Source organism: Clupea harengus, chromosome 8 (genome assembly GCF_900700415.2).
Source record: "Clupea harengus chromosome 8, Ch_v2.0.2, whole genome shotgun sequence".
In the NCBI taxonomy this organism is placed as follows: Eukaryota; Metazoa; Chordata; class Actinopteri; order Clupeiformes; family Clupeidae; genus Clupea; species Clupea harengus.
The window spans coordinates 6,504,257-6,634,985 of record NC_045159.1 but is presented as its reverse complement, the minus strand read 5'-3'; the positions used below and the strand labels follow the sequence as shown (position 1 = coordinate 6,634,985).

At 42.3% G+C, this 130,729-nt stretch overlaps 9 protein-coding genes across 19 annotated transcripts in view; 5 read left to right on the top strand and 4 right to left on the bottom strand.

Annotated features, from left to right (window-relative positions):
• Nucleotides 1-2,577: 2,577 nt before the first annotated feature.
• si:ch211-247j9.1 (rho GTPase-activating protein 24) lies at nucleotides 2,578-8,694 on the top strand. Of its 3 annotated transcripts, XM_012835708.3 has the most exons (7): nucleotides 2,578-3,728; nucleotides 3,964-4,171; nucleotides 4,474-4,606; nucleotides 5,264-5,337; nucleotides 5,751-5,872; nucleotides 6,122-7,160; nucleotides 7,956-8,694. In XM_012835708.3, the coding sequence occupies exons 1-7, from the start codon at nucleotides 3,557-3,559 to the stop codon at nucleotides 8,191-8,193; spliced, it is 1,986 nt and encodes a 661-aa protein (XP_012691162.2). In that variant the 5' UTR covers nucleotides 2,578-3,556; the 3' UTR covers nucleotides 8,194-8,694. The 3 variants fall into 3 exon arrangements, with proteins under 3 accessions (XP_012691162.2, XP_042564368.1, XP_031427505.2); XM_042708434.1 differs by lacking the exon at nucleotides 2,578-3,728 and having other exon boundaries at nucleotides 3,741-4,171; XM_031571645.2 differs by lacking the exon at nucleotides 2,578-3,728 and having other exon boundaries at nucleotides 3,945-4,171; nucleotides 4,477-4,606.
• A 2,698-nt stretch (nucleotides 8,695-11,392) lies between these two features.
• Nucleotides 11,393-22,105, bottom strand: mapk9 (mitogen-activated protein kinase 9). 5 transcript variants are annotated; one of them, XM_031571651.2, is made up of 13 exons: nucleotides 21,521-21,811; nucleotides 21,308-21,364; nucleotides 16,724-16,878; nucleotides 16,278-16,407; nucleotides 16,098-16,156; nucleotides 15,840-15,978; nucleotides 15,387-15,552; nucleotides 13,412-13,483; nucleotides 12,777-12,959; nucleotides 12,512-12,636; nucleotides 12,312-12,375; nucleotides 11,903-11,974; nucleotides 11,393-11,622 (listed from the first exon to the last, which is right to left on the bottom strand). In XM_031571651.2, the coding sequence occupies exons 3-13, from the start codon at nucleotides 16,837-16,839 to the stop codon at nucleotides 11,480-11,482; spliced, it is 1,269 nt and encodes a 422-aa protein (XP_031427511.1). In that variant the 5' UTR covers nucleotides 16,840-16,878; nucleotides 21,308-21,364; nucleotides 21,521-21,811; the 3' UTR covers nucleotides 11,393-11,479. The 5 variants fall into 5 exon arrangements, with proteins under 5 accessions (XP_031427511.1, XP_031427512.1, XP_012691227.1 ...); XM_031571652.2 differs by lacking the exons at nucleotides 21,308-21,364; nucleotides 21,521-21,811 and adding an exon at nucleotides 21,924-22,105; XM_012835773.3 differs by lacking the exon at nucleotides 21,308-21,364 and having other exon boundaries at nucleotides 11,393-11,619; nucleotides 21,521-21,803.
• A 233-nt stretch (nucleotides 22,106-22,338) lies between these two features.
• Nucleotides 22,339-37,456, bottom strand: gfpt2 (glutamine-fructose-6-phosphate transaminase 2). Its single transcript, XM_012835823.3, has 19 exons — nucleotides 37,243-37,456; nucleotides 36,381-36,488; nucleotides 36,047-36,142; nucleotides 35,825-35,950; nucleotides 35,171-35,229; nucleotides 34,371-34,505; nucleotides 33,168-33,229; nucleotides 32,148-32,227; nucleotides 30,291-30,399; nucleotides 29,376-29,539; nucleotides 29,001-29,096; nucleotides 28,431-28,528; nucleotides 28,190-28,310; nucleotides 27,268-27,425; nucleotides 26,729-26,843; nucleotides 26,343-26,470; nucleotides 25,920-26,087; nucleotides 25,134-25,295; nucleotides 22,339-24,748 (listed from the first exon to the last, which is right to left on the bottom strand). The coding sequence occupies exons 1-19, from the start codon at nucleotides 37,247-37,249 to the stop codon at nucleotides 24,704-24,706; spliced, it is 2,037 nt and encodes a 678-aa protein (XP_012691277.1). The 5' UTR covers nucleotides 37,250-37,456; the 3' UTR covers nucleotides 22,339-24,703.
• Nucleotides 37,457-49,479: 12,023 nt separating this feature from the next.
• Nucleotides 49,480-73,643, top strand: LOC105907389 (probable E3 ubiquitin-protein ligase HERC6). Its single transcript, XM_031571641.2, has 24 exons — nucleotides 49,480-49,804; nucleotides 50,503-50,653; nucleotides 50,748-50,830; nucleotides 50,917-51,144; nucleotides 51,290-51,381; nucleotides 51,526-51,653; nucleotides 52,013-52,164; nucleotides 52,287-52,342; nucleotides 52,467-52,567; nucleotides 52,674-52,730; nucleotides 52,855-52,957; nucleotides 53,095-53,275; nucleotides 53,873-54,024; nucleotides 54,509-54,640; nucleotides 54,727-54,825; nucleotides 55,165-55,347; nucleotides 55,501-55,641; nucleotides 55,736-55,902; nucleotides 56,025-56,091; nucleotides 56,193-56,263; nucleotides 56,414-56,597; nucleotides 56,939-57,041; nucleotides 57,203-57,425; nucleotides 73,261-73,643. Exons 1-23 carry the CDS (start codon nucleotides 49,579-49,581, stop codon nucleotides 57,412-57,414), a joined length of 3,069 nt encoding a protein of 1,022 aa, XP_031427501.1. The 5' UTR covers nucleotides 49,480-49,578; the 3' UTR covers nucleotides 57,415-57,425; nucleotides 73,261-73,643.
• Nucleotides 61,913-73,643, top strand: LOC105907388 (probable E3 ubiquitin-protein ligase HERC3; the record flags this gene model as incomplete). The annotated part of the gene is made up of 22 exons (XM_031571309.2): nucleotides 61,913-62,064; nucleotides 65,044-65,120; nucleotides 65,775-65,996; nucleotides 66,416-66,507; nucleotides 66,642-66,772; nucleotides 66,873-67,000; nucleotides 67,344-67,420; nucleotides 67,507-67,622; nucleotides 67,739-67,798; nucleotides 67,881-67,986; nucleotides 68,257-68,449; nucleotides 68,908-69,059; nucleotides 69,541-69,672; nucleotides 69,759-69,857; nucleotides 70,202-70,378; nucleotides 70,533-70,673; nucleotides 70,768-70,934; nucleotides 71,047-71,113; nucleotides 72,032-72,102; nucleotides 72,245-72,428; nucleotides 72,770-72,872; nucleotides 73,038-73,643. Coding segments are annotated over 22 exons (2,859 nt in total), but the record flags the coding sequence as incomplete, so codon positions are not given.
• A 6,108-nt stretch (nucleotides 73,644-79,751) lies between these two features.
• LOC116221405 (probable E3 ubiquitin-protein ligase HERC3) lies at nucleotides 79,752-90,052 on the top strand. The gene is made up of 11 exons (XM_031571308.2): nucleotides 79,752-79,946; nucleotides 80,081-80,140; nucleotides 80,224-80,329; nucleotides 80,842-81,034; nucleotides 81,442-81,599; nucleotides 81,710-81,784; nucleotides 83,053-83,139; nucleotides 83,233-83,322; nucleotides 89,334-89,450; nucleotides 89,540-89,683; nucleotides 89,825-90,052. Exons 1-11 carry the CDS (start codon nucleotides 79,879-79,881, stop codon nucleotides 90,050-90,052), a joined length of 1,326 nt encoding a protein of 441 aa, XP_031427168.2. The 5' UTR covers nucleotides 79,752-79,878.
• Nucleotides 89,992-92,204, top strand: LOC116221444 (probable E3 ubiquitin-protein ligase HERC4). The gene is made up of 5 exons (XM_031571643.2): nucleotides 89,992-90,198; nucleotides 90,294-90,352; nucleotides 90,493-90,676; nucleotides 90,773-90,872; nucleotides 90,998-92,204. The coding sequence occupies exons 1-5, from the start codon at nucleotides 90,055-90,057 to the stop codon at nucleotides 91,210-91,212; spliced, it is 702 nt and encodes a 233-aa protein (XP_031427503.1). The 5' UTR covers nucleotides 89,992-90,054; the 3' UTR covers nucleotides 91,213-92,204.
• A 1,367-nt stretch (nucleotides 92,205-93,571) lies between these two features.
• On the bottom strand, nucleotides 93,572-107,631 carry pcf11 (PCF11 cleavage and polyadenylation factor subunit). 4 transcript variants are annotated; one of them, XM_012835785.2, is made up of 17 exons: nucleotides 107,230-107,631; nucleotides 104,130-104,255; nucleotides 103,620-103,793; nucleotides 103,286-103,513; nucleotides 102,651-102,776; nucleotides 100,270-101,261; nucleotides 99,933-100,110; nucleotides 99,426-99,678; nucleotides 97,645-99,059; nucleotides 97,396-97,462; nucleotides 96,960-97,076; nucleotides 96,357-96,483; nucleotides 95,850-96,033; nucleotides 95,258-95,413; nucleotides 95,048-95,140; nucleotides 94,892-94,927; nucleotides 93,572-94,506 (listed from the first exon to the last, which is right to left on the bottom strand). In XM_012835785.2, exons 1-17 carry the CDS (start codon nucleotides 107,395-107,397, stop codon nucleotides 94,303-94,305), a joined length of 4,644 nt encoding a protein of 1,547 aa, XP_012691239.2. In that variant the 5' UTR covers nucleotides 107,398-107,631; the 3' UTR covers nucleotides 93,572-94,302. The 4 variants fall into 4 exon arrangements, with proteins under 4 accessions (XP_012691239.2, XP_031427499.1, XP_031427500.1 ...); XM_031571639.1 differs by having other exon boundaries at nucleotides 96,357-96,480; XM_031571640.1 differs by having other exon boundaries at nucleotides 102,651-102,773.
• Nucleotides 107,632-118,122: 10,491 nt separating this feature from the next.
• Nucleotides 118,123-130,729, bottom strand: part of pdlim4 (PDZ and LIM domain 4) — a 63,131-nt gene continuing 50,524 nt past the window's right edge. For both annotated transcript variants that reach the window (XM_031571638.1, XM_012835787.3), the window contains exons 4-7: nucleotides 123,591-123,856; nucleotides 121,823-121,980; nucleotides 119,380-119,521; nucleotides 118,123-118,467 (exon numbers count right to left, since the gene is read on the bottom strand). In XM_031571638.1, the coding sequence (XP_031427498.1) occupies nucleotides 118,263-118,467; nucleotides 119,380-119,521; nucleotides 121,823-121,980; nucleotides 123,591-123,856 (771 nt within the window). In that variant the 3' untranslated portion in view covers nucleotides 118,123-118,262. The remainder of the gene's footprint in view (nucleotides 118,468-119,379; nucleotides 119,522-121,822; nucleotides 121,981-123,590; nucleotides 123,857-130,729) is intronic.

Below are 130,729 nucleotides of genomic sequence, written 5' to 3'. Positions count from 1 at the left end.
GGGTTACTTACAGCGCCATCTCCATAATGACACACTCATTGATTCACAAGGTAATTAGTTCACTGAACATAATAATAAATACAGAAATGTATTTTCCTCTTACCACATACACACACACACACACACATACACATACACACACACATATATATATACACACACACACACACACACACACACACACACACACACACACACACACACACACACACACACACACACACACACAAACACCCCCCCACACACACAGACACAGACACAGACACACACACAGACACACACACAGTACACAGTCTCTTCTTAGTTCTTTCTGTCTCACCGGTCCTCTCTGCCTCTTTCTCACTCTCTTTCAGGTGGAAATAGGGATGTGCTGGTCAGTCCTGGCTCGTACTTCTTTCTGTCCAACAGCTGTGGGCAGGGAGAAGAGTGGCTGAAGAGCCTCAACAAGGGTGTGTGGATACCTTTCACAGGTAAGCACATTCATGAGAGACATGAATGAACTTCAGCAATGTTACAGAGTCATACTGTATTCATGCACTGTTACACCCCCTTAAACCCACCCTCGCCCCAGCTGACACACACACACACACACACACACACACACACACACACACACACACACACACACACATATACATGCACGCACACAAGCATTTTTAGTTGAATGCATATTTTGTGTTTCTGGGAAGATCCCTATGATCAAAGATATCAGTCAAGCCATAACATCTTGGAGTTGGAACTCATTGCGCAACAAAGTAAGCACATCCAAGTAATGCAGAAGATATCTGGGAAATCCCATTTACTTCTTTTGAATATGTGTGACCTGAATACATCAACTTTAACTTACACCCTGAAGTAAAAAATGAAAAGTGGCAGCAGAATATCAGCACTCGCAGGTAAAATAATGAACCTTGTGTTTCACATACTGTCAGCACATACCGAGCATCTTCAGCCCCTATTTTGGGCCCTCAGAACTGGCAGTGAGGCACGCACCCTGTTTATCCTGTGCAGTCGTGTATCTGTATTGGCACTGCGCCTGGTCACTCTCAGATAAAGATGCATGATTGTTCTCTAAACGAGGCTCATCTACCTCCCATCATCCTCCAATGTTTCAGATGAAGAACTATTCCCAAAACCAAAAGGTTTATGCCCAGGCTTGGGGAGGTTACTTTTTAAAGTTTTATTAGTAGACAAGAGGAGGTGCAAATTTGAACAAGTGAACCAATCAAAAACAAAACTCAAAATTTGAGCGCATACTGCATTAAAGCTTTTTACTGAAAAAAATACATTTAGATGTAGCCCCTCTGTACCATTTTGATTAGTAACTATAATTAAAATGTTCTCAGTAATTGTAAACAATTACATTTATTTTTGTAAAAATGTAACTGGTTACTCCCCAACACTGCTTATGCACTACCTAATCACTCAGTTCCACTGACAAGAAGCTAGGGAGTCCTACAGAGCAAAAGCAATTTATCTTGTTTTTTTAGACAACGGTGAGAGTATTATAGCCTATTCCTTGAGAACTGCAGCCAGAGCTGTTACCCACTGACAGTGTGTCACACACATTCCCAATGACATTCCCAATGACCCAACTCTCACTTCCGGGGCTCATTTCCACCCTCGCTGCCACTCACTTCCCAGGAGAGATTAACATTCCGAATGAATTCCCCACACAACCTCTGAACCATCAGTCACCCTAGACCCCCGGGGTCCTCAACTCTAGTATGCACACACGGCCGAAACATCAATGGGGAAAGACTGCCCCAGGTAAGAGAGCAGTACACCCCTGAGCTGGCAAAAATCCAAGAATGAGGATCTTTCAGGGATAAAGAGGTGTGTTTGCCTCACTGTTTGATCAGCTGATCGACTGCTATTGAGTTTTCCTAATCCATACAGAAGTGTAAGAGGGTGTGTTCCGTCTGACCCAATGAGGAGTGACAGAGGAGACCGTGAGGAAGCGCCGTGGGGAAGAGGGCACGGGCAGAATGAGGGCCACAGGGCAGAGAGTTCCACCTCATTTATTTTTAGCCAATCCGTGGCCCTGTTCTCACTTGTTAATGATTCCCAGAGAGAGAGAGAGAGAGACACAGACAGACAGAGAGAGAGAGAGAGTGAGAGAGAGAGAGAGACACAGAGAGAGAGAGAGACACACAGAGAGAGAGAGAGACGGAGAGAGAGAGAGACGGAGAGAGAGTGAGAGACACACAGAGAGAGAGACAGACAGAGAGAGAGAGAGACGGAGAGAGAGAGAGAGACACACAGAGAGAGAGAGAGACGGAGAGAGAGAGAGACGGAGAGAGAGTGAGAGACAGAGAGAGAGAGACAGAGAGAGAGAGAGAGAGAGAGAGAGTGTGTGCTCGTGCCCCCTTGGCCACCCTCCAGTGAGCATGGTGTGAGGTATTCTGACCTCAGGGTGAGGAGGAATGTAGAGTAGGGAGAAGGGGGGGGGGTAGTCTTCACTCAAAGAGAATGACAAGTAAGCACATACTAAACTTGAGAAGCAGAGAGGTTAAGAAAAGAAGAGGCACAGACAGCATAACAGAATGTGCACTGACAGGTGCACTGAGTGAGGTGTCACTGGAAGGCATCTTGTGCACACCAAATTCACAGCCTTCGCTTCTACTCAACTAGATGGCCTTTTCCTTTCTTCGTAGACTGTGACTGTGTCATGAGCACTTTAGAGAGGTGAAGGGACAGGGATGGAGCTGGTACCATGGTGGGCACTGCTACGTGACCGTGTACGTGCCCTGAAATAGACTGGCCGCTCCAGTGGAATCTTGCAGCACCTCTCCACCATTCTCTCCACATCCTCTGCATTGTGAGCGGACAGCTCTCCGATTTCCCCGTCACATGGAGGGTCAGATATGCCCCTTCAACCAGAGAGCGGTCAGCCACAGGAGGAGGAGCTCTCACCTCTCTGTCACCATGGACACCCACTGGTGATTGGACACTCCTAGCCCAGTGACATGTTGAGTTACTGCTCGTCTCCTCAACCTGACCATATAATCCCAGGTAACTTCACATCAGCTTTTCTTCCCCCTGTGGATTTGGAGGGGAACATCTAAGTATACTGTACAGTTTCTAATGGCAATGTGAGGAGTCACACTGCATATTGTTTTTCTTTTGTGACTTTTTTTTTTGGTGAGGTGTTTTTCTGCTTACGCCATTGGGATCATTTTGGACATGTCTGGAGTTTTTACGGTGTGTGTGGGGAAGTGTACTGATTGAGGGTTTTTCCATCACAGTGCTGATACATCTGATTAGCAAACTTAGGACTTGAACTGGAGAGTCTTTGTTGTACACGTTTGGAAAAAAACGTCCTGTTCCATTCTGCTTTTATCTTACCAAGAAGTCTTATCTTGTTCAGATGAGGATGGGAGGAGAGCGGGAGGATGCCTAGGAAAATGAGGGGGAAGGTTGGAGTGGAAAAAAAACAGAACGAACGCTTCAAGACAGGAAGAAAAGAAACACCCCGATCAGATACCCACGAGGACATGGAACTCTGCATCGGTCGGAAGAGAAGATCCTTCGAAAGTCATTAGATTCTTTGCTTATGCACAGAACAGCAGGGAGAGTGTGGTGGCCCGAGAGTGACAAAAAGAACAGAAGCAGAGGTGAAAGTGAAGTGACCATGCCGGAGAGCAAACCTGTGGTGTATCGGACAAGCAGTTACCTCTCACACTCTACTTACAGGAAGATCAAAAGAGTGTTGAGTTTCCGAAGGCGTGAGTAGCACAGGAAAAAAACACACTCTCTGCCTGGATGTCTCTCGGATGTCTACAAAGCAATTAATGTGTGCTGTTACTGTTAGGACGCTGATTGGATATTTCTTAGAAGAACTGATGCAGATACTTGTTTTACCTTTATCTTGTTTATCTCTCTCACATTTCTTCATATGGGTGATACTTGCCTTACAGTACCGTACAGATAAACATGTCTCTCTTTGTCTCTCTCCGTCAGGAGTGTTTGGCCAGCGTTTGGAGGAGACTGTGCTGTATGAGCGTCGCTATGGGGTTCACATGGCTCCTCTGGTGGTGGAGCAGTGTGTGGACTTCATCCGCGAGCGCGGGCTCACAGAGGTGGGTCTGTTCCGTCAGCCGGGCCAGGCCACGCTGGTGAAAGAGCTGCAGGAGGCCTTCGACGCAGGAGAGAAACCCTCCTTTGACAGGTGCCCTTACACAATAACACATACATTTACATTTACATTTAGTCATTTAGCAGACGCTTTTATCCAGAGTGTAATGTAACTGCTGAAAGTGCAAGTTAAGTTCTAGTAGAAGTGCAAGTTGGGAAGGGAGGTGCTCTCTGAAGAGTTGGGTCACATACACATACACTCATGCGCCATGTGTGATGTGATAAACAATACATGTGGCTTCCTTGCTGAGCATATGTAATGTTAGTGTGCCTGTGCTTGTGCAGGTGTTTATGTTTGTGTTTGCATGTGTGTGTGTGTGTGTGTTACCCTCCCAGCAGTACTGATGTGCACACAGTGGCATCTCTGTTGAAGCTTTACCTGAGGGAACTTCCAGAACCTTTAGTACCATTCTCTCGCTACCCAGACTTCCTCATCTGTGGCAAGAGAATCCCAGCAGACAGGAAGCAGGTATGTACCTCTCGCACAGACAGACAGCACAGACAGACAGACAGACAGCACAGACAGACAGACAGACAGACAGCACAGCACAGACAGCACAGCACAGACAGCACAGCACAGACAGCACAGACAGAACAAACATGGCAGTTTAATCATCTGTGGTGCTGCACTGGAAAGTACACACTGAATCTGTGCTAACCAACACTGCGTGCAGCATTAACCATAGTGACCAGGGACCTGAAAAAAAGGCAATACGTTCATTTTTGTAAGCGCCGCCACGCCCCCTCCCCCCGCTCGCATATTCTGCCCATATCACTTGAAACTGTAAAATTGTCAGAGTCAATCACTAACCGTCGCCTCCACGCCCACTCCCCCGCGCACATATTCAGCGATTTTTTTATCTAGGCCTACATGAAATTCTGCAGTCGCTATACTATAAAATAAATGTTTTCCTTCAGAGGGACAACTTGAGTCGAGGAGGGCAGACGGGCAGTTGCCCGGGCAACCTTAGCCCCCCCCCCCTGTGCACATCCCTGATAGTGACTGTCTGTGACATTACCTAGTGGCTGTTCAATAGTGACATACAGGCAGTAGTGTCTAATATTAGGCACTATCAAAAGCTAATAACAAAATATCTGCTGTTTTTCTATTGTTTTGTTTACTTAGGGATTGCTGGAGCTGAGAAGTCTGCTTCATGAACTTCCTGTGGCTAACTTCAACCTGCTGAACTACATCTGCCAGTAAGGCTTCAATACCGGCTGCCAGTAAGGCTTCAATACAGGCTGTCATTGCAATACGTTCTGAATAGAGAACCACCAGTCAGTTGATTTACTAGTCTGAAATATGATATTCCAGTCACGTCACCTTCCTGACTTTGACTAAAGAAAAACCAAGACAAATCCCTGCTCCAGAGAGGTCTTTTTTTCAGATTGTTCTCTCTCGACTGACAGTGGAGCATTACATCTTAAAATAATAAACACAGTGAGATGACCGAGATTATGTATAGATAATCCATTTTTATTTTGTGAATATTTTCATTGCCAGTGAAATGTAGCATCTAGTATCATGATGAAACTTTCCACAGCACCAAAAACACACATTCATTGTGACTTATGTATACCTTTGAACAAGCTGATAAAGTTTGCCATTGCAGGTTTTTAAACGAAGTTCAGACTTACTCCAGCAGCAACAAAATGAACATCGAGAATCTGGCAACTGTTTTTGGGCCCAACATTTTACGGCCAAAAGCAGAGGATCCTGAAAGCATTATTGGAGGTAGGTTTGATGTATGGGTATGGGAAAAAGGGGGGAAGAATATAAGTAAAAAGAGAGAGTGAGTGAGAGAGAGAGCGAATGAGAGAGAGAGCGAATGAGAGTGAAAAATAGATTTTGAGAGTGAGAAAATGTAATTTTGAGAGAATGAAAACACAATATCATAGGCTTCTGCACAATCCTGTATTCTGTATTCCTGTATGCTTGTGGCACTAGTAGCATTGCCGTTGACTCTGTGGTCTTTCCCTTAAGGGACCGCTGCCATCCAGCACCTGATGTCTGACCTCATTCGCGAGCACAGCCTGCTCTTCTCCAAAGATGGGGACACAGACACTCCCAGGATTTCCAGACCTGCTCCCCTGACCGGTCACCGCCACAGTAACCACGCGGAGTGGGCCCACACTGAGCTGGACGTCCAGGAGTGTGACTCCCACCTGGGCATGGCCGCTGACTGCCTCCCCTCCCCCCACCTGGCCTCCACACCCTGCTCACGGCAGCTGTCCCTCCCGCTGACGGCTGAGAGGCGAGGGTCCTCACACAGTCCCAGGGAGAGGCGGAAGTCCCCTCTTGTGACGGAGACAGCGAGTCAGCTGTCTGCTGCCGCGGCCATAGGTTCCAGTCCTGCCGAGCCACAGAGCTACAGTCCTGCGCCGTCAAAGTGCCATTCCCCAGACTCAGGACTCATCCCTCTCCCCGCCAGTCCATCCTCGCCTGCCTCCTCTCAGACGGCCGTGCTGGAGGGTCCTTCGCAGCCCGCGGACTGGTCCGGCATTGAGGAGCCGCGGTGGACGGCGGAGAAAGATCTGGGGGGGAACAGCGGCAGCAGCGATGCGCAGGACAGCACCCTGTCTGTCTATGACAATATGGACACCATGACTGACCTTGTGGTAGATGAAGCGGCAGACACGGGTAGCGGCGTTGGCATGGCCGAGGTGGAGGGGGCCACCAGCGTGGCAGGCAGCGGCAGCACGTGGTCGTCCTGCGAGGCCCTGCTTCAGGACGGAACCCGGAGCGGGAGTGGAGGTCCTTCCAGCCCGTGCCAAGCCTCCGTCAGCTTCCCGTCTTTGTTCAGGGTGGACCGTGAAGATGGGGATGCCCACCATAACTCGCTTGCCTCATCCTCTGCCCCCACCGACGCTCCGCTGAGCACGGGGAGTAGCGAGGTCTTCCTGCCCTCAGCACCTCCAGACCCCCACATGCCCACTGCCACCCATGCCATGCACTGCCTTCTGGCTGGACTGAGGCAGCAAATGGCCAGGCAGAAAGCAGAGTATGAAGCCAGGATCCAGAGGTAAATAAACACAAAGCTGAAATGCACACCAAATTAATTTAAAAAAATACCTGATGCCTACTTTTAAATCATCTCATAAACAAATGCTAAATTGTCAGCTTTTCGAATCAAATCATCTTTTGGTGTTTTAATGAAGCTGTCACCAAGGGCCAATATTATTAAATATAGTTATCACATAGCCTAACAGGCAAACATTTGTGAATGTACTATATGCTTATGAGTGCTCTGTGTAGTTTTATGTCCAAACTCTATCTCCTGATTGACTGTCACTGATGTTTATTTCAGGGGCGTTGCTTGACATAAAGCTCTACTGGGGCTCCAAATTCATGTAATCTTTCAGGATTCTTATATTTGCCAGTTCTGCAAGTAGGTTAGCTAACTAGCTTGTTTATCACTAACTTATTTACAGCCAGCTTTTATCATTCTGTCTCTGATCCTTAGTGCTTAGAGTTTTCTTTTGTCCATCTACAACAGTCTGTTTGTAGTCAACTCTAAATAAAATAATCAGTATTATAGTTTAGTCGCGTCGTATCATTCCTCGATTCTGATTCTTGTTTCGCAGTTTGGACTTTGGGTTCAAATGCATTGCTTTGACATTGTGGATTAGGATAACCAGACATTATTTCCCCGTAATGATAATTTTAAGTGAATCTACTGCCAATATAGGAGCTTGTTAAAACTCGAACTTTACTGGGAAACGGCAGCTCAATACTGGAGCAGTGCACCAGTAGAAGGGGTCTAGCGACACCCATGGTTGATTACAAATGCGTGTATGACCAGCATTTCTCTTTGTAGGTTAGAACGAAAGAACGAGACGCTGCAGGCTGAGGTGGCGGGGCTCCGATCAAGCCTCGAGCAGCAGCGCCAGTGGTTCAGCGTGGCCGAAATCAAGATGCGCAACGTGGAACGCGCCCGACTCGACGCCGACCGACGGAATACCGCCCTCCAAAAGGAGATGGAACAATTTTTTGATACTTTTGGAGATCTCAACGCTGAGGCAAAGAAAACAGAGCGTATTATACAGAGCTTCTAATCTTTGACTACAAACTGCTTTTACTGACCCAATCAATAACTCAAACACAGTCCAATGTGTTAGCCTGCACCTTCAAGTGCTTCCTTTCATAATCCTGAAACCAGCGAAATTTCAACTCACTTTATGATGGCCTGCCACGGATACCGTAAAGGCCTACCCGCCTGCTGTCTTGGGCGGGACCGCCAAAGTTAAGCGGAATACAGACCGGGATCTGATGCCTTTTGATTGGTGAATGATTCTTATGGTGTATAGGATGATGATGCATGGATTGGATTACTGGATCATTGGACTGTCTCGCTACGGATACAGATAGGAAAGCACCTAGACCTGCTTGAAATGACTCGCCTGTGGTTGGCAACACATTTCATAACAATGTTTTGGCTGTTGAAGCTAAACTTCTACAAGAGTGCTTGATAAACATACAGATGTAAATACGTTTTTCTGCACTCATGTAACTGCCACTCATTTAAAACACTAATAAAACACAAAGTCACCAAAATATGATGCCTTGTGGATATTTTATTTTATCATTTCCCCCCTCCAAAGGAAAAGTTAAATTTGAATTCTCCTTAACCATAATTACTCTTCAGGTCATAGATTTGTATATTTTGCATTAAACATACTGTGGGATGTTGTAAGTGTAGTCATGCATGGAGCCTCGGGCATTACGCATTACATAACAATAATCCAAAGAATACAGCAATAATAGGGTGCAACTGGTTTTGATGAACATTTTCATGATTATTGATGAGAAAAGTTGGGAGTGAAAAAAGATTCATACATTTTCAGACAAGGAAAGTTATTTCACAACAACAGTTTTTAATGCAACACTAGTCTACACGATTCGACTAGATGTACAGGAATCAGTGAAAACAACACTCACTTCTTCTGAAATGTCATTCAATGTTCCGACTCTTTGACAGGGGTCTGGATTGTCAGACAGACAGGCAAACACTGCTGCACTCAGATGCATTTCTCCCTCTCTTTGTGTGAAAATTAACACACTATGAAAAGCCCTTTCAAAACTGAGGCCCGTGCTCAGATCAGTTTACACTATGACACAAAACAGACATTTGACATCGGGGTTCATTAGTGAGATGTGGCAAGTGTGAGGTTCTGACGACAAACAGTCAAAGACTACACCGAAAGACACGGAACAGACTTGGTAAACAATAGGCGCTGATGCACTATTGCCTGGTACTATATTTTCATGCAAACAGTTGGAAAAAAAAAAAAAAAAAAAAAACACACATTCATACACAGAAACACATCTACGAGAGATCCATGGCCTGATGTGAATGAATGGGAAGCAAGGTTATAATTTGACACAGAAATCATACTGGAAAAAAAGGTAAACTTGTCTGACTCAAAATAAAACCAATAAAATAAAATTGTCCTCTTAATGAAACACAAATCCATCACAAAGCCCTGGATGTGGCTATGCTGTGATACTCTGGTGAATTTTAAGGCAAATGCAACAATGTACAGCTTGTCAAATCTGAGTATTCTGCTGAAAACCTCGACTCCAACACCCTGACGTATGGCCGATGCCGTCCGTGACCATCTCTTTTCCTGTCATTTTCTGGGTGTCCCTCGAATCTCAAATGAGCACCGTTGTTCCCAACCTTCAGATCATTTTCAAGTTTAAGAGTCCAGCAGTGGCCTGGACAAAATGTACGATATGTAGCAATGAGCAGAGACAAAGTGACCATCAGCAGCCTACCAGTGACTCAAGGAGAGAGGGAGAGAGAGGGAGAGAGAGAGAGAGAAAGAAAGAAAGATTGAGAGAAAGAGAGTATTCCTGAAGTACACTTGACAGGCCGTTTAAAAAAAAAAAAAAACAGGCAATGAGTCTGTTCTTTAGCAGTATATATTCATAAAGGAGGATGTGTGATAGAAAGCATGAAAACACTAACTCTGTGGGGTGACCGAAAAAAAGAGTGTGGTCAAACAGCAAATGTCTTTCAGGAGAACTGTGAGGACATGTAGTATTCAAAGAGTACGAAGAGAAATGACAACTGACCCCTCTCTCCATAAACTGGCCCACCACTGCAATGACAGTGGGGTCTGCTAAGAAAGTGCTCGAAATGTACAGTGTCACTTTTGCCTGCGTGTCCCTTAGCTGGGTCTGTCTGAACATACTCTGTGCAAGCTCACTTTAAAACACTTCTGCGTGAATCCATGTTCACATCCCAATTCATCCGTTATCATTTCCGAATCTATATTTTGCTTCAAAATAAATGGAAATGTCTTTTTTTGTACAGTACTTATGCTTCTGCACACTCGGAGAAGCTATAAAACCATGTTTCAACAGCACAAGAAAAAAAAAATCAATACATTTACACATTTATATACCTATATACATAAACACAACCTAAAGGCTATACGCATGATATCCATTATCCTCAAGCCCTTGACAATGCAAACCATAAACATGGAGTACTTTTTCTATATACAAGGCAGGCACTACTGTTTTCTACATGTGTACAGGCATACTTAGTATGTTGCATTTAGAGCGTTAAGCCATTTGCAGTTAACATGCAGCTGGAAATTTTGAACACCACAGATTATCCCGATGGCATGAACTCTAAGGATTCTGTATGTATTGCATATACTATTAAGTAGCCTATTTGTTTCTGTGCTTCATTTGGGTGGCCGTTAACTGTACAGTGACTGTGATTTCATTCAAATGAACGGACAATATGACAATCATCATGATCAGTTAAAGATTACACTATGGCTATTCGAATGGAGCCGACACCAGGGAAATGTGTCCAGGTGTTAAGGTGAAAATGCTTTAAAACCTAGGTCTGACTTATCATGGGAAGAGAGATAAAAAAATAAAGGCATCGGTGCGTGATTTTAAAATAATTGCACAAAGGAAAAGAATCCAACGATGATTCTACGGAAGGCCGAGTGCGCTGGTTGTTTTCATTTCTAAGGCAACACAACCTTAAAGCTTTTGACGTCTCAAATCATGTAGCACGACAAGTGCTGCGAGTATTGATCAATACAACACACTCAAATTAATCAAAACAGAACGCAACCAGCCGCTCAGCCCTTCCACTGGAAGACAAAATGAAAAAAAAAAAAACTAACAGAAACATACATACATTCTGTCTCAATCCTTTCAGTCAGAGAAGGAGAGAGAGCGAGAGCGAGAGAGAGAGAGAGAGAGAGAGAGAGAGAGAGAGAGAGAGAGAGAGAGAGAGAGAGAGAGAGGGGGAGAGAGAGCGAGAGAGAGCGAGAAAAAGAGAGATGGAGAGAGAGGAAGGGGTTCTCAGGGCTACTCCTCCAGCGTCTCTGTGAGGGTGTCGGCACAGCTGCTGTCCGTGTCGGAGGCGAGCGTCTGCTCCGTGGACATGGAGGAGATGTCGTTTATGGAGGACGACTGCGAGGCCGTGGCGCTGCTGTTCACCATGCCATCTACTGGAGGAGGAGGAGGAGGAGGAGGAGGAGGAGGAGAGGAGCACTGTTAGCATGGTCCACCACCCACACAAACACACAAGCCTCCATCTGACAGATAGACATTTGTGAGACTTCCAGGAAGAGAAGTCACTGACTATGTAGTCACAGTGTGATAGCAAGCTGAAGTGAAAGCTCTGTAAATGTAATTAGACAATGCAATTAGCCACGGACAAGCACAATTAGCAGAGCAAGCATTTTTTTTTCTTCCTACACTGGGAGCTGCATGGCTGTGATAACTCACCAGACCCTTCTTCTTTCAGTACCCCATTCTTGTTCCTCTCCTCCCAGTCCATCACTTCTATATAGATCAACTCTGCAAAGAGAGAACTTTTCAGCCTTCCACAGCACAAACTGCATATATGACGGACAACACATTATAGAGCTGAAATTAATCAAAACTGATAACAGGGCATTTTCCCAGTCTAAATAACACCTATAACCTGGTTAAACACTGGTGAAAGCATGCAGGTATATCAACATATAGTATCAATGTATGCATGTATATTAATAAGCTAAAAGTAAGTGTTTTTCCACACAACTTGCTAATTACTCTTGGTTTTACAATGTTTAAACTGAATATGAAAGGTACACTTAGAGAAGAAATCACTATCCATGTGTGCTGTTAATAACTGAATATTATAGTTCTTTACCTTTCCATTGTTCAATGGAATGTTCTCTTTCCTCCAACTGCTTGTCTGAAATCTGAGGGGGCGGCTAAACATATAGACACAAACAAACACAGCACAATCAAAAGTGCTTAGCAATTTGCTCGGAATCTGCTCGGAATTGAACAACTCATTTCCAACACTATTGGCCCCTGAAAATAAAATGAGGACACGAGGCAACTCACCGCATCTGCCTCGGCTGGGTCGTACCACACGTGGATATAGGGGTGGTTCAAGGCGTCCTGCACCGAGATGCGGGACTCTGGGTCGATAACCAGCATCTTGGACAACAGGTCCCGAGCTTGGCTGGCTGCAGCAGGGAGAACACAGAGAAGAGCCATCACCAAAATGGCCGCCAGCCCGTCCAAACGCTAGGAGCGCTGCTGTGACTATTCTATGGATAGACTGATGGTATTACTGCAATACTGAGGGTATTACTGCAAGCCTTACTTTTGAGTTTGTCGTGCTCCGTTTCAGCTGGGAAGGCCCAGTCAGGGAAGAGCTCGCTGAAGCTGACTCCGGGATACTGAGGCTTGTTCATGACGTAGTTCCTCACAGTCTCCATCAGTCGGTTCATGAACTCCTGGGAGGGGGTGCCTAAAATCTCTATGACTTTATTCCACTGGTCAATATCTAAAGAGGATGGAGTTAAGGAGATAGACTAGTAAAGACAATATGATGCAATAAGATTTTATTTTCTGTGGGACATCACCAGCATACAGACACACAAAGGAACAATGAAAGACGGGGAAAAAAAAATGGACAGACAGACAAGGCCATTCAGCCACTGATTTACAATTGACTTTTGTATCTGTCCTTTTACATTTGGATTTGAATTTATCGGTCATGTCATTTAAGTTTCCACTAGTCACTGAATAACAGACCGAGAGGTCGGCTGCACACACAGGGGAAGAGGCTCACTGTTCACTTGATATGGGAAAGGAAGCATTTCCTGACACCTTCGGCCTTCCGGGAGGAAGTTCCACATATGCCTGAATCACAAATACCCATGAATGCAAAGAGAACAGTGCAGAAATAAACAGAGAGTAAGTATATTTCCAGAAGATCTGGCCTGCAAAGGATACGGTCTGTGCCCTGGAAGATGACACTGCCTTTCACCATCTCTCCCATTATGCAGCCGACTGACCAGATATCCACTGCAAAGACAACAGACATTTCAGCGGTTTACATTATACTACTGTACATTATACTACTGTATAGTACTGATCTGCACCTACAGTCTAACACAGTGGTCCCCAACCACCGGGCCACGGCCCGGTACCGGTCCGTGAGGCATTTCCTACCGGGCCGCAAAGAAAGAATAAATAATTTATATAATTTCCGTTGTATTAATTATTAGAGTCTGAAAGGTGTTTTATTTTGAAAAACAACCGGATTTTCCCCGATGTAACATTCGCCTGTGCCTCTTGACACGTCAAGACCCTTTTCTCGGTCAGGAGATATGTTACTCAAAAAACAAGCACGCAAACTAGCGAAAAGGAGTAAGAAAACAAACGTTCTTAGAGGCATGCAACTGAAGAGACGTGTGCACAATCCACAGACTCCACAGCAACGCGAAATCAACTTCAGACTGATCAAAATCATGTCAAAGCAGAAAGCAAGCACCTGTGGATTAAACGCAGACCTAACTTCTCACCAGTGCAGAGGTGGAGGTAGGGTACTGTTGCAGAATGTGTCCATAATGCTTATTTATTGATTCACTTATATTTGCAGTGTTCGTGTAGTGCTTTTTTAGAACATTACGATGCCTCTTAGAAGCATACATTTAAATGTGAAACGTAATTGTTAATGATTAAAATATTCTCATATTTTTAATTTTTATAATTATTTAAATCGGAGGATGTCTGTAGAATTGACGTGAGTGCAATCACCAACGGTTTCTCACAAATTAAGCCCTTAAAAACAATCTGGCTGATTCACCACTGCTATTTAGCGTTCTTAAATTCTGGTCCAAGTTAAAAACAAAGCCCAGATGAGAAAACTTTCAACTCGCGTTCAAATGATAACTCTCCGTTTTATTGGTGGATCAGAAATTAAACTGTGTATTTGATTTGTTTGTGTCAGTCCAGCCCTTTGCATTTCGCCACGGAGGGAGCTTTCACTAAACAGTCATAGGTCCTCAACGTTTTTTTTTCTCCGTCTGTGACATTGCGCCCCCCCGGGAGAGTGTCCGCGCCCCCCACTTTGAGAACCACTGCTTTATAGGATAAAGTACAAGTCAGTACAATGGTGAGTTGTATTTTTCATGCACTTAACATTCGTTTTTATGCCGGTCTTTTATTTTATGCCGGTCGGTTATTTTATTTTTGCTGTATTTATCTGCCGGTCCGTGAAAATAATGCCTACATTAAACCGGTCCGTGGTGCAAAAAAGGTTGGAGACCCCTGGTCTAACACATTATGTTTTTTTACACAAAGCTTGTGCGTAACTAGCAGTAATGTTGATACTTATTGCATAAATTAAATAAGAGGAAAGCACAAATTATTCTCAACTTAATCTCTCCTTTTCCTTTTCTTTAACCGTGACAAGAACATCAGTCTAAAAAAACACCCGCTGCCAAAAGCAAAGATGTAGCCACTACATTAACCAGAAGGGGACCAGTTTACTAGACATACTACCAGCTAACACACTCCTATTTACACAATCCTATTTACTATCTGCAAAGGGGAATGCGAGACAGGCTATATACAGTATAAAGACTGAACCTGTACAGGCTTACCTCTACAGCAACACTATCTACCAGGCTACCCTTTCCACTGTAGATCTGTGCATGGAAAGAGCCCTTTATCACCGTGGATGTCAATCTAATGAAAAGGGAGAGCACCACTAGTGGGTCTCAGTACTATATCAACATTTGACATCTGATACCATTACCAACAGTATGACATCAATTCCCATAAGCACACTGTCAGCAACTGTCAAAGCAAATTAAAGGATAGAATAGGACAAGAATGATGTGCTTGGGGTATGATAGTGAAGCATGAGTCTGTAATATCATACAGAGTGCTGGTGTGGTGGTGACGCGGGAGGCTGGCGCACCGTTCTCTTTGTACTTCATGCCCAGGATCACCTCTGGGGCTCGGTAGTATCTGGTCACCACGTACGGAGTCATCATGAAGTTGGTGCAGGCGGTCCTGGCGAGCCCGAAGTCTAAAATCTTTAAAGTGCAGTCGGACTTCACCACTATATTGCTGGGTTTCAGGTCCTGTGGACAAAAGGGAGGTGTAGTTGATGCTAATAATGACAATGCTCGAAGATTTGATGCTCAGCCTTTAGTTGGGACGTGAGTTTCAGAGCACATCCAGAGAGGTCTGTTAGAGTATTTTACTCACAGCCACCATGTTATTCATTCTTATCATGAAAAAAGTCAGAAAAACAAAAGCAATCAGCATTCCCTATGGCCCAAACTCTGCCAGTAGGAGCTATCAGTTTAATATAAATTCTCTAAAGAAAACATGATACAAGTTTATACCAATACAAAATGGTGCTGACCCTGTGGATGATGCCTGCAGAGTGCAGATGTCGGATGCCACAGAGGATCTGGTAGAGCAGATAGGACATCCTCTCATGATCCAGGTCCATGTGGATCACCTGACACAGGCTCGCATCCATCAGCTCCATCACTAGGTACCTGTGGGGCATACATTATAGTAACTGAAGAGCAGTCATCCTATGGTCCTAAATCCAGAGGTTTAATGAGCCTCCCAACAGAGTAGTGAAAGGGTTATCAAACACAAGCGCAGGACTTACAAATCTTGAAACTCCTCCAGTGATTTTTGCGGTGTGAACACATTCAGCAACCGTATGATCTGCAGAGAAGACGGAGAGGTGTGGTTGTTAGTGGCTGGCGTGACGCAACTAACCGCGACACGGTTCACTCAACTCGGTAGATGATGGCATTACAGTGAGTGCCACAGGAGAGTAACGCACATTTTTGTGGTTGACACACTTGAGGAGCACCAGCTCCCTGTAAGCCCGCTTGGCGTGGGTCTGGTTTTGAAACGGGCGGCTGAGCTTCTTCACTGCTACCGGGATCCCGAGGACATTGTCCAGAGCTGAGCTGAGGTCAGCGGGGAAATAAAAATAGGGCAGAAATGATCAACATACACACACACACATACATACATACATACATACATGCCGAACATACCAACATTATCTGTTGTAACAGAGTGAGGGTCAGTACGACTACAGACACGCGCAGCGTTTTACTTTTCATGTGGCTCACAATGAAATGGGCTGACACTGCATAACTTGTCCATTTCTTGTCGTTAAAACAAGTATTTTGGTGTGTTAAAAATACAATACACGTGACCTGGCCTACGCTCTGCGGGTTTGTGACCTACGCTAATGAGTTCTCCAGACGGCACACTCACCAGACGATGCCCTGGGCCCCGGAGCCAATGGCTCTGAGCTGCTGGTACCTCCTCAACACGGTGAAGGTGGAGTCACCCACCTGCTGGCTGTAAAAGTGCCCCTCCCCCTCAGTCATGGCTCCTCCTCCGCAAGGGCGTCGCTAAATGGGTCAGTCCTGAAGACAGGGGAGGCAAAGAGTCATATTATATAAACTGACATGGCAATCATCTGTCCGATGTCTGTTCAGCAGAGACTTAACTGAAACTGCCTATGAAATCCAGCATACTGGCATTATTTCAACACCAGACTTATTTTGTCATTTACTGTGATAAGTAGATCCATTACACCCCAATAGTGATGTATTTCCCAGCCTATGCTTGGGAAGATTGGCAAATTCAATTTAAATTTTAACTGAGGGGCTGGGAAAAATGCAAGCTCAGAAAACAGGGGGGGGGGTTACGATGACAAAATTCTAAGTCGGAGGGGAGAGACTGACAAGTTCAGAGACCCTTTCAGCTTTTCTGCCATCTGCTTTATTTCTAGTGACCGAGACTTCAGCTCGTCCATTATTAATATGGTCGCTAAATCTATTCCAGTCAGTTAATAGTGTGACTGATATGGATAATGAGACAAGAGCATCAGTGAGAGGATCCGCCTTTGTGACGCTGGAGGGCCATACTATACTTTGTTACACACACTGGCATAGCTCAGTTTTATGCTTCAAATTTTTTGACAAAACATAAATGACACTGACTGTCCCAACACCATGAATACCACCAATATCGTGATTATCAAAATATTCCATAAATTTGACTTGAGCGTACAAAAGAGAGGAATTGATGAGGTAAATACGTAAGACATTAGATGTACAGTACAGATGGCTAATCATTGACTACACTTGTGTTATTGCTGAAAACAAAGAAAAAGCCAGAAGTCTCCACAGTGTCCCATCAGCCCATGTGTCTTCTATGGTTGGCCTACACAAACCCTGTAGGCTCAGAGAACTGTACAGGCTAAAGTACTATCGTTGCCTTCACCATGTCTTTATTCCTCCTGGGTTTAAATCAACACAAGAGAGGAGAAATAAGGAAGCCATGCGTCGGTATCACTTTCGTACCAACTTGTACTTGTACTTGTACTTCTCCCTAAATGGTCCAGCACTTCACCCCTTTTTCAGAATTTACAGTTCCCTCCTCGCCAGAGAAGACTGTTTGTTTCAAACTTCAAAGGCACTTCTCCTGCACTCCTCCTTCACTCCAACAGACCTGCTCACTGAAGAGATTGCTCAACTATGCATTAAGGCTCCTCTTTCGGTAAAGCTGTGTCATATACTGACATTGCACTGACCAAAAGATTCAAGCCTTCAGGTCAAATGTTGTCCAAAAACGCCCTATGGAATAAAATCCTGACAACCAGTGAAAGAATTACATTTCTGATGGGTATAAATGGATGTGGCCAAGCGTTGTTTAGGCCTTACAGAGCCTTGTATTATTATTTTGTTAGGGTAAGAAGTCCTGGAGCCCATTTCATCCGATCTGGAGAGAGATAAACCTAATCATGTTATACAGTGCTCAATAATCCAATATCTTAATGGACCATACTCCTCTGGCCACAAGCAGCACATGAAGGCATTAGATTAAGGATACAAGGAATCCAGGCCTGCCCGTGAATCAATAGACTAGCGAGCCACATGAATATTCACTGGAAAGCAGAAAATACTGAGCTGCAAGTACATCTGCACACTGACTCAAACCAATGCAAACATTTATACCAGAGGGGATAGCCAAACTGTCCAATCTACAATCCTTAAAGTTACTGTATGTAGACTTGACTAGCGGAACACTAACATGCAAAGCAGATTGGGGGCAGTGCATTGTGATGTTTTACATTAATTTAATCAAACAGACCCCTGTAGGTCTTCATTTAAGCACTCAAGCTTTTGAGCTAGCTGATAGTATAACCATTAATGATAACCGATGGGCAACTGAGCTACTTGTTGCTGCCAACTCCAGGATAGCCATGCCAACTTGGGGTGCGTTCGTACATTCGCTCTGTTTAATCAGAGCGTTCCATTTTTCCCATGAATTAACAAACACTTTAACTGTAATTATTTAGCAATTAATAGCACCACTCCTGACAGTGTGGCCCATTGCTTTGCTTTACTGTTTTCACTACAGTGCCTCACTAGTGCCTCCTGAGGTACAAAGTGGTATTATGAGAGAGGACAGTGCAGCTCTAGCTGGCTAGCTGGTTAACTTGAGTAGATATCTAGGTAACACATTGTATAGGCGTTTCCGACATAATGTCACATTCTGCTGCTATTTCTAATTAATTTCCGAATGTTTTCAACTAAAACCCTTATATATAGCACCTTTAAACATATCTGGACATGGGACTAGACAAGTGCCAGATCATAGTTAGATAAAATCACACTTATGGGCACATAACCTACACCTTATTGTACAAGTTAGGCTACATGTTACCCGTCTGATTTCATAACCACACATTTTTGAATTCCCAGTATGACACAAACAAAGACAAAACTTGAAGGTTAAAGTAAGCTAAACGAACCACTGCATCCATTTAACTGCCTGCTTTTAATGGCATGGCTAAGCACCTGCATAAACAAAAGACCCTGAATACACACTACACACCTTGTAATGTGGCCCTTACTACATAATCATCCACATTCGGGATGACAAAGGGTAACCTTGGGTGGTAAAGACGCTTACCACACATTCCGCGCCATGATGTTTACTCCAGCTCAGACTAAGCTGAGAGAGCCAGGGGAGGGAACAAATTCATATGGGAGAAATAAGCTAGGTCAAGATCAGCATTCCTCTGATCCATCAGGACACCAAGATCACTGTGAAATAGTCATGCTGTCCCCCATTTGCAGCAGTGCTAAATCACAGTGATAAAATCTTGCTGTGCTTGTACTGATTGCTCAGAAGGTAGCAGACAACTGCAGACCATTTCCACATGAAGTCTGTGTCTGCTTGAATGTGGAATGTTTCAAGGCTATCCTTTCATTCTTTCTGAATGGAGCAGAAGCATGTTTCTTGTGCACCTTGCCTGATAGGGCATGGTAACAGCTAGTCTGATAACAGCCAGAGACGTCAACGCGGTACGTTAGTCTGTCCAAGTAACTGATGGCCCACTGTTTCTGCTAGGGCACATATTTAAAGAAATACAGGGAAAACATGAACAACGACACAAACACAGAGCAATGTGACTCTGTGGTCAGAGGGCAGACGCAGGCCGTGTTATGTGAAGAGCCCCATGGCATGCAGATAGTCTGGTGACCCAGAAAGGCCGGCATGATCCCCAGCAATGGGCAGCAGCTGAATCGGCCCACTACTTCATCCCATATAACCGATATGACTTCTTGTGAACAGATCAAATTTATTTTGTGATCTATGATTAAACAGGGCTCCACATTCAATGTCTCAAATTTACAGTCAACGATTAAATGACGCCTTCTGATACCAGGGCTCATATTCACTTTATGACCTATGATTAAACATGACTTCACATGCAACATCAATGGGAAATCATATGACACCGGGGTCAGAGTGAGGGGTCAACTACAGAAAATGAGGAGATGGACCTTCTTTCTCTAGGTCACACTCACACAGACTATATATACAATTTAAAACTTCCTTTAACTGTATCGTTTCTTCACAGTTAAAGATTAGATTACACACGAAATGTCTACTAACTGCATTTAATAGGGGAAACCTTCCATATGATTAACCTGTAACTTTACTGGCAGGCATGTGTAGTTACTTAAACTTAAACTTTCCCATTGATGTTGCATGTGAACGTGAAGTCATGTTTAATCATAGGTCATAAAGTGAATATGAGCCCTGTTATCAGAAGGCGTCATTTAATCGTTGACCGTAAATTTGACACATTGAATGTGGAGCCCTGTTTAATCATAGATCATAAAATAAATTTGATCTGTTCACAAGAAGTCATATCGGTTATATGGGATGAAGTAGTGGGCCGATTCAGCTGCTGCCCATTGCTGGGGATCATGCCGGCCTTTCTGGGTCACCAGACTATCTTAACTAGCAACCTGATTAGTAATCTCCCATCTATCCACCCAGATGTAATACGCTAGGGATACCAGATAACTAATTACTAATACCTGTCTGATAACCTCACTTTGCACGAACGTACCTTTCCTTGAATAACTATTTGAGCAACTTAATAGAACTGGGTAGCACTGAGACACGTACGCTTCCAGGTAACTCTGTCAATGCAATTAACAGCAATACAAATGTTGTATCACACATGCTCCAGGATCCAGACAAGCTAGCACTTGTATGGCAACGTCAAAGGTACAATCGCGGGCTAGGGCAGGCACAAGACAGAATAACCATACTTTTCTGGTCTACCGTTACTCTCGTTCGTATGAGAAGGTTGACTAACTCACACAGTTGTTCTATTTAAGTTAACGGCACAGTTACAAAAACAACCTTCAATTCCATCCGAAAACCAGAACTCATGGTATACCATCACGACACGTTAAAAAAAGATCTATGCTAGCTAACGTTACAGAGAAGAGGCCAGAACTCCAAAAGCTAATGTTAACCTACCAATGCAGACAGCTAGCTGTGCTGGGCGTACAGGGCAGCAATTCCTTGGTGTCAAAGCTAAGGGAACGTGGTAACCGTCAGACGGTAAATTAGTTCAAAGCTGTCATAAATACACTATGAGTAGACTGACAAAATGTTTTCAAAAACAGCCGTACAATCTTATGCACAGCTGTCGGGATGAAATGTGTTAACGTTAGCTAGCTTGCTGCTTACCTTCTCTCCTCTCTCACCCTGGTTCTCTCCCATGCATACAGTAGCTAGCTACTCCAAATTGCGGAAGTATAGCCGCTTATTCTACGTCTACGTAAAACGACACTTTTCTAATGTAGCAGTGAATGAAATACACTTTTAGAATAGGTTTTCGTCTGGCTGCTTTCAAAATAGTCCATCAATGTCTGAAGCATGACTGTAGGGGCGGAGGTTGGAGGGACAATAATTCGACAGCAATGCGAGTTAGCCAGAATGACGTAATGGCGTAGCAGAGTCAATTTCAAGTTTTGATGGGCACAGAAAAGTTAGGCCAAGTGTGCAAAATCCGACATCTTAAAGACACATTTAAGATATTAAACGCAATTAATTAAAAAACATGCAAAAACCAGACAACAAACATAGTCACCAGCTATTTCGAGGTCCTGCTATCAATAATATTTTTTTTGGGCGACCCAAGACGCATCCCATCCATGGTTTTAATTTCGTGCGGTGGGAGTGAAGGGGGAGCAGCTCATCAAGTTCAACAGGTACTGTTTCATATAAAAATAAATAAAAACTATCCATAACTCAAGAATGAGAAAACCTCGCAAGATGCAAGAAATACCACATGTTGTTATAATTATGAAATGTCAAACGGTGACGTTATTTGCATCATCAGTGTCAGACTATTTCCACAGGATCTGCTCCCATTTCCCTCATGGTAACATTTAGGGAGTAGATAAGGAATATCAGTATCATTCTACAGATAGAAACATCCTCTGAATATTCACTTGCTCTATTAAGCAGCATGTATGTATATAAAATAATTTCACATCGGTGGACATGGTGTAAACATGGTAATCTTTAATTAAAATCATCGTCATTCAATAGAAACGTACCAAATACAGCAATTCGTCACATTTCTGTCTGAAGAGGAAGTGAATCCTTTCCAAAAGTCTGAAAATGTTCATGCTATGTTCCCCCAGGATGAGGCCACTGCTAGAAGAGCATGTGAGTAGGCCTGCACTGATGTCCTGATGTACCATGCTGTTGTGATGTTCATGTACTGTGCTGCACTGTTCCACAAGCGTTACTGATTACCACCACAGAGAATGATATATGAGTATAAAAAAAATGACAAAAGACAGAAAAAAGAAAAGAGTCCTTACAGTTTAGAGAATATTCTTCACAAATTCATCTGCTAGTAGTCTTGCCAGGTGTGAATTTGTCACAGTTTTGGAGACAACGTATTGGAATTTGGGGTTGTGAATGTGTGAAGAAATCTGTAACTGACAAGGCAATCCTTGAAGTTATGTGGGTTTGCCGCAACCCGACAGACTCAATCAAATTGGGCCCGACCTAATTTATTCCCCCCTGTTGTTTGATCTGCCGAATATAACCTATAACTTCACAGACGGCACAACAGCCATTTCTTAGTACTAGCAAAGAGGACCTATTAGATGACTAGAAGAATACTATTTGCTACATTTGTTTGGTGATTAGGAGTCAAAAAGTATATTTACCTACCTACCCATTTTTATATTTGGATGGTACGGCAAACCAACATATTGGTTGGCAAGGCAGGCTCCAAGTCTTATGATCAAACTCACTGCACTCTTACCGTCAACCCCACCTTCATGAGCCGACTGAATAGTTTAAAAATGTCAAACTAAGGTAAGAGGTTCATGTGATAGATCTCACACATCTTTAAGCCAAACATTTATACAACTGTTTCCAGACACATGTGCAACATCTGGTTCCGCAAGCTCATAGACTGAGAGACACGGTGAAGGAAAAAAAAAGGCACTTGAGTCTATTAACATATCAATGCCCTGGATAAGTTGGTATACAAACTGTACAGTACGCTATATTATTTATGATCAACAAGATCAAAGGCCATCTTCAGAAGAGATGTCCAGGTAGTAGATTAGGAATCCTTAATATCTCCAGCCCAATTCTTTGGTACATGAATAATTAAAATGTCTGATTTAGCTGAATTTAGTTAATCTGTTCATTTAAAACAGGTCTGCAGTAAGAACTACACGCACATTATCACAAAATAATTGACTGCATAGTTTAAAGCTTTCTTCATGTAATCAATGATATCTGTTCTGTCCCAAGAACAACAGAAAAAAAACTAGAACATTCCACCCAACAGGCCATATTGATTGGCCCTGTGATCATTGGTATAGTAACGATTTCATAACCACACAGCTTCAACTGTATTGAACCTGTGGCTGATGCAAAAGGGTGGTCATCAAATTGCCTTAGCAGAGAAAATCTTCCATATACCGAGATCACTGAGGTTGGTTTATGGCAGACTGACAGGTGGACAAAAGGAATGACAGTGATATTATCATACTGAACATAACCAAAAACTACAGAGTTGGAATGAAAATAGTAGAGTACAGGACAAAAATGAATCAAAAACTTAATGGAATATAAACCAAGTGATTGGCACAGTCAGTGAGGGCCGGTACATAACCATTACTGCCATTTATGATGATGACTACCATGACAGATGGTATGTTCAACAGTCCAAAAGCACACAGTTCAATGCTACCCTTTTGAAAGGAAATGTAACCAGTATTGAGCCTGTATTTCATGCACTTGCAAAACGTTGCCTTCACTAGTCCGATCTCTGAAATATGAAAATGAAGTGTGGCATTTCACATGCAAAACCACCAATATAAAATGAATGATTCCTTCATGTATATATTACTCTATATACAACATAAAATAGAACATGATTACATATAAGACAAACAAAGGCTGAAACATTATTCTTTAAGACGCACCTCATATGATACCATCATTAAGTTCACATCAAACTTCAGCATCTTTGCAAATTAAAAGCAAAGAGCAGACCCAAAGGCACAGTTTAGAATCCCCGTCACTTCTTGGAGGAAAAAGTCACATTAAGTCCTTAAAGTAAAAAGGCACTAAAATTATACAAATCATTTAAATAATTAACTCTTTAAAAAATAAAAAATGTAAAACATTCACTGATTCCATTTAATTTTGCCCGGAATGTTGTCTTCAGAATTTGGTCATCGGGACAGAAAATGACAGTAATTGTAAACGGACACACACACTTTCTTTCTCCCTTCCACCCACCCCCACACATAGTAAACACAAAATTATGATTGCACTTTAGTTTCTTAACTTCTTTCTCCAGTTTGTCCGTGTTCTGCATTATGGCAGATGTTACTCCACAGTCACAGATTTTGCCAAGTTCCTGGGGCAGTCCACCTGATTAAGGTAAACCACATCATTAGCATCACATGATGAGAGTACCAAACATGAAGAGAATGAAAAAAAAAAAAAAAACACGGCCTACACTAGCAGTCATTTATGGGAACACATATTCAACTCTTAAATCTTTGATCATCAATGACAGTCATACCCGTACATATACTCACACACACTCACTCACACACACACACACACACACATGTACACAAAAACACACAAAAGAAGTTTCAAGAGCTCTGGTGAGGACAGACAAGGAGAATAAGAAGAAGGAATATGAAGAGAGAAAGATAACATTAACAGACAAGGTACGCTGCACCAACAATGTGAGAAGGACGGGGGGGGGGGGGGGGGGGGGGGGGGGGGGGGCACTATTTCAACGTACATCGAATCCTCTGAGCACAGCCAGGTGGAAGGACATGAGCTGCAGGGGGATGACGCTGAGGATGCCCTGTAGGCAGTCCACCGTCTGAGGGACCTCGATGGTCTTATAGGCACACTTGGAGATCTCAGGGTCGTCACGGCAGCATATGATGATGGGTCGCCCCTAAAGACAAAGCCAGAGAAAGGAGAAAAGGTCACACTAGTATAAAAACTACAGGACTACAGGAGTGGACAGCATTTGCAAGTGAGCAGCTCTCTCTGGGTTTGTTTGATAGCTTAATGTGACAGTAAATGCCAGCAACCTTAAGTTCTGCTTATGTTAACAAATAAACGATACATAGGTTTTATCTCGTCTCATAGTGCCATTACTTTGATAATAGTTTTGTGCAGTTGTAGCTTAGCCTATAGCTTGCGGCACAGGTTATGCAAGAAATATGGGTTCACAATGATCATGCTTGCAACAGTAAACAATGCATTTGTGTTTGCCTTTTTGTCTTAGAATGCTTGAAAAGTGTGCATTTAAAAGCCACACTTTAGTTTCTTTCTTGAGTTTTACTTCTTTAGTAATTCTCAAGGTTTCACGTGTCTAAGCAGGACGTCGTCATTCCTTTGATATCCTATGTGTACACAATATAGCCTACACTATATTTGTGTTCATAACATGTCATTGAAACAACGGTAAGTTTCAAATTTGTCTGGTAAAATTAATTCCTTCTGGACACCGGGCCAACAAGAAAAAAATCCTAGTGGAAACCCTGTTCTTTTGTATGTTTTGGAAGGCTCTTACCTGTCTGGCTGTGACCTGCTGCAGTGCGTTGTGGCATTTGGTGTAGCAGGCATCTCTCATGACTACCATGATGACAGGCATGTCCTTATCGATGAGGGCCAGCGGCCCATGCTTCAGCTCCCCAGCCAGGATGCCCTCTGAGTGCATGTAGGTGATCTCCTTTATTTTCTGTCCGGAAGATGAACACGGTCAGGCTAACGCAAAAGCACATCTTATACACATAATGCCACTGTACTTGCAGGTTCTCTTTCCAAGTAGAACATCTGGTATCTTAAAAACTGACTGATCTCAGCCATTATAGTTCTCCAATCACATTACTGACCCTCTGTGGGGAGGACTTCTCATTTCTGCTCTCAAGTCTGACGTGTACATGAACAGGAGATGATGAGGAGATATAAATCATTCGTCAGAGTTGTGACTCACCAGTGCCCCCTCCAGACAGGTGGCGTAGTTGTATCCACGGCCCATGACCAGTAGGGACCTCTGCTGGTACAGCTCCTCTGCCATGCTTTTAATGTGCTCATCTAGAGCCAGGACCTGTTTTATCAGCGCTGTGAACAGCCATTACAGCATGGTGTTATGGACGTAGACGTTACATGGACATGACATTCCTTACTGAAACCTATGGAACATAGGCTCTCAAGCAAGCAGCGTGGTGCTCTGAACAATGTACATGAACTTAGGAAAGTGATCAAGTTTGATTTAAAGACAAGTGATCAAGTTTGATTTAAAGACAAGTGTGGAAGTCTGCAAGTGGCAGTAGGTGGTACGGCGGGGGTGCCAAGAGGCCCTGAGGCTGCGGTGCCCACCTGGAAGCTGGCGCAGGCCACTGATGATCTCCAGCCTCCTCTTCTGCAGAGACAGCCTGTCCTCACTCATCATCAGGGCAAACATGATGAGCGCCACAAACTGACTGGTGTAGGCCTGCGGGGCAAAGCAACACATTTACACGTTTAACACACATAGACCACACACTGTCTCTTACACATGCACACTCCTCTCCATACATTTTATGCTACGGGGAACGGGGAAACAGAATAGTTCTTTTGTTACCAACTATTTCACTATGAACTTTGACTATTCGCTGTGGACTTGCTGGTTCAGCATGAAATAATGTTAAAGGGGTAAGCCTACATTGACACCTTAAACTGGCGTCATTGCAAAGGGATCACCTCTTTTTGCAATGACTGTGCAGATTTCCAAATACAATATCACATCACATACAGTAGCCCCAAATACAGTATTGGATCAGAATAACCCTGTGATTAAATACGTATAGAGATGCTTAATCACGCTCACCGAAACTTAAACTACTTATGTATTAACGGAGCTTGTGTCACTGTTGTACCTTGGTGCTGGCCACTCCAATTTCAGGTCCTGCGTTGATGTGAACACCGCAGTCGGTTTCTCTGGAGATGGAGCTGCCCACTGTGTTGGTCACTCCTACAGTGAGTGCACCACGCCCTTGACAGTACCTTAAAGCCATCAGGGTGTCTGCAGTCTCACCTGAACATTCAACACAACATGGCGGTTACTATGGATAGCATTATCATCATGGCAACACCATTTTCTTATTCATTACAATACCATTAACACAGTATTCTTGTATTTTAATTTATAAAAAAATGTATTCTGTCCGTTAGGGCTGAACGATTAATTGCATTTGCGATTTAATCGCGATATGATAGAACGCGATTTTCTAACCGCAACGTTCGCGATTAAAAACGTGGTCTTAAAAAAAAAAAAAAGATGGTTAATTTTGCACACAGTGTTTAAAAAGTGCATGCCTTGTGTTTATTATGACTTTGTTTAAATTACTTAAATGCACAGTGGCAAAGCCACCGATTTGTTGATCTTGATTCTGTAATAAGCAGTTAAATAAAAATGTAAAATGTGGGAAATAATATTTTACACTAAAAGTATCTAATATTGTGTTGGTCATATTTAAATCATTCATTACGATTTGTTGGGAAAAAAATTTGGATAAAATAAAAAAATCGCATATTAAATCGCAATTACATTATTTTCCCAAATCGTTCAGCCCTACTGTCCGTCAGTTAATACGGTATCTTGGCACAGTTTATTGCAATTAGTGTGGTTGGCTACCAGTGGCTAAACAGCAACAAAAAGACAGGAAACATGGGTGCACATTACTATTTTGTTCTTTAAAGAGAGAATAGATACTGTATGTATCATAGTGCTACAACATGTGAAAATGTTACTTGTTATGAGAAACAGAAACTTCACCATGCAAGCACTTAAGGTCCTACCTGACTGGCTTATGAAGAAACAGACGTCGTCTCTGAACACAGGTGTGATGCGGTCCAGGAAGTCACTGGCCAACTCCACCATGACCGGGAGCTCAGTCAGCTCCTCCAGGATTTGACGCGTCTGCGGAGGGGCAGAGAGATTGAGAAAGACGGACAGACAGAATATAACTCAGGTTCAACAGACAGGTCAAATATACTTGTATAGATAGACAGTGAGAGATCATTCTAGTCTGGGGCTTACCGCCACTCCAGCATGGAAACTGGTCCCACAGCCAATTATGATCAGGCGGCGGCATCGCCTAATTTCCTTCAAATGATCATTTAACCCTCCCAGCACCACTGTGGAAACAAACAAACACACACATACATTATATAATACATATATTCAACTCTTAATGTATATATATTTTTTTTTTGGGCTGTCCCTACTGTTTTTGGATAGTTGTAGTATTGTTGTGTTATATGTTGTTGTTGTGTTGTTTGTTTTCCCTCGTCACACCAACAGGAGAAGCACTCAAAATTTCGTTGTATAAATACAATGACAATAAAGGCTTTTCTATTCTATTCTATTCCCCAAAATATGCCTATTGAATTATTATACATACAGTAAGGAACGAAATGATAGATTAGAGTACATTTTCTCTGAACTTTTCTTGACCATAACAATGACAGAATAATGCTGTATCTTAACTGTGCCCCTATTACTAATGTCTCCAACTGCATGGCACTAAATCTGTCTGACTGACTAAATGACTGAAAGGTCAAAGGTTGCGATCGTCATCGAGGTAAGAGGACACTGAGGGTAGCGTACCTGTATTTGTGTCAAAGCAAATCCGTCCTCTCATTGTGTTGAATACTGACTCAGGCTGCTCAAAAATCTCCTTTTGCATAAAGGCCTTGAAGTTCCCTGAAAAAAAGAAAGAGTAAATCAACACAGAGGCTCTGCCCTCACAGGAAATACCCAGGCTACCTGTACTACACATGGCTTGTCAAAACCCTTTTTCTTCTATGTTTAAGAACAAAGCTACTATTCACCATGAAAACCTCACTAACCTCCCTTTGGAGCATTTCCACAGAAGACTTGAGTGTGAGGGGACAACATTAGCTCCTGTGTGTATCAATGTGTTTTGCCTCGGATCAGTCTAAATGCGTTGCACAGACGCGTTGTTCTACAGTGGGCTCCGACCTTTCATGATCTGCTGCAGCTCCATCTGCAGGGTCTGGATGACCCGGGCGGACTCCTCACCCGCGCATCGGCTCACGCGGTGCAGGGACAGCTTGCCCTCGGCCACCGCGGCAATGTCATCGTCTTCCAGGTACACCACCTTGTTGGTGTGCTCGATGATGGCGCTGAGGAACACACAAATGTGCACGCACACACACACACACACACACACCCATCAAGTCAACTGCTCAGTTTGGTTTCTAATATAAGGTAATGTGCCTTACAGCCCTGTTACTGGGATGAATGGAAAACATAAACACTGAAACAGCCAAAGACAGTGAATGTCTGACAAATAAAAACCTTCAACAAGAAAAATTATCAAACAGATAGTCTTGAAATTATTGTTGACATAAGCACTATTATTGGCTATTAACACTATTAATAAATTAATATTAAGACTATTATTATTACTAATCTTATAATCATAAAGTTGTTTATGGCCAGCAGAGAGCACTGTTGGCTTCAAAGACTTGTCCAAAGACATACAATCAATCCTCTCCACATATTGAGCAGACAAATCTACTATTTTAAGTCCTTTAAAAATATACCATATCAAAATACAAAAGGCTACCATTTTTAAGCAAAAAGTTCATCTTTTCGAACTGACAGTCAGCAAATGCAGTTACACACTGACAAGAAAGAGGAGCAGTTTACTATCAAAACTGGCCCTTAAATATCATCCTCATCTAGATGTTACCTAGATATAGACGCCAAAATAATCAGTCCCTTTTGCTTCTGGGTTACCAAGAAAAACATAACATAAGCTGTCGACGTTGAGTTTTCTTTAATCGAATGATATCCTTTTGATTTAACAAAAAAATCTCTAGAAGCCGTGTATGTGTATAAAAGTGCATGGTGTCTGTCTGAAGTTCCTACCTGGCATCAGAAGCGAAATAGAATTCCACTGCCTTTCTGTCACAGACGGAATGTAGGGATGTGCTGCTGTCAACTCTGTTGCGGAAGTTTTTCTTCGCGATGAAGTCTCCTGGAGGGACACCAGGGCAGATGCAAATGATTCACTATCCGCATGTTTTTATACTTACTCAGGGGGACGACAAAAACAAGGGCAAACCCAGAGCCAGGCAAATCCACATGGGGGTTTACTGAATTATGTTGGCTTTATTTAAACAAACAGCAGATACAATACAGCTACTATATAGCATACCAATAGCTACAGGACTTATAAAGAGGACTGTGCGAAACAGATAAATAGGAAGCAGTGACACACAAACCAGAGCAAAATTCAAAACCCTAGGAAACAAAAGTTTATTTCCTAGAAAATGGGCACTTATATCAGCTAATATCAATAAGATACGGTGATTCTGTTAATCTTATCTTTGCCTGACTGTAATGGCTTGGAAGAATGATGACTTGCACCTTTTCTATCTGAGGGTTCACTCGACGAAGAATAAGACAGCCAGTGCTGTGGCAATGATTATAATAGGTTGTTGTAGGGCACCTTCGCCACTGTCTATTGCTCCTTTGAGCTGTGCTCAACATAAAGAGACACACCTTAGAGTGTGTCGTCCCTCTTGTACCACAGGCTCTACCATGGACACTCAAATTCATAGTGAGAGAATTCAGGGTGTTTTGTAGAACATGTTGGACTTTGTAAAAAACTGACATTGCCAAGCTATTCTGCCATCAGTCTGTCAACTGGTGGACAAATGGTGGACTCAAATAGAGACAACCAATTTGAATTTTCCTAAATATTACCTACACTGATTAATCGTGGTGTATTAATATAAAAGTGTCTAGCTAGCCCACTGTGTTTTTTGCCTGTATCTGGTTTCTAACTGGTTGTACTGGGCCTTTTCAGGTCACTATGGTTACATGGGTTAGCTCAGTTATTGGAGCCCAGCACATCAATTAAGAATGGTAATTCATGTTCTGCATTATATAGTGGCACTCAACACACTCGTGCAATTCATCATCACCCAGACCATGCTTCAAGACCTACTGAATCTCTAAGCTCATTCACTATTGTTATTCATACATAGCACACCTACATGACATTGAACTTCCTCAGATAAGATTAGGAGTATTTACATTCTTCTGAATAGTGACCTTCAAATACCTTTGATATGAGTGAATGAGCAGAACTGACAGCAATACTTCAAAGAGGCAGGGAGCCAAAACCCTCTTAATTTGCACATGTCGTTCTAACAGATCACACAGACCACGTGCCAGACCACATACAATTTGACTGACAAAATGGAAATTATGGAAACTAACTTGAATGTCTGGATTACGCCAACGGCAAAACAAATGTATCCTTCGACGCCCAATGGCATTGAACTTTCACTACACACCTCACTGCTTTGCACCATAGGTAAAGGGAAAACGGCAAACATGGCAACATGGAAAAAGGTAATTCTACGCTGTCATTCAAAGCTGCCACGCCTGATTGAGGTGCTCTGCTGCGTTTTAAGCAAACAGGGGCGGCAAAAAGAAAAAGTATGGCAAACAGGATCCTTGTTGTGTTTTTAGCGACCGGCCAAACGAAGAGCCAAATGAGAGCCAGCTGCTGCTATCCCTCTGTGGGTCTGGCCTTGCAGAGTCCTACCCCACCCAGCTGCGTAGCCCACTGTGTTCTCATTCCCGACGTCATCAGTGACGCGCGGACCATTATTCACCGCAGATTGCGCAACACCAGACGGACCATTCACCATCGAAGTCCCCGGTGGTGATACCACTGGAGTGAAGTCAGACATAGCTAAGATAGAGACTCACCATTGTTGTACTGGATGGGGATCTGGTCCCGGGACAACTCATACTTGCTGCGCACTCCAATCAGCAGAGGACTTCCTCTCCTGAGTTTGGACAGATACAGCAATACAGAAAGATATGGAGAGAAAGAGAGAGAAAGAGAGAGAGACAGAGAATGAGAGAAAGAGAGAGGGAGAGAAGAAAGACAGCGTGAGCTTCTTGTCTATGTGTGATCCTACACAAAAGCATTGCTTTTTTATTAAACACACTTAACAGTTGTACTGAGTGTACAGTGCCAGAGAATGTTTTATGAGTCAGATGTGAAAGTGGAGCTGCGTGAGGTCTCTCCTCCAAATGGACTTCTTCTATCCGTCAAACATCAGAAATACAGCACACAACAGTCTTGCGAAAGAACCCACTAACCCTGACTCATGTTACATGCTACGCTTTAAGGCCATCACTAAAATGATTTAAGAAAAACACTAGTTTGTATACACTTGTAGTTTGCATATTTGAATATACGTTTTAAAATATCAAATAACGCTTAACATACAGATCTCTACAGAACCCATGACCCCTGTGTCTGTAGCATTCACAACCGCAAGTAAACCAGGGCTTCTGAGTCGTGTCTATAGGATGGGGAGGATGCACTAAAACAAAGCTCCCCTGAGACCGCCCTGCAACTTGAGAGCTTGACCTACTTGTCAAGCAATTCCCTTCAAAGATCTACAATAAAACACAAGACACACATGCACATGCGCATTCCCTCTGCCTAGCACATCGGAGTGAGTGCGGTGGGAGACCAAAAGGACCAATCCTCAAGTGCCTAAATTCTTAACTAATAATCTCAGTGAAACAAATGTGCCTAATCCTGTTGTCAATAAAAGATAAACAAAACACGTTTCCATTTAGCCCTTGACAAAGGTCAGAATGTTAAACGCGTGCTTTCTGTAATGTGTTGATAATGTGCGGCTCATCTTGTAGCCTTCACAGGGTGACAGTTGACTGTAGGCAATAAACCACAAAAACGTTAATCTTACAAACCTTGTGGCGATAGCCTCTCCTGGGAAGTGAATGCTTTTGAAAACAAGAGCGAAGGCCCCCTCCTTGGGAGAGAAAAGATCAGTAAAAAAACATGGTAGTAAACAACATGAAGAAATACTGGTGGACCCTTGGTGCGGTTTTGACATTTAATCTGGTATGGACTTTTTTCTATTTCTAGTCAGCTGCTCTGTCAGTGACATATGAAAATGTCCCCATCAACTCATCAGGCAGAAATGTCTATGTGAATGGCTCCTCTGTACAAGAACCACGTATTTATCTTGGCCCTTCCAGATGCCTCAATCTGAGAGCTAGAGCCCACACTCCCGTCCTGCCCCTCTAGAGCAGAGCAGGGCCCCTGTGTGGAGCGAGGGAGAGGGAGAGAGAGAGAGAGAGAGAGAGAGAGGGGAGGCAGGGGGACAGGCGCAAAACATGAAGAACAGAGGTCCACACACTGGGCCCGGGAATAAGAGCCGTCTGTGTGCGAGGTCCACAGCTCCTATCTCCTGCCCCTCCGGCAGCCTTCTCTCTGACTGAACATACACCGTCACGGAGGGAGCAGAGAGTAGGGGGGGAGGGAGTTGGAGAGCCCAGAGCCCCACAAATATACGCATTTCTACTTCACAGACACCACATGTGTGCTTAAGCAACTCACACAAACAAACACACGCAAACACATACACACACACACACACACAACCTCCAGAGGTTGCATCTGTTTCCAATTTAGCCTGAAGGCAAAGCTGGATCCTCAGCTTTCTCCTTGTTCAATTTAAGACACCAATAACTCACTCCCTTATTCTCGTCCTAGAACTCTTCTCTTCATTGCACAGCTCCAGCAGACACACAAACAGAGCGTGGCTCATAAAGGTGTGGCTTCTCTCTTGCTGGGATTTGTGTTGCTGTCGAGTTCTGTTACTGCAGTGACCCAATGGGCTTATGTGACTTACTCTGGGCAACACCCAACAATAAAGATGGTCACTTTCATCACCAGTCTAATATTGTTTAATTATGAGCCCACACTTGACCACAGCATAGAGGAAAATAAGTGACTAAACTTTTTGTCTAGCCTGTGCATATGATTTCCTCCCTTTCTCTCTCTCTCTCTCACACACACACACACACACACACACACACACACACACACACACACACACACACACACACACGCACACGCACACACATGCCAGCAGTCCTGATGCTTACCAGCTGTTGGATTACGCGCTCCACCAGGGTGGAGAAGGACACATAATCGTTCTCCCGGTTGTCATAGAGATACTTGATCAGCTTGGGGATGACCTCTGTGTCGGTGTCAGACTCAAACTCATAGCCTTTGGAATTCTGTCAGAAGGGTGGGACACCACAGTTAAAGTAAAGGCCATTGGCAAAACAAAGGATGTGGTCGCAATGGTTGACATTTTTTGTATACCCTGGAATGAACCAAGCCTTCTGTACCTCTCGCCCACTGAACTGAACATGCTCTCTTTACTGCCAGAAAGACTTTGGACCCCATAATTCATCGGGGCCCCTTGTTACTATGTTACTGCAGTGCACAACAGTCTAACAGTAAATAAAACAGTTAATGAAGTTAAGACCTCTAATGAAATTGACATGTCATTTATTTCTAAACAGAACTAATCACACTAATGAACTGCTTGCTCTGATGCTTTTACAGATCATACTGTCCTACTAGTAAAGATTCATGGAATTACAGTCCAACGACTGTGTACTGAACCTTATGAGACTATACTGGCATATAACATGAAAACATTAAGAAACTTCATTTAATTTATAAATGAGAAACAGACGGGAATGCAAACACCAAGGGAGGCAACCAATCAAACAAAGAAAAACATTTTACTGGTACAACCCTGTTGTCAACACCTAAAATGTCGTTATCTATATCTTATCTTAAATATCTATATCAAACACTTATACATTAGAGTGCAGTTTTCAAGAAGAACGTTGCCTAAGTGATATCAACATGACAAACTTTATATTCTTACCAGGTACTTCCTGAGTTCTTTGTAATTGGTGATTATGCCATTATGTATAACAACAAACTCTGGGGAAAAGCAGAAAGACGCATGAATTAAACACCCAATGTACAACTGCTATATGTCTATATAACTTCATATTATCAGTGGTAAAATTCAGCAAGTTTGTGTTTATTATATGCTACCGCAATATATTTCAGTTCAGTAGCAATAAAGCCAAGCTTTACTTTTTCTAGCTATCATTTTTTTTACATTAAGCCATGTTATTTTGATTCTTTGATTACATAAAACCAAAATCAATACTGTATGGATTATCTACCCCCTCAGAACCCCTTACAACATGAAAATGTCTTCACATTTAAGTGAAAACACACACATTAATGTTGTCATTACACAGTAACAGTGTATGTGTGCTGTTCCAAAGTCCTTTGCGGAACGCATTACATTCATCATTGCTAGTTAGAGGTTTTGGTCGCTGTTGCGTGCCGGAGATGTCAAAAAGGAGGACCATGGTCAAAAAGGGAGGACATGCAACAGTGGGTCGACCACAAGGCTGATAAAACAGACCGGACAAGTTCAGACAAGGTCGGACGAGTAGTCACCCTAGTGCTGAAGGAAGCCTCACAATTCAGTAGAACATTCCAGTTGAACTGACAAACTCACCGTTGTTTTTGTCAGATCGGTGCGGGTGGCTGTTGACAGCACTGGGCTCTCCATGTGTCGCCCAGCGGGTGTGAGCAATGCCAAAGTGTATATCCAGCTCAGCATCCAGGTAGATGGAGTCATTTTCTAAAATTCAGGTCACAATTGGGACATGACATACGTTGCACACCACAAATAAACCAAGTGCATCAGCAACCTAAACAAAAGCATCGCCTGACTTACTGCAGAGAGCTTCATCCAGGGCTGTCACCTTCCCTCTTTTCTTAAACAGGCAAATGCTGCCATTGCCTTCTTTCCTTGGACCATCGACAGCAACACCTGAAAAAAGTAACAGGAAATGAAACACCTCTACACACCACTATCCAAGTTAGTGGCTATGCAGAACACAACGTAATGTAATGATATCAATACTGACTTCTATAAACAATTCAAGTGCTGCAACAACCTGAAATCTGAAATTTTGTGACAATGTAACGTTACAGTTGTTCGGTGATAGTGATACATCTATCTATACATCTATTCGTGTTAATGATATTTTAGCAACTATTACGCTTACCCGCGGAATCATATCCCCGATACTCAAGTCTCTGCAGTCCTTTAACTAGTGTATCAAAGATTTCCTTCCTTGTCCGTGGTACTCGGTAATTCAGGTAAGCAAAAATCCCTGCAGGAGAAAACACACATCTGTAAGTCTGTATTGGCAACCTTGAATGCATGTATGCATAATGCTGAAGAGAACAATTCTTCAATGAAACGAAATGACGTAGCCCATGGCTACAATCAGAATTCGTAACAATGTTCACTTACAAACGACTCATTTAGCACAAAAAGTAACACATCTACCCAACAATGTTCTATTAATGCCTGACACGTTGATAATAGCAGCTAATCAGTTATCAATACCTACGCAACCAAGGCACCAACGTCATTCTGTAACGCTAACGGTACATGCTGTAGTGTAGCTAGGCACGATTTTCCACGAGCTCAATGTGTTAAGATGGGAAGGTTAAAGACCTCTGTCGAAGACACGTCCACCTAGCTAGCCAGTTTAGATTAGACAGTTAATGTTAAGACGTTTGTCGCTGTTAAAAACTACAACTTAATCGAACATTTACCCGGCAAGAGATGACGTTTTTCAACGCGTGGTCTTGGTTACACTGTCAAACCATTATTAGCATTTCATTATCAAACAGCTAGCTATCGATAGCTTGCTTAATTACGTTCGGTAGCTTGTAAATAAAAAGGTAGATTTGAATTAACTAACTCTAGCTAATCAATAGATGTAAATCCTACCATTATAGGATCAGATGATGATACGACAATTAACGTTATGGACATCAAAGCTAGCTAAAGTTACGGCTAATCTAAGCCAGCTGAATGATGTCTGACCACTGCAAAACATAGGATAGATTTCTTACCACACATTATTCAAAGTTCGAAGGTCTTCTTTATTGATATCCCAAAGCGAGAATATAAATATTTGTTAACCTTAGATTTTTCCCCTTGTAAACTACCAAATTACAGTGAAAGAATTAATGCGATGCACAGCCGTCCAACTTTTATAGCAGCTGCTCCACCCCTGGTTTCCAGGGCAACCCCATACCCACCCACCTCCTACTGCGGGAATGAATGGCCCCTTTAAAGCACAGTTCCAACCAACGGGAATGTAAAATTAAACTGTAAGTAAAAGACCTTCAAGGAAATCGCCTAATCAAAACATTTCACGATAGCGTTTATACCACCTCTTACTACAATAAGAGGGAAAGTCTATGAAAAATTTGTCCTGGAAAGAAATTGGACAAATTAATGAACCTGGCTGTGAAAATTCCAATTCACACCAATTAAGGAATGTTCCTAATATTATTTCACTTATAATAATGTGTTTTAGGACACACACTACAATCACAAGGCAAGGACTTCTCTCTCACATGAACCCACATCCTAATGCCCTCTTACACACTCACGTGAGAGGGGCAGCAGCACCATATCACCAAGGGACCATTACCACACTGACAGTAATCAGTTGGCCTACATTCTAAATCCAGAAATGGATCACAATATTATCACTGTGGTTCATTTCCCCTCCAACCCCCTTCCCCCCAGTTTCCTCCCGGTGCACTAGTGGCTGCACTTGCAGTTTGTAAAGTCTATCAAGATTAAGATCGCAGATGACACCTGCTTCCCTCATGTGGCTCCACAGTAGGCATTGTGGTGTCCCTCCGTATCCTGTGCATCATAATCACCCCGGACCTCATAGGAGTAATATCAGCTCCCTAAAAATTAGTTCACAACGGAGGATACTTCCTGCAGCAGCCGAAGAAGTTCAACCAGTCCAAAGCCAGTGCTTTTACACTGCTATCATTGAGTTTATCCTGACTTGCTCCCTCACCATCTGGTACACTACCTCCACCAAAAAAGAAGGACCTGCACAATTCCAGGATCCTGAAGCAAACAGCAAAGATTACAGATTCCACCTGGACAGAAACTTTTTCAAAAACTCCCCTCTGGCAATAGCCTGGGCTCCATCAGAACCAAAACCTCATGCCACAAGAACAGCTTCTCCCTGACTGTAGTTGTCCTAATCAACAAGGCCCAGGTCCCCCACTAACACAGACTCTTGATGCTATCTGATTCTTGAATTATTTTGCACATTGCATTCATTCTTGTCAATTTTCTCATACAGAACATTTATATATATATATAAATATATATATATATATATATCCATATTACTTGTAGTGTATATTTATGAATCTTTTGAGGTAATTTGTCTTTTATGAGGTAATTTGTCTTTTATCTCACTATCTGAACCAAGACAAATTCCTTATATGTGAAAACCTACATGGTAATGAACAGATTCTGATTTAAAGGCAGAGGTAAAGACTTCATCTTGTGTGCTCAAGATTATTATCTAATCCTCCCAAGATAAAAACTTGAGCGCAGACAATTAAAAATAGGACAATTATCATTTCTGACTTGCATGGTGCCTGATGCTGATAAATAGTGCTATGCAAATTACTGGAGGCCACTAGGAGCATTGTCAAAGGAAAGGAGGAACCACACTCCACACATGATGTGAGTATATTTGCCTTTTATTTTTTAAATGTCAGGCTGACAGGTAAAAGTTGCTCACATCTGCTCATACTATGTAGTCAAAACCCACTCAGTTAACAAAACAATCAGCTGATCTGTGAGACAAAGGAATATTAGACAAGTGGCCATGAAAACCGTATGTAGGGTGAACAGGTGTCTCGCTTTGTGTTGTACTGCACAGGATTCTGACCCCCATCTCGTATGTTGAGATAATGTCCCGCATTTTCATTGGTCATTTGATTTTTAATGGTCAGAAATAAGATCACATGGATGAGTGCTAGAGTTTGTACTCTATTTAATGGAGCTACATCAAAAGCAGCAGCCTCGCTCATAGATGCACCATAGCCAAGCTTTCCTAAAAGCCTGACTTTCATCCAGTTGCTGAGATGAGAGCAGTGAAGGCGGTCATCAAGAGGCTGTGATAGCCATCAATCAAACTGTGCAAACGTGGGGCCAGTGAACTCCTCTGCCACGTCACTAAAAACAAGTTTACACTAACTTTGCAGATAAGGTAAAAGCTACCAGGCGATATCATGGCTCGCCATATCTTTTATATAGCAAAAGCTGCAGCCTGTGTTTTATGGCCTAACTGGTGTCCTGTGGAATCGACTACAGGACAAAGTATAGGCCTTGGTGTTCATGAGCCGAAAGACATAATACAAATGTTTCTTATTCAGTTAGACATTATATCAAAGTTTTCGGTTACCTCTCAGCATTGGTAAAATGTCCCTCTTTGTCCCCCACAATCGTCCTACTTGTCACACATTTGGTCTGTTTTCATCTGGTCACCCTAACCGTAGGCCTATGTCAAGTTTAATACGATTTAAAATAGATTTGACATGGTAAAATAACTAAATGCACTATGTTCCTATTGCAGCTGGAAAAAATAATGAAATACATCTGATAAGCTCACGTGTGTGGCCTTGAAATATGCAACACATCAACATTTAGTCATAGTGGCTCAGTTAGCTTGGCAGTACCTGCATCTGAATCATGGGACCGCAGGATTCAATTCTGGTTTGCACAGACAGAATTTTAGCACTTGTCATATAATGGGTATTTGAGTTGAATCCTGCAGTTCCTAAAATGCTAGATGCTGTTCCTGCAGTTCCTCAAATGCTAGATCCTGTTCCTGCAGTTCCTCAAATGCTATGCCAGATTTAGACCAAGATGAATGTATTTTATAATGTTCTATTACACTGCCGTATGGGTTTAGCTATAATGCCAGACTTTGAAATATGCAAGAATGATGTCAATACTTATTGGATGTTTCCAAGTTTGGCATTATAGCGTCCCCATATAGCAGTACAATCAGAAGCCACTGGAAGTACATTCAGTGGCGTAATAATTGTAGGAGTTGATGATTGGTGAATTAGTGTACATGTTGATTTATTATACTGTATATCATGGGAACCTGGTGGATTTTTGCTTTGTTTCAGTTGTGCAGATCTGTTTCTGCTTTAAAGATGGATAACACTTTTCGTGCTTTTTTGACTAGAAGTCTTGAGGGTAAAAAAGAAGGTTGAAATGCTTCTCATCAGCTGACTTAGGCATGTATTTTTATTTGAGATTTATGATGAGGCCAAGAGGTAGAGTTTATATTTGTTCTCTTTTCAGCCGCATTTAAACAAAAAACATTCTGTATTGGTTATGTTTTCCTATAGATCTAAAGAAACTGCACTTAGAACACATTGTAGGTACATTGGCTCTGTCCTCACGCAGGGGTACCAGAACAACGTTGGCTCTGTGGACAGGCACCAAATGTGGGCGCAATTGCGCATTATTGTTAATACTTTTCTCACAAGGGACACCAAGATAATGTTTGTACTTTCCTGACAACAGCACCAGTACAATGTTGGTGATCTCACCTGATTGAATAGGCTTAAACTATTCAACACAACAGCAGATCAATTACGTTGAACACATGGTGTGGTGTCTACCATTGTGGTCCAAATAAAATATAGATTACAAATCAGTCTCATAAAATATACTAAACTATCAATTTGGAACTCTGATTAATAACTGATAAATGAACTTCATAGTTACAACCAAAATGACCACATCATTAGCTAGTAATGGTTGAAAGTCTTTGGAGTAGAGTAGAGGTTGGCAGCATTCACTCTTGTGCAACATTAAATAGACCAGCACATGAAAAGCATTTATTAAAACATTCAGGTAAGGTAAACATTCAATATGTAATCTAACTAGATGTACCATGAACTAATGGTGTGTGTGTGTGTGTATGTATGTGTGTGTGTGTGTGTGTGTGTGTGTGTGTGTGTGTGTGTGTGTATGAGTGAAAGAGCTTTGAGTTTTCTTGCCGTGTGTGTAGCTATGTTAGAGGCCAATTCAAAGTATGTGTATGTGATCCGTGTAGGGTATTGGTGCCAGGGGGGTTAGTTTGCATGCAAGACTTTGCGTCTGTGTAGCATAACATCAACTTAGCAGTGTGGCAAAGCCAACTATCCAATAAAATAACTATGAAAAGCTGTATTTAGCTAACAAGAAATCTTTGGCTGGCCCTCTCGACTCTGTCGTTTAAGGGGAGAATTCGGTGCAGAAGTCATGACTCCATGCACAAAGAGAGAGCTTTAGTGTAGCTGGTCTTCAGGGAGGTGAGTGGTAATGGGAGTAAGAGTGGTAAGAGAAAGAACAAAGGAGAGTTAGAGTCTTGCTCACCAGGTCACAAGCATAGTGCAGGTGATATCGGGGTAACAGATACAGTTACAGGAGGTGATTGGAGGAGTACAGTCCGAGTTCATGATTAAATCACGCAATGAGTCCCAATTGTACCTACAACATATTATTACCAGTTTATTGACTTATATACCTATATATACTGTATGTGTATATATATACCTATATATACAGTGGGGGAAATAAGTATTTGAACCCCTGCCGATTTTGAAAGTTTGGCCACTTGCAAAGAAATGTGTGATCTAAAATTGTAATAGTAGGTGTATTTTAACAGTGAGAAACAGAATATCAACAAAAAAATCCAGAAAACTGCATTTTATAACTTTTATGACTTAATTTGCATTTGATGCAGAAAATAAGTATTTGAACCTCTAGCAAAACATGACTTAGTATTTGGTGGAATAACCCTTGTTGGCAAGCACAGACGTCAGACTTTTCTGTAGTTGGTCACCAGGTTTACACACATCTCAGGAAAGATTTTGGTCCACTCCTCTTTGCAGATCTTCTCCAAATCCTTAAGGTTGCGTTTTCAATGGGAGGGAATGAGGGAATGAGGTTCAAGCCCAATATTCCACGTTACATGGCCCCATCCATAGTCCCCTTGATGCAGTGGAGTCGTCCTGTACCCTTGGCAGAGAAACAGCCCCAAAGCATAATGTTTCCACCTCCATGCTTGACGGTGGGGATGGGGTCATATTCAGCATTCTTCCCCCTCCAAACGCGGCAAGTTGAGTTGATGCCAAAGAGCTTGATTTTGGTCTCATCTGACCATATCCTGTCTCCCAATCCTCCTTAGAATCATTCAAGTGTTCATTGGCAAACTTCAGACGGCCCTGTACATGTGCTTCCTTGAGCAGGGGGACCTTGCGAGTGCTGCAGTACTTCAAACCATTACGGCGTAGTGTGTTGCCAATGGTTTTCTTGGTGACTGTGGTCCCAGCTGCCTTGAGATCATTCACAAGCTCCCCCTGTGTAGTTCTGGGGTTATTCTGCACCTTTGGGATGATCACCGATACCGCACGAGGGGATATCTTGCATGGAGCCCCAGACCTAGAGCGATTGACAGTTGTTTGGTGTTGCTTCCATTTACGAATAATCAAACCAATAGTTGTCTGCTTCTCACCAAGCTGCTTGCCGATGGTTTTGTAACCCATTCCAGCCTTGTGCAGGTCTACAATCTTATCTCTGACGTCCTTGGTCAACTTTTTGGTCTTGCCCATGGTGGTGAGGTTGAAGGTGTAATGTATGATTCTTTGGACAGGTTTCTTTTATAGACGTCACCAGTTGAGATCAGGTGTACCTTGTTAGGCCTAATGAGGACTAATCTGTGTGCTTCTTAGGCACATAACTGGTCATTGGGAGCCAGAATTCTTGCTGTTTGCTTGGGGGTTCAAATACTTATTTTCTGCATCAAATACAAATAAAGTCATAAATGTTATAAAAAGCAGTTTTCTGGATTTGTTTGTTGATATTCTAGTTCACACTGTTAAAATACACCTACCATTACAATTATAGATCACAGATTTCTTTGCAAGTGGCCAAACTTGTGAAATCGGCAGGGGTTCAAATACTTATTTTCCCCACTGTATATACAGTATATCTTATTTGTTTTACTTGCTTGACTTCATTGAAAGGACAAAGGCAGAACCTTCCATGACTTTTGGGTCAAAATATTGAGAAACAGACCATAAGGATGTCAGGAGGAGCACAATGAGGTAGAGAGCAGAGTTGAGTGTTTAAATAAATTTGAAACTCCATGCACATGTGATCCTATAGACTGAACATGTTGTAGCATGCAGAGGTACTGCAGCGCTTCTGTGTGCTGATGAGAATGACGAGGCTATACATAGTTCACTGCCATAATGCTTTGGGCATGGGACTTGGTGGTGGTATTGGTCTGGATAATTTTAATCATGCCTTCCCCTTTGGTGTCCTCTATTAGCGTGAGTACCTGTTATCATTTCAGTCCCTGTGTTGTGTTATTTGAATATATATGCCTCCATTCTTCTGAACTGGCTCACCGCAGTGGACTGGATGTGATCTCGAAAAATTTGGTGATGAAATTCATTTTGTTTTTGCCAGTGATAATGAGTGATGCAGATTTATCTTGCTTTGGAACATTAATCCTCATCCACCCATCCACCCCATATGTTGTCACATCACAGAGCTTCTTGCCCAACAGAAGGTACATGCTGAGTTGTGTGACATGGTTTCCCCTACATTCATAGCCAGCACCCTATCTGGCAGACGCCACTTGGTGACTTTGGGGACTCTAGTGGTGAAATTAAATCATAGTCAAAAAACAACTGTCATGAGCTTACCAGTTAATTTATTTGAAGGTGTGAAGGTGAAGGTTATTTGAACATTTGTTTAAAAATATCACTAAATAACTATCACAATTGAACATATACCAAAAATTTGAAAGTGGTCGTGGACATATAAGCCTTCCTAATGACTGTGATGTTGTTGGCAATACTACAGACCATATCCACCCTTGGCATTATGCAAGTGCTAAGGTGACACACCCACTCTTCCAGTATTTACTTCCTCATACATTTACTCACTTCATGGTAAAAGCTATCATACCTTTTCAGTTTTTTACATACTTATTTTCTTTCATGTTTGTCCTGTCCGTTTTTTTGTACGTAAGCTGTGTAAGTTGTGTACATTAACTATGGAGGTCATAACTCTTCTTTCACTCCTACTTTGACATTACGTTACATAAGACTAGGTTTTGTTTTCAATTGTCACACACCATTGCTGATATTCTAACGGAAAAATAATAAAATGATATCCGACTCAAAATACAAACATTAAACCATATAAGTCTTTGGAGAAGATATATATTTAAGTTACTTTTGGGAGACAGTCTTGCTCGAGTGATCTTGTGATAGGACAAGAGACACTCTTATCACAGAGGTAAAACTTTCCACCAACAGGCTGGTGTGTACACTGTGATAGGAGACAGCATGAAGAGTGGCCGACTAGTGTCTTTGTCTCCTCTTAGCAGCAAGACTCTTTTTATTAGTGGCACCTTGGTGGTGGAATGACTAACCTAGTGCTGTCTGTTCCAGCGACAGCCTTGATACATTCAAAAAGTGTTTTAAAACTCACCTATTGTTATTATCATTATTATAATAATTATTATTGTAATAATTTATGGTTTTACTTTAAAGTATACTTAATTATTTTATAGTTATTTTATTCTTTTGTTCTTTATTTTGATTTTAATTTTCTAATATTTGTTTTTTCTCTAATGTTTCATAAGTCGCTTTGGATAAAAGCATCTGCTAAATGTCTTAACAATAACTATAACTATAAATGACATGCTCTACCCTGTATTGTTTTTTTTCTGAGGACAAACATTTGTCTTTATTTTAATGTTTGTCAGTCTACTATTAATTTATACCCTGGTACACACTAAGAAATCAAAGAACAGAAATAGATCTAAAAAGGTACCAGTGCTTTGTCGCTCCAACTGTACCCTCTCAGGGTAGGTGCACTGTTCCTTTATAATAAGTAGATTTTTGTACCTTCTTGTCTGTCCCCATAAAGAACCTTTCCGCACCCCTAATGACAAAAATCTACCCATTGGAAAGGTACAAAATTGGTGCCTCCATCAGCTTGGCTTCATGATGACCACCTTGTCATCTGTTTCACTCTCATCACTGGACAAAAGGCTAGTAGCTGTTTCCTGTAAGGCTGCAAGATAAGAACACATTGTTTTAAAAATCAGGCCTTATATCTGAAAACCAACTAATAAACATCTAAAAATGATTCAGGTACAGTTTGAGGGGCGCAATATCTTATCTTGCCAATAGAAATGCATTGTAATTGGCCATTTGTTGTGGGAGCCAATGGCATTGTGTCATTTAGTTAAAGATTTCTCTCACATAATTTCTATATTATATGTGTGTGCTATATATATTATAACATCACCATGTTTCTGTTTTTCACCATGTAAGGTCCTTAATGGGATGGTATCTATATACCCTGGAGTTCATGTATCACATTTTCTTTAGTCTACTCTTCACTACTTCACACATACATTTTTTCTCACTCTTTTGCCTGTCTTGGGCCTGTCTGATCACACTGATTCACACAAACTCATACACCCAGAGATCTCCCCTGGTGGTGGGTGGAGGTACTGATCACACTGATTCACACACACTCATACACCCAGAGATCTCCTTTGGCGGTGGGTGGAGGTGTGAGTGGTGACCAGTGCTGGGCACCATACCAACAGCAGACATTCCACCAGGGCCACAGCGTAGAGAAGGAAATGACCTGCGACGTTTCACTGACTAAAACAGCGTTACAAGGGGAGGGCTCTGAGGCATAGGGTGGAGGGATTCCTGGAAAATGTGTTTATTGTGGCAACACTAGATTTCAGTTGGTTACCATTAGTGCAATACATGAACTAAGAGAACCTCAAGTGAACTGTGTGAGTAGACTTATGACTTGTGCAAACTTTAGGAGATACAGCAGCAAACATTTTACATTTACATTTTACATTTAGTCATTTAGCAGACACTTTTATCCAAGGCGACGTACAAGGGACAACATGTTGGTTTTTAATTCCTACAAGTTGCCTTGCCAAAATCATGGCCTGGACAGTCAAGCAACATTTTTGATTGAATTTTCCTTTTTCAAGGAAAACCATATCTCACAGAATTGTTGCCCGTTTATAATAATTGGCTATACCTTAATGCCACCATCTAGTGGCGGTGATAATCAAGTCAACAAGCAGGTTGCATGTACATACATATACAGTATATATATATATATGCTGAACATACTGAGCTTTGTCATTATACATTTTAATGAAACTTTAAATCTTTATTCAAATAATGCCATAATATATTATATGGAATAATGATGTTATATATTTTTTTTTATATTCTACTGTAACATCATATGAACAAGGTGATTTCCAAGTTAGGAATAAGTGACCACAGCACACAGCCCTAACATAATAAAATAAATAAAACCGAAAAGCTAAGAAAAATGGCATATCCCAGCTAGTTATTGGTAGATTTTGATAACCTTGATTTCCAAATCTACTGAATTCAACGTAAAAGTCATAGTTGAGGTCAAGACCCTTTTATCACCTGGAAACAAAAAACACATCTATCAGCAACTAAAGAACTGGTTTTGATGATCTTTGTTTTTGTCGGTAAAGAACACATTCCATATTATGTGGCCACGCATTATTAACTCATGGCCACTACTTAATTATCTAATTCCATGCCTTACTAACTTGTGGCTAAGTTATTGATCTTGATTATTGAGGCCACGCAATAATAACTCCTGGCCACACAATAATATTTTTCCCACCAATGTCAATTCAATGGCAGTGTGCAGTATTTAGTTTATGTTGAAACAGTTCAAGAGAGGTGGTGATTCAACTGTATGATCATTTTGGATGTAGTTTAGTAGTTTGTAGTTTAGACAAAATTGACATTTCTATGAAATTGGCCAGTTATGGATTGAAAATGGCTTGACACGCCATCTACTGTTAAAATCATACTGATCCTTGCGAGGTCGATGCTGATGTGGGGCTCATTTATGTCATCAAAGGTTATAAAAGTTAAGCTGATTGTAATTATTTACAATAATGCTCCTCTCAACATTAATGAGTAAGCCAGGGGTCTTCAACCTTTTTCAGCCCAAGGACCCCTTGGCTGAGAGACACTGAGCAGGGACCCCCACCCCTGCCGCCCCAAATTTAGGCCTGATATTCATATATTTTATTTGGAACTAAGTGTCAGTCACACGCACACGCACACACACACACACACACACACACACACACACAACCCCCTACACATGTTTGAACAGAATTACACATCAACTGTAATACACAACTCGTTTCAATTTATTCTGTTTATTATTGACATTTTTTCTCCCTTACAGTTAGCTCTGTATTAAAGTATGGAGGGACAAATAATTGTAATAGCTTGAGAAGTTTAAGTATGGATGAAATATCGCATACCTAGTGAGAGGCCTGACCCTGGTCAGTGGCACAGAGCTTGTCCATAGGTTGTGAGGCAGAGTGCCATATCAGCCTCAGGCTGCAGTCTAGTCTATTTGCTCTTCAGGTAGGCAAGAGAGGAAAATCCACTTTCACAAAGATATGTAGTAGCAAAAGGTTCTTTTACTTTAGCTGTAAATTGAGGGAAGTCTTTCTGGCAAGAAATCCAGAATTGGATGAGTGGTCTTGTGTCGTATGTATTGTGCTGTATGTGCTGTCAGTTCAATTAGCTGATCTCTGTCCTCAGAAGATTGTTGGGATCGAGTCAGAGAGGGCACTTTCCATGTTTCCATCTGTGGAGGACTCCTCACCTAACCCACACAAAGGTTCCCTGGATTCCGCTCCAGGTTTTCATCTCCAACTCCAGTCCGGGTTCCCTGGATTCCGCTCCAGGTTTTCATCTCCAACTCCAGTCCGGGTTCCCTGGATTTCGCTCCAGGTTTTCATCTCCAACTCCAGTCCGGGTTCCCTGGATTTCGCTCCAGGTTTTCATCTCCAACTCCAGTCCGGGTTCCCTGGATTCCGCTCCAGGTTTTCATCTCCAACTCCAGTCCGGGTTCCCCAGGTTTTGTGGCAGGTGCGGCTCAGGTGCAGCCCAGATCCGGCCGAGATGCGGCCCAGATTCGGATTTTCGTCATCAGCATTTTGTAAGGTTTATCTGGGATTCGAACTCCCATGTGGCAGACGAGATATCTACCGCTATGCTATGGGGAGATGTTCAAAATGGCATACGGTCACGGAATTACATGAATCACAATAATGATTTTGCTGCATTGCAATTTGACCCACACACACACAGACAAATGAAAATGCATAATGAATTGAAAATAGAGTGTTTGATGAACCTGATTGAGATTTAGTTTGAAACAGTGTTACTCTGATAATCAACTCATCTTACATTTATCATTTACAGCAAGCAGTTTTTTTGTACTTCTACTGATCCTTCACAGCAAGCTATTTTTGTTCTGTCAGGGATTGAAATTCTGGGTTATTTCACTAAATTAGGAACCTTTCTAAGCAAAAAAGACAGAGCGGGCCCAAGCATAGACATGAATACATGTCTATGGGCCCAAGCCCCTCTCAGGTGTGGACAATCCAGCAAATTATGCCCATGCACCACCCATAGTAAGTGCCATAGTGCCACTGTAAGGCCAGTGGCGGTGCACAAGGGCGAAACTGGGGCCAGTGGTTCCCCGACTTTTCACGGCAGGCCCACCACCACCATATTGCAAAGATTGAGACACTCACATATTACCTGCAAGAGCCCATCAGCTTTTGCATAGCTCATCAATAATGGGTAATATTTGTTTGATGCTGAAGCACAATAAAGGCGTCACATCAACCACTATGTTCGTTATTATGAGTTATTTATTTTTCTAACCTAGCTAGATCTGATAGTGTCTGTGAATTTGTATCCAGTTTAGTTACCTGTGATTCATTGTCTCTCTCGAGAGAGGGACATACGTGCCGTTTCCTCAAGAACCTGGCGAGAAGTTTATTTATTAATGATGGCTAAGAAGATACGTACTAATCAGCCTATACAGCAGGTAAACATTACGAAGTCTGTGATACTGACATTGACAAGAGTCTTCTATATTGTCTATTTTTGGTTACCTAAACAATTATCTATTCGATAGCCGCGAAATTTGAAAGCAGCACTCTCAATTTATAACAAACAACTCACTTTAGAGCTGCCCTTGCTGTCCGGAGTTCCTAATAAAAACTGCATAACGAAGCTAGCATCGTACATTATTGTTATCGTTACAATGCTAAAATGTATAACTTGTGGCTATGCTGATGTGCTATGCAATAGGCTTTGCGACTCCAATTAACCTGTTTATGTGTGTGGGGGAGGATCTGACAGAGAGGCAGAGGTTTGCGCTAACCGTATGAATAGTGCGACACCCACAGTACACCGAGTTATTCCGAAATGTTCAGCTGGGGAGATGGATCGAGAGGACAGTTGGGCTCACCTCTGTCGAAGGATCTCACATGTTTTGATGTACCACAACCTGTCGCATTTTGCTCAGAAACTATTTTTGATGCTTCCTGCGGAGAACAGCATACCCTTTTTCTTACGGTTGATGGCCGAGTCCTTTCATGTGGTCGCAATAATAAAGGGCAACTGGGAAAAGGGAAAAGTAAAGATTCTAAAGGTAAGCTAAACACTTAAACCTATGACAGAAAGACAGGTATGAAAAAATGACCCAAATAAGTATACCTAAACAAATAAAGTCCTACTAAAATAGCCTAGGCTGTCAGAAGTAGGAGCAGAAGTAAGATCAAACACTAGGCAATTTCACTGAGTTCTGTGGTTGTTCTCAAATTACCTATTTTATTTGATTGAAAAGTTTATTCCAGTTTATTAGCTGTTGCAGTGTTATAGAGGGAGCCATTGATATATCAATCAATTTCATAAAGTTGGGTGCATGACCTACGTATTTTCTTTTAGAATCGGTAGCAGTCTAACATATTTAGGCTAGTGCAGAGCACAGGCGACGTGTTTCAGTTTCGTTTCTTCATCTGGTTTTGGAAGATGAAACCTTGCATCCAGACCAGTCGATACGCAAGTGGCTGGCAATTCACACCCACACACCCTCCCACACATACACAGACACCCACTTCATTGAATAGTATACCTGTTCTTTACAAATCATATGTCTTTTTTTTATTTATTTTTAAACTTTTTTTAAACTTGTTATTGAAAAACACAGATTAGAAACATAGATTAGTTAGTAGAGTTACATTAGTTTTTATTTTAACATTATTAACAGATTAGAAACAGTTTATTCATGACCTGTCTAAGATTATATCACCATCCTCATAATAAACGGCATATCCTTTTTTTCCCCAGTGGTAGAGGGCCTGGAGGCAGTGGCGGCAATAGCATGTGGTCAGGAGCACTGTTTGGCCCTCTGTGAGTCTGGAGAGATCTACTCCTGGGGTCGTGGTGATGAAGGACAGCTAGGGATAGACTATCAGCGGTCAAAGATGTCTCAGCCACAGTATGGCAACTTTGTCGACTAATTATTGAGGTATGTGGTAATAGTGTAGGCCTAGAACAGTAATTCATTCTTTCTTTCTTTCTTTCATTTTCAGATGGGTTAGGATACAAGCTCCCTGGCCAGTATTGATCACACAAGTTGCTTGTGGAAAGGTTCACTCGTTGGCTCTATCGTCAGGTAAATATTGAACATATTGAACCAAAAATGATATGATGATAATTAGGAGTAGTAGTAACACGTGATTGACATTTTAATTCTTGCAGGAGGGGAGGTTTTATCATGGGGTAAGAATAGCCATGGTCAGTTGGGTTTAGGGAAGGCAGTGGATGTCCAGACCGTGCCTCATCTAGTTTGTGCCCTTCTGGGGGTGCCTGTGACTCAAATCTCCGCTGGAGGAGCCCACACGCTGGCCCTCACACTCCATGGACTGGTATATTGCTGTGGGGCCAACAATGCAGGGCAGCTGGGCCTTAACAGGGTGGATGAGAAAGGTACAGTGAACTTTTACACGCTCTTTTGTAAAGTATGACATTAAAAGAGTTCAAGGATATACGTGGTATAGAGGTTAGCAGACACTTGTATACTATTTGACAGTCTCCCTCTTTAAGTCTCTCTCTCTCTTTGCCGTCCTGACAGGTCGCTTTGGGATATGCTCAGTGCCTGCCCTCAGAGATCGTGACATAAGGTCTATCTGTTGTGGAGAAGCACACACTGCTGTTCTCGCCGGGGTACACAGACATGCACGTGCATGCACGCGCACACACACACACGCACAGAGAGAGCGAGAGATAGAGAGACTGTGGAATTATTTATCCATTTTGTGAAATCAGTACCTTTATTAACTTTAACTGTCATTGTGTTTCGATGCCTAGAATGGACATGTTTACACCTTTGGAGAGGGGGCCAAAGGCCAGCTTGGACACAGCTCCACAGCCAATGAGCTTCAACCCAAGATGGTGGAAGGCCTAGATTGGCCAGCCTCACAGATAGCCTGTGGCAGGTTGTACTTTATTTGTAAACAACAGAACTCCTTGTAGTGTATCTTATATGTAAGCAGAAGCATATTTGTGTTATTGACAAAACATTCTATGCAGGCTGCAGGTTATCATTCATTGGCTTCTGTGGATGCCACAGGGTTTGCCACTAGTTTAGCATTACAGAAAAAAGTTTTGCTTAAAAACACAACATCCATATTGACATTACAATGCTCCTGAAGTTGCGATGTACAGTCATGTTTAATTATTGTCCATCCCACTACTAAATGTTCACCTCTCAGACACTAAATGTGGGTAGCCAACTGGCATGTCAGTTTCGGTATTAAGGTTGAGGCAGCTCATCGCTTAAACGTTACCTTTGCAGCCACCACACATTGGTGCTGGGATCTTCTAATCGCCTTTGGGCCTTTGGGAGTGGAGTGAGAGGGCAGCTGGGGAATGGCCGCTCAGAGAACAGGACACAGCCCACGATGGTGGAACCGACCTGGGCTGGTGTGGAAGTACAAGCAGTCAGTGGTAATGTAGACCTCTATCACAAGATGGCAGTTATTATTTAGCTGTTTTTACTGTGCCCGTCTTTAGGCAAGGGATTTGATGAATATGTTTTATTTTAACTAAACTGTCTCATCAACAACTAGATTTAAAAATCTCAGCGGGATGGAGTTCCAACTTTGCTTTCTCCCGACCTGAGAGGGTAGGTGTCATAAGCAGTGCTGGCAATAACATGTACAATTTCAGGCTACATTTAATATGGTGATAATGGAAACTATTATAATGAAACAATAACATTCCTGTACCATGGCTATTAATTCCTTCAGGCAACGTCAGCACTGCAACCAGTTGGAAAACTGAATGATGCCCAGCTGCAGAGATGGCTAACAATGACCACTGGTGATCAAAACCGCGCAGAGGCCGAAAGGTTTGTTTAGTTGTCTTTGTACAGCCACCAAACTCACAACACAGTGAGATACATTAATACATTTAGTATGCAAATACATTGATTAGCTTACTGTGGATTCTTACAGAATGTTCAGGATATTTTCATCAAGTTCAAGTCTTGTGGGAAGTTTCATAAAGGACATGTAAGTTATTATGTCACCTCCAGTACAACAGGATCAGGTGGAACTGATGAATGCACTATATTGTGAGTTCCGGAATAGAAGGTTTAATCATGTATGTTCATTTATGTGGTCTCAATAATTGCAGTGAGCCTCAAGCTAAGATGACAGCAAATTCTGTTAGAGTAGACTTACAAGCTGCAAGTGAGGCATTTGACAAACTGCTGCAAGTTCCTTGGATCCGCAAAGCAGTTAAGTCATAAACCATTTTAATATTACATTTTGCAATAATCAATTCTTATAATCTATGAATAGTGTCTATGAAGATACTATGTTACAATGATACAATGTTTTCTTTTTACTGATATGTTTTCTTCGGTCCTCACAGATAAACATCAAACCACTGGTGGACATTCTTTGTTGTTTTTCATCAGCTATGAAGGCAGCAGACATCTTCCTACTACTTCCTATCTGTCCCCTTCTCCATGAAGACCAGAATGTCATTAACCTGGTTCTGGTTCTCGCAGTGACCATAACTAACCTTGGTGACTCTGTCATGGAACTTCTACGTAAGATCATGTGACCCTTTGATAACCGTGCGGCGTGTCTATGGCGCGTTGGTTCAGTGGTTAGCGTTGCTGCTTTTGGTTGACTAGGGTTCGATTCTCGATCGCTGTAAGTGGACTGACTGTACGTCGCTATGGATAAAAGCATCTGCTAAATACCTGGCCTTTACCGTTATCTTTTGATAACCTTGTCTGGTTGCCATCCATCTGATTTGCATGTGACCTGAGGAAAAGACATGTGACCGCTGTAGTAACTGCGATTATGTTGAGATTGATGTAGTACATATATGCTGTGTGGACATGATAATGAACCAAATAATGTTTGATCGTTCAGAAATCTAGTTTAGAAATCTGCTGTGATATTTGGATCCTCCTGCTTTGACTCATAAAGTCACACCAGACCACCAAAATCTCATGAAACGCAATTCAGTGACTGAATAATTAGATTGAATTCTTTCTTACCCGATAGGGTGCTGAGTTTTATTTCAACTTCAATTGTTTTCCTCTCTTCTGGTCTTATTGTGAAGTCAATAACTGAAACATTAGTACATTAAAGCAGTTGGACATAGTACATGACACAGTGATGTCTGTGACACACAGAGGGCTGGTGGGGATCCATAGGGAAAACAATGATGTCCAAGCACATCCAGGTGTGGAAAAACGCCCTGTCCTTCCTCCTGAGAGCCGGCCTGTTGCATCACTACAACCCTGGTGTAAAGGCTACTCTCGAGGTCCTTAAGTGCCTTCACAGAGTGAGTGTTTCTTTAGCCATCTGATGGCATTTCATGAGTCTAAGAAACATAATGTTGAGGTACTACTGCAGTATTGCAGGAATGGAAAACCTGATTACCACTGCTCCACTACACGGTGCACAATAAAAGGGTCAACTAATTCATGAATGGTTACTTCATTTGTGCACATAGATTTGGGGTAGATTAAAGATAATTTGTGGGACCTTACGCCACCTGGGCCACCTTCATTAAAAATTACTCATTTGTATAACTGTGAGGTCTGCTGTGTGTTCTGGTTTATTAGTAGTGTTGTCTATCCATCCATATTGTCAAAATAAACCCCCTCTCATTTGGCCAGAATTGAGGCTTGGTAATTCAAACCCATAAATTCATAAAATCAGGTACTTGTACTAAGACTTACTGAGCTTTGAACATCTACCTGCTCAGCTTTGTCTTAACAACGGGAGTGTCATAGTGTTGTAAATTTCTCTCATTTTCTCTGAAGGCTAACAGGAAAGCTGAGATGTCTAAGCGAGTTCATTTCACTGATTTCTACATAGAGGAACTTGGCCAAGACTCCATCATGCTTCAGACAGATGTGACATTGTGGAGACAAATTAAGTGGTCACAAGTGCAGGTATTAGTTCCAAATATTCGAACTATATTCCAATATCTTGATGAATTTGCATGGATATTAATATTTTGATTGTCTGTTTCCTGTAGGAAGTGGAACTGACACCTCCGATTTTCTGCCGTTTTCCATTCCTCTTAGATCTTCCGAGCAAGGTGCTAATTTACCAACATGATGCTCAGGTTACAAAGGTATACTTCTTTCTCCTCAATTATTATTCTCAATATATTTTTATGCTATTCAATATTCTTATTACTCATCATTAATCATTTGAGCGCCTTACCTTGTAACTTGTCTATGAAAGCTAAATGATGTCACCCACTCAGAATAACAGATACGCAGTTACTTGACTTACTAGGAAATAGGAAATAGCTTATTAGAATTTGTTACAGCATGAACCTAGGGGTGAAAGGTATCCCTTGGAGTCCACATATGATGGATAAGAATAAAAACCTCATACAGCCATTCACAACACTCGCATCTTTGCTTTAAAGACATAATCCTGACAGTCTGGGTTATTTGTATGTCAGGCATCCCACCAGCTGATCCATAATGCTCACCAAGCATCCACTGGGACTGTAGGTCCTAACGTCTTCCCTGCGGAGGTACCTACTCCTGTGTTCAAGCTCAAAATCAGACGCACCCATCTCTTGGAGGATACATTTAGGCAACTGGGTGCCACTGACCATGAAAACTTCCAAAAACAACTGGTGGTAAGCACATTTTGCTTGTGGATCAACTGGTTTAGCCTGTGTTGTTAGGAATGACAAGGACGATGATAGCTTTATCTCTGATATTCATTGTCATTTTGCATTTTGTGTTTACTGCATTCGTGGTAGAGGTGTCTAATAATGACATGTTTTTAGGTCCAGTTTGTTGACAAGTCACAACTGACACTTGTGGACCAAAAGGATTTTTTCCTTCACACGTTTGATGACTTGTCAAAGTCTGACTTTGGCATGTTCATGTACGATGACACCAAAACTCTTGTCTGGTTCCCATGTAAGGTAAATGATTTCCCTTTTTTGACCACAGAGAGCCGTCTATCTTGTACTCTGTTGTACTCTTCCCTATCGGTTGACCTTTTCTCTTCCCAAACAGCCAAAACATGAAACCAAAAGGTACTTCCTTTTTGGAATACTTTGTGGTCTAGCCTTGAACAACAACAACATTGTACACTTGCCCTTTCCTCTGGCTATGTTCAAGAAACTTCTGGGTGTCAAAGTAACACTGGAAGACCTGACTGAGTTCAGTCCTGTTGTTGGAGAGTAAGTATGCACACACGACTTGATAAACATTAACCGGTTGATGGAGTTATTATTTATTACTAATGCAATACTAGTGCAACATATGTCTTTGGATTGTCTTCATATGTGTTTTGTTTCTGAAGGAGCTTGCGGTACATCTTGTACGACTATACTGATGATGACATTGAAAATCTAGACATGACCTATTCAGTAAGCATTTTTTTAATTAAGCACAATTGTAGTTAACTGCAAGCATACAACCAAATAATTAGCAGCCACATGAAATAAATTCATGTATATCATATAAACAGATTACCTGGGATGACACTGAAGTGGAGCTGGATCCAAAAGAAATGGGAAAACCTGTGACAAGCAAAAACAAGTACTTCACATTTACCTTTTTTTTTATCCATTTCTAATGACACTGACTGAGGTTGATCTTCTCATGTTTTTACCTCCACGTAATCAGTGTAGCCATCCAGATACAGACACGGATTTCTCTTTTGTCATATTTCCCTGTCCTTGCCAACAGGAAAGAGTTTGTGCAGGCCTATGTGAACTATGCCTTAAACAAATCAGTGGAGAGGGTGTTTGAGGAGTTCAAGAGGGGCTTCTTCAAAGTGTGTGCCAGAGACGTGGTGGAAATGTTCCACCCGGAGGAGCTGAGGGGGATGATGGTGGGGAGCGAGGACTACGACTGGGACAAACTCAAACAGGTGATTAATCCACCTATTATGACTATGCAGTCTTACAATGGCGTTACACTGGGCTACCTCATAGGTAGTATTCTTTTCAAATATCACTGTGAATTTGAAACTCTGGGCATATAATGTGTGTTATGGATGTTTGGCCCTGATGAAAAGCTGTTTTTTATTGAAACAGTGTCTAGAGTATCATCGGCTTTATATCTATATCACTGTTGCTGCTAAAAACAGTAGCTACATTATCTATCTATATAACTGTTGCTGCTAAACATGTAGGCCATTCGGCATATCATTTCATTTTTGTTTTGTTTTGTTATTACACTGCTAAACTCTAAAATTTAATTCTCATGTAGAACACAGTTTATGAGAGCGGATACCATGGAAACCACCCTGTGATTAAAATATTCTGGGAGGTTTTTGACGAGCTTTCTCATGATCAAAAGAAAGCCTTCCTCTGTAAGTCCAGCACACACATTCCAAAGATAGTATTGGTAGACAATCTCAGGACATAACAGGTGCATGGATGTCTGATCCTATTCTGTTTGTTTTTCTTCTTCTTTTTTCTCCTTCGCCACTTACTCTCCCTCTGTCTTCTACTCATCCCTGTGCTCTTTAAGTGTTCCTGACTGGCTGTGGTCGCGTGCCAATCTTGGGCATGGATCAGATTAGGATGACCATACGCGCCTGGCATGAGTCATCTCAGGATCATTTCCCACAATCCCTCACATGTCATGCCATCCTGGACCTTCCCATGTACAAGTCCAAAGAGAGACTCCAGACTCTGCTCACTGAGGCTCTGAACCACAACAGAGGCTTCTGGGAAGAATGAGGAGCCCTCACATGCTGTCACAGAAATATCTCTTGCATCACACATGTATCGCACGTATCACATTGCGTATGTATCACATGTTTGTATCACACATTTTAAAATATTAATGAAACCTTTTCAGTTTATGTAGGCTCTTAAAAAATATATAAGATTCACTTTTAAATCATCTCATTGTGTTACTCATGTGCACTAAAAGATGCTGTTTCTTTGATTAAGTTTATTATTTACAGATAAGTGACTATTTAGCAATGCATGACTATGATTGACAGCACTGTATGTTGCATTTTTGACGTATGGCTGCACAGTACTGGAACAGCATAAATGACTTACACTAATTTTGCACATGTAATGTACCAACAGAGAACTGTCATCATCATGAGTTACAATAAAGGCCTGATGTACTCTTAAAATGTGACCTATATTTAACTATGTTTTCCTTCCACCATGCAATAATGTTTAAGTGTACTCATGCTCATTTTACCTGTAAAATGTATTTATTGATAACACAAGCAGAGTCCAGTCCAGAGTTTGGAACTTGACAGCCAAGAATCTAGTAAGGAGATTCTGTGAAGGTTCAGTGCACTGTAAAAAAAAAAATCATAGACGACTGGGACTATGACTGGGACAATCTCAGACAGGTCAAGCAAAAACAGGTAAATCCAGTCTTGCATCACAGGCAGTTCCTTGATAAGACAAATGATGGAATGTATTTGAAACTAATCAGTATTCATTTCCAGAATCAGATAAAGCAATGTAAGTTTACCAAAAAAGGTGATCCTCACGGGCTCAGAATCCCACTGTCTTTCATCTCCAGTTGCCTCATGTCCACGTGCTTTATTTCATTACATAACTACAATAGCACACAGTGGAGCATATTCCTCTGCCAAGGGCAAAGGCTGTCTCTTTCAACGTTAATGAAAGCGATACTGAATTTATCCGGGTGTAATGTTTGCGAAAACGGAACTAAATTTCGTGTAGGCTAACCGTGAGTTCCATCCGTTCCCAAATGTAATGGGTTCTTCCTACACGTTTCTGCAAATTTTCTTGAAAATCTGGCAAGTAGGTATTGCGTAATTCTGCTAACAAACAAACAAAACAAAACAAAAAGACTTTAGTTTGTACACACTTTATATAAATATATATCAGTGATGAACAATTTATGTAGTTTGTACAATAGTGAGCCTCTGGAAACCACTGTCAAGTTGGTAATGGCCATGAATTTACAGAGGTTATTAAGCAATCTCTGAATCTCTGTATTACCATCATGTTCCTTAAACATGTTTAAAGGTCAAATATTTCCCTTGTTTGGAACATGTAGTAAAATATCACTGTTTTGCATGTGCAACTTGAGTATGTTCTTTGAGGATGTTTTAGTGTACTGTGTACATTATGTCATTATGTCAGTGCTACAAGTCTGACAGACATAGCACTCTCCATATTATAAGGTTTGTTTCAGAAAGAAGGCCTGTGGCATATGGGGGATACATCAGTAGGTTGTACAAAGACACACGGACAAGACACTACACTTTGTAATGATGTCTGGCTTCACCTGCATTTACACACAGTGTGCTGCTACTAAATGTGTGGTGTGAATATGAACTCTTGCAGACCACTTTCCTCCCTTCCTTAGTGATCTTGACAGGCTTTGACTGGGGGCCTATTGGGATGGAACAGATCAAGATGCAAGTAAGTCCTGCCAAACTCTACACTCGATAATCTCCCAGAAGCCATTCCTTACTGATGCTCCACCCATACCACTGCAAGGAGACGGTGCGGACCAGGTTCGGTGAAGTGCTGCACCACAAGAGAGGCTTCTGCTTGTGGGATGAGGGTATATGTCATTTGTCATTTGAAGCCTATATCGGGTAAATACTAAAACTGCACAGTATCAAACCGATTCACTAATCATGGTGATTAATGAAGAACTTTAGACATTGGTGGTATCCAAAAAAGTTTAACAAATGTTAAAATGAATGGGCAAGGGTTCACAAGGCAATGTATTGAGTTTGTATGACTATCCAACACGGTCCAACATGGTCACTGTTCACCCTGAAAATATGTTATTAGCCTAGTCGTATTTCCTGAACATGAAAATTAAAAGAGAAAACACACCCATATAGGACGTGCAACTTAATTAAGATTTTAAGACCCACTCTATAAATGAGCTGGTGCATTCCATGCTCATCACAACCATATTTATTTGAAGTATATATGGGGAGTATCATATGGGGAAAAAAGCACAACAATATTCAAATGTCACTTTTTCAAACATTTAGAGAGGTATTCATGTAAGGATAATGTTTGGCAGTAACACAAAGTTGTTGAATAATATAAATGTTTAATCTAAATGTAAATGTTAAATATAAATGTAAATGTTAAATATAAACGTAAATGTTCAATGTTATATATAAATGTTAAATATAAGTGTTAAATGTAAATGTTAAATGTAAATGTTAAATGTAAATGTAAATGTAAAATGTTAAATGTTAAATGTAAATGTTAAATGTTCAGTCTACATGTCAGATTTGAAGACTGAACCTTACAGTATTTACGGTAATTGGCTTTCATAGTTTTCACGTCACGTCAGAATTACCAGCTTGCGGGCAAGAAATACACTCCACAGCTGTCTACCACTGGAATTTATACAGGAACTGACCATCTTTCATTCAAGATTATTTAATATATCAGTTATACAGTTGTTGCTCGGTTGGCTGTTCAAATCGGCGAGGAGACAAGCCCGGCTGTTTCCAGCTGATTGTAGACGTCTTCTGGGTCAACTTTTCTCAGGCGGGCAGTAAAGTAGCCTTATTTTTGGAGCTTGCAATAAAAGCAGTAACCCTGTTTTGGTCGCCTCATTTATCAGAATAACTACCTAAAACGGGAACAGATCAAGAAATAAAGTCAAGAAACAAAGCATCAACACGATTAAAATTGGATTACCCGGTTTCTGCTCTGAGATTGCGACAAGTACCTAAGCAAGTAGGCTAGGCTACTGTATTTTGTCATCCAACTGGTAATACTACAATGCCAGTAGAAAATACATGGGAAGATAATTTCAGTTGTCATTCGCCAGACCAGGTGGTTGTACTTGTGTTAACCAGGAAATTGTGTCAAATGATAAAGAACAGTGTTGGGTAGGCTAAAGGCTGCTAGCTAACAGCATGTAGCTCACTAGCTGGTAGCTAGCTATTGAATGGCAATCATCTTTGCTCTGATAATGAAGATGTTTATTAGTTTTCACCTTCCAGACGACATCGTTATGAACCCATCCCCTTCTGAAAATTAAATAACTATCTGTGATTTTGGTAGGCTTTCAGTTTTTGAGGTGTGTAGGGGGACGGATTTTCTATTAGATAGATGTAAATATCTCCAAACTGGAGCTCAGGCAGGGACTTCTACGACGTTATAGAAATACAAATATCAGCGGGTGCAGTAAAGGGATCACAGGTTCCCAAAATGTAATTTTTTTCTAGATATCTCTGTCTGGCTATTGTGGTATGATCTGTGTTTGATGGCGATCGTAATTGAGTAGGCTGCGCTGCTCGACGATGTCCACTGTTGGTCGACATCTTCGCTTTTGCCCGCAAGGTATCCCTTTTAGTGTGACTGAAAGCTATGAATTACCGTAAATATTGTAATGTTTTGTCGTCAAGTCTGACATGTAGACTGAACATTTACATTTAACATTTACATTTACATTTAACATTTACATTTAACATTTACATTTAGCATTTGATATTTGTATTTACATTTAACATTTACATTTAACACTTATATTTAACATTTATATATAACATCGAAAATTTACGTTTATATTTAACATTTACATTTACATTTAACATTTACATTTATATTTAACATTTACATTTAACATTAACATTTAGATGAAATATTTATATTATTTAACAACTTTGTGTTACTGCCAAAAATGATCCTTGGAAAAGTTATCGCATGAATTTACATGAATTTATCTCTAAATGCTTGAAAAGTGACATTTAAATATTGTCATGCTTTTTTTTCCATATGATAATGCTAAATGTACCAAAACTGAGCAGGATTTTCGAACGTGAAACATTTTACAAACGGCGCCCCATAAATAGCCTTCAACACTTTCATTTTCATTTCGTTTGATTAGCCACAATGACACACAGGTGAAATTACACGGACGACATAAGTATCTAAATACATTGCTTGAAGTCACTAGCTGTCTCCAAACCAGCAAGTTTCATTTCTGTTGTAGCCTAGGCGATTAGTTTCATTTTCCTTCTCGACGTCACCAACACTACCTACGTGTTGACTTGCCTTCTCGTGAACACTCACAGATGGCTCTCAGATTACTCAGAATTATGACTGCTAGTCTATGTTTTTGATGTCCTTGCCAGTAGTAGGCTAATTGTCGTTATTACATGTAGAACTACACCTATCAGTTTAAGATGTATTGTTGGGGGGAGGTTAAACTTCAAGAACTTAATATTCTTAACAAGAAGGATAAATACTGTCAGACATCCGATGTGGTACAGGTGGCTGTCCCCGCAGCAGCAATCAGCGACCTCTCTATTGGAGAACGAGTGACCGCGATCCTGAGGGAAAACGGAAGTGCATCAGTGGCTGTGAGATTAAACAGTCAAAAGAGAGCATCGTGGGAACAAAGTAAGTGGAGTCAGAGACGTTATGGTGGTGTTTCCTAAAATGCATTACACAGACCAAGGTTGTAGCCTCCTATTAATCTCAAAGTGTAGGCTATTTAAGTATTCTCATCCGAGATTTTTCAGATCGGATTAATGTCCAGCAGTGAACATTCAAATTAATAGTTTTCCTTTCATACGGCAATTTTTACTTTGGGGTTACCGGGTTGGATACAGTTGTAAACTAACACTTTTTTATACAGTTGAATAAAAAGGTTAATTAGGGGGTTTCCTGTAAATTGTAGTCTTCACACCGTTTGATTTCAAAGTGACAGTGTAATCCCTTACAAACCACTCTACCACGCTGCCACCACATCTCATTCCATACAACACTTTCTCTTAATCCAGGCCGTGTCTATCTGTCAGAAATACTTTGTACGTAAAACAGGATTAGCCATTCATGATTCAGCCTAGTGTAGCCTATAGGCCTATCAGTCTTGGCCATCTTCATTTGTGCAGTCAACATCTTGCGTGCAATTCTTAATGTGACATGCTGATGCCATCTCTCATATGAGTTTCATCGGATTTTGTTAAACACGAACACAAATTAAGCGCGTTATACTGTCGAGGAACTTGAAGTAAAATATCTGCTTTAATACCGCCCTCTATCGAGCAGTTCTCCACCCATACCACTGCAAGGAGACGGTGCGGACCAGGCTCGGTGAAGTGCTGCACCACAAGAGAGGCTTCTGCTTGTGGGATGAGGGTATATGTCATTTGTCATTTGAAGCCTATATCGGGTAAATACTAAAACTGCACAGTATCAAACAGATTCACTAATCATGGTGATTAATGAAAAACTTTAGACATTGGTGGTATCCAAAAAAGTTTAACAAATGTTAAAATGAATGGGCAAGGGTTCACAGGTATTGAGTTTGTATGACTGTCCAACATAGTCACTGTTTACCCTGAAAATATGTTATTAGCCTAGTCATATTTCCTGAACATGAAAATTAAAATAGAAAACACACCCATATAGGAGGACGTGCAACTTAATTAAGATTTTAAGACCCCACTCTATAAATGAGCAGGTGCATTCCATGCTCATCACAACCATATTCATTTGAAGTAGTCTACAGTGGAATTTATATTAGGTTATCGGTAGATAACAGGAGGTAAGACCAGAGGAGAGAGAGGAATAGGTGAGGACAGTTAAAACACACTCAAACAAACAAAGCTCAATGTAGAGCGCCGCCATAGGGCCAGCTATAGGCAGTCGGTCAAATTGTTCTACTTCCTCCTGGTGAATAGCCTTCAACACTTTCATTTTCATTTCTTTTGATTAGCCACAATGACACACAGGTGAAATTACACGGACGACATAAGTAAATACATTGCTTGACGTCACTAGCTGTCTCGAAACCAGCTAGTTTCATTTATGTTGAAGCCTAGGCGATGAGTTTCATTTTCCTTCTCGACGTCACCTGCTAAGTGTTGATTTGCCTTCTCATGAACACTCACAGGTGGCTCTCAGATTACTCAGAATTATGACTGCTAGTCTATGTTTTTGATGTCCTTCCAGTAGTAGGCTAATTGTCGTTATTACATGTAGAACTAGACCTATCAGTTTAAGATGTATTGTTGGGGGGAAGTTAAATTTCAAGAATTTAATATTCTTAACAAGAAGGATGAGTACTGTCATACATCCGATGTGGTTCAGATGGCTGTCCCCGCAGCAGCAATCAGCGACCTCTCTATTGGAGAACGAGTGACCGCGATCCTGAGGGAAAACGGAAGTGCATCACTGGCTGTGAGATTAAACAGTCAAAATGAAGCATCGTGGGAACAAAGTAAGTGGAGTCAGAGACGTTATGGTGGTGTTTCCTAAAGTGCATTACACAGACCAAGGTTGCAGCCTCCTATTAATCTCAAAGTGTAGGCTATTTAAGTATTCTCATCGGAGATTTTTCAGATCGGATTAATGTCCAGCAGTGAACATTCAAATTAATAGTTTTCCTTTCATACGGCAATTTTTACTTTGGTGTTACCGGGTTGGATACAGTTGTAAACTAACAGTTTTTTATTCAGTTGAATAAAAAGGTTAATTAGGGGGTTTCCTGTAAATTGTAGTCTTCACACCGTTTGATTTCAAAGTGACAGTGTAATCCCTTACAAACCACTCTACCACGCTGCCACCACATCTCATTCCATACAACACTTTCTCTTAATCCAGGCCGTGTCTATCTGTCAGAAATACTTTGTACGTAAAACAGGATTAGCCATTCATGATTCAGCCTAGTGTAGCCTATAGGCCTATCAGTCTTGGCCATCTTCATTTGTGCAGTCAACATCTTGCGTGCAATTCTTAATGTGGCATGCTGATGCCATCTCTCATATGAGTTTCATCGGATTATGTTAAACACGAACACAAATTAAGCGCGTTATACTGTCGAGGAATTTGAAGTAAAATATCTATACTCGTTAATCTAATGGGAAAGGACATTCGTAGGCCACACAAGCAAGAGGTTCTTCAAGGAACTACTCTAGTTTACAGTATACCTCACCCTTGTTTTCGCAGGCCATTTGTACAGTTCTACATTTCTACAGTTTGACTTGTGGAAGGAATTTGTGTTGGCCTACAACCTTGACATTCCATACATTTGGCAATGGCATGTGCATTATGTATATACGAATACACAAAACATTTATAAGCAGATGCCATTCTTGATCTATAATATGAATAACGGTCAACATTATTTTTAATTTAGAAAATGTACCTTTCATTTTCCATTTCTGCAGTCAGTCGAACAAGGAATGACAAGATTGTAGCAGTCTGTGTTGGAGCAACACATGTTGCATTGCTTACTGAACAGGGCACACTGCTTCATTGGGATTCCTCTGATGTATCCAGCCTCCAAAAGTAGGTGACTTCTTAGTTCCACAGCTATGTTAACTATCATGGACTTTGCCAAGCTCATCACGTTTCTTTGGTTTTCATACTCAGGGGCCCGGCAAACTTCCAAAACAGACAAATTGTACAGATTGCTTGTGGGGACCATCACTCAGTAGCTCTTACCAAAGGTATTCATGTTATAAATTACACATTTTTCTAAAGCATATTGTGTCACTCAAATGGTTCTTTGCAGAGAGAACAAACAGTGTTGCTTCTGGTTTTGGCTGCAGCTTTCTTTTTGAAGAGGCATAGCAAGGAACCCACAATTACACTAATGGTGGACAACTAAACTAACACAGGAATTAATCAACACAAGACACCGGCTAAATGATGGACATTATACATACACCTCTACTAGACACAAAAGGGACACCTATAATAATAATAATAATAATAATTTATTTTATTTGTAATGCACTCTTCATTCAAAAGAATCTCAGAGTGCCGAACGATAACAACTAAATAACCACAACAAACACACACGCCCAATGCATGCTGGGAACACCCCCAGCACACTACACATATTATCAACTTTTATGGGCATACACACATTCCCAGTGTGTGATATTTTTTTTATAAAACCATTAGTTTAGAAATGCCATACTGTAAACATATGGTCATTGAAATATATGGCCCTCTGGAAAGCATCGATTTCCTTTCTTATTACCCATGGAGGATTAAGGAAGATCTGGCAGAAAAAAATCATTTTGTGTAATTTAACAAAACTGATGTTATTTGATGTTTGCTGAAGCCAGCCCTGTGAAGATATATTCTGCTTTCAGACGGACAGTTATTCACATGGGGCCAGAACTCCAACGGTCAGCTGGGTCTGGGGAAGGGGGAGTCCAGTACCTCGTCCCCCCGACCCCTCAAGTCTCTGGTGGGGATCCCCCTGTCTCAGATCAGTGCTGGAGGAGACCACAGCTTCGCCCTGTCCCTCTCAGGGGCCGTGTTTGGCTGGGGCAAAAACAGCGCTGGCCAGCTGGGCCTTGGAGACGATACAGGTTTGTACAGGGGAAGCAGAGGATTGTTGCCTCACAGTGAAGCAACATCTTTTATACTGTATAATGGTTCATTTAATCCATCTGTAAATTCTATGTTGACTACTGCCCTCCATCACATCCCCAAATTAGTAGGGGTGGGTCACTGTGTGACCAAAATATCCCCATCCTATTGTGCAGAAGAAAGGAGAGAGAAGAAGTATTACATGTATATAGACACAGAATCAGATAGGCAAAGGTATTACAGCTTAAGCTTAACCAGTTGAAGATGACACATCGGGATTGGTGCATTGAAACTCATCAGGAACTGTGCTCTGAATGCTACATCATTGGGATGGTACTGGGTGCTACATCATTGGTATGGTACTGGTACTTGTTGTGTATATGTATGTCTGATTGTATTCATGTGACTCTGTGTGCAGACAGACTCAGTCCTGCCCCTGTAGTCTCCCTTCATCAGAAGAAGACTGTTTTCATTTCCTGTGGAGCAGAACATACTGCTGTGTTAACCAAGGTAAAGGTATTTCATTGTGTCTGTGTGTGCTGGATGTATGTGTATATATGTGTGTGCTGGATGTATATGTATATATGTGTGTGCACTCCTGACATACTGAACAGGAAAATCCTTTCATGTGTTTCTTTGTGTAGGGTGGTTTAGTGTTTACATGTGGATCAGGACGCTATGGCCAGCTGGGGCACAACTCTCTCCGAGATGAACTACGACCACGACTGGTGGCTGAATTCTGGGGGTCAAAGGTGTCTCAGATAGCCTGTGGGAGGTAACATTAATTTGTAAAATGTATTTAGAACAGAAAAAAATGAAAAAGAAAAACTTGGAAATCAATGCTGTATCTCAGTGCACATATGTTTCTGTCTAAGATATCACACATTGGGATTTGTTGAGTCCCAAAGCATATTGTATGCATTTGGATGTGGAGAGCAAGGACAGCTCGGGAGTGGCCGGACAAACAATCAGACTGTTCCTCTACCTGTTGATCTACCACAAGGTAAAACATCCCTTTCACTTCACACATAGTTAACCCTGTGCTGTGCATCCTTACAAAGTTGTATTCTTAGTTGTTTCTTAGGTAAACATGCAAGTTCTGATATAGCCGTTTCTCTTCTCTTGTCTATTGGAGCATATTGCTCAAAGGTTTGGCAGTGGTGTAAATATATTATAGTAGACCTGTGTAACACTAGACATGGCTGTTACTTTGGTATTGCATTTAAATCAATGTGGTAAAAGGATTTCTGAGTCCTCTATATAATTTGTGAATGAAATTCATTTTTTTTTTTTTGAGTGGTGGCAATGCTAAACTGGCTGTATTGTGCTTTTTTAAACCCTAACAGAGCAAAACAATGACAGCACCATTAAGATAATTTTTGCAGGGGCTAACCAGTCGTTTGCTGTTAGCAGGTCTGGAGAGGTAGGTTAATTGAAATATCCTTCAATTGAAAAATTGCATTATTGCAGTTTTATGCTGTAGTCTTGATAGGTTACATTATTCTACAGAATTGGGTTGCCAGTCATCCTAATTGTGATCAAAGGAAGAAGGCATGCGAGTTAGATTTAGAGATAGCAGACAGATGGATCTCTAGCAACCCAAAACATTGGACAAGGACAAAGAGGTAAACAATTATAGCTCAGTTACTATGTTAACATTTGGTTTTAACTGTATGTACTCATTGAGAACATTTAAAAAATACTTTAACACATTGATTCCTGCTTCACTTCATACTTCTAGGAACATCACAAAGATTTTCTCATCTGTCTCATGTATCAATGGGAGTTTTCTTAAAAAAAGGTAGAGGTAATTTGCTCATTATATTTCTACCCAGTATTTCTCTTCCATACACCCTTTTAAGCACTTCCTTTCTTGTGTGCAGCTCTGACAAACATTACTCGACTTCACAACATCAGTGCGGTTTGGATTTGTCCATGACTCGCCAGTTTTTTGAGAAGCTGTCACGGAAAGAGAAGGTTCTGAAAGAGGTAGCATTCAAATTCATTCTCTTTGCTCAATTTACGACAATTTGAGATTTGTGACAAGTAATGTCAAATCTTGTTTTACTTTTTATATTGATTTCTGCTAAATATTGTCTTACAAATAAGAATGTATTGCTGTGGGATGATTCAATCTTATATTTTATATTATTGTGTGTGTGAGAACAGTGAGTTTCAACCTAGTTATCACACCTGCAGCCTCTTAAGCAGTGTGAAGACTGTGGCTACTCCACTCTGCTTGTCTGTGTATGTTTTCAGGTTGAGAGTGTGGTGCAGCAGCATCTGCTCCCCTCCCTGAACCACTGCCCTGCTGGAGTGGAGGCCCTCAGGGTTTACCTCATCCTGCCTGAGCTGCTGAGGGTGCTGCTCAAACAGCAGCTGGGGACATATCTTGCTGTCTCATTGGCTGAGGCCATTCTCAAGCTGTGTCCTGATTTGTTGAAGGTTCTTGGTGAGTAGCCACTGATATTATATACAGTGGGGAAAATAAGTATTTGACCCCCTGCCGATTTCGCAAGTTTGGCCACTTGCAAAGAAATGTGTGATCTATAATTGTAATGGTAGGTCTATTTTAACAGTGAGAGACAGAATATCAACCAAAACATCCAGAAAACTGCATTTTATAACAGTTATGAATTGATTGGCAAAGAGGAGTGGACCCCCTGCTGTAATATTTTGATCTTCCTGCTTTGACTTAAGTCGCACCAGACCACCAAAATCTCATGAAACTCAATTACATGAATAATTAGATTGAATTCTCTCTTACCCGATAGGGTAATGAGTTTTTGAGTTTGAATTCTCTTATTGTCTTCCTCTCTTCTCGTCTTATTATGAAGTCAATAACTGAAGTATTAGTACCTTAAAGCAGTTGGACATAGTAAATGTCACAGTGATGTCTGTGACACACAGAGGGCTGGTGGGGATCCATGGGAAAAACAATGATGTCCAAGCACATCCAGGTGTGGAAAAACGCCCTGTCCTTCCTCCTGAGAGCCGGCCTGTTGCATCACTACAACCCTGGTGTAAAGGCTACTCTCGAGGTCCTTAAGTGCCTTCACAGAGTGAGTGTTTCTTTAGCCATCTGATGGCATTTCATGAGTCTAAGAACCATAATGTTGAGGTACTACTGCAGTATTGCAGGAATGGAAAACCTGATTACCACTGCTCTACTACACGGTGCACAATAAAAGGGTCAACTAATTCATGAATGGTTACTTCATTTGTGCACATAGATTTGGGGTAGATTAAAGATAATTTGTGGGACCTTACGCCACCTGGGCCACCTTCATTAAAAAGTACTCATTTGTGTAACTGTGAGGTCTGCTGTGTATTCTGGTTAGTAGTGTTGTCTATCCATCCATATTGTCAAAATAAACCCCCTCTCATCTGGCCAGTATCGAGGCTTGGTAATTCAAACCCATAAATTCATAAGATCAGGTACTTGTACTAAGCCTTACTGAGCTTTGAACATCTTCCTGCTCAGCTTTGTCTTAACTACGGGAGTGTCATGGTGATGACACATTTCTCAAATTTTCTTTGAAGGCAAACAGGAAAGCTGAGATGTCTAAGCAAGTTCATTTCACTGATTTCTACATAAAGGAACTTAGCCAAAACTCCATCATGCTTCAGACAGATGTGACATTGTGGAGACAAATTAAGTCGTCACAACTGCAGGTATCAGTGCCAAATATTCTAACTATATTCCCATATCTTGATGAATTTGCATGGATATTAATATTTTGATTGTCTGTTTCCTGTAGGAAGTGGAACTTACACCTGCGATTTTCTGCCGTTTTCCATTCCTCTTAGATCTTCCGAGCAAGGTGCTAATTTACCAACATGATGCTCAGGTTACAAAGGTATACTTCTTTCTCCTCAATTATTATTCTCAATATATTTTTATGCTAATCAATATTCTTATTACTCATCATTAATCATTTGAGCGCCTTACCTTGTAACTTGTCTATGAAAGCTGAATTATGTCACCCACTCAGAATAACAGATACGCAGTTACTTGACTTACTAGGAAATAATAGGAAATAGCTTGTTAGAATTTGTTACAGCATGAACCTAGGGGTGAAAGGTATCCCTTGGAGTCCACATATGATGGATAAGAATAAATTCCTCTTTCAGCCATTCACAACACTCACATCTCTGCTTTAAAGCCATAATCCTGACATTGTCTGGGTTATTTGTATTCCAGGTATCCCACCAACTGATCCATCACCAAGCGTTCACTGGGAGGGTAGGTCCTAACGTCTTCCCTGGGGAGGTCCCTACTCCTGTGATCAAGCTCAACATTAGACGCACCCATCTCCTGGAGGATACATTTAGGCAACTGGGTGCCACTGACCATGAAAACTTCCAAAAACAGCTGGTGGTAAGCACATTTTGCTTGTGGATCAACTGGTTTAGTCTGTGTTTTTTAGGAATGACAAGGACGGTGAAAGCTTTATCTCTGATATTCATTGTCATTTTGCATTTTGTGTTTACTGCATTCGTGGTAGAGGTGTCCAATAATGACATGTTTTTAGGTCCAGTTTGTTGACGAGACAAAACTGACACTTGTGCAAGCAAAGGATTTTTTCCTTCACACGTTTGATGACTTGTTTGCACCTGACTTTGGCATGTTCATGTACGATGACACCAAAACTCTTGTCTGGTTCCCATCTAAGGTAAATTATTTTCCTTTTTTGACCACAGAGAGCCGTCTACCTTGTACTCTGTTGTACTCTTCCTTATCTGTTGACCTTTTCTCTTCCTAAACAGCCAAAACATGAAACCAAAACGTACTTCCTCTTTGGAATACTTTGTGGTCTAGCCTTGAACAACAACAACATTGTACACTTGCCGTTTCCTCAGGCTATGTTTAAGAAACTTCTGGGTGTCAAAGTAACACTGGAAGACCTGACTGAGTTCAGTTCTGTTCTTGGAGAGTAAGTATGCACACATGACTTGATAAACATTAACCGGTTGATGGAGTTATTATTTATTACTAATGCAATACTAATGCAACATACGTCTTTGGATTGTGTTTTGTTTCTGAAGGAGCTTGCGGTACATCTTGTACGACTATACTGATGATGACATTGAAAATCTAGACATGACCTATTCAGTAAGCATTTTTTTAATTAAGCACAATTGTCATTAACTGCAAGCATACAACCAAATAATTAGCAGCCACATGAAATGAATTCATGTATATCAGTCGTTCTCAAAGTGTGGTCCGCCAGTGCCCCGTAATGGTCCACGACGACCAAAAGTAAATTATTGCGACATTTCTAGCATACAACTCAGAACGAAGAGAACACAGTCAGTAGGAGCCTAATCTATTAAAGAGTTGCCTAATCTATAAACAAGGTCATGGATTGGTGGCTTAAGACAGGGACAATGAAAAGAAAATTAAATGAGAAAGCCTCAGACAAGGAGAAGGTGCAACGGCGAGATGGTTCAGCCACATTGGGCATCATCCCGCCGCGGAGCTGCATTCAAACAGCGTTTTTTTCTCCCGCTGCGGAGACAGCAAGATGATAACTATATTCTGTGTTGTGTGACGTTGGATAATGAAAACTCTTAATTATGAAAAGTTGACTACTAGGATGGCTATATTAATGCCAGTCGGCCAGCCTACTGTTGGAAGTGAATTACTGCAGACGCGTGGTCGGTATGCGCATCGTTGTGTTTATTGGTTGTGTTGTGTGATACATTGGCGTGTCTGAGTGTGTGATGGGAGTATGAGGCTGTGAGCGAACTATAGTTTGTAACATAACCAAGTTACGCATGGAGCAGGGTTCCAGATGCTTTGCCCAGTGCATTGTTGTATCTATATCTAGCCTACCGGTACGTAAAAAAGGAGAGCCCACCCGCGTAAATCATGTGTCACTAACAATTGTCTGGCGCCAGGTCTGGGTAGGAGGCCTGTTGTTCCGGGGATATACTATTTAGTTAGATGGTCCGCGAGTTTTTTTTTATTGGCTAAGTAGTCCTTGGTCTGAAAAAGTTTGAGAAACACTGATGTATATCATATTAACAGATTACCTGGGATGACACTGAAACGGAGCTGGATCCAAAAGAAATGGGAAAACCTGTGACAAGCAAAAACAAGTACTTCACTTCACATTTACCTTTTTTCTCCATTTCTAATGACACTGACAGGTTGATCTTTTTACCTCCATGTAATCAGTGTAACCATCCAGATACTGACACGGAATTCTCTTTTGTCATATTTGCCTATCCTTGCCAACAGGAAAGAGTTTGTGCAGGCCTATGTGAACTATGCCTTAAACAAATCAGTGGAGAGGGTGTTTGAGGAGTTCAAGAGGGGCTTCTTCAAAGTGTGTGCCAGAGACGTGGTGGAAATGTTCCACCCGGAGGAGCTGAGGGGGATGATGGTGGGGAGGGAGGACTACGACTGGGACAAACTCAAACAGGTGATTAATCCACCTATTATGACTATGCAGTCTTACAATGACGATACACTGGGCTACCTCATAGGTAGTATTCTTTTCAAATATCACTGTGAATTTGAAACTCTGGGCATATAATGTGTGTTATGGATGTTTGGCCCTGATGAAAAGCTGTTTTTTATTGAAACAGTGTCTAGAGTATCATCGGCTTTATATCTATATCACTGTTGCTGCTAAAAACAGTAGCTACATTATCTATCTATATAACTGTTGCTGCTAAACATGTAGGCCATTCGGCATATCATTTCATTTTTGTTTTGTTTTGTTATTACACTGCTAAACTCTAAAATTTAATTCTCATGTAGAACACAGTTTATGAGAGCGGATACCATGGAAACCACCCTGTGATTAAAATATTCTGGGAGGTTTTTGACGAGCTTTCTCATGATCAAAAGAAAGCCTTCCTCTGTAAGTCCAGCACACACATTCCAAAGATAGTATTGGTAGACAATCTCAGGACATAACAGGTGCATGGATGTCTGATCCTATTCTGTTTGTTTTTCTTCTTCTTTTTTCTCCTTCGCCACTGGCTTACTCTCCCTCTGTCTTCTACTCATCCCTGTGCTCTTTAAGTGTTCCTGACTGGCTGTGGTCGCGTGCCGATCTTGGGCATGGATCAGATTAGGATGACCATACGCGCCTGGCATGAGTCATCTCAGGATCATTTCCCACAATCCCTCACATGTCATGCCATCCTGGACCTTCCCATGTACCAGTCCAAAGAGAGACTCCAGACTCTGCTCACTGAGGCTCTGAACCACAACAGAGGCTTCTGGAAAGAATGAGGAACCCTCACAGTTCTTACATGCTGTCACAGAAATATCTCTTGCATCACACATGTATCACATTGCGTATGTATCACATGTTTGTATCACACATTTTGACATATTAATGAAACCTTTTCAGTTTATGTAGGCTCTTAAAAGAAATATAAGATTCACCTTTAAATCATCTAATTATGTTACTCATGTGCACTAAAAGATGCTGTTTCTTTGATAAAGTTTATTATTTACAGATAAGTGACTATTTAGCAATGCACGACTATGATTGACAGCACTGTATGTTGCATTTTTGACGTATGGCTGCACAGTACTGGAACAGCATAAATGACTTACACTAATTTTGAGAACTGTCATCATCATGAGTTACAATAAAGGCCTGATGTACTCTTAAAGGTGACCTATGTTTACCTTTGTTTTCCTTCCACCATGCAATAGTGTTTAAGTGTACTCATGCTCATTTTACCTGTAAAATGTATTTATTAATTACACAAGCAGAGTCCAGTCCAGAGTTTGGAACTTGACAGCCAAGAATCTAGTAAGAAAGTATTTAAGGAGATTCTGTGAAAGTTCAGTGCACTGTAAAAAAAATCATGGACGACTGGGACTATGACTGGGACAATCTCAAACAGGTTAAGCAAAAACATGTAAATCCAGTCTTGCGTCACAGGCAGTTCTTTGATAAAACAAATTATGGAATGTATTTGAAACTAATCAGTATTAATTTCCAGAATCAGATAAAGCAATGTAAGTTTACCAAAAAAGGTGATCCTCACGGGCTCAGAATCCCACTGTCTTTCATATCCAGTTGCCTCATGTCCACGTGCTTTATTTCATTACATAACTACAATAGCACACAGTGGAGCATATTCCTCTGCCAAGGGCAAAGGCTGTCTCTTTCAACGTTAATGAAAGCGATACTAAATTCGTCCAGGTGTAATGTTTGCGAAAATGAAACTAAATTCGTATAGGCTGACCGTGAGTTCCATCCGTTCCCAAATGTAATGGGTTCTTCCTTGGTCCATTCTCTTTCTGCAATTTTTTCCTGAAAATCCGGCAAGTAGGTTTTGCGTAATTCTGCTAACAAACAAACAAACAAAACAAAAAAGACTTTATACCTGAAGTACATACTTTAAATACATATATATCAGTGATGAACAATTTATGTAGTTTGTACAATAGTGAGCCTCTGGAAACCACTGTCAAGTTGGCAATGGCCATGAATTTACAGAGGTTATTGAGCAATCTCTGAATCTCTGTATTACCATCATGTTCCTTAAACATGCTTAAAGGTCAAATATTTCCCTTGTTTGGAACTTTTAGTAAAATATCACTGTTTTGCATGTGCAACTTGAGTATGTTCTTTGGGGCTGTTTTAGTGTACTGTGTACATTATGTCATTATGTCAGTACTACAATTCTGACAGACATAGCACTCTCCATATTATAAGGTTTGTTTCAGAAAGAAGGCCTGTGGCATATGGGGGGTACATCAGTAGGTTGTAACAAGACACACGGACAAGACACTACACTTTGTAATGATGTCTGGCTTCACCTGCATTTACACACAGTGTGCTGCTACTAAATGTGTGGTGTGAATAGGAACTCTTGCAGACCACTTTCCTCCCTTCCTTAGTGTTCTTGACAGGTTTTGACTGGGGGCCTATTGGGATGGAACAGATCAAGATGCAAGTAAGTCCTGCCAAACTCTACACTCGATAATCTCCCAGAAGCCATTCCTTACTGATGCTCCACCCATACCACTGCAAGGAGACGGTGCGGACCAGGCTCGGTGAAGTGCTGCACCACAAGAGAGGCTTCTGCTTGTGGGATGAGGGTATATGTCATTTGTCATTTGAAGCCTATATCGGGTAAATACTAAAACTGCACAGTATCAAACAGATTCACTAATCATGGTGATTAATGAAAAACTTTAGACATTGGTGGTATCCAAAAAAGTTTAACAAATGTTAAAATGAATGGGCAAGGGTTCACAGGTATTGAGTTTGTATGACTGTCCAACATAGTCACTGTTTACCCTGAAAATATGTTATTAGCCTAGTCATATTTCCTGAACATGAAAATTAAAATAGAAAACACACCCATATAGGAGGACGTGCAACTTAATTAAGATTTTAAGACCCCACTCTATAAATGAGCAGGTGCATTCCATGCTCATCACAACCATATTCATTTGAAGTAGTCTACAGTGGAATTTATATTAGGTTATCGGTAGATAACAGGAGGTAAGACCAGAGGAGAGAGAGGAATAGGTGAGGACAGTTAAAACACACTCAAACAAACAAAGCTCAATGTAGAGCGCCGCCATAGGGCCAGCTATAGGCAGTCAGTCAAATTGTTCTACTTCCTCCTGGTGAATAGCCTTCAACACTTTCATTTTCATTTCGTTTGATTAGCCACAATGACACACAGGTGAAATTACACGGACGACATAAGTATCTAAATACATTGCTTGAAGTCACTAGCTGTCTCCAAACCAGCAAGTTTCATTTCTGTTGTAGCCTAGGCGATTAGTTTCATTTTCCTTCTCGACGTCACCAACACTACCTACGTGTTGACTTGCCTTCTCGTGAACACTCACAGATGGCTCTCAGATTACTCAGAATTATGACTGCTAGTCTATGTTTTTGATGTCCTTCCAGTAGTAGGCTAATTGTCGTTATTACATGTAGAACTAGACCTATCAGTTTAAGATGTATTGTTGGGGGGAAGTTAAACTTCAAGAATTTAATATTCTTAACAAGAAGGATGAGTACTGTCATACATCCGATGTGGTTCAGATGGCTGTCCCCGCAGCAGCAATCAGCGACCTCTCTATTGGAGAACGAGTGACCGCGATCCTGAGGGAAAACGGAAGTGCATCACTGGCTGTGAGATTAAACAGTCAAAATGAAGCATCGTGGGAACAAAGTAAGTGGAGTCAGAGACGTTATGGTGGTGTTTCCTAAAGTGCATTACACAGACCAAGGTTGCAGCCTCCTATTAATCTCAAAGTGTAGGCTATTTAAGTATTCTCATCGGAGATTTTTCAGATCGGATTAATGTCCAGCAGTGAACATTCAAATTAATAGTTTTCCTTTCATACGGCAATTTTTACTTTGGTGTTACCGGGTTGGATACAGTTGTAAACTAACAGTTTTTTATTCAGTTGAATAAAAAGGTTAATTAGGGGGTTTCCTGTAAATTGTAGTCTTCACACCGTTTGATTTCAAAGTGACAGTGTAATCCCTTACAAACCACTCTACCACGCTGCCACCACATCTCATTCCATACAACACTTTCTCTTAATCCAGGCCGTGTCTATCTGTCAGAAATACTTTGTACGTAAAACAGGATTAGCCATTCATGATTCAGCCTAGTGTAGCCTATAGGCCTATCAGTCTTGGCCATCTTCATTTGTGCAGTCAACATCTTGCGTGCAATTCTTAATGTGGCATGCTGATGCCATCTCTCATATGAGTTTCATCGGATTATGTTAAACACGAACACAAATTAAGCGCGTTATACTGTCGAGGAATTTGAAGTAAAATATCTATACTCGTTAATCTAATGGGAAAGGACATTCGTAGGCCACACAAGCAAGAGGTTCTTCAAGGAACTACTCTAGTTTACAGTATACCTCACCCTTGTTTTCGCAGGCCATTTGTACAGTTCTACATTTCTACAGTTTGACTTGTGGAAGGAATTTGTGTTGGCCTACAACCTTGACATTCCATACATTTGGCAATGGCATGTGCATTATGTATATACGAATACACAAAACATTTATAAGCAGATGCCATTCTTGATCTATAATATGAATAACGGTCAACATTATTTTTAATTTAGAAAATTTACCTTTCATTTTCCATTTCTGCAGTCAGTCTAACAAGGAATGACAAGATTGTAGCAGTCTGTGTTGGAGCAACACATGTTGCATTGCTTACTGAACAGGGCACACTGCTTCATTGGGATTCCTCTGATGTATCCAGCCTCCAAAAGTAGGTGACTTCTTAGTTCCACAGCTATGTTAACTATCATGGACTTTGCCAAGCTCATCACGTTTCTTTGGTTTTCATACTCAGGGGCCCGGCAAACTTCCAAAACAGACAAATTGTACAGATTGCTTGTGGGGACCATCACTCAGTAGCTCTTACCAAAGGTATTCATGTTATAAATTACACATTTTTCTAAAGCATATTGTGTCACTCAAATGGTTCTTTGCAGAGAGAACAAACAGTGTTGCTTCTGGTTTTGGCTGCAGCTTTCTTTTTGAAGAGGCATAGCAAGGAACCCACAATTACACTAATGGTGGACAACTAAACTAACACAGGAATTAATCAACACAAGACACCCGCTAAATGATGGACATTATACATACACCTCTACTAGACACAAAAGGGACACCTATAATAATAATAATAATAATAATTTATTTTATTTGTAATGCACTCTTCATTCAAAAGAATCTCAGAGTGCCGAACGATAACAACTAAATAACCACAACAAACACACACGCCCAATGCATGCTGGGAACACCCCCAGCACACTACACATATTATCAACTTTTATGGGCATACACACATTCCCAGTGTGTGATATTTTTTTTATAAAACCATTAGTTTAGAAATGCCATACTGTAAACATATGGTCATTGAAATATATGGCCCTCTGGAAAGCATCGATTTCCTTTCTTATTACCCATGGAGGATTAAGGAAGATCTGGCAGAAAAAAATCATTTTGTGTAATTTAACAAAACTGATGTTATTTGATGTTTGCTGAAGCCAGCCCTGCGAAGATATATTCTGCTTTCAGACGGACAGTTATTCACATGGGGCCAGAACTCCAACGGTCAGCTGGGTCTGGGGAAGGGGGAGTCCAGTACCTCGTCCCCCCGACCCCTCAAGTCTCTGGTGGGGATCCCCCTGTCTCAGATCAGTGCTGGAGGAGACCACAGCTTCGCCCTGTCCCTCTCAGGGGCCGTGTTTGGCTGGGGCAAAAACAGCGCTGGCCAGCTGGGCCTTGGAGACGATACAGGTTTGTACAGGGGAAGCAGAGGATTGTTGCCTCACAGTGAAGCAACATCATTTATACTGTATAATGGTTCATTTAATCCATCTGTTAATTCTATGTTGACTACTGCCCTCCATCACATCCCCAAATGAGTAGGGGTGGGTCACTGTGTGACCAAAATATGCCCATCCTATTGTGCAGAAGAAAGGAGAGAGAAGAAGTATTACATGTATAGAGACACAGAATCAGATAGGCAAAGGTATTACAGCTTAAGCTTAACCAGTTGAAGATGACACATCGGGATTGGTGCATTGAAACTCATCAGGAACTGTGCTCTGAATGGTACATCATTGGGATGGTACTGGGTGCTACATCATTGGGATGGTACTGGTACTTGTTGTGTATATGTATGTCTGATTGTATTCATGTGACTCTGTGTGCAGACAGACTCAGTCCTGCCCCTGTAGTCTCCCTTCATCAGAAGAAGACTGTTTTCATTTCCTGTGGAGCAGAACATACTGCTGTGTTAACCAAGGTAAAGGTATTTCATTGTGTCTGTGTGTGCTGGATGTATGTGTATATATGTGTGTGCTGGATGTATATGTATATATGTGTGTGCACTCCTGACATACTGAACAGGAAAATCCTTTCATGTGTTTCTTTGTGTAGGGTGGTTTAGTGTTTACATGTGGATCAGGACGCTATGGCCAGCTGGGGCACAACTCTCTCCGAGATGAACTACGACCACGACTGGTGGCTGAATTCTGGGGGTCAAAGGTGTCTCTGATAGACTGTGGGAGGTAACATTAATTTGTCAAATGTATTTAGAACAGAAAAAAATGAAAAAGCAAAACTTGGAAATCAAGGCTCTATCTCAGTGCACATATGTTTCTGTCTAAGATATCACACATTGGGATTTGTTGAGTCCCAAGGCATAATGTTTGCATTTGGACGTGGAGAGCAAGGACAGCTCGGGAGTGGCCAGACAAACAATCAGACTGTTCCTCTACCTGTTGATCTACCACAAGGTAAAACATCCCTTTTACTTCACACATAGTTAACCCTGTCCTGTGCATCCTTACAAAGTTATATTCTTAGTTGTTTCTTAGGTAAACATGCAAGTTCTGATATAGCCGTTTCTCTTCTCTTGTCTATTGGAGCATATTGCTCAAAGGTTTGTCAGTGGTGTAAATATACTGTATAATTGATTTACTTTTGAGGGAACATAAATACTTCAAGGCAATACGCACTTTTTATGGTAGACCTGTGTAACACTAGACATGGCTGTTACTTTGGTATTGCATTTAAATCAAGGTGGTCAAAGGATTTCTGTAAAAAAATACATTTGTTTTGTTTGAGTGGTGGCAATTCTTCACTGGCTGTATTGTGCTTTTTGAAAACCCTAACAGAGCAAAACAATGACAGCACCATTAAGAGAATTTTTGCAGGGGCTAACCAGTCGTTTGCTGTTAGCAGGCCTGGAGAGGTAGGTTAATTGAAATATCCTTCAATTGAAAAATTGCATTATTGCAGTTTTATATTGTACTCCAAGACTTGATACGTTACATTATTCTACAGAATTGGGTTGACAGTCATCCTAATTGTGATCAAATGAAGAAGGCATGGGAGTTAGATTTAGAGATAGCAGACAGATCTCTAACAACCCAAAATATTGGACAAGGACAAAGAGGTAACCAATTATGGCTCAGTTACTATGTTAACATTTGGTTTTAACTGTATGTACTCATTAAAATGTTTAAAAAAAATACTATAACACACAAAATACTATAACACATTGATTCCTGCTTCACTCCATTCTTCTAGGAACATCACAAAGATTTTCTCATCTGTCTCATGTATCAATGGGAGTTTTCTTGAAAAAAGGTTAGAGGTAATTTGCTCATTATATTTCTACACAGTATTTCTCTTCCATACACCCTTTTAAGCACTTCCATACTTGTGTGCAGCTCCGACAAACATTACTCGACTTCACAACATCAGTGCGGTCTGGATTTGTCCGTGACTCGCCAGTTTTTTGAGAAGCTGTCACGGAAAGAGAAGGTTCTGAAAGAGGTAGCATTCAAATTCATTCTCTTTGCTCAATTTACGACAATTTGAGATTTGTGACAAGTAATGGCAAATCTGGTTTTACTTTAATATTGATTTCTGCTATATACGGTCTTACAAATAAGAATGTATTGCTATAGGATGATTCAATCTTATATTTTATATTATTTTGTGTGTGTGTGTGTGTGTGTGTGTGTGTGTGTGTGTGTGAGATAGAGAGAGAACAGTGAGTCTCAACCTAGTTTTCACACCTGCAGCCTCTTAAGCAAAGTTAATTACTTTACTTTTACTTTACTTTATTTGAACATCATTCATGTCCAGAAAGACTGCCTGCAAACATGTAGCAAAGAGAAACAAATGTAATCTTTTTTATAAATATTGCTCAGTTGAATAGGACTAGCCCATACTCTGAATTATTAGAAATTAAAATATGATGTTTATTGCTGTATGACATGTACAGAAGCTGAATAACATTGCACTGTGGCTACTCCACTCTGCTTGTCTGTGTATGTTTTCAGGTTGAGAGTGTGGTGCAGCAGCATCTGCTCCCCTCCCTGAACCACTGCCCTGCTGGAGTGGAGGCCCTCAGGGTTTACCTCATCCTGCCTGAGCTGCTGAGGGTGCTGCTCAAACAACAGCTGGGGACAAACCTTGCTGTCTCATTGGCTGAGGCCATTCTCAAGCTGTGTCCTGATTTGTTGAAGGTTCTTGGTGAGAAGCCACTGATATTATATACCTTAACCCAGGGGTCTCAAACTCCCGGCCCGCGGCCCAGATCTGGTCCGCCAAGCGATTTCATCCGGCCCGCAGTATGCAAAAATGTATACAGAACATTAGCATTATGTACTGTAGTATGCAAAAAGACTAAAACTTTCATTTGTCAAATTTTCATCTATTTAATCCTTGTAGTAGTGCAGGAAGGGCATTGCAATAAATGTCACATTTAGTTTCCATATCATATAGGCATTGTTATGCATATGATATGGTTAAGTATTTATTGCATAATCTATTCTCTTTGGTCAGCAAAATAGTACAATAAATAAATACAATTATAAAATATGAATAGTGATATGGTATATATACACAATATGTAATATTAGTATTAAACATCTTCACAGAGGGCTACTGGGCCAGAATGGGGTATTCTTTCTTCAGAACTGTGGTCAAGAACTTCCACTCTGTATCCACAAAGTTATTTGAGCTGATTAGAGATGAGAGGAGAGACTACTCACAGCAGTTGAAGAAAACCGTGGAGGTGCTACAGAAGCTTTATGCAGTAAGCCCATCTCTAGACTGCATTAAAGACATGTGATGTGCTTTTAAAAAGTTACCCCTCTATCCTGTCAAACACATGAAATGACTGCCTGGTGTTTTTTCCTTTGGCAGGTTAACAGCCAAACACACCATGGACTGAGTGACAGTCATTTTCATGTGAAGGAGATTAACAACTTCTTCAAACTTGTAAGTTTTAATATTAGCCCCCCACATAGTAGTAGGAGTTTGAACATGAGAATACTTACAGTGCCCTCCATACATATTGGCACCCTTGCTAAACATGATTGAAAAGGCAGTTATTAATAAATCTGAGAATAAAGCAACCATTAGTAAAAAATAGAGTTTTAAAATAAAATCACTTATGTCCCCATGGCACCCCAAAAATATGACTCAAGGAAATGTTAAAGAAGTATGATCCCACGCATAATTAACTTAGTTGGCCTAAGTGTTTACGGAATTTTAAGCAGTCATCAATGATTTAATGTTTCACCGTCAGAAATGAAGTGACACAGGGCCCAAACCCCTTAGCCATCCATCACCATGGGAAAGATTCAAGAATATTCCATTGCAATAAGGAAAAAGTGTGTTGACTTGCACAAGTCAGGGAATGGGCTGTCATGAACCAGCCTGGAAGAGGACACAGGCTATTTCAGCATATTTTCAGCAGCCACAGTGAGGAGGACGGTCTGAGAAGTAAAAAAAAAAAACCTCCAAAGACCACAGTTTCAGAAATACAGAGTTTGGTAGCATCTGGGGGTCACTGTGTCTCCAAATCCACCATAATGCGCCACCTCCATGCCAACAAACTGTTTGGACGGTATGCCAGAAAGAAGCCTTTCGTATATTTTCTTCACAAGCAAAAGTGCTTAGAGTTTGCCACACACCACTGGAACGTTAACTGGGAGAGGGTGCTGTGGTCAGATAAAACATAAGGTGGGTTTGGCGTAGAAAATAAAGATGGCTACAGAGAAAAGCACCTCAACCCAAGCATTAAATATGGTGGGGGGGTCTGTGATGCTGTGGGGTTGTTTCTCTTCCAAAGGCCCTGGTAGTATTCTTCTCACATGGCATTATGGATTCCAGGAGGTATCAGGTGATTGTAATTAAAATCTCTTTGCCACTGCCAAGAAGCTAAAACTTCCATCAGGACAACGATCCAAAGCACACATCAAAATCCACCACACAAATGGTTAAATGAACACAAAATCAAGCTTTTGCCTTGACCATCCTAGTCGCCTGACCTAAATCCAATTAAAAACCTGTGGGTTGAACTCATGAAGGACTCTGCTGTTCAGTAACAATTTATTTTGTGATCACCTGTGACTTTTTTCTTGTGGTTTTCTTATGATTTTCATCAGCCTTTTTCACTCATATTAAACAGGGCTGCCAATAATTCTGGAGGGCCCTGTAGATGGAAACTAACTTCATACTTTGTGTTTTGTGTTTTTAAAAAGATTCAGGAATCAGACCTACGTCAGGAATCTTTTTGGGATGATTCGTTGGAATCTGAACGGCTCTGGGAATCAGCAAACCTTTACATAGTACATAAATATATTTATGGATTCATCTAAAGGTTATCTTTACTTGCTTACCAATTTATTAATACATTGCTTTGTGATTCTTTTCATGTTTAGAAAATAGTCATGTCTGTAACAAAATTCCCTTGCATCTTTGACATGGAAGCAAAGAAGGATGCGTTTCTACGGGAAAATAGCATCAGAAGTGTGAGTCCAGACTTTTACTTTGATCATTTCTAACATGTTATATGACGGCCCTGAGAAACATGTTTTTTTTTTTTTTTTTTTTTGCTTTTTTTTTTTATATATATTTATTGAATGAAGGGTACATTGGGGTTGTACAGAATAAGATTACAAAGGTATCCTTCATATTTTCTGATATTTTACAACAACATAAACAACAAAAGCCCCACCCCCCCACCCTCAGGAAAATAAAAATAAATAAATAAAAGAAAACACAATCAAAAAAAATTTAACAAATATTTTTAAATAATACAAAATAAAGAAATAAAGGCCAGCATATGGGGGTAGATTGAATCTTGACAGATAACATTATGCACAAGACTAGTTCAGGAAAAGAAGAGAAAAGTTGTGAACTCAAGTGCTAGAAGTTGCTCATTGGGCCTGTTTTTTCTCGCTGGCGGCTGCCCATTTGTCTAGCAGAGGTTGCCATGTTTTTCGGAAGTGTCTATCTTTGTTGGTGATCGTATAGCGGAGTCTTTCCATATGCAATATATTGCCCAACTCCCTAAGCCACTGTTGGAATAGGGGGCCAGCGTCTGACTTCCACTGTTGCAAAATGAGGCGCCTGGCCAACAGAGTACAGAGGGAAATGGCTTGCCCTTCATAGCTTGTAATGTTGGGATCATACACCACTGAACCAAAGATGGCAAGGAGTGGGTCTGGTGTAATAGTTTTATGGAAAGCCTTTGAAATGTAGTCAAATATAAGAGACCAGAAAGAAGTTAGCTTAGAACAAGACCAAAACTGATGTGTAAGAGTACCAGTTTGTTGTTTACATTTATCGCATAAAGGAGAAATGTTGGGGTATATGTCATGGAGCCTGGCTTTCGAAAAATGGAGTCTGTGAACTACCTTAAATTGAATTAGAGAATGCCTAGAGTTGATAGAGCTGCTGTGAATTCTATCCATAATTCCCTCCCAAACAGTTATTGAAATTTCCATGTTAAGTTCCTGCTCCCAATAGTTTTTCAACTTGTCAGTGGGCACCACTTCATGGGCCCTTAGCATATCATATAAAAAGGAAACTGTGCCTCTGCTACCTGGTGTAAGGCGTCGAAGACTGTCCAGTGTGTTGTGTTTGGGCATGTGCTCGTAGTGTGGTATATGAGTCTTGATGTAATCCCTAATCTGGAGGAACCTGAAGAAGTGTGCAGACGGTAAATCATATGTCTGTTGTAGGTGTTGAAATGACATTAGGTTACCTTCAGAGTACAGATCCCTTACAAAGACAATATTTTTGGCTTTCCATCTGGAAAAGGCTGGATCCATCAAAGCAGGTGTGAAAGCATGGTTGTGACAAATTGGACTGTCTATGTAGACTTTGGGTAAATCAAGAAAAGATTGAATTTGTTTCCAGATTCTTAAGGAGTGAAGGATAACAGGGTTGTTTATATAGGGAGGTGTTTTTGTTTTCGCCGGGTTATTAAGAAGTGCTGGGAGGGAGGTGGCACCACATGCGGATATTTCTATCTGGAGCCATGAGGGCACGCCCCCTTGACTACTGACTGTTGGCATACCATTTTGCCAGTGTAGTAGCGCATTCAGATTAGCGCCCCAATAGTATAGCTTAAAGTTTGGCAACCCAAAACCACCTTCTGCCCTACACTTCCCTAGGTGTTTTTTGGATATTCTGGCTTTTTTATTGTTCCATATAAAGGCAGATATGATAGTGTCCAGCTTTTTAAAATAATAGAGGGGAATGAAGACAGGGATATTTTGGAAGATGTATAGAAATCTAGGGAGGACAACCATTTTTATGGCGTTAATGCGACCCACCATAGAAATGGGCAGAGTGTTCCAAAATTGGATATTCTGATTTAACTGTTGTATTTTAGAATCCCAGTTGCTGCTGAGGAGTTTCCCATGCTCCCTTGTTGCAATGATACCCAAAGTTCTGAATTGGTCTCTTGTCATTTTAAAAGGAGTGGTGCGTAGAAAGTTTAGGTCTACTTTGTCTGATATAGGCATAAGTTCACTTTTTCCCCAGTTGATTTTATAGCCAGAAAAACTGCTAAAAGTATCAATTAGCTGTAGTAAAGGTGGAATGGATGATTTGGGGTGTGACATAAATAGTGTGATGTCGTCCGCAAATAGGGATATCTTATTCTCTATATTGTGAATTTTAATTGGAGCAATGTCCCTGTTCAACCTAATTTGACTAGCTAGAGCCTCAATGGCTAGATTAAATAGATAGGGTGAACAAGAGCATCCCTGACGAACACCCCTATGGAGATGGAATGGTTGTGAGATGTCACCGTTAGTGAGAATTGAAGCTTTAGGTTGAGCATAGATGATCTCAATCCATTTAATAAACTCTAGGCCAAAGCCAAAGTATTTCAGGGCAGTCAACATGTACCTCCATTCAATGTAATCAAAAGCCTTCTCGGCATCCAATGCGATAACCACAGACTCATCCTTTTGTTTCTGGTAAATGATGTTGAAAAGACGACGTAGGTTGAAATATATATGTCTACCCGGGACAAAGCCAGTCTGGTCCGGGTCTATTAAGCTGGCTATGTATTTACACATTCTATTGGCCAACACTTTGCTGAGTATTTTTGTCTCCATCTGGAGAAGAGATATTGGACGATATGATGACATATCCAACGGATCCCTGTCTTTTTTGAGGATCAAAGCAATGTTTGCATTGTAAAGTGTGGGGGGTAGTACTGAAGTTTCCTTAGCATGGGTGAACATGCGCAAAAGCAAAGGGGCGAGTCTAGATGAGTATCTCTTAAAAAATTCAATGGTAAACCCATCCGGGCCACCGGCTTTGTTGTTAGGGAATTGAGAAATAGCTGTTACAATCTCCTCCAACGTTATGACGGCGTCCATTGCCTTAGCTGCTGTTTCGTCTAGTGTAGGGAGCTGGCTGTTCTCTAAAAAGTGATTCATTATCTGTGGATCCGTGGATTTGACTTTAGACTGGTACAGGTCCTCATAAAATGATGCAAAGGCCTTGTTTATTTTGACTGGATCAGTTGTGAGGTTACCCTGTTTGTCTCTTATTTTGTGAATGGCGCGTGTAGCCTGTGAATGTCGCAGCTGTCTTGCAAGAAGTCTGTGAGGCTTGTCACCCAATTCAAAATATTTTTGTTGTGTTTTAGCAAGTAGTGAGCCAACTCTTTGAGAAAGTATAGTATTATATTCATATTTTAAGTTGGTGATTGTCTCTAGAGTGGCGTCATTGGGATTATTCTTATATGAATCTTCTTGAAGAGATAGGTCACGTTCTATAGCTTTTAGTCTACTGCCTTCAATTTTCCTTTTACTGGAGACATAAGCTATGACATGGCCCCTGATGACAGCCTTCAGTGTTTCCCACAGGATGGAGTCATTGACGTCACCAGTGTCATTCTCTGTGATAAAGTGAGAAATCTGTTCTTGAAGGTGGTTAGTAAACTGTTCGTCTGCTAATAGTGTGGGGTCAAAGCGCCAATGATTGCGTCCAGCTCTACCTACCCCTATTTTAAGTACCATGGACAATGGAGCATGATCTGATATTACAATAGGTTGGTATGTTACAGTTTCCACAGTCGATAACAGTTTTGAGTCCAGTAAAAAATAATCAATACGGGAGTATGACTTATGAACTGGAGAGAAGAAAGAATAGTCCCTCACTGTTGGATGCTTAAGCCTCCATATGTCAACTAGGTTGAGATTGTCAGCCAAAGTATTTAGGCGAATACAGGAGTTTGATTTTTGAAGGGATTTGGAAAACTGTTTATCCAGAAGAGGGTCTAACACGCAGTTAAAGTCCCCCCCTAGTATAATATTAGTACTGGAGATGTCTGGAATCAAATTAAAGACCTTCTGAAAGAAGTCTGGGTCGTCAAAATTAGGTGCATAAAGGTTGACAAGTGTTATTGGCACAGAGTTTAGGGTTCCAGTCACTACTAGAAACCTACCATTGGGGTCATTAATTGTAGAGGACTTAATGAAAGGGACATTTTTTCTAATTAGGATCGCCACCCCCCTAGCTTTAGTAGTAAAATTTGCTTCATACTGTTGGTCTACCCAACTGACCTTAAGTTTACCTTTGGTGGTATGTTTAATGTGTGTTTCCTGCAGAAACATTATGTCTGCAGACAAGGATTTCAGATATGCAAATACTTTAGCACGTTTCATAACATGACCAAGACCCCTCACATTCCAACTGACAAACTTATAGCCACTTCCATGCACCTGAGTTGTAGAATTATGATGTGCTATTATCTAGTTTTGTAAAGCAAAGTAAATATACACTGTCAAGAGAAAAACTAAAGATATATATATCAGCTGGCAAATAAAAATAAAATGAAAATGAAACCCATAACCCACCCCCCTCCCCCCCATAGCCTGGAGACTACCACCGAGGTAGCTCCTGCTGCTGCATGGCATCTCGTGGGCTCTCATGTCTCGAACTCGCAACCCACCAGGCTATAGGTCTGCCCCTTCCTACTTTATAACAGTAACAACAAAACAATAATGTTACAATAAACTCTTTGTTAACACACTACACATTTTAGACGCTACCCCTTCAGATAGTGTTACGGTAAAGCCAATGCCTCAGGAGGCTAATAATAGTAGGTAGAAAAAAAAAAGAAAAAAAAAGTTTTAGCCTATTTTTTAAAGTGACAACATATATGCTGATGGCTATAACCACACAAAATATCGTTCACCATAATATCATTCACTTCTAAAGAACCATTAGCGATAACATCAGAAAGGAAAATGTAAGCAGCCAAGGTACAGGCATGACGTTAAGCTTAGTAGACAGTTAGCATAGCAAGCTACATAAAAAAAACTGCTGTCCACTTTAACTCACGTCTAGTCAGAAACTCACAGATCGTATGGTTGACAGCACACGTTGGATCTCGTCGCCTAAAGTCTGTGATGTGGTATGGCTGTTGAAATCTCTGTATCCATGCTGTCCATCTACTCGTTCGGCCGTGGACGTTTTAACGAAGACACAAGCTCTTGAGCCTCTTGGGGAGAGAATAGCCGTTTCTTGCCTTTATCAAGCGTGACAAACAGCTTAGCTGGGTAGTGCAGAGTAGGTTTGAGGCCAAGGTTGTAGAGATCCTTCATGACATCTCGGTATTCAGATCGCTGATTCAAAACATCCGGACTGTAATCCTCAAAAATATGAATTGGATTGCCACGATACTGGAGTTTACCTCTCATCTTGCGGGATTCACGTATCACCCGATCACGAACTTGGAACTTGTGAAAGCAAATGACAACTGATCGGGGTTTATCCTCTGGTTTTGGCTTAGCGGTGAGGGCACGATGAGCACGGTCTAAATCTGGTGTTGAAGGCAGGACATTTTCCCCCAACACCTCCACCAGTAGCCCAGCAAAGAATTCTGTGGGACGTGAGCCCTCGACTGACTCAGGTAGGCCAATGATACGTATGTTATTCCTTCTGCTACGTCCCTCCAAATCCACCACCTTTGCCTGTAGCTTAGCATTGTCGTTGGCTAGGGCTGAGCAGCTAGTTACCAATTCCCTAATGCTATCGCTGACCGCATTGGCATTGGCCTCAAGAGATAGCAAACGAATGTCCTGGTCATCTACTTTTGATTGCATCGTGTCTAGTTTGGTCTCGAGGGTTGAGAAAGCAGATCTGAATTCAGTCGAAAGGGCCGCTCTATGTTCTTCTAACATGGCGGCTATGGTGTCCATATCAGAACGGCCAGCAGCTACGCTATCCTTGACAGTAGTGTCTTCCTTTCTTTCTTTATTTCTGCTGTTTTTCGTGGCCATCTTCTCACAGGAACGATTATTAGGGGTTAAAAGTTGTAAGTGAGTATTCGTAGGGTAGGAAAAAGGGGCTAAATTATATACATTTATAAAGTAGGTGGGAGCGTGAAGTAAATGCGTCTACTCCATGTTCACGACGACCGGAACTCCCCCTGAGAAACATGTTTGTTGTGCTGATAAGAATGCACATTCAGGTTGAATGTGGTCAATAATATTCCATTTTGTATCAGTCTTCTATCATGCTGCAGACAAATGGCAACGCTCTGCATGTAGGGAGACAGACTTTACTGAAGGACGCATTTGAGTATCTGCGAAGGAACATCCATGACTTTAGCAGGCCATTGAAGGTTTGTCTGTTTAGCACGGTCAATTTTATGTAGCAATATTCTTTCACTGGGGAAATTAATTATTTAATGAGTTTTATCATGTCTCTCAGGTGACATTCATGGAAGAAAATGGCATTGATGATGGTGGTATATCCCAGGAATTCTTTAGCCTCTTCAGCAAAGCTCTGAGATCAGAGGATTCCAAGCTGCTAGAGATCTTTGAGGAATCTGAACTTGTCTGGTTCATGTCAGATGTGAGATCTTGAAATAAAATATGAAGTTAACATAGTATCTTAGTAGATAGATTGATCAATTGAAAGGTATATAACACAAACTATACATACAAGCATATACACAAACATGTTAACATGCTACATGTTTTTCATATTTTACAGGAATACAAAGTTGATGATTACAGGGATATAGGCACCATCTTTGGGATGGCATTTTACAATGACCATCTAGTGAACATTCCCTTTCCTTCAGCACTGTTCAAAAGGCTTCTGGGGGAGAAGCCAACACTGAGAGACTTGGAGGAACTGTCACCATGTCAGGCCAGGCATGTTTTCAACTTCAGTATTATAATTACTAATTATAATACTAATTACTATACTAAGTGCTAATAATGCATTCCTGTGAGGTAAATGCTGACAGTAAGGTTAATGTTGCATATGTCTCTTGTTATCTTCTTGTTGATCACATCAGGTCTTTAAAAGCATTACTGGATTATGAGGATGAAACCCTAGAACAGTTGGAGCAAGATTTCACTGTAAGAACTTCAGTGCATTTGGCATATGTAGAAAATGAACGTTTTTTGTATCTTAATGTCAGTCACACTGACATTGACTTCTTAATTGATTTTAGGTGAAAGGACATGAGCTCATTCCAAACGGGGGAGAGGTCTTAGTGACCCAAGGCAACAGGTCATAAGCCCTTTTTGTGTGCCTTAATTTTATAAGGTTTTTTTGAAGAAAAAAAAACAACAGTTAACCACTGTGAAGCAATAAAACGGTGGATAGGCTTATAGTAAAGTTCTAACAGACTGTTTACTGTTTATCATCAGGCAAACATTTGTTGATCTGTACGTGGACTTTGTGTTTAACAAATCCGTGGAACGACAGTTTGAGGCCTTTGCAGAAGGCTTTGGTCGAGCCTGCCCTGCCCAGACATGGAAGATCTTCCATCCTGATGAGTTAAGGATGCTCATCTTTGGAGAGGCAGAGTATGAGTGGGAGGATCTCAGGAAGGTAAAAAGGCATTACACTACACCTCAACTTGTAACACCAGGAAGTGAAATGATATGTGTAGTAATGATCAGTGTGTACTGATTTGCTGACTTGCAGATTGCTGAGTATGAGGGATGTGAGAGTGCAGATATGTTGATTCAGAATTTCTGGAGAGTTCTGTTTGAGCTGTCGAAAGAGGACAAGTTGAAATTTCTGAGTAAGTTCACGTCATTTACCTTAAAAGTATAAGACATCCCCTGAAATATATTTGAGAACAGCTTTTCAAACATATTTGAGAACTCTTTCATCTGTTAAGAACTTTTCCAATATCTCTCATGTCAGCCTTCATCTACGGAACTTACCGGCTTCCTTTTGGAGGGCTGGCCAAGCGCCAACTGAAAATTGTGAGGCTGAACATGGACAGCGCTGACGAATACTTCCCCAGGGCCAACATCTGTTATGGCACTTTACAGCTTCCCAATTACAGTAGCATCGACATATTACGCGACAAGCTTACTCATGCTATTATCTACTGTGATGTGATTGGAATGGTTTAGCTCTAAAAGTTCCTGTCTGTTAGTTATGCACAGTTTTACTGTAATACTACTGCAATACTTCAACCCACGGGGGGCTGTAGCAAAAACAGAAAACAGAAAACACAGACACAGCAAAAACAGAAAACAGATAGATAGGGGCTCCATAGTCATGTACTTGTAGTGCTAGTTTTTGTTTACCTCCTTGTGGATGAAGTAGAAGCATCACTCTTGTTCTGCCATTTTGAGTAGCATTTTTTGTACATATGTGTCTTGTTAGTATTTATGTCATTGGCTACCAAGTTTGCCATTATACAGATATTTACAACCCCAAATCAGAGAAAGTTGGGACAGTATGTTAAATAAAAATTCAAACTGAAAACAGTGATTTGTAAATTATCTTTGATTCTATTTGCATTTTCCATACCGTCCCAACATTTTCTAATTTGGGGTTGTAGAACATTATGTGACTAGATAGTGTTTGTTATGTTAGAATATGTTTGTAGGCTAAAAGGTTTGCATTATGCCAAACATAGAGTTGAGAGTCTACACTGAAAGTGAAAAAATCTGTGGATGTAAAAGAATAAAAGTTTAAATTTCAATTTACGACATTTCTTAAGAGACTTGGCAAACCATCTTCAGGTTTCAGAACTGTAAACAAATTAGTTGTAGGCAGATATTTGTTTCACAAACACCAATAAAGTCATCGGAATGGGGGATTTAATTGATCATAATTATATTTAGAATTATACTTGACTATCTGGTTAATACAATAGTTAGCGTTTTCTCAGAAGGCTCAACTTACCCTATCAGCTGGATCAATTTAACAATGTTGAGCCACAACACCCCTTTTTTGGAGGACTCCGTATTTGTTGTCTGTTTGAGTTAGGCACACTGCTACGGTTTAAATTGATGGCACACATCCCGAACTTGTGTTGTATGCATTAGTTTTATTTCTGCCTCATATTCCCTTGGCTATAGGTCAATTCAATAAAATAAAATAAAAGTTAATCTTACCCCACTCCCCTTTTAGCGCAAACACAAATACAGAGTCTAATAATAACAATGGCAGCTTTAGGATATTGCCAACGGATGACGTTAAAGTAAAAGTAAAACTGTGAATAGTGAAAAGTGAATCGTGTATTTAGAAACAGCGCCGATTGTGCTATCCTCTTGGAGGTCTGTGCTGAACTGGGTCCGGCTTTTAGAGTGCGATGTTGCGAGGAGTCAAACATTTGTCCGTTCCCTTACAAGCTCTTCTTGACAACAAGGCCATTCCTGAGGGAACTGTCAGCCAGTCAGGGGGGACTGGATCATCCATATGTCAGCCAGGTGCATAAAGGTCTGCGATGTGGTTGACCAGGCTAAGATTAAAACACAAGTTGCAGCAAGAGCCGTTTCCCCCGGTGTTAGCGGAGCGATTGACTGCATACACGTAAAGGCATTGTCCAAGGTAGATTGTGATTTTGTAAAAAGAGAGGATTATGGATCATGATTCATTCAGGCCACCCTAAGGAGACATGTGCGCAGTGGGTGGCTCCTTGGGACACAATTAATTTGATGCCGGTGCATTCGCATTCGCTGAATTTGCTGCTGCATTTGCCATTTTGTCTCAATCTGAACGCGGGGTGATTTAGACCTATTTATGTTAATTAGCATATAAAAGTGAGTGTGATTGAGGGAGGGAAGTGTTGCTCGTGCCTATTTATATGAATTAGCATATTAAAGTGAGTGTGATGGAGGGAGGAGAGTGGTGCTCGTGCCCGTGCGTTCCATTTCTGGTTGATCAGGTAGAAGGAAAAGGTGCGTAGGGCCTTGCGAGCATACATCTCAATGTATTTGTTGTGCTACAATTTAAAGTAACTTTGAGGTACGCTTTTTTTATGACCATTGACCAACTACTTTAAGCACCACCTTGAAATTATTTTCTGATGGAATACGGTCATGTGAATGAAACACACCTATCATTCCCTCTAGTCATCCAGGCTATGCACTATGTATGTCTGTGTCTTGGGTCGTAACACCTCGTGAAAATGTAAGGAACGCCTTCACAATCAGTTTCAACAATACCCTCAAAAGACACCAGTTAGCACACTTGTATCTGTGCCACGTGGGCCGTTGGTGGTGTTTGCAAGGGTTTTGTGTGTTTTATAGGTAGGTAGCTCTACCTCACAAGTGTTAGACCACACCTACATAGTGCTTTTTAAATATGAATCCTACGCAAGGGGTCGTACATGAGGGCCCTGGTCAAGAGAGAACCATCTCTTATTTTGGGGTTCATTTCAGGGATAACCACTCCAGCCTTGGATTAAGAGGTACAAAAATAACCATGAATTGTATTTGATACACAACACAAACACACAGAAGAGACAGGACAAGAATGTGAAGTTTAATTAAATTTATTAAAATTCTGCAAAGAAGAAAAATCTATATAATTTCAATGACGATCAAGAAGCACACCACAAACACTTTTCAAACACGTACCATTTTCAAACTGAATTTATTGAATACTCTGCAACAAGAAAAAAACAATCTTTCCAAATGAAAACCTAAAAAAATTCTTTATTCCACCTTTTTTTTTTTTTTATTCAACAGAAGTGACGAAACCAGGCTTGAGACATGTAACCTACATGTCATGAGATGTTTAAGTTTATTTACAAATCAAAGCTTGTGTAAAATTCTGGTTACTCCTAACCATTTTAAATCAATAAATTATCCATAGTACTTTCTCCAGGACATTAATAGATTAGTAGTCAAAAATATTTGCCTCGTCTAGCCGTTGTTTGCTTTTAAACAACAATTTCCATGTGCACTTTCAGAAGACACCCTTTGATATAGTCAACAAGAATTCCCATGTTCCCCTTTATCAATAATACACAAAAATAACAAAAATATCTTTATTTATAAATTAAATGTACACATTTCTCCAAAGTACACCTTGTTTTACTCAGATAAGCATTCACACAGCAAAAAACACCTGAATGTAGCAGGCAATTTCAAATACAAAAATGTATTTAGAGTATCCATAGCTGAGGGACCTGGCCTCAGAACTGTCAAGTACAGAAATAGCCTCTCTCTCTCATTCCCTTCACACACAGCTAAATAACCGACCACTTAGAGAGGGGGGAAGCAGCACTCCTCCAACTTAACCTTTACGTCCTCCTCCGTCACCTGAGCGTCTGTGCTTAATGCCTCGGGCTCCTGCTTAACACTGCAACTGCTAATCTCATCAGCCTCCTCTTCCTTAATCAAAGCAGTTAGCGGATTCTCTGTAAGAACCTTATTGGGTGAGGGAGTGCACTCCCCAAACGAAGACGTCTGCAGGGAAAGAGAACGGTGATATACATTTGTTTTCATCGACAAGACAATTTAACACATGCTACAGCGATATGGAGTCCAATCAATAACAGCAATAGTTTTTGGTATTTAGCATTATATAATTCATATTTCAGTCTGATTGATGCACCGTTTTCTGTAGCTGTAGCGCCATAGTCTACTGACTGAAATAGACCAACACACAAACATGCTCAGTAACCTGGATTTCAAAATAACTGAATATAAAACTCATACTTAGACATTGGATTTGAACATCCAAGCTCAATAGTTTTGAAGAGGTCTGGTCTGAACATTTACGACATGCTGCATTTAACAGAACATGTAAGGTGGTCTTTTAAGAGTAAGAAAAAGATGTGACTACACTTACATTTTGGTGGTCTTCAAAACATGATGGATGATATGTCTGTGGGGGAAGAAAAAAGAGAATTGGTTCGATTATTACCAGCATATTTATTCTCTTGGAGAATATCTTTCAGCACACAGAGCAGGATGAGACGGCCTGTTGGCAGCCACTGTTACCCACCTTCTCATCAACTCTGATTGCGTTCTTGAGGTGCCACTCCTCCTCATCCTCCTCCCAGTACATCTCAAACTGCTCCTGACAAATCTCACAGGACTTGGACACACAAACAAGCAAAAAATGAAATATGCCATCACCGACCGCAAAGGAACAAAAATAGTATCATGTAATTTTGTTTGTTGACAAGCACTCCAAACCAATGGCATCCTTTACCTCATCAACAACATCAGGCGCAGCTTTGACACTCTGGAACTCCTTCTCCTTGGCCGCCTCCTGGGTCTTCTGCACCACCTCCTCATAGACCTTCTCAAAGAACGTGCTCTTGGCCCGCTCCTCCAGGTCTGCGATTTCCTCAAACTCTATCCAGTCCTGGGAGGAGAAAAATGGCTATCATGTTATCACCCCCAACACATAACTGGACTGGGCAGATTGGCCTCTCGTGTTACACCCCAGCTCAGATTTACCCCCCCGGCAGAAATCCTGTCTGACAGAACTGGAGAGTAGCACTGTGTTAATCTCGACTTCCCAACAACCCATTTCTTCTGACTCGGAATGAAACCCAAGTGTTTGAGGAATCATTATTTAGCATTATTAGCATATTTAGCACACTCGATGTGCTCATGATTATGCTGTTGCTGCTGCTTTAGCCAAGAGCACTCACACAAATGTCTGTGTCTGACGTGCTGTGTACTAAGATGTAAGGAAAAGGCCTGACAACCACCAATCTGACTGCATTAAACCCAGGTAGTCGCAGAAGGTTAATTCAGCACATCAAGTCCTGAGATGCAAGTAGAGACGCTCATACCGTGAGGCTGTAGTACCATCTCCTGTGCGTGACCTTCTTGCTGATGTCCTTCTCCGAGCGGTTCAGTCTGTAGTGCCAGTCCAGGTGGTCGGCGTAGACGTCCGTCTGAGAGGAGGTGAAGCGCATGCCACAGGAGTAGCACTGGATCCCTGTGTAGAGTTTGGTCACAACGCTCTCGTATCTCCTGTCAAGGCAAATGGATTTAGGCGTTTAGGCGTCTCTTCAACGGCAAAAGTTGATCACTGTAGCTGCTCAAGATGAGCCAAAGGGTGACAGTCTAAAATCTCTAAAACATGCCACACTGACAACTACCATGCAGAATCTAAGACTGATATCGAACACTGTAGAACAGTCTGTCTGAATAGCACTTCATTCCAGTCGTTGCTCAAGGGGCTCGAGAAGGGTAACCGTCTACATCTCCCACACAAGCTACTCTGACAACATCATCATCACTACAGTAGCAATCAAGCCGTCTGTACAGCACCCATGCAGTGAAATAGTACGCACTGTTTCATGTCGTCCAGTGAGAAGCTCGTCAGGTCTGGGAGGTCACCATCATCATCATCGTCCTGCTCCTCTTCCTCCTCCTCCTCTTTAACCATTCGCGGAGATGAAGGCGTAGCAGCGGTCTCTGCTAATAAGACAAGGAAAACTTAGCAAAGCAGTCCAAATGTTCTGTGATGTACTGCAGGAGCACCTCAGGGTACAGTGACCCACACTCCTGGACAAAGTGGTAGCATTCAAATATATGACATTCATTTTCAGCACTATGGTGGCCTGTTTGGGGTTACCTCTGAGGTTTAGAAGGAAAGCCTGGAAATTCACCCACAATTTACCAATCGTGTTGTATAACTTAAAAATAATTTAACAATCTTGCATTTACTGCATCTAAAATCTGTGCTCTCCATCTTGTTATTTCAACTACAGGGACGTAAATGCAAACGTGAAGGTGACAACACCTGTCCCCTAGAATATTTTGTTCCCACATTTCCCTGCCTTTCATTGGTAATCTCAGTTATAAAGGTTCCTTCCGGGTCAAGACTCCACTCTGAAGTCGAGATGTGAGTGGAGCGTGAGGCAGAGCGATCCCTCACTCTCTCAGTGACTCACCCGTCTGAGATGCGTCTGTGGTGGCGGGCTTGATGATGCCCGTGGAGATGAGTTTGGACAGCAGGTCGTTCACGTCCACCTGCCCGAGGTGACTCTCAGGCTGCCCGAACTGAGAATCTGAGGGGACACGTATACAGTTCACAGTTAGGGATGCACAATACGGTAAAAACTCTTTGTGTGTGATCAACGTGATGAATCCTTCAAAGGAAAAATTATGAAAGACTAAAAAGTACAACTTCAAAGCAAATCTCGACAGACCATCACAACACAAAAGCAACATTAGATATATAAAAGTTTCTGACTGGTGCAGCACCATCTTGGAATGAGTATCACTGCCGCAAGTGGCTACAGTACTTTGGCCCTTGGGGATTTGTCTTGTGGACATCGGCATGTGTGTTTTGCGTGATCAATAGGGCTACGATATGAAGACACTTACTTGGTTGATTGAAAGGCACTGGGTTCTGTGGCATGAAGGGTGGACCGAGGTTGGACATCATGTTCATCTGAAGGATCACAAGTGTATGCAGTGAGGAACACATCCACTCAAAAAAAAAATTACTTTTTAAAGTATAATGACCAGTTTTTGAAAAACTGCACAATATTTTGATGTGTTTATACTTAGATATAAGTAATAGCTAGAAGACCACAGCCAAAGCCTATGGTAAATGTGCGATGTCAAACTTACAGGCTGTTGGAGGTTTCCGACTGGAGGCCCCTGATAGGGGCCAACCGGTCTAAAGGAGCTTGGGAATCCCGTGGAGGTGGGGACTTGTGGCACGCTGAAGTTTGGTCCTTGCGGAACGTTCTGCTGTCCGAGGAAAGACTGGGAGTTCCCTCCAAAAGCATTGTGAGGCTCCGGAAACCTGTTGGGCATGTTGAAGTTGGATTGCTGCTGGCAGCCGGGATTGGCCATGGGGCCCTGGGGGACGTTAAACATGGGCTGCCCCTGCGGCCTCATCTGGTTCTGGGGGCCACAGTATCTGGGGGGACCCGCTGGGCTAGGGCACTCGTATCGGGGTTGCCCGTCAAACCTGATTGGTCCAGGTGGACCAGTGGGATTCTCAAAGCAAATTCCGGAAGGCTGGTTGCCAGGGCCCTCGAACCTCATTGGTCCGGGCTGGTTGTGTGGTCCCTCGTACCCCACGGACCCGTGCGGGAACCTCATGGGTGCCTCAAACCTCCCGGGCCCTTGCTGCATGTGAGGATTGTTAAACCTCGGCGGGCCCTCAAACCGGTTAAATTGCATTGGACCAGGCCCGGGGCCCTCAAACCTGTTGTGACCCATGGGCCGCTCAAACCTCCCGAAGCCCTGCTGGGAGTGAGGCCCGTCAAATCTCATTGGACGGTGAGGCATGGCGCCGTCGTATCTGCCCGCCCCTTCATGCTGCGGTGGTCCTTCGAAACGAGGGCCGTAGTTGGAGTCGTATCTACCGTGGCCGTCGAACCTCGAGTTTCCTCCCCCAGGTCCGTCGTACCTCTTTGACCCCGGGCCTTCGTAGACGTTTGGCGGGTGCGTTCTGGGCGTCCCCTCCGCTCGGGGCTTACCCAGGTGTCCTGGCGCACCGTCGTAAGATGACTGAGGCCCTTTGTGGCCTTCAAACCTCTGCGAGACGTTGGGGACCTCATTCCTGGGCACGCTCGGCTGCGCAACGGCTTCATCGGCCAGGTGGAGAGGCACCGACACGGCGGGTTCACCAGGCATCCGCCCCCCCTGCATGTTCCTTGCGGGTCTCTGGGGAACCAGTGGCGGATCGATCTCAATCCCCTCGTCCGAGTGCACGCTGTTGGGACTCTCGAAGCGAGGAATGGGGCTCATTTCGCTGGCGGGGTCCTCCTGCATCTCCACACTCAGTGGAGACGAGCGTCCGAACGCCGCCGGCGCAGGCGAATGCCTCGGGTACTCGTCCAGACTGCCGGGGCTCGGGGTGTTTCTCGACGAGTGGCCCGAGTTTGGCAGAGATCGATCACCTTTCCTCGATGCATCATGCCTGGAGAACAGTTCCGGAGTCTCGTCAGATAATCTCCTCTGTGCCTCGGAGTCCCCTTCCAGTGTCGGGTGAGATGTCCTTTCGCTCCCTTGCCGCTGTAGATTTCTATCAGCTAAGGAGGAATAAAGGTCACGCAGATATTCAATATATGAACAGGGCATATATAAAAAAACAACTACAGCTTACTGCAAGTGAAAAAGTAACGGCTGATCAAAACTATTCTGAAGACGACAAACATGACCTACATTTCTACAAACATATTACAGAGGAAGGGGGACAGCAAACATAAAGGGGCAGATTTGTCTTTCCATCTTGCTCACTCTCACTCTCCACATGCACTTCATTCACTGACCAAATAAATAGATATCCACTGGGCATAAAACTAACAAAAAGCACCTCTATTCTAACATAACTTCATACCATATCATTCCATTTTAAACAGTATTTTACATCTACCTAAGGTGCTTTGTACCCTTACCTTGTCGCTGCACTCGAGTTCTTATTAGTTTAGATTTGTGCTCAAGGTATAACTGCTCTGCATTTAGATTACCCATCGGGGGGTGTGGGGACATGTCTTTTTTGTCTTTGGGGGGCACTAATCCATCATCACTTGATTCCCATGAATGAGAGCGCTGCTTTTCCTCCTGGTACTGGAAAAGCTGTCTGATTTGGTGGGCCACATTGAGGAATTCTTCACTAGTTATTTCACCAGCTGCATGTCTCTTACTAGCCTGGAAAACAGAAGAAACGGAGGAAGAAACTCAGTTTTCAAAGCAATGCTATTTTTTCATGGCATATTTTTTTTTGTGTGTCACTAACGCAGAATATGAGTGGAGGCATAAGGCTAACCTTGAATAAAATCACATTAACCAATATTTGAGTTGTGTGTGTGAGAACTGTTACTAATAAGAGTTAACCAATAGTATGGCTTTAAAAGGCTTTTTAGTTTAGCGCCCAACACACTCGTGTAGAAATGAAAACAAACCTTTTTCAGCAGGTCTGCTTTACTTGCAGAGTTAAGGACGTCTGGGATGTGCAGATTGGCGTCAACACTGAGGCGATTTTGTCTCACTCGGGACGGCGTAGATCTCTGACCAGGGTTCCAGGGTTTGACCCTTGGAATGCTGGGTTTGGAAGGTGGAGACTCCTCTGGATGTTTTGGACTAAAAGAAGAAAGAGAAAGATATGTGGTTCCATGAAAACTCTCTTAAGGCATTTCACAGAAGCACAGGTGGAAGCGCCCTAGAGCAAACACAAAGGGAAAAAGTAACTGGCCAACATCCGATTAAGGAAACAGCGGAGGAGAATAATAAGAGTCTTACTGTCTAGTGTCCTCCCATCCACTTCTCCATCTCTTGATATTCTCCTTTGATTCGGGAGGTTCTCTTGTTGAGTAAGCATCTCTCGGTTCTGCGGCTCTATCCTCGTGAGACCTTTTCGGTCTTCTTGGTTCTGACGCGTTCTTGGGAGCGATTCGGTCCTCTCTGACGTTGCCATGGTGACCGAGGTCTTTTCCAGCACCCTGTCTCCCCTTGCTGAACTTGGGAGGGGACACAGACATGCTCTTTACGCTCTTTGGCGATCTGCGCTCCTTCCTCTTGGGCATGGACGGTGAACGCGAGCGCGACCTGGAGCGGGACCGTTTCCCACTCAACTTATTAATCCTGAAGTCTGGCTTCTCCTGCTTGTTCAGAGAGCCATTGGAGAGTTTGCTTCTGGCGTTGGCCATCCTCTGATGCTCCAACATCTTGCTGGCGTTGTCCTTGTCCTTTTTGTCCAGACTTTTTTTCCTCTCTTTGGGCACGTCCTCCTCTGGTTCTACCTTCTCGACCACGTGCCTTCGCAGCCTGGGGTCTTTCCTGACGATTTCCGGGGTCTTTAGATTCTCCGGCTCATTTTTACTTCTGCCGAGAACTTCCTTCCCTGCCGGCGACGCAGACTTGAGTTTTGCCCTCTCCACGGCAGCCATCTCCTTCTTGCTTGCCCTCATCTTCTCTTCAGCCGGTGGTTCCTTTCGAGGAATCCTCCTCATCTCCAGTTTATTATGTTTTTCTCCTGGGGGAGGCCCTCTCTTCTCGGACATGTTTGGCAGACCGCCGAAACTATGCGGTTCCCTCTTGTTCATCGCTGGTTCCTTGGCGTGTAAAGCTGATGCCCCAGGCCTGTTTAGGCGCGGATCTCTCGTCACCACCTTTTCCGGTTGCGGGGGTGGCCAGGAGTTACTGGGCAGAGCGGACACTGGTTGTGTAGCTGTGGGTGTGGGATGGTTCGCAGCACTGACATGGGGGTTGGTTGGTCCCATTCGATTGAAAGCCTAGAAGACAAACACAAAGAAGCAGACAGACAGGGAAAAACTAGGTTTATATTTTTGCTTTTTGCTTCAATCCAACCGATTTAATAAGGATTTACGACAAATTAATTTGTATCACATTTGCATTTCTTGACAGAACATGTAGTTAACATAGACTACAATATAGAAGTATTGAATGCCCTGAAAGATCTGAATGCTTCTTCCTAAATCTCATGGGATATTTAACTATAGCTTACTAGTAAATCATTTGTTACTGTACTTAAACAGGTGCATGTTCTTATCAAATATATTTAGGGTGAGGCTTGGCGTGGTGACCTTTGTAATACAACTACTAATTCCCTGTACACTTTCATAACTCTGGAGGAAAGGATTCAGAGTTTGACCCAACAATACAACACATTACAATGTGTCACAATGAGACTGTTGCCTATAGGTTGTGTAATTCAGATCTTAATGAAATATGCACCTGAAATATGTTCCTTCACATCCATGTCATAACCCATAGAATAGTTTATTATAGGAGTCTTAAGGTAACTTTTATTCATGACTAATTGGACATCACAGGTCTCTATTGCATACAATACATCAACAGAAATGCAGAATATGTGCATCTGACATGGCTTTTATTTCACTAACAACTGACAGATCAAAGATTAACAATTCCATGTCATTTACTGATCACAGTGTTTGCAAATACACAAAAGTGCTTCAAGTGTTTAGGCAAGAGGTTTACTTGTGCATGCAGAAACAGGCAGAGTTTTGAGTTACAAAGAATAGCAGCCAAATGATTAGAGTGGCACACGACGCCTGTGTGCTTGTGGATACAGCTGACACACAAAGGAATGCTTCATGGGAAAGATGGATGTGAGAAGACACTGTTTGCACAATCAGATAATACAACAACAACACCACCACTCACAAGAACCTGAGATTTGAAAATGACCCCTTTCCATTACACATATTAATGATACTACTGAGAGACTTGAGTTTTTGTTTCGCATAAACGTGACCTTTAAGGTCAGCAATGTAACACTGCTAGACCTGCTGACTAAACTCTGCTGTATGCAGGCGAAACAGTGAATACAGTACAGAACCGTTTCTGCCATCAAACCGCTCTAGCCAGTCTTCACTCACTGCTCCGTAAGTGTTAATAAGCATGCACAGTGCTCTGCTTGACAGAAGGGTGAAATCAACACAACTCTGCTGGATTTTGCAAACACTACAGCCCTCTCATTTTTCAGCTGCTTTTGCCTCCGGGCAAACTTTTGCACAAACACATTAATTGTGTCAACTGCTCTACTGAACTCCAAGACTGTGACGGTTAGAGAACTACCACTCTTATGAAAGCTCTTTGTCTGCGGGGGGAAAACAAAAGACAGTTACTGCACTCACCAGTTGCACTTTGGCCTGTTCAAGCTCAAGCTCTATCTTCTTCTGCTGAAGTTCAATCAACTCCTTCTGCTTTGCCAGTAACTGATGCCTGGCTTGTCCTTCTCCCCTCAATGTGCCTTTGGACTGCTTTATAAGATGATTGCACTTGTTTGCATAAGCATATTCATTTATGTAAAATATTTTGTTCAAATGTGCTTGTGTTGTTAAGCTGTTTGTGTGGTCAATGCCACTGTTCAAAGTTTAATATTTGTTGTACATTTTTAAGCCAAACTAAGTTGTGGGGGCATAAACACAGCTACGGTTCGTCTGTCGTCAGCAATAAAAAGTATACCTTCACCTCCAAAACTTTTTGAATTGAATATGAAGCTTTACATATGGTTTCAAACCTAAGGTTAGTTTGCATTAGGGTTTTTTGTATAATATAATAATAAAATATGGTGTTAAATCCAATTTACATACAAGGAACTTACATGCACATACTCCATAGGGAAATACTGCGGACATACAGCCTGCCTTAATGTCAAACTTAGTCTAAAGCATCACCTGTTCTACCTGAGATGATACCACTATTCTTATACATTCTCTTTTACAACACTGGCCCTGGAAGGGAAACATTATGTTTACTTAAAACTTACCAGTTGCACTTTGGCCTGTTCAAGCTCAAGCTCTATCTTCCTCTGCTGAAGTTCAAGCAACTCCTTCTGCTTGGCGAGCAGCTGCTGCCTAATGGCCTGCTCCTCAGTCCCTTTTTTCTCAGCCACTGATGGTGTGGGTTGAGGCTGTGGTGTAATGGCCTTTGGAGCAGGAGCAGTAGCAGGAGCAGGAGGAGGGGTAGTGGTAGCGGTAGCGGTAGCTTCCTCAGTCTAAGCAAAGAAAAATCGTCACTCTTTAAAATCCAATTCAACGTGACCCGATGTTTTTTAATAATCAGTGTGATAAGTGTGAAGATGTGTGTGTACGTTCTCTTACCTGTTTTAGAAATTTTGGGTTAACATGAATGCTTGGATTTGGCAGAGGCTTAATTGGCCAGGCAGGATCTATTGAATTGACTTTCACATCTAACGTGTACATTCTTGTTGCTGGGAAAATCTCATCCCATGTGGAGCGCAACTTGAAGAGACTTTTTCTAATGTTCTCATCCACCTAAAACAAAAATAAAATAAAATAAATAACTCAGGTGTTGACCATAACTTAACATGTCCCCTAAGAGAGTGCTCAATGTGTGACCATGGAAACGGCAAGTGCTACAATTCAAACCTCTAAACATTAACTCGACCAAAAGTGTACCAATACGGTCAACCTAAGTTATTTGGTTTCAAAAGAAGTGGAAATGCTTCGCCCACACATTTGGCATTGTATGCTTTAGTTTACATGGGTGTCAAATTCAGAACGTCAATGGCACAAATGATGAGGCAAAGCTGACAAAATCAACTTGAATGAAAATGTTTATGTAAAAAATAGCTTTAAATTGTTGTATACCTTTTCAAACACACAAATAAATGTAGTGACAAGGTTTTTAGCAAACACCGCAAGGTATTCGCCGCCAATGTTCTTCACTATGGAATCCACTAAGTACAAAACAGGAAGCTTCTCTGCAGTTGGTGCCTGGAGTAAGAACACAAGTTTAGTGCACAGAATCTTTACAGTTTCCAGTATAGACATCATTAGCTAATGGTTAAAAAAAAGGGAAGGTTAACTCTAGCGTCAAAGACAAAAGTGCAGGCTGGATAAATTAGGGGGAAACTAAAGTTTTTTTTTCAAAAAAAAAAAAGAGAAAAAAAAAAGGTGATCACTCAGGCCGTCACAGAAGGGAAAAAAACTGATGTGCAGTTCAGCCACAAAAAAATCCGGCACGTAGGCAACAGGAGTCCGAGAGTGCAAAAAAGGTTAGTGTCTGAGTCCACACAGCAGCAAGGGATTCTTCTCTGCAAAACATCTTCCACAAAGGGGGTGAAAAAACAAAGAAAAAGGGAGAAAATTGTCCATTTTTCTTCCAGAGTGGTTTCAATGTTTGAATGAAGAGGACTTGTGTCCTGTTGTGTTGAGGTTTTTAGAATGGCACATTTTAATTGCACAGTGAAGTGTCTTAGGTTCAATGTTAACCCTTTGAGATGTTTTGTTAAGTACAGAAATAAGATTAGGTTTTTGGTACAGTCTCCGAATATGTGCATGGATTTGGCCAAAAGCCAACCACGTCTTCAGTCCTGTTAGGTGGTTTAAAAAAAAAAAAGGTCACCCTTTTTAAGATGTAGAAAAGGTCACGTGCCCCAAAAAAAAAAAAGTTTAAAAAAAGAAAAGTTCTGTATTCAATGCAAACACACAAATCAGTTTTAACAACCAAGTCCCCCAAGATAAAACACTGCTGTAAAGTTACTGTTAGCACTACCTCCACACTAAGAGCAAGCACTAAAGATCGAAATGTAGGCAGTGCCTTGCTTAAACCACACTTTTTAGTCAATACAAGTTTGATTGCTGGTTAAGAAGCTGTGACTCTTTATACAAAAATTACACTTGGAAAGAAAAAGACAAAAATCACATTTCATATTTTTTATTGTCACATTAAAATACCATTTATTCACATTTAATTCATATAAAACAGAAACCTACTACTCAAGTGTATCTGTATTTGTGAACTGGAAGAAAATAAACATGATAGGCGCAGAATCCTGAAGTATTGAAACCGGATAAACTACATGAAGCCTTCAGTTGTAAACAGTCACCTCAACAAAATAGAATACTCCCATTCCATCACATTCCCTTATTTTAATCACATGGAACAAGGATTCAGTATGGCATACCCTACAAACATGTGTCTGAGGTACATAGCATTAGGCACACCAAACACATTATTTAACTGGCCCTATCTTCAACTAAATTGTGAAAACTGAATTAAAAGGGTCTTCATATAGTAACAGGGCAGACTATGGCGTCTAGTATAGTACAGGTCTCACACCACATGTTATGAAGATAACTCTTCAGTGGTGAACCGTCCACTCCTTAGCCTACCTGTACACTCAAGTGAAAAGTCTACCTAGCCAACTTACTGACCATGAACTCTGCCTTTGTCATCAACAGTGTACCACTAGCCTTGGTTAATTCCCAAGCTGATAAGATAAAACTGCATGTTTTAATGGAGTCACTGTGGAAGGGGGCTGACTGATACAGAACAGTTGTCTCGAAATTGAGAATTAAAAAAATAGGTAGTTGAAAACCGCAATCCTTAACTGCACATCTGCTACATAGTGGGGTCTAAATTTGGCCTCAGCAACATGATCTGTATGCCATGCTGGGCTCTAGTTGGGCCATACCCTGAAACCCCATTTATACCATCCACATTGTAACCATTACGTAGCTTGCCAACTAGCTTAAATATACAAACGTTAGCATGCCCCCCCCCCCAACTTAAGACACCAGCTCCCTTAACGATGATCTATATTACCTACATTAATTAGACATATAGCAACAGTTACTTACTGCCAATTAATAAAGGATGATTACATACATGGTAGCGAATATTATGTTAATCTACATTATGGATAGATGTATACGTTATAGATACATTTTGTGAGCTAGCTAGCGTTGTGAAATGTGTTTACTTTTAAAGTTTCCATAAAACGGAAGCATGGTAACGTTAGTTACCCAGAGACGTTCAGTGTTAGCTAACATTTTTTTTAGGATGACGGTAGTGAGCAAACATTATTTAGTCAAGATATCTCAAAAACTTGAAGCAATTAAAACTAAATAAATGTTAATCTGAAAAAATGTGATACTTGAAATGTGCAAGTTGTCGAATCACTAGATTGGTAGATTCGCCATTCACCGTTGTCTACATTTCTGAAATACCGTGGGATCGTGTTGCCCTTTTAGGCCTCTAGTTAGGCATCTGCTAAGCTATTGACACTTTATTAGCCAGGATACCTAGCTGGTTGCTATCGACCATAATTTCCAATCGACTAACGTTAGCTTACGGCAATTTGACAGAATTTCTATTAAACCAATTTTAACAGGTGTAGCAATTTGGACATTTTGATTTGTTTATTTCAAAATATAGCTAACTGACACGATGTATAGTGATCGTGATAGTGGCATGCTCGAATATACGCCATCAATGTTAGCATAGCGTTATGCAATGATGCAACGTTAGCTTTTCGACTGAAGAGGCGGTGGCTAGCTGACGTTAGCCAAATCAAGTAACGTTGGCTTAACTGACTCGCTGAAGGTCTCCAAAAGACCTGCGATAACGTCAGCGAAAACAGAATAGTTGGCAACAGTTAAGTGTCCACATTCAAATTTTTATAAATATGGAATTCAGTGACTTATTTGCTTCACAACTTTCAGTAACTATGATAAAGGAACTAGCCAAGTGAGAGAAAAAAGTAAACCAATGGTTACCCTAGGCCACCACAAAATTTGCGATATCAGCTAGCTTGCTGGCTACATCTCTGGCAAACTACCCTTAGCAGAACGTGGCCGCCATGTTCCCGTGGCCTGCTCAATGTAATCATAGCACTAACTGCTAGCAAACGAACCATTCATCGAAGCCATATTGGCTTGAAAAGAATTCTATTTTCATAAAAACCTTGACGATTTGTGCTTCAATTATTGCGACGATATCCTTGGCGAAGTGAAGATTCTCCTCAGCAAGTATGGTCAGCATGTTGATGTGTGGTTTACTGTTGAAAGTCAAATCTTCCAGGGAGGACTGGTATTCTCGACAGGCATCTTCCCTCGCCGCGTCGTCCGACATTTTGATTCGATGTATTATTTAAAGTTACGATTAAATGGATCAACGAAATACACCAAGTGATATACAAAGTCCATTCACTCATTACATATTCTTCGTATTTCCCTTTCCTGAACCAACACGACGTTTTTTTCAAAGTATCGTTACCACTTTTCTTTCGTGTTCTTGTAACAAAACATGGCGTAGGTACTGTACTTCAACAACTTACTGCGTCACTGTGAATATTTTATATGCGCCTTTGCGTCATCACCTTCTGATTGGTCACTTTAATGACGCGTGTTTCCGCTTACGATTCACGTACTTGGCGTTCATTCTTCCTAGTTGTCTTTCCTTCATTCTTTGTGGTAAATCGGCGACGTGACATCTATGTCCTTTTCAACAAACTCCACTGATGTAATTATAAGAACAGACACGTTTTGTTATCCAGAAATCATCAAAGGATAAAACGTGTTCAAAAGCAGTAACTTAACACCTGGTAGTGCTGGCATTTGCGACCTTGCAAGGCCTCACACAACACTAACCGCACTAGGGTTGCAAAAAAGCGGTACATTTCCGGAAACTTTCCAAGCGAAGTTAAGCTCGGGAATTTTGGAAATGTAGATGTTTTTGTGTGCAGAAGTTAGCCTGAAACAGGGAACTTAAATGTAGTTGAAAACAAGACAAGGCAAGTCTAGCTCAGCTGGACCCTGGATGCAGCTAGTTGGGAACATTGTCTGCCAGAAACATAAACCTATGACTTTCTGTTGTTTTTTAACGTCTTTGTCATTACCTAGCATATTGATTACTTGTTACACTGAAGCCATTTTCATTTTAATACCAAGTTCATTTGTATACAGTAGGCTAAGTTTTTACAGTGAGAGTAGGTTGTATGTATGTCCACACAAAAGAACACCATCACCTCGATTACTCGCAGCTGTTGGGGTTCATCAAAAAAGCGAGTTGGGCGATTTATCAAAAGGTAATTAGGCTACTGCAAATTAAAGGCTGAGCAATAAATACGTCATTCAAAACGCTATTTTAAAGATGTATGGAATGCAGCACACACTGTGTTTCTTGGCAAAGCATGTAGCTAGATATTTTAAACCAAATTGATATAATTACTGGATTCGTGTTTTTTTTCTCTCAACCCGACATGATCAAATGCGTCAAATGAAAGTCCGAAGTCCTGTAGTCCGAGAAAGTACAAACAGGTGACTGTATTTATAGTCCACTGGAACAAAATTGTCTAGCTGGCAAGTGCCTTACGTTAGCAATTCTTGCAGCATGATCTTGGTTAAAACAACCCGATTTAATGCAAATTCAGTTGAATTTCAACCCTGTACTGGGCATTCCTCCATCACATATGCAGTGCATTCTTCCCATCACATGCACAGATAATTCCCAGCATCCCTCACACTACAACAGGGCTACTGAGGCCGCACTACTGCATTTGAGCCTAAGGACAGTTAGTATAAATTCCCCCTAATTTTTCAGTTTATTCCCGTTAATTCCCATTAATTCCTGTTAATTCCCATGGAAAGTTTCCAACTTTGCATATTCTCGGAATTTTGCAACCCTACACCTCACCATTAGCAATGTAGGCCTACCTTAAAGATAACTTTGTTTGTGTTGTGCAAACACACAGTCCATACGAGACACAAAAAACTGATATTACGATTCCTTCTGAGAAATACAGGCCCCCTTCAATCTCAAGTAGGATATGAATGCTTGTTTTTTCAGGAAAAAATTTCAGTTGATGAACATTCCAGTGATATCAAGTTCTGGGCAAACTGAACTTTCTGATAGTAGAAGTGGTTGGTTGGGTAAATAAAGAGGGATAATTAATTTCCTCATTCCCACTGTCAGTTTATATATTTAATGTTGTGGGAATAGTTTTCACCAAAAGCCCTGCTTTTGCCCTGACTGTGCAACACACCCATTAATATTAACCTAAAAAGCTTACACTGTGTAGTGTGTACCCGAAAGCTTATGCTGAATCGGTTGTTTTTCAGCGCTCCAGTGATTTAACTAACCACAAAATGAATCCTCTGGTCATCCCATCTGATTGTCATTTCATTTGTAAAAATAGATGTTTTAAATCTTTTACAGAATAACTCATACTTGCATGGTAAGAAGACATTCATTGTCATCCGTGGTGGAAGGAATAAACTATCTCAATGATATGTCATATCAAGAACTTTTTCAAAATCAAGCCACTAGGTGGCTGAGTTGGAGCACATTACCAAGGGTTCCGCAGGCGAGCACAAGGTTTTGAGGGGTCCTGTAACCCATAGTGCCTTAAATATAAAAATGTTCATAGCCTTTTGTTACACTTTCCTTGAATGAATATAAAGGATAATGGAATACGATCACATTATACGATCCTATTATAAACTACCTACTATTGTCCTTGCGTCCTTTAAGTGAACTTCAGCAACGCAACATACACAATGCCTCTGTCATGCCCTATCCTTCATGAGCCACTAGGGGGTGTGCATGCAGCCCATTTTCATCCCCACACATATCATCTCAACAGACAAACACAGACCCATTTTAATCAGAGGTGCTGCCTGCAAGGTGATTTGTAAGAAAAAAGAAAAGAAGATTCTGTTTATGGGGAAATACACTTGTATTGTGTCTCTCTCTGTGTCCTCTCTCTAGCTAACCTGCACTAGCAAAGTCAAAGTCAGCCCAGGGCTGCAGACAAGATACAGCACTCGGGTAGGGTGGGAAGTGAACACCTAAGCCCAGCTGAAAAGTAATGGTAATGGAAAAAAAAAATCCAAGCATTCCATGCTGAGATTCAACTCAAACAGATTATGAGCCAAGCACTGTTTTTAAATGATGATCTAAGGCAGCTTTACAGTAATAATATTATGTGATGTTGTGTATTGTTGTGTAATAATGTATTATCCCGGCATGGATCCACAGGGCTAGTGATTTAAAAGTTACCACCCCTTGACTGGCTAAGGGCCTCTGTGGATACACACACACACGCTTAATGGAGAACTATTTCTCTGAACCCATCCAGTCCGCTGGACCGATATTGCTTAAGTCGATGTCGAGATGTCTAGTCTCTTGAAAAAAGGAATTGTGTTTACTTCTTTCCCAGTGTCAAGGTTTATCAGACTGTGATTTGGCAGACACAAACCAGGTATTCCATGCCAAAGGTTACTCAGTGGTCAGTAGATTTATGTGCAAAGCATGCAGTCCAGCAATACACACATTTCTGTCCAAGGTTGCACCAAGAGCTTTTTCCTGCCATATGTCAGGCCTTATCGGTTTTCCAAGCACCAAAATGAAATGTGGAAGCCCGCCCTCTCCTTTCCTCATAGACATCATCCTTGTTTGTATTCCTTTCCTGTGGATGCACAGATAAGAGATTCAAGGTCCAAAAAGAAAGTGTATGACCTTCCTTCATAAAGTCAGTATGGAGAATTTATGAATCATTATTAAACAATAAATACAAGTGTTTGCACATGTTACTGCCTGTGTACAGAAATGTATGATTACTAAAGTGATCTCTGTAGTGAACTGTACAGAAAGTATGATTTGTTGTCTGGGTAACTTGCAGGCCTTCTGTTTTTAATTGTGCTGGTATAAACAGTACTGGTAACTTCAAAGACGTTTTTTTTATTTCATGCAACCAAAACGCAGCACCAAGCACCACAAATCTATACGATCTCGCTTTCATTTTAACAAAGAGGGAGAGTGTGTTTCTTTTGAGAGGCACAGTGTTATTACTGTCAAACAACGATGCCCATAAAATCACTTGGGTAAGGTTCACTGAGTCCTGCTGTTTAGAAAAGTTGGAGACTAATCAGTCAAGAGTTTGTTTTAGGCTATATGTGGTAGTGTTGCCAGCCAGTGTAGGCACACCCGTGGCCACCAAGCTCTCAGTGCCAGTTTCAGCCTGGCGTCAGCTAGATGCTGGGATATTCGTTAGAAAGCGAGACTCGGCTGGCTCACACACTGGGTGTGTCAGGCGTGCAATCACGGGTGACCTCTGACTGCCTCCTACTATCGTAATCAAAACCGTAACGTTCGCGAATATGAAACACAGCTCATTCAGGTCATCTGCAGTGCAGAGCATAACATTAGACTCTACTCTGAATCATGAAATATTCCAATCTTGTAATTGAGACCCTGGCTTTGGACCCTCGACCAACTGGTATGCAGTCTTCGGTTTCAGCAGTGGAAATTCACATAGTTTTGCCATTTTTCTGTTGATTTGAAGTTGAGGCTAGAGAGAGAGAAATCAGAATTGTGACCAAAACTGTTGAAACAGGTCACAATGCCCTTGCCACTAACACTACAGAGGTTTCATTGGTCAAATGTTGTAGCTTTTGTTTTATTAGAAATGTAATTCAGCTTTCTGAATAGGCAAACAACCACAGGAGTAAGGGAATGGGGGGGGGGGGGGCACTTTTATTTCTTGTCAGGTCTTTTAAACTGATGTTTTTAACCTGGATGTGTTTCAGGTTCCCTGTGGCCAGTGCACCAAAAATCAGCAAACTAGAAGTGACATCCACTCAGTCACCCTCCAGTTTGATCAGGGAAGGAATCATGAGGAATTCAAGAGGGTTTTTCCAAAGTGATTTCTATTCCTTTTCTTATCAGTGTGTGCGCTAATGGAGGCTAATGTATGCCCTCGGTGTGCAGAGCATCTTGTTCCACCAGTTGATCTTTTGGGGGGGGGGGGATTTCAGAGCACCCTACTGAAAGTCCCGTGGTCCACGCTGAAGTGCTTTCACACGTTACCCTGCTTCCTGAGTGCATTCACGTTGGAATGCCAGAAGGATCAGAGGACACAATGCACACCAACCTTTGGACGTCCAAGAGCAACGAGGCGCGATACAATCAGTAGTGACAGTGAAGCCTCAGTTAAAGTCTTCAGTTACAACTTGGCGCCGGAGATGACAATGGGAAACTCATATTCATGGCAACAAACTCCAAGGTTGCCAAGTTCACTGCTTTCATGTGAGTTTATACCAACTCTTTAAAGCTTATGCTCCAGTGTATTCTCAGGGCAGAGGGTATTCTCTGGACATCTACTCTGTGTGATACTAGTTGACAGATAAACGGGGGGGAAAAAACTCTCCTCACATCTGCAAAAGCTATGTTCAGTAGTTATAGGTGCACATGTGAATAATTCCAGAAATGGTTCATCTGACACTATTTACACTTTTAAGTGATGATACAGTTCCATTCTGTGGGCTACTGTGTTTTCCCCAATTGGCACTCAGTAAGCTGTCTTTGCACAGCATATCACAGCCAGGGCCCAGCTACTGTTCCTCCGTACCCTTGGCCAACTTCCTCTCTGACTCTCTCTCTTTCTCTCTCTCTCCTCTTCCAAAGCACCTTGCTTCAACCCAGGAGCCCCCATCTCACAATGACATCATCCCCTCCTGTGGGTCTAATATATAGATTTGGTTTCTCCCAAGCGCTGTTTAAGAAAAGCAGGCACATCTGCACATGACTTCGCTATTATGTCATATCCACTGAACTATAATTAAACTACCCCAAGCAATTTCAAGAGGAGCTCTCAGGATGAAACGAGGCCATGGGTGGCTGTTCTGAAAGTGGGCTATAACCAAAGTAGCCTTTTTCCATTTCATGAAACTTTATACCGTGGCTAGCATTTGAGTAAGTGCCAAGGAGGAAAAAAATCACACAAGGCTTCCCCATGGCATAAATCAAACTGGTAAAAGAACATTTGCTCATCTGCGGGTATATCAGTTTCTATTTTCCCACATTTTGAGCTGTGAGCGATGCTACACCCACTAATTAAAACTTCCAACGACACTTCATCTGATGTTGACGAAGGTGACGTGTCACGCGGAGCCTCTCGAGCTGAAGGAGATCTGGCACTGGCGCTGATAACGTTAGTGTGCGCTCGGCGCACACCACTCAGCACTCAGCACTCAGCGTGGGCTGGTGGAGGGCCAAGTGTGTGAGGGTTTTCTGTGGGGATGGACAGAGAGCTTAATAACATGGACATTTCAATGGCTGCCCACTGCATTTAAGGAGAGAGGAAAGTTTCCTTTGCGTGTGGCCAGGGCATGAACTCTCCAGAGAAAGCCAAGGTTTTGTCCTTTCTGAGCAGAGAGGGAGGGAGCGGACTTTGGGCAGGCTGTGTGTTTGACAGGCCGTCAGCAGCAGTGGTTCCCACTGCTCCACTTCCCACTGGTGGCACTCCACACACGGTCGCCATGGACACGGAGCAAACATGCACGCTGCTTTGTCTGAGAGGAACAGAGAGACAATGAGGAAGCCATAACCAGAGAAGGAGAGAAAGGGAGAGAGAGAGAGAGAGATAGAGAGAGAGACAGAGAGAGCTAGAGAGAGAGTGAAAGAGAGAGAGAGAGTGAAAGAGAGAGAGAGTGAAAGAGAGAGAGAGAGAGACAGAGAGAGCTAGAGAGAGAGTGAAAGAGAGAGAGAGAGAGTGAAAGAGAGAGAGAGAGAGAGCTAGAGAGAGAGAGTGAAAGAGAGAGAGAGATAAAGAGAGTGAGAGAGAGAGACAGAGACAGAGCTAGAGAGAGAGAGAGTGAGAGAGAGTGAAAGAGGGAGTGAGAGAGACAGAGACAGAGCTAGAGAGAGAAGGCACGGGAGTGAGAAAGAAAGCGATTGAGAAGGGGGCGGTTTAGAGGAGAAGAGGGAGGAATGAATTGCTGTTCTTGCTCTCCTGCCAGTACATTGTTCCTCAGATCTTGGGCCTGCCCCTAAAGCCGTGTCAGTGTGGGAGCTGAGATGGCCTTTCCTGTTTTCATGTCACCTCTCTAATGATCTGGCATCAGCAGCATGTGCTGGGGTTGTGGATTCCACTCTCTCTCCAATAATAACGCCTCTACTCCGATAACAGGACTGTGCCACGGCAACTCATACTACAGAGAGATCAAAGACACAAAGAGACAGAGAGAAAGAAAGAGAGAGAGAAAGAAAAAGAGAGAGAGAAAGCCAGATACACTCCAAGTGAAATATGAGCATTCCAGTGTGCTGTACTTCCTAGATAGCTGTTGAATCTGGAAAGGATTTGGTCCGATCTGTGCCGAATCAGGACCAGGTCCGGTCCAGGTCCGGTCCAGTTCCGATCCAGGCTGCGCTGCTATCTGGCTTGATTAACTACCCAGCCACGTGAGAAACCAGAACAAACGATGCACCCGGTGGTTTCCAGATATCAGGCTCGAATCTGCACTCGTTCGTTTGAAGTGCACTTCATGAGGATGAATGGGTCTGCCTGTCAAGCCCCCACACCTCCTGAAGCATCTGCGTAGCAGCCACTCCTTTCAGCTTTACTTCATCATTTCTCTTCATCTCCCTCGCACTCCCCCCTCAGTACATACAGCAGTTACTCCTTTCAGTTTTGTTTTCATAGTTCATCATAGTTTCTTAGTCTTCATCTTCACCCCCCCCCCCCCATCTTCTCCTCCTGCCCTCTCCCCCTTTGCCCCGTCTCAAACCGTAGGCCACAGCAGCCATTATTTTCAGTATCAGTTTTTATGTCCTCTCTAACTCACCCACCCCATTCCTTCCTGCCACTTAGCCCTTCTCAAATGAGACCGCACTCGCTTCTTTCAGATGGACTGTTTGTTTTATAATATCTCCCACCTCGGCCTGTACAGTAGTCACTCAGTTCAGTTTTATTGTACAATTTTTCATCTCATTCCTCCATCCTTTTCTTCCATTCCCCCTCTCACGCTGATCAAAGCCTGTTGTTGTTTGTGTTCCTGAGCCATGTGTGTCATGTCTGGCTTAACAGCAGAGCTGGGTCAGTCAGTCAGCTGGCTCTGGAGCAGTACTGGCAGCGTGGCCCTCTGACACTGACTGTTAGTGAGAGCAGTGAAATGTTTACCTTGCGACAGAGCTCACTGTTTACAGATGAAATTGAGATGTGTTGAAACAAAGGGAATACTTTCCATACAGTAGGCACATTTCTCTCTCTCTCGCTCTCTCTCTCTCTCTCTCTCTCTCTCTCTTGCCTCCTTTCTCTCTCTCTCTAGCTCAGTTTCCCAGAAACAAAATAGCCTGTGTTGGTGTTGCAATTTCCCTTCTTGTTTCCCCCCCGTTTTAATGATGCTAAAGGTTCAGAGGTACAAATTCCTGCTGAACACTGAATTATTTTATTCTGGGAAGACTGATGTCATGATGACATTTTTGTTGGGTAAGGAACATGGGTGTATGTGTGTGTGTGTGTGTAAGTGATGGGATAGTAGCCTGTTTGGAGCTGCATGCTCACGCGGCCACAGGCTCAAACCCACACACTTATACAGTGTGTCACAGCTTTGGAAAACTTTACGCACACAGGCTGTTTTCAAGGCAGGAACTCCAGGACCCATAAAAAAAAAAAGAAACCCAAAGTCCCACGCTGCTTGCCATGTCACCCCTGTCGTTGGTAAGTGTTACAGATGGGACCACCATTCAGGCCCGATTGGCTCTCCAGATCTCCATGTTAAAGGCTGGACCCCGGATACGAGCTGGCCCACATCAGGCGTGGATCTGGATTGTTCCGGAATGAGTTGCTGCCTAGGGAGGGAGGCACTGTGTGAGCCACTTTCCCTGATGTTTCTGATTAAGTCAAGGCCACTCGTCATGCAACTGACAGCTCCCTGCACTTACCCTGAAATAAGCCAAACTCTCACGTTACACACCACCACATCTTTTCTTCAGCCTCATGTTATTCAAAAACGCACGTCTGTTGCATGAACTTAACATGATATGACATGACAGTTGACCATGGGTGGACTGAGGCATGGGGTAAATAAAGGCTGAAGATGATGGGAACGTGTTGATTTTAGAGTGCTTGAGACGCTCTGTTTGAAAACGTTATAGTCCTTTCACGAGCGTCTTCTTGGCCGTGAATGAAAACAAGCGGTTCTTGTTACACGGGGCAATAAAACCACTAGCAGCGAATCTGTTGTGAGGGAGCAGCGATGTTTTTAACTCCGACAGACGCACACAACACCCAAAGGGCCTCAGATGTGGAGCGGGTCCTTGGACCTGATCCTGACCAAGAAGTTCTTATTAAGGAAGAAATTAACGCAGTTTGTATGAAACGAGACTACTCTTCAGAAAGTAATAGGGATTTGCACTTAAGAACAGTCTTAAGAAATTCCAAACTTAAGAAAATATTTGTGAATCAAGCCCTAGCCCTTGGCTACTATTTGACACAGCCCCCCACTCCCCCACAACCCCCCCCCCCCCCCACATTGAAACTGAAAAAGACTGTCCCTGGACCAGTACCAAATCTGCTCCCACAGCCCCTGCGCAGCCGGGCGGTCATGGTCCGCCCCAGACCCATGGCCTTGACGTGACGGGGGGCCTCCCCACCGAGGTCCTCACCCCGCCGAGGTCCTCTCCCCACCGAGGCCCTCCCCCTCAGCCCTGTTTACTCAAAACGAACTTTGACTACTGACACAAATCTCACGGCTGCTGCAGTAAAGCAGGAATGCAATAAAAACGGGTGACTGTGCAACACAGGAGCAGACAAAGTCTTACTTTTTTCACTCTTTATTCAAATTACAAAAAAATGAACAGAAGAACATGTAGGCACAACAATAAGTTAAGAAATTCGTAAAGGAGTCGTCTACCTCGATCCGTTAGTGTTTCAACAGTATGCAAGCACAGAGAGAGCATAGTGAGCTATGGCACGTTACTGTTTGACAATCACAGTGGTACACACATTCATATATACAGAACTCAAGAAACAAAAATGACATCATTTACAAATCCACTGGCATCATCTCGGCTGACCACTGCAAATATGCATTCGTTTTACCTTAAAGTATCACTTCAAAATGTAATTTTTTTGTTTCATACTTTTGTCCAAAAAAAAGAAGGTATATTGGCCGCAAAAGATACATGGCATGTTTTTGGTGGTGCTTTAAGAATTAAACAATTCATCTATAAAACTGAAAGTGGATTTGGTCTTTCAAACAAAATGAATCAATAATCTTCAAAACTGCCATAACCCACATTGACAGTCTCAGCAAACTGTGCCAAAACCCCAAAACAAATGAATATTGGTTCCATATGCCTCGTAGGTACGGAGGCTGGTGTTCAACATTTTCCAGGGCCCTGTTTTATCTGCCTCTCTCTCCCTCCCTCTCTCTCCCTCTCTCTCCATCCCCCTCTCTCTCCATCCCTCTCTCTCTCTCTCTCTCTCTCTCTCTCTCTCTCTCTCTCTCTCTCTCTCTCTCTCTCTCTCTCTCTCTCTCTCTCTCTCTCTCTCTCTCTCTCTCTCTCTCTCTCTCTCTCTCTCTCTCTCTCTCTCTCTCTCTCCCTCTCCCTCTCTCTCGGCTCCCTGTAGTGTTCTGTAAGGTGTGTGCTCCGTACCCAGGACAGCTCGCGATGGAATTTGTTTGAAAAGAAGCAATAAGGAAAAGTACCTGCTTTCACACCTCAACTTCTGATATATGCCCGCTTTTAGGATTCCACCCTGGCACAGACTGGTTACTTCTGTCCTAAGAAATAGGGTCAGCTAATAGTGTGTCCTGCATTGCTGCTCATAGACACCATTCGTTCCCCAGCAGAGCAGCTGACACAAGCGAGCAGAGCTCCACTCAATATTGAATATATTCAATTCTGACATTCTAATATTAAACTCAGCAGGAGTGAAAAACAGAGAGAGAGAGAGAGAGTCCATTAAAATAACCAAAAAACATAAAAACACCAAAATGAGAACATGATAGCTGTGAGCTGGAAAAGGCTTAGAGAGCAATCCTAAAACTGGCAAACACTCTCAATCTTTTCTTTTCTCTCCTCTTCCTCTGTCTGTTCCACTCTCCTGTAGTGAAGATGGCTGGGGGGCATACAGTGCATAAATAGGTTATTGCTGATTGGGGCTCTGGAGGGGGGGGGGGGTCAGGTGAGTAGGATGGTTGCCGTGGGGATTAGACCAGTTCCACCTTGGAGTTTGGGTAGACGGCCACCACGTCGTAGCCCTCGGGCGGCTGCACCCGCGCCATGGCGTGGGTCTCGCAGTACAGGTTTTCCTCGATGAAGAAGTAGCCCTTCTGCTTCAGGTTCAGGCCGCAGTCGTCACACATGAAGCACTCGGGGTGGTACAGCTTGTCTCGTGCCTTCACAATCGTCCCCCTGAAAAACACACAACAAACACAGGTCAAAGGTCACGGCGCTGACTGACTGGCGTTGCATTACTCGTGCCTTCACTATCGTGCCCCCTGGAAAACACACGACAAACACAGGCACACCGCCGAAGGTCACTGCCCTGACTGACTTTTCATTACCACTTGGATTATCCCATCAAAGAGCAAAACGTTTTATTAGCAACACAGGCTAAGTATCTTTCCCTTTCCCCTGCTTGGCTGCTGTCTGCGGAACTCCTAACTAGCTCTCCAGAGATGGGTCGCGGCAGTGGGCTCCCTCTCGGCCTCTCCCGCTGCATGCCGGCGGTGAGTAAGCCGCTCTGTTTCAGCCCCCGCGTGTTAAAAGGATCACAATGGACACATTGTGCTCCGCTTCCCCCTCCGCCGCTTATGGGATGACATCATCGCCGCGCCGGCACGCCAACGGTTCCCGGGCGGGGATTTACCTTGACCTCATAGTTCCGTGGAAGAGAAGAAGGTCGAGGAGAGATGGGCCGCGATTAAAATATGATGACGGTGCCTTCATACCTCACCAGACTGTCAGGGAGAGGGAGTGTGAACTGTGAAGAGGTGTGTGGGACATGCTCTGGCAGACCAGGATTGCTCGGGGTCATAATGCTTGATTTGGAGCAACCACAGACAGAATAGAAAAAGTAAGCTAATCTATCCTGGGGATTCTGGAGAGAGTTATGGGCATATTAATTAACTGCTTGTAAGTTATAAAGTAATACGTTATAAAGAAGGGAGGACACAATGGGAAAGTGCCACAAACATGGAAATGATTTGTCTTCGCATCTAACAATAGCATGCTAACAATAGTTGTGATATATTTATGTTATAGCATGGTCTCCTGTGTGCTATATTGGCTGAAGGTGTGTTGTCAGGGCTGCGCTGTACTCACACTATGCCGTTGCCACAGCGCGTGCACTGAGGGAGCTTCTGAAGGCTGGGCATCGGTCCTTGAGCCAGACCTCCCAGTTTGGGCAAAGGGGATCGAACAGGGGAGCGCATGCCCCTCATCCCTCTCTCTGTGGGAGAGACAGCTAAACACACACACACACACACACACACACACACACACACACACACACACACACACACACACACACACACACACACACACACACACACACACACACACACACACACACACACACACACACACACACACACACACACACACACACACACACGCGCACACACACACACACACACAGATTTATTGGAAGCATGGAAACAGTATGTAAACTTGCCAAGATCTGTCTGTAGGAGAAATACCTGAGCACATGGAAACACACAAACAACGACATACATACTCTGTCAAAATGTGTGTGTGTGTGTGCCTGTGCATGTGTGTGTATGCGCACATGTGCTTGTGTGTGTGTGTGTGTGTGTGCACATGTGCTTGTGTGTGTGTGTGTGTGTGTGTGTGTGTGCGTGCGTGCATGCGTGCGTGTGTGTGTGTGTGTGTATTCGGAGGGAAAGGGGAACTACGTATATGAATGTTTTTCACATTTGTCTCCCAGTGGCTGTGGCAGGTCAGTGTGCAAACAGCACACACACATTGCTCAACCTTGCAACGTAGTGTTACATGTCAGGGCACACCTAGAGAGAGGGCTGTGGGTAAATCTGGGCTTGAGACTGGCACACCACACCGCACCCACGCAACCACATGATAACAGGCATGCCCTCTGAAACCTGCTGGGTTCTGTGGAGCTGCCACAGCTGGCACATTACCCTAGAAAGAGGAGGCCAGCTGTTGGCATACAGATTTATTTCATGGTGGAGTCTCCAGCACATGTGAATTAAAATTGCGGTGCTCGGTTCTCTGTGATTCTTGCTTTAGAGTCTCAGAGATGTGTGTTAGACATGTTCAACCCCTCTAAGATGGTTTGGCGAACACTTACACACGTTCACACACACAGAGACTCAGACAGAAAGAAACACATTTCTGTTGGTGTCTGCTTTCTCCTCCTGCTGCTGCTTTCACTCGTCTCAACCATGAGCAGCTATCACTCGGCTCAACCATGAGCAGCTTTCACTTGTCTCAACCATGAGAAGCTGTGTGCTTTCACTTGTCTCCACCATGAGCAGCTTTCACTCGTCTCAACCATGAGAAGCTGTGTGCTTTCACTCGTCTCAACCATGAGAAGCTGAGTGCTGTCACTCGTCTCAACCATGAGAAGCGTCTCTACCATGAGAAGCTGTGTGCTGTCACTCGTCTCAACCATGAGAAGCTGTGTGCTTTTACTCGTCTCAACCATTAAAGCTGTGTGCGACTTAGCATCACATCTTAGCTGGTGAAATAGTTTCAGTGAAACGATGAAGGTCAGAGATGGAAAGAATGCCACTGCCTTTGGCAAACCTCTAAAATACACACCACAACAATTTCAGAACTGCAGAAATTTGCTTTTTGTACAACAGCATGTATAAGTGCACGCGGTATTCATTATTCAAGGGGAAAATCCTGACACAGGGAATGAAAACAGCTTTGATTATAGCACTTTTCAAATCATCACTTATTGTATAAAGTCTGTTTTTGTCTGCCGTTTTCATTTCATCTTTACATTTGTTTGGTTTTGCATCATGCGGACACAACCTTTAACAAAAGTGGCAACATGACTTTTCACAAGCATTCAATTAGAGGTAAAACTGGAAACTTTTTATCAGCCAAGAAGGAATCTCTTTTTCAAAGCCAAAGTCACCAAGAGCGCATAAAGGTGGAGAGAGTTGACCTCATTCACGTGCTCCCCTCCTGTCAAGGTCTAGCACCTGCAGTGAACGTAGTGAACTGCAGAATGTAGAACAGGGTCACAGACAGAACCAGACTCTGCAATGGACCTAGTTCTGATCCAGCATAGAGCCCTACCAGCTCAGCACCAAACCTGGGTCTAATAGCTATCTGTCAGTGGAGAGAGCCTTTAGAGAGGGTGGGACATTCAGGAGTTGTTTTGGAGTTGTGTGTTCAGGCTGGTTTCTCAGGCTTTCTTCTCGACCTTTTAGAGGTTGGAAAAGGAAAGCTATACTTGTGTGCTTGTGTGGTTTTCTGGAACAAGTTGACCCACATGGCACAAAGCTCATTTAAATGACTTGTGAGAGACACGCTGCGTCTTACGTCACAAACATAAATCTTAGTCAACATGGAGTCTGTATTTAAAGCATAGAAGTACGTGTGTGTGTGTGTGCCTGTATGCATTTGCGTGTGTCATATGTATTTGTGTATATGTATGTATCGTAAACATTTGCACTGTACTTCACGAGTTTAAAAACACATCCATCAAACCCCATAACCAGACAGACAGACAGGCAGGCAGTATAAGGAGGCAAAAACAATTTTCAATTACCTCCATCCTCTGCCTCCAGTATTCCCTGCAGGTAACGGAAAGATCCGGACTGTTTGGGAGCCGACACTGGCTCCTCTGGGTCCTGGAGCATCTTGTAGACATCTGACTCTATGTCAAAGCCATTCCCACTGCTGGGAGAGTGGACCCTGGGTTCTGGACTGGAAAACACAAAGAGATGTCCAGTTTTGCTGCGGGAGTAATGTGCTGTGAGAGATTTGGCTTTCAGCACATCCTTCCCTTTAAGCTAAACAGTTTTATGTGACTAAGAAGGATTCCCCCTACATTCTTCTTGGAACAAAGTTTTTGGATGATGTGGTTGTATAACCTGCTGGTATTACATCATACCCTTATTTCACTCTCTGATTTTTCAGGATATTTTTGCTAGAATAGGTCACTGAAGTCAAGATTTAAGTTGATGGTTTATTTACCCAAAGTCATCCCCCATCAGCCCTATATCTAACTAGAATTTTCTCAGCAAACACCATAGAGGTCAGAGCCATTTCACTCTAAACTGCAGCCCATGAATTACTGGAACCAAAAGCCACAAAATAACATCACGGTAATTATTCACCCTCATCGACCCACGCTGCAAAAATAATCCTCATCTCAAACACAAGCTTTCAAAGAACCCAAAGTAATTCCCTGTCAAAACTTTAATTATGTCTGAAAACAGACCCCTTTGACTTGGCTCGGCTAGGCTCAGCTAGCGCTCTCAAAAAAGACTTCCCTGAGAAACTCTGGGAGATCTTTTCCTCGGTGCGTGGCAATATTTTGCGAGGTGATGTGAAATTCAGGAATGTGTTCATTCATTCATTATCGTCGGCGGGACCTGTCAGGGTGCACCACTGAGGGTTTGGCTTCGTCTCATTCTTCATGATGTCATGCTAGCCCGATAGCGTCTGGCTCTCAGAAGGCTCTGGAATGTATGTGGGGCCTTATTACAGTAAAAATGTCCTAACTGCTTGCTATACAGACCTAACAAGAGTGGGCAGTTAATTTGAATTTAGGACTGGGTTTATGCCATCCTATAATTTAGAATTTCTAACTTGGGAAATCCCTAGGTTAGGACGGTTCTGTAATAGCTTAATGCCTATCCCAAGATAAGATAAGATTTTGTCCTAAATCCAGTTAGGAAACATGTTTCTGCAATACCAAAAATCCTAAATGTCACCCTCGACTGAGATAAGATAGGATTTCTGACTGAGGAGGTTTCTGTAATAAGACCCGTGGCCCAAATCTACCACAGCTGAGCCGGATCTGGGCCACATCTGGGCCAAACCCGGCCCAAAGCCAGCTGTGATTTGATGTGAGGACGCAATGACTGGGACAAAGACAAATGTTCCTGTTGAAATGTGTCTCGGTTCAAACAGAATGGTACCAGGTTAGAGGATTATCACGTGAAGCTCACACCCTCCAGCTGATGTTGTCACCCTACATGTGTAAGCTGCACTGTAACTTGTAATCAAGCCCTCTAAGAAACTTTACCTGGACAGGTCTTACGCTCTGTGTAGCTATTCGTCAATTTGTCAGTGGATGGCACATGGATTTTGGATTCTTGGTTGGATTGCCAGTAATGTACTGTGTCATCAATGTACTAATCAGGGGCTAATACTGGACTGGATGTGCTGGACCACGCCTGGCATAACCTGCTGAGAGTTCATGCGCTAGACTAGATAACAGCTACTATTGAACTGGATCCGCGCCAGACCAGAGGCCAACCCTCTCCAGAAACAGCAGCCGTCACCTGTGCACAGACGCCTGAGCTCACCTGTCAGGCGACACCAGGCTGAGACTGGCCATGTGCTTGTTCATTGCCCGGTCACCGTTGGAGTAGGCGGAGTGGGCAGCGTTGACAGAGTTGGCACCGTTGGCACCGTTGGCACCGTTGGCACCGTTGGCAGGGTTGGCAGGGTTGCTGGAGTACAGGCCAGCCGGGTTATTGTACTGAGCACTGCTAGGCTTGGAGTTTCCATTGTTGAGTCCAACGTGCTGCGTCTGCTTCTGGACGTAGCCACTGGTGATGGGGCGAAAGCCCTGGATTAGCAGGAGAATGAAAAGGGACACAGTCAGTAACAATAATGAACTTCATCTGTGTGGTACTTGTCGAGCAGTGGGTGCAAAAAGCTTTGCATAGTCCATGGGTAGCTGAGAAACACAAAAAAAGTAAATAAAACAAAACAAAGTGCGTTACAATATATGTTCCCCTTCATGGCCATTTTGTGTGTCAGAAAGCTCAGACTTCACAAGCAGCTTCCCCTGCAATCAACAGACCTGGGAGAGTCTGCTTTGGGACAATGATGTCATCTCTTTGGAGGAAATACAGAAGCAATGGGGGAAATTAAAATTGTGCGTGTGTGTGTGTGTGTGTGTGTGTGTGTCTGTCTGTGTGTGTGTGTGTGTTGGGGGGGATTTGGGGGATGAGAAAGCCACCTGGCTAGGGTTTCATACGCTTGATAAGTTTGATAAATGTGCTGTATACTCTGGTAACTGGAGGCTGTGACGGCATGTAAATATTTACTGCAGTGCATATGAAACTGTACATAGAGTCCCTTCTGAGCTGACCAGCTGCTCTCTACAAAGGCTGGATGTCACAGTCGACATACACACACACAAAACAACACAACACAAGACAGACACACACACACACACACACACACACACACACACAGCAAAACACAACACACACACAGCACATACACACATAGCACACAGCCACACACACACACACACACACACACACACACACACACACACACACACACACACACACACACACACACAGCACAAAACAACACAACACAACAGACACGCAGCACATACACACATAGCACCCCCCACACACACACAGAGCACAGCACAAAACAACACAACACAAAACAAACACACACGCACACACACGCGCACACACACACACAGAGCACATACACACATAGCACCCACACACGCAAGGCAATCAGCTGCACGGCTGCGCTGGAGCGCGTTAGCTACCTCTGGGGGCGGGTATACTGAGACTGACTTCCTGTGCTGCTGTGCGGTGAACGCGAGTGCTGCCTGTCTGTAAATATTTTCCCTTATGTGGAGGGCCTTGTTTGGATATTTAGCAACCCAGAGAGGGGTACTTAGAGAGACAAAGAAGGAGTGATTGCAGTGGATTGTAACGTCATGCTCGATTTGGGGTTGAGGGGGTAGTTGAAGGGGGGGGGGGGGGTAGTTTGCGTGTCAGGCCACAGGAAGTTGGGGCTCACAGATTCTCTAGAAGACTCCAGTTATGGGCAGACGACCTATCGCGTGTCCAGACCACCCAGCCAAGACTCTAAATCAGCTGAAACATCCTCCCCTCTTTCGCTCGTTCGCTCGCCATGCCCCCCCGACCCGACACACACTGCTGACTCTGCTCTGTCTTCCCTCTCTCTTTACCGGCACTCCGTAAACCACCCTTTAAGTGTGCATCTATCGGTCTGCACACACACACGTTTCTGTGTGTGTTTAAGTCTGACTATTTCCATGTCTGTGTCTGTGTTTGTATTACTGTAAGTGTGTGTCTGTACAGAATATGACTAGTCACACTGCTGTGTGTGTGTGATTGAGAGAGAGAGTGCACTGTAGGCTTGTGAAAGCTGCACATCAGATTAGATCAGAGAGGGAGTGTGTGTGTGTTTGTATGTGTGTGTGTGTGTGTTGTGTGTGTGTGTGTGTGTGTGTGTTTGTTTGTGTGTGTATGTGTATGTGTATGTGTATGTGTGTGTGTGTGTGTGTGTGTGTGTGTGTGTGGTGTGTGTGTGTGTATGTAAGTGTGTGTGGTGTGTGTGTGTGTATGTGAGTGTGTGTGTGTGTGTGTGGTGTGTGTGTGTGTGTGTGTGTGTTTGTTTGTGTGTGTATGTGTATGTGTATGTGTGTGTGTGTGTGGTGTGTGTGTGTGTATGTAAGTGTGTGTGGTGTGTGTGTGTGTATGTGAGTGTGTGTGTGTGTGTGTGTGTGTGTGCCCCTCTACCCGTGCTCCATTCACTCTCTCTTTAGTTTAGTACCCCCTGCTGAAGGCATTCCTCCTCCATAAAACCCTGCTAGTGTTTACTCTCTTTCCCACCTCCTCATTCATGGCATGCAGGGCGCACCAGGAAACACCGAGAGCTCGCCTGCCATAGAAAACACCGGACGCTTCTGTGCCATAAACAACACTAGGACAGGGAAATGCCGGGAGCTTTTGTGTCATAGAAAACACCGGAACAGGAAAAAGCAGGACACTTCTAGGCCACAGACAACACCAAGACCAGAACAAGGAAATGCCAGAAGCTTCTGTTCCCTAGGAAACACTGTGTCAGCTTCTTTCTTCACAACTTTGCGAATCCCTCCAAAAACAACCTAGACCGATCCATTTATAATCTGTCACTTTATTAAACCAAACTCATATTAAACTATACTAAACCAACTATCAACAGGTTCATCAAAACGTGCTTTAGTATCATTCCTAAGTGTTTTTATTATTAAAAAGCATGCAGAGCCAAAGCTTTTCCTTTGTGATGTTTCCGCTCTGTAGAGCCTGCAGACACTGCAGCATGTGCTGAAGGAGGCCTTCATGAACCCCGGGCCTGTGAAACAGATGAATTCATCCACCGTGACAGTGTCTGTCAGGAGAGACAAGGTTTCCAAAACACACAGATCTGGATAAAAGACGCTTTAATGCGATAGCAGCGCTGACAGTCTTGTGTTGACTCCTGTGATGAGAGAGAGGGAGCGACACAGCAGGAAGAAGGAGGAGGAGGAGGAGGAGGAGGAAGGGGAAACCAAAGCCTGAGCACACAGTATTAGAACCTCAGGGTTCACCAAAGCCTGAGCATATGGTACAACAACCTCAGGGTTCACCAAAGGCGTAGTGCGCAGTATAACAACCTCAGGGTTCACCAAAGCTTGAGCACACAGTATAACAACCTTAGGGTTCACTGCACCGTTCATCAGGAAAGACAGGGTCCTTAAAAGTCCTTGAAAGGCCTTTGGATTTACTTTAATTCATCCCAATTTCCCCTGGATCCACATTAATGTGTGTTAAGCAGCCCTTAATTTGGAAAGGTTCTCTCTTAATTTCTCCTTAATCTGTTGGTATGCGGCAGCCAATGCGTTCATTAACCCTGGATCAGTGCACAAATCTACTCAATGTTGCCTTGGAAACACCCTCCAAAATGAAGGGTTATATGTTGTTTTAGAGAACAGGTAGCAGCAGTACTTTCCATGATGGACTGAAAGTAGCTTAGTACATTAAGATAGTATCTTTGTAGTATTTCTTTTTTTAATTATTTTAGTTTCTTTTTTAATATGTTCTTTTATAATGCACTTTGCCTCTTTTAATGTCTTATTTTTCTATGTTCTATTATATGCTCATTTGTAAAGCACTTTGAGACAATGTGTTTGAGTTGTGCTCTATAAATAATGCCTTTCCTTGCCTTTGTGAAGAGAAGCATATGGCAGGTCTACTGGGTAGTTTGTCTGGTACCTGTCTTATAAAAGTGCCAGGTTAACATTAAAACCCCACATCATTTCCCCCTTGCCTTTGAAGTTGCTCTTAGAGCAGCAGAGAGTTACAGTAGTATTACATCCGTAAAACAAATCTATACAGCCATGCGTGCATTTTGGACACATGCAAGTGGATGTTGCTGGTATCCAAACAAGAACATTTATGATCGTACTGTTTAAAGTTGACAACTTTGTGAGTGTGCTACTTTCCATATCTTATCTAGTTATATCTGAAGATATATCTCCTGGCAACCTTATCTTGTTCTGTAAACATTCAGTGGAGTTGCTGGGGGGGGGGGGGGGCTTTCTCTTTTTTCATGATTAAGGCCAACAATTCCTCACACCTTCCCAGCAAGACACAAGGGAAGAGAATGCTTTAAACAAACATCTCTGTCTGAGAAAGACCAAATGGTGTGTTTTGCTCGAAACTAGAAGAAGAAGAAGAAGAAGAAGAAGAAGAAGAAGAAGAAGAAGAAGAAGAAGAAGAAGAAGAAGAAGAAGAAGAAGAAGAAGAAGAAGAAGAAGAAGAAGAAGAAGAAGAAGAAGAAGAAGAAGAAGAAGAAGAAGAAGAAGAAGAAGAAGAAGAAGAAGAAGAAGAAGAAGAAGAAGAAGAAGAGGTATTTATGAGGCCCCACCCTGTCTGCTCGTAAATCTAAAGGCATGTCAGATTTCACTGACCCGTTTCACTGTGGTTGCCAAGCATGGCCCCTGGTTCAGGGTGACTGCCTGCCGGGCCCCGTGCTCTGCACCCGAGGAGAAGCCCGGCTCATCTGGCAACCGCAGGGCTCCTGAATAAATCAAGACTAACGAAAACCTACAGTTATTAATAAGGGCTACGGGGGAAAGAGGCCAGATTTACAGCTGCTGCCACTGCAGACTGTAGGCCCTCTTTAGTGAGGGAGGAGGAGGAGGGGGGCCGGGGAGAGAGAGAGGGTTGGAGGGAGGAGCGAGAGGGAGCGTGGGGAGGCGAAAGAGGGAGGCAGGGAGGAGAGAGGAGAGAGGGAGGCTAATTGAAGTCATATGGCCGCCCCCTGAGTGCAGGCTGTCCTGCGCTGGTCAGGTCCCCCCTCCACCCCGACTCCCTGGAATCCCTTCGGAGAGGGAAGGCTGCCCTCATGCTGCCCTGCACTGCTAACCAAACACAAACACACACAGCACAGACAGCTTAGCACAGACAGCACAGACAGATTAGCACAGACAGATTAGCACAGACAGCCTAGCACAGACAGCACAGACAGATTAGCACAGACAGCACAGACAGCCTAGCACAGACAGCACAAACAGATTAGCACAGACAGCACAGATAGCTTAGCACAGACAGTTTAGCACAGACAGCTTAGCACAGACAGCACAGACAGCTTAGCACAGACAGCACAGACAGCTTAGCTCAGACAGCACAGACAGCTTAGCACAGACAGCACAGACAGCTTAGCACAGACAGCAGGGGAACGGATCTGTCTGGACTAGACCTGGCCCTGAGCTGGTGCACATCGGGTCGACCTGTTTCAGAGTCAGCTGCAATCTCTCTCACTCACGTATGTGTGTGTGTGACTGTGTGCACCTGGGTGTATGTGTGTGTGTGTGTGTGTGTGTGTGAGGGGGTCTGTGCAAGTACATTTAGGGGCTTAACTGGTGGGGCTGCTACACTCCACAGCTTCCCCTCCATCTCTGCTCCGTGACATCCTTGTGTGGCTCCACAGCGCTGACAGAGAGCTGGCCCGCTTCCCCCCGATCAAAACAATAATCTCCACACATTAAAGGATTAGCATCTGGCAGTTAATTAGCAACCCCCAGGCCCACTTGAAACAGGAACAAAAACACAACCAGGGAGATCACAGCTCAAAGGAGGAGTGACGTTAGCCTAATTGTGCTGAAACGAGGGTGAACTTGCAGTGACAGCATTCTCAGCGTTCAACTTTTTGGCACAGAGGAAGAAATTAAGTGAATCAATGAGCACCCCCTAAAGATGAGAACGAGCTCATAAAAATGCGTTTCATACGGAGATGCTTGTATCTGAGGGTAAAAGTAGAACAGCAGGGTAAGGAAACCGGGAAGCATCGGATGGGAATGTTGGAAAATCAAATGACCAAACTGACCTCAGTGATGGACTTTTAATGTCAGATTTACGAGCAGTTACTTTAATTTACCGATGGCAACTCATCCGTCAACTCTAGATTTATATACTACACCTCATGTAGTAAATTAAAAACGTGTGACTTAAAAAAATGTGTAGATTTAAACGAAGCGATGTGAGTGCCTCTGAAAGGCAGCCAGTGATATATGAGTGAGTTCTCGGAGGAGCGCTGACTTGTTCCATTCATAAAGGACCTCTCATTGCTCCCCTACAGTCCTCCTCAGCGAACAGGAATTCCAGCTAATGAAAAAAATGGCAGTCCCCAGCTATGCGTTGCCCTGTGCTGTCACATGTAATAAACGCCTGGAGAGAGAGCTCTCTGGCTGAGTGACCCTGCTTGGCTCTCCGTCGTCGGTGAGGCCAAAGCTCTGCTGGTGACGTGGGTTCTAAACGCTTCCCCCTAATGCATTCCCGACGTACGCGCTTTTCCCCATGCCACTGCCGAGGCCGCAACTGGAATTTTACGACACCGGAGGAACAGTGAATATCTCAAGATGTGTTTTTTTTTATGGCTGTGTACACATGTGCACGCGAATTCGCACATCACGGATGTCAGAGTGGATTTGGGGGGGGAGTATTCTCTTTATCATGATGGAAATCAAATGTGTGTCTCTGTGCAGAGAGCAGATGGGGGGAAGCAGCTTCAGAGGTAAACACCGATCCATTACTCGTGTCCATCCATTACTTCCCTTTAAAAAAATCAAGACACTTAGATACTGATGTAGTGTGAGGAAACAGCTCACCAATTCCACGTGTCATTTCCTGCCTGTCCAGAGAAGGGAATACTCGGGAATTCCAGGGTTGTTGTCATGGTGATATAAGTATTTATTCAACAATGCTGACAGCTGAAAGAGGAGCTGTGCAGGAGCCAAGCGGAATGAAGCGATTCTGTATACGCGAATAGGAGCTTGTGCCAGCACACGACCTGGCCACAGATTTACTGAGAGTTAGAGAGAAGAGCAGAAGGGAGCTAGACAGGCAGGGCCCTTCATCAGCCTCCCCACTGACTCGGAGAGGCAGACCATACATCGTCTAAACTAGCTCACATGACATGAATATCAGGGCATTGTGAATGTAAACTGCATTGTGTTTCCTTGGCTCCAGTAAGGCCTGACCATGCAACCTAATGCGTTGGAGCCAGACTCACTACCAGGGGAACTATGAGATATGACCGCTAATCTCGCTCTTGGCTCACATGCTCGGTGCTGAAGGAGTTTACATGAGTGTGTCTCTCGCACTCGCTCGCCTCGCTCACACGAGCATGGTAG

Excerpts from the sequence above, each read along its gene's own strand:
- si:ch211-247j9.1 (XM_042708434.1), top strand. The coding sequence starts at position 3,777 with ATGTCTACAAAGCAATTAATGTGTGCTGTTACTGTTAGGACGCTGATT. Across the intron at positions 4,607-5,263 it reads TCCCAGCAGACAGGAAGCAG|GGATTGCTGGAGCTGAGAAG; the intron begins GTATGTACCTCT and ends TTGTTTACTTAG. Across the intron at positions 7,161-7,955 it reads TATGAAGCCAGGATCCAGAG|GTTAGAACGAAAGAACGAGA; the intron begins GTAAATAAACAC and ends TTCTCTTTGTAG.
- mapk9 (XM_031571652.2), bottom strand. The coding sequence starts at position 16,839 with ATGACTGAGGGGGAGGGGCACTTTTACAGCCAGCAGGTGGGTGACTCC. Across the intron at positions 15,979-16,097 it reads CTGGAGGAGTTTCAAGATTT|GTACCTAGTGATGGAGCTGA; the intron begins GTAAGTCCTGCG and ends TATGCCCCACAG. Across the intron at positions 12,960-13,411 it reads CATCTTCCAGGGCACAGACC|ATATTGACCAGTGGAATAAA; the intron begins GTATCCTTTGCA and ends CATCCTCTTTAG.
- gfpt2 (XM_012835823.3), bottom strand. Across the intron at positions 33,230-34,370 it reads AGCGCGTAATCCAACAGCTG|GAGGGGGCCTTCGCTCTTGT; the intron begins GTAAGCATCAGG and ends TTCTCTCCCAAG. Across the intron at positions 26,471-26,728 it reads TGGCCTGCGCCAGCTTCCAG|CGCTGATAAAACAGGTCCTG; the intron begins GTGGGCACCGCA and ends GGCTGTTCACAG.
- LOC105907389 (XM_031571641.2), top strand. The coding sequence starts at position 49,579 with ATGTTCAGCTGGGGAGATGGATCGAGAGGACAGTTGGGCTCACCTCTG. Across the intron at positions 51,145-51,289 it reads TAACAGGGTGGATGAGAAAG|GTCGCTTTGGGATATGCTCA; the intron begins GTACAGTGAACT and ends CCGTCCTGACAG. Across the intron at positions 57,042-57,202 it reads TCAAAAGAAAGCCTTCCTCT|TGTTCCTGACTGGCTGTGGT; the intron begins GTAAGTCCAGCA and ends GTGCTCTTTAAG.
- LOC116221405 (XM_031571308.2), top strand. The coding sequence starts at position 79,879 with ATGGGAGTTAGATTTAGAGATAGCAGACAGATCTCTAACAACCCAAAA. Across the intron at positions 80,330-80,841 it reads AAGAGAAGGTTCTGAAAGAG|GTTGAGAGTGTGGTGCAGCA; the intron begins GTAGCATTCAAA and ends GTATGTTTTCAG. Across the intron at positions 89,684-89,824 it reads TTGTCTGGTTCATGTCAGAT|GAATACAAAGTTGATGATTA; the intron begins GTGAGATCTTGA and ends CATATTTTACAG.
- LOC116221444 (XM_031571643.2), top strand. The coding sequence starts at position 90,055 with ATGCATTCCTGTGAGGTAAATGCTGACAGTAAGGTTAATGTTGCATAT. Across the intron at positions 90,677-90,772 it reads AGTGGGAGGATCTCAGGAAG|ATTGCTGAGTATGAGGGATG; the intron begins GTAAAAAGGCAT and ends GCTGACTTGCAG. Across the intron at positions 90,873-90,997 it reads GGACAAGTTGAAATTTCTGA|CCTTCATCTACGGAACTTAC; the intron begins GTAAGTTCACGT and ends CTCTCATGTCAG.
- pcf11 (XM_012835785.2), bottom strand. The coding sequence starts at position 107,397 with ATGTCGGACGACGCGGCGAGGGAAGATGCCTGTCGAGAATACCAGTCC. Across the intron at positions 97,077-97,395 it reads AGTGCCTTTCAATCAACCAA|ATTCTCAGTTCGGGCAGCCT; the intron begins GTAAGTGTCTTC and ends GTGTCCCCTCAG. Across the intron at positions 95,141-95,257 it reads CGCCTGATGTTGTTGATGAG|TCCTGTGAGATTTGTCAGGA; the intron begins GTAAAGGATGCC and ends TGTGTGTCCAAG.